This window comes from Rhinolophus sinicus, linkage group LG11 (genome assembly GCF_036562045.2).
Source record: "Rhinolophus sinicus isolate RSC01 linkage group LG11, ASM3656204v1, whole genome shotgun sequence".
In the NCBI taxonomy this organism is placed as follows: Eukaryota; Metazoa; Chordata; class Mammalia; order Chiroptera; family Rhinolophidae; genus Rhinolophus; species Rhinolophus sinicus.
The window spans coordinates 9,782,413-9,885,397 of NC_133760.1; the positions used below are offsets into that span (position 1 = coordinate 9,782,413).

General features: G+C 50.1%; 10 protein-coding genes across 21 annotated transcripts in view; 6 read left to right on the forward strand and 4 right to left on the reverse strand.

Annotated features, from left to right (window-relative positions):
- Positions 1-11,554, forward strand: part of PLAUR (plasminogen activator, urokinase receptor) — an 18,319-nt gene extending 6,765 nt beyond the window's left edge. For all 4 annotated transcript variants that reach the window (XM_019756622.2, XM_019756618.2, XM_019756619.2 and 1 more), the window contains 5 exons: positions 1,030-1,173; positions 6,591-6,743; positions 7,318-7,452; positions 8,946-9,092; positions 9,942-11,554. In XM_019756622.2, the coding sequence (XP_019612181.2) occupies positions 1,030-1,173; positions 6,591-6,743; positions 7,318-7,452; positions 8,946-9,092; positions 9,942-10,198 (836 nt within the window). In that variant the 3' untranslated portion in view covers positions 10,199-11,554. The remainder of the gene's footprint in view (positions 1-1,029; positions 1,174-6,590; positions 6,744-7,317; positions 7,453-8,945; positions 9,093-9,941) is intronic.
- Positions 11,555-17,525: 5,971 nt separating this feature from the next.
- On the forward strand, positions 17,526-31,198 carry CADM4 (cell adhesion molecule 4). The gene is made up of 9 exons (XM_074314216.1): positions 17,526-17,682; positions 26,357-26,503; positions 26,869-27,021; positions 27,295-27,429; positions 27,830-27,994; positions 28,124-28,214; positions 28,363-28,535; positions 29,523-29,651; positions 30,159-31,198. Exons 1-9 carry the CDS (start codon positions 17,619-17,621, stop codon positions 30,266-30,268), a joined length of 1,167 nt encoding a protein of 388 aa, XP_074170317.1. The 5' UTR covers positions 17,526-17,618; the 3' UTR covers positions 30,269-31,198.
- Positions 31,199-33,350: 2,152 nt separating this feature from the next.
- Positions 33,351-42,584, forward strand: ZNF428 (zinc finger protein 428). Of its 2 annotated transcripts, none has more exons than XM_074314217.1 (3): positions 33,351-33,484; positions 35,933-36,136; positions 41,920-42,584. In XM_074314217.1, the coding sequence occupies exons 2-3, from the start codon at positions 36,061-36,063 to the stop codon at positions 42,417-42,419; spliced, it is 576 nt and encodes a 191-aa protein (XP_074170318.1). In that variant the 5' UTR covers positions 33,351-33,484; positions 35,933-36,060; the 3' UTR covers positions 42,420-42,584. The 2 variants fall into 2 exon arrangements, with proteins under 2 accessions (XP_074170318.1, XP_074170319.1); XM_074314218.1 differs by lacking the exon at positions 33,351-33,484 and adding an exon at positions 34,870-35,014.
- Positions 36,096-38,665, reverse strand: SRRM5 (serine/arginine repetitive matrix 5). Its single transcript, XM_074314220.1, has 2 exons — positions 36,283-38,665; positions 36,096-36,179 (listed from the first exon to the last, which is right to left on the reverse strand). The coding sequence occupies exons 1-2, from the start codon at positions 38,320-38,322 to the stop codon at positions 36,096-36,098; spliced, it is 2,124 nt and encodes a 707-aa protein (XP_074170321.1). The 5' UTR covers positions 38,323-38,665.
- Positions 39,572-41,718, forward strand: LOC109460825 (small ribosomal subunit protein uS14). Its single transcript, XM_074314219.1, has one exon. The coding sequence runs from the start codon at positions 41,438-41,440 to the stop codon at positions 41,606-41,608; it is 171 nt and encodes a 56-aa protein (XP_074170320.1). The 5' UTR covers positions 39,572-41,437; the 3' UTR covers positions 41,609-41,718.
- On the forward strand, positions 41,930-59,053 carry IRGQ (immunity related GTPase Q). Its single transcript, XM_019756582.2, has 4 exons — positions 41,930-42,041; positions 43,994-44,125; positions 52,545-53,076; positions 54,348-59,053. The coding sequence occupies exons 3-4, from the start codon at positions 52,547-52,549 to the stop codon at positions 55,681-55,683; spliced, it is 1,866 nt and encodes a 621-aa protein (XP_019612141.1). The 5' UTR covers positions 41,930-42,041; positions 43,994-44,125; positions 52,545-52,546; the 3' UTR covers positions 55,684-59,053.
- Positions 47,439-51,949, reverse strand: ZNF576 (zinc finger protein 576). Of its 3 annotated transcripts, none has more exons than XM_019756588.2 (3): positions 51,734-51,949; positions 51,027-51,124; positions 47,439-49,393 (listed from the first exon to the last, which is right to left on the reverse strand). In XM_019756588.2, exons 2-3 carry the CDS (start codon positions 51,106-51,108, stop codon positions 48,966-48,968), a joined length of 510 nt encoding a protein of 169 aa, XP_019612147.2. In that variant the 5' UTR covers positions 51,109-51,124; positions 51,734-51,949; the 3' UTR covers positions 47,439-48,965. The 3 variants fall into 3 exon arrangements, with proteins under 3 accessions (XP_019612147.2, XP_019612145.2, XP_019612146.2); XM_019756586.2 differs by lacking the exon at positions 51,734-51,949 and adding an exon at positions 51,487-51,723; XM_019756587.2 differs by lacking the exon at positions 51,734-51,949 and adding an exon at positions 51,461-51,721.
- A 2,237-nt stretch (positions 59,054-61,290) lies between the features above and the next one.
- Positions 61,291-65,442, reverse strand: PINLYP (phospholipase A2 inhibitor and LY6/PLAUR domain containing). The gene is made up of 5 exons (XM_019756577.2): positions 64,986-65,442; positions 63,877-63,993; positions 62,108-62,260; positions 61,715-61,858; positions 61,291-61,543 (listed from the first exon to the last, which is right to left on the reverse strand). Exons 1-5 carry the CDS (start codon positions 65,053-65,055, stop codon positions 61,389-61,391), a joined length of 639 nt encoding a protein of 212 aa, XP_019612136.2. The 5' UTR covers positions 65,056-65,442; the 3' UTR covers positions 61,291-61,388.
- An 826-nt stretch (positions 65,443-66,268) lies between these two features.
- On the forward strand, positions 66,269-92,697 carry XRCC1 (X-ray repair cross complementing 1). 3 transcript variants are annotated; one of them, XM_019756605.2, is made up of 17 exons: positions 66,269-66,421; positions 66,868-66,960; positions 74,555-74,665; positions 84,592-84,750; positions 85,530-85,604; positions 85,701-85,806; positions 86,116-86,225; positions 86,301-86,412; positions 86,547-86,805; positions 87,122-87,238; positions 89,661-89,754; positions 89,915-90,047; positions 90,433-90,487; positions 90,573-90,712; positions 91,834-91,924; positions 92,341-92,416; positions 92,509-92,697. In XM_019756605.2, the coding sequence occupies exons 1-17, from the start codon at positions 66,371-66,373 to the stop codon at positions 92,620-92,622; spliced, it is 1,896 nt and encodes a 631-aa protein (XP_019612164.1). In that variant the 5' UTR covers positions 66,269-66,370; the 3' UTR covers positions 92,623-92,697. The 3 variants fall into 3 exon arrangements, with proteins under 3 accessions (XP_019612164.1, XP_074170323.1, XP_074170322.1); XM_074314222.1 differs by lacking the exon at positions 66,269-66,421 and adding an exon at positions 66,535-66,688; XM_074314221.1 differs by lacking the exons at positions 66,269-66,421; positions 66,868-66,960 and adding an exon at positions 73,199-73,528.
- Positions 92,698-97,066: 4,369 nt separating this feature from the next.
- ZNF575 (zinc finger protein 575) lies at positions 97,067-99,390 on the reverse strand. 4 transcript variants are annotated; one of them, XM_019756614.2, is made up of 4 exons: positions 99,217-99,390; positions 98,840-98,949; positions 98,247-98,345; positions 97,067-97,795 (listed from the first exon to the last, which is right to left on the reverse strand). In XM_019756614.2, the coding sequence occupies exons 3-4, from the start codon at positions 98,326-98,328 to the stop codon at positions 97,137-97,139; spliced, it is 741 nt and encodes a 246-aa protein (XP_019612173.2). In that variant the 5' UTR covers positions 98,329-98,345; positions 98,840-98,949; positions 99,217-99,390; the 3' UTR covers positions 97,067-97,136. The 4 variants fall into 4 exon arrangements, with proteins under 4 accessions (XP_019612173.2, XP_019612172.2, XP_074170324.1 ...); XM_019756613.2 differs by having other exon boundaries at positions 98,247-98,360; positions 99,217-99,389; XM_074314223.1 differs by lacking the exon at positions 99,217-99,390 and adding an exon at positions 99,070-99,204.
- Positions 99,391-102,985: the final 3,595 nt, after the last annotated feature.

Genomic DNA, 102,985 nt, shown 5'->3' on the forward strand with positions numbered 1-102,985 from the left:
AGTGCATGGGGAAGGAGGCTTTCACTGTGTCTTTTAAGTTTAGTTTACTTTTTTATTATTTTTATTAAATATTTATCCTATCCCCTATTTAACAATTCTTATATATATACATTTTAAGATTGTATTGGGGAAGGGGAACAGGACTTTATGACTTTATTGGGGAACAGTGTGTGCTTCCAGGGCTTTTTTCCAAGTCAAGTTGTTATCCTTTCAATCTTAGTTGTAGAGGGTGCTGTTCAGCTTCAAGTTGTTGTCCTTTCAGTCTTAGTTGTGGAGGGCGCAGCTCAGCTCCAGGTCCAGTTGCCGTTGCTAGTTGCAGGGGGCACAGCCCACCATCCCTTGCGGGAGTCAAGGAATTGAACTGGCAACCTTGTGGTTGAGAGGATGCGCTCCAACCAACTGAGCCATCTGAGAGCTCAGCGGCAGCTCAGCTCAAGGTGCCATGTTCAATTTTAGTTGCAGGGGGCGGAGCCCACCATCCCTTGCGGGAGTCAAGTAATTGAACTGGCAACCTTGTGGTTGAGAGCCCACTGGCCCATGTGGGAATTGAACCGGCAGCCTTTGGAGTTAGGAGCATGGAGCTCTAACCGCCTGAGCCACCGGGCCGGCCCTAAGTTTAGTTTATTTTTAAAAACATCTGATTAAATATAGCAAAAATGCTAAAATTTTAATCAAGTTAGGTGATGAATACACAGTATTTATTATTTTATTGTCTTATACTTTTGGGTAAGCTGGAAGAATTTTCCTTTTAAAATTTCTATTAGAAGCATCTCCCTGCTAAGATCACTAAGCTGGGAGGGAGAAGTAGATGGATCTAGGTGGTTCCAGTGGTAGTGTTGTTACCAAGTAGGCTCCCAGAGACAGGGGCAGCAGTGGGGTGTAACTCTAGAAAAGACAGAGTTGGACCCAAACAACACTAGAGGCCTGGCAGAGGTCAGCCGCAGGAGTGAGTGACCTTAAGACCAGAAGTGTCAGGGGCTGGTTGGGCCCAGGGGAGCCTCTGGGGTGACAAAGATATATTTCTCACAGAAAATGAAGATCTGGAGGTGGCAGTGAGAGGCTGTGCCCACCCAGAGAAGACCAACAGGACCATGAGCTATCGAACAGGCATGAAGATCATTACCCTGATAGAGGCCGTATGTGAGTCAGACTTGTGCAACAAGCCCAAACCTGGTGAGTAGGGCAGCCCTCTCCACGCCCAACCCTAAACCATCCCCAATTCAACCTCATCGTCATCCCCAATCCTATGCCACCCCAACCCCAAGTCCACGCCTTACCCCAGGACCAACCCAACTCAAACCTTTCCTTATCCCAAACATATCTCCAGCCCAGCCCCACCCCCAATCCCAACTCAAACTCACCTCCAGTCCCATCCCCAAATTCGTTTCACCCCAGCGCCCTCCAACTCAAACCCATCCTTATTCCAAACACATCTCTAACCCCATCCCCAAATCAACTGCATTTCATCTCAAACTGTTGCCAGTCCCAACCCCGACTATAAACTCGTCCCCATCCCTAACCCTGTCCCATCCCATACGTGTTTGTTTTTATGGTTGTTAGGTATAAGATGCAACATCTGTCCTTAAAAAACTATGCACACATACTCCCACTCCAGAGGTAGATGAGGTACCTTACTGATGTTTTGCTGTCTACTTCTTTCCACGGGACAGGAGATGGTTCAGGCAATAGATGCTATAAGATAAAAGACCAAGGACACCAGAGACTTTAAATTCTTAAGGGAAGTCAAAAATGATGGGTTCACAGGCTGCACTGGGCTCAGAAATTTCCCAGAATAGATGGTCTTTGACTTGAGCAGTGAAAGAGAATGTGAAAAAACTTCCACAGCCCTTTTGTTGAGTTTCATGGTTTCAGGCTCTGGTCAGTTTAAGCAAAGGACTTAGAAAGCCTCCAATTCCCCAAGTTCCCACAGGAGAGGAAAGATGGGAAGGATTGGATCCATGTTGCATGGTCAGTCAGAGATTCCTCTTTCTGGCCCTGGTGAGGAAGGAAATTGGTTAAGGCCAGACCAGCCACAATGTCGTCAGTAAGCAGAGAGACTGCGTTTGCACTGGTTTTTTTTTCCTTGTTCTTCAACCATCCTGACCTCAAACTTTTATCTATTGGTGGAAACTGAATCAAATGTTCATTTTCAAGGAAGTGATGAGAGAGAATGCCAGCTTCCTCTCTCGGTTAGATGTGCATAAGGAAAACACTAATAATTGAGTCTAAGTAATACTTATAATAAGAGATAATATTCAAAGTATCTGACAATAGTGGTCAATGCAGAAGGTTTTGATCGATGGGAATAGACCCTTGGAAGCCCCATACTGAGTCTAGTGTTACCCTTTAGCTGATAGATCTCAGGGACATGAGGATTCTAAAGAAAGAGTTGGGAGTGGTCATGGGCCCACCAGGGAGCTTGAGGCAGCATTTCTAATGCCATCTTACCCTGCTTGTGGTGACTAGAATAGTTGGTTAAACCATGTCCTCAAGGGCAGCCTTGAGCCCTGCCCCCATGGGGCTCAGAGTCCAGTGGAGGGAGGGGGGTGACAGACCCATCATCAGACAGTGACTGCCAGGATTAATCAGAACTGGGATAGGAGAAGCACAGGCAGAACCATAATAAGGGAAACAGAGACCAGAGGGGTCAGAGCTGTCATGGAGAAGCACAGTCCAGAATTGTCAGGGCTGAGTTGGGGGAAACAGAGGCCAGAGTGATCAGGGCTGGGATGAGTGAAGAGTAGGTACTGTGGGACCCTAGAGATACTTGACTCAGTCAGGCAAAGTTTCCCAGAGGAAGCAACAGCTGAGCTGGATCTCAAGGGATGTATAGGCATCAGACTGTTGAAAAGACAGTGGGAAGGGTTTTCCAGGCAAAGGGAACCATAGATAAAAAGCCTTAGTGGTGGTTAATATGGCTGGAGAAAGGGAAAAATGGGGTGAGGGGAGCTGGTGAAATTGGAAGGGACATATTACACAGGGCCTTCTAGGCTGTGGTGAGGAGTGTAGACTTCATCCGGGGAACAGTGGGAGGTCATGAAAGGGTTTTAAGCAAAGAGTGTCACAGTCAAATTTGTATTTTTTAAATATAGTCTGACCTCAGAGTGGAGGAGAGATTGGAGGGAAGCAATGATAGAGGGAAGATAGAAGAGGGGAGACCAATTTGGAGGTGGGTGAGATAGTCCAGGTGAAGAAGAAGGTGGCCGGATTAGAGTGTCAGCCCTGCAGACAGAGAGAAGTGGATGGATTTAAGAACATTTACCAGGCAAATGAGCGAGAGTTAGTGATGGATTAGACATGACAGTGGGTTTGCCATTCTGGTCATGATGGAGTCGCTTGTATCAGACTAAGTCCCCCACCAACAACAGCTAGAAAAGCTGGACAGATTATAAAGTTATTTGAAGTTACTAGAGCACAGCAGATGAAGAGAAGAACTTTCGCTGCTACAATCTTTGAAATAAGGGAAGCACAGGAGTTGAGTTCCACAGACAAGCTGGGGGTTTCCTTGAGTGCACTGTCCAATTTGCTGCTGTTGAGGGGCAAATAGAACCCAAACAGAAAGCCATTGTTGCTAGACCTGGAAAACAGAGGTTGGAGTCTAGGGCTGCCAGAGTGTCTGGAAAATGAGTTAAAATCCTGGAATGCATGGAACCACAGAAAAGGGAGTCCCGAAATCTGCAAATTACTTACTTCAAGTCATTGGCAAGCTGTACATGCATAGGGTGTGACTCCAAGAAACTCAGCAGAAAATAGCATCTGGGAAGCTACAGAACTGAGCTAGGATTCCAGCAGGGATAGGATGCTGGGGAGACTGAAGTTGCCAAGTTGGCGACAGAGGCATTGGTACCATGTCAGGCTTTCCTCTGAGGCCACACCATAGGAGTAAGGACAAAACTGAAATAGACTAGCCCCAAAATGCTTAATTCCAATCCTCGATGGGAAGAAAACCTAACCCTTGTTGGAAGAAGATAATGTTATTTAGAGCCTTTATGAATTTTCACCTGTAATGTCTGGCATCTAATCAAAACTTACAAGACAGCCTAAGGAAAACAAAAAGGACCCATTGACCAGAGACCAAGAGAAGATTTAACAGTAGACACAGATTCATAATGATTCAGATATTGGAGTTATTAGACAGGGAGCTTTAGAATAGCTATGATTGACATATTCAAGAAAGTAGAGGAAAAGATAAGTTTTAGCAGAAATCTGGAATCTATTTTTTAAAAGTCAAACAGGAAATATAGAAGAATGGCTACAATTAAAAACTCAATAGATATGCTTAATAGTGACCAGAAATAGCAGAGAAAAGGGATTAAAGAACTAGAAAACAAGGTAGTAGAAGTAACCAGATTGATGCCTAGATGTGGAGGCTTAAGGAGTCTCCGAGGTTTCTGCTCTGGGACCTGGATGGGGCCACCTCAGACATGTGGAATTCAAGAGAAGGACCAGGTCTGGGGAGAATATGGAGAGTTTCATTTGGGGCATGTAGAGATTCAGGTGTTTGAGGGATAACTAGGGGCTCCAGGAGGCATTTGCATGTATAGGTGTGCAGCTCAGAGAGAAGTCTTGCCTGGAGAGAAACTTGTGAGTTCCCAGCAGATGGGTGGAAATGAAGGCATGTCAATAGGTAACATCCCCGTGGGAGAGAGTGTGTACCGTGAGAAATGAAAAGGGCCTACGACAGAGAGCCCTGAGGATCACCCACGTGTAGAAGAGCAACATAAGAAGAAGAGTTCCCCAAGACACCTGTGGGTGGTATGAGACAGATATTTTGGCAATGATGGCAATTTGTGTTTTCATTTCCGTGGAAGTTCATGTGAGAAAACATAGGTTGTTGGCCTTTTCATTATTTTTCTCTGGGGGTGGGGATTTGGCCTTTGATGTAATTGATTCACCTAATTACAGCTAATGGCCTGCCTGTTGACAGCCTTGGCTGAGACAGCTCTCTCACTTCTGTAAGACTTGGCTGAAACTCAGCTCAGATATCTGGGATCAGAAAGGGAGGGGGCATGCCAGGCTTGGCAATGGTGTGAGCCAAGGCCTGGGCAGAGGAACAACGGGTGAATCCAGGGAAAAGGAACCCATCCACTTGGCCTGAACTAGAAAGTTTGTGTGAAAGGCAGTTATCATAGATCAGTCAGGTGAGGCTTTGATCCCTGACACAATTGGGCAGCATATTAATTAGCTATTGCTACATTACAAATTGCCCCAAAACTTAAAACAAAAATAAGCATGTATTATTTCACAAAGTTCCTGAAGGTCAGGAATCTGGGAGTGGCTTAGCTAGTTGGTTCTGGATCTTTTACATGGTTGTAGTCAAGATGACAACTGGGCTGCAGTCATCTGAAGGCTTCAGTCACGTGGATGATCCTCTCCCGTGGCTTTGGCAAAGGCCTCAGTCCCTTGCCATACAGACCTCACCATGGGGCCGCGTGAGTGTCCTTACAACATGGCAGCTGGCTTCCCCCAGAGCAAGCGATCCAAGAGAGAGCCAGGAAAAAGTTGCAGTGTCTTTTACAATCTAGCACAGAAGTCACACACCGTCATTTCTACATTATCCTATTGGTTACACGGGTCAGCCCTCTTCTTTATGGGAAAGGACTACACAGAGGCATGAATACCAGGAAGCAGAGATCACTGTGGCCGTCTTGGAGACTGGCTGCCACAGGGAGCAACGGAAGGGCTTGAAGTCATTGTTCATTCATTCCTTCTTTCTGTCATTTAATAAATATTTATTCAACATTTTCTCTGGCCCAGGCCTTCCGCTGCGTGGTGTTGGGCACAGAGATGACCAAGACAGCCTGGGTTTTACTCTCCTAGGGTTCAGAGTCCACTGAGAAACAAACCTGTCACCAGACAGGGATGACCCAGAGTGAGCAGGGCTGGCATTCAGGACCCCAGAGGGGAACCTGATCCAACCTGGGAGGTCAGGGAGGGCTTCTTGGAAGAGGTGAAATTGGAGATGACGCCTGAAGAATGAGTAGGAGGTAGGGAAAGTAGGGAATGAGGGAACAGCGGGTGCAGAGGCTGGATCCCAAGCCTGCACTTAATGATGACCCCCAAATAACAGGGATTTAAGCAAGGTAGAAAGCATGTATATTGGGACTGTGGGAAGTCGTGTGGAGCAGAGTCTGAGAGGCTCGTGGAGGGAGATGAGGCAGGAGAGGTGGCCAGGACCTAGTCTTTGAGGGGCCTTGAATGCCACACTGAGAATCTTGGATTTTATTCTGAGGGCATTTATTCTGAGAAGCCATGGAGGGATTTTTGAGCAGAGGAGAGACAGGGTCAGATTTGAGTATTAGAGCCATCCTTCTAGGGCCATGTGGGGATGTATTGGAGCTGGGGTGGGGGTGGCAAGAATGGAAACCAGGAGGCCAGGGAGGAAGCTGGTATTGAAGGAGGTCTGAGCTGGACCTGGTCGTGGGGCTAGAAAGGAGGGAATGAGTTGTAGAAACATTCAGAATGGCCAAAGCTTGATGATTGGCTGAAGGGTGGGATAAGGAGGCATTGATGCTGAGGCGGGTCCTCAAGGGGGCTGGATCTCCAGGACCCTCCCCATGGGGTCTCACTCTCCTGCCCCTCCCCAACAGGTCGAGTTCCCACCTTTCCCCGAAGCCGTTACCTCGAATGTGTTTCCTGCGCCTCTTCAGACCTGAGCTGTGAGAGGGGCTTGGACCGAAGCTTACAATGCCGCAGCCCTGGAGAAGAGTGCCTGGACGTGGTGACCCACCACAGCCTGGAAGGTGAGCCCCAACCTGCCAGCAACTCCTCCCTGTTTTGTTCCTCCCCAAGCCTGCACTTAATGATGACCCCCAAATAACAGGGATTTAAGCAAGGTAGAAAGTTACTTCTCTCAAACACAAAACGTCCAGTGATAGGAAGTCCAGGGCCACCAGGACAGTTCCACAGTCACCAGGAACCCAGATGCCTTCTCATTTCTTATATATTGCTTCCATTCTCAATGTTGCCTTGTAGTCCAAGATGGCTGCCAGAGTTCCAGGCCTCATGTCCAAGTTCCAGGAAGGAGGAAGGGGAAAAAAGGCAAAAAAGGGGTACCTCTCCTTTTGTAAGAGTTCCTCTTTCTGGAAGTCTCATAAAACCTTTCTACTTGTAGAACATTGGCCAGAACTCAGCCACATGACTATACCCACAGAGACTAGAAAATGTGTCTTTTGGCTAGATATATGACTACCCCCCCAAAAACGAGAGTCCTATAATGAAGGGTGAAGCAGACAATGGGCAGGTGACTGCTGCGGTGGGGAAATCCAGTCTCAGCCCCTCATCAACAATCTGACTGCTCTCCTCCTCCCCCGACAGGAAGCCCAGGTGATGAGCGCCATTCCCGCGGCTGTGGCAACCTTCCTGGCTGCCCAGGCCCCACCGGCTTCCACAACAACCATACCTTCCACTTCCTGCGGTGCTGCAACACCACCAAATGCAATGCGGGCCCAGGTAAGGGGCAGGGGACCTGGTGTGAGGCCTGAGATCAGGGCAGGGCCGTGCCCTCGGGCTCACTGCTGCTCAAAGGCAAACCCCTCCTCTCTAGGTCTCTGTTTCCTCCTCTGAAAGATGGACATAGCAAGCCCTTCCTCAAAGCAGGATTTTGTGGGAATTCAGTGTCTACCAAACCTTCACCAAGACCCACATGTGATGCTTCCTACATCCTCTTGAATCCTTTCATTGCTCACCACCCTGGTCCAAGCCACCATGACTTCTCGCTTAGATTGTTGCAATAACTTCCTCACTGGTCCCCGTTTCCACTCCTGCCACCCAACAGACAGTGGTCAACACAGCAGCAAGAGAAATTTTTTTTCAGATGTAAATCAGATCATGTCATTCTCCTTCCTCAAGCACTGTAAGGACTTCCCATTGCTTGTAGAGTAAAATCCAAAGGCTATACTATGCCCTCTGTAATTCGTCACCCATCTGCCTCATGGTCTTCATTTAGTTTCTGCAGCTGCCAAACTCTGCCTGCCTCATGGCCTTTGCGCATGCAGTACCCTCCACCATGAACACGTTTTCCCCAAGAGTTCACCTAGCTGACTACTTCTCATTTCGTCTCCATTTTAAAGTATCGTCCTCAGTGAAACTTTCCCTGTCCCTCCCCTTCAATATAATCTAGATCCTTTGTGTTATTCTGTCTCTATAAACCGGTACTGTCCGACAGAACCTTTCACAGTAATGGAAATGTGCCATATCTTTACTGTGCAATATGGTAGCCACTACCACAAATGGCTATGGAGCCCTTGAAATGTTAACTGAATTTTGAATTTTATTTAATATTAATTTCAATGTAGGTACAACTACATGTGGTTTGTGGCTACTATATGGGACAATGTCACTCTAAATTGTAAGTTCTGTCAGCGCAGGGACTGTTTCATCTTACACAGCTGCTTACCCAGTGCCTGGTCAGATAGAGACTCGTGGGGAGCCTGGATTCCGATTTTCTCTCACATGCCCTATAGAACCCCGCTAACAGAGAGTGCCATTCCAATGTCTGACCACAAGGGGGCTCCATGACATCTCAGGCTGAGAGTTGGGAGTGTCGACTGAAAAATAATATTGACTAGGTACTTCGTTACCAAAAAGGATTTGTTCTGGAAAAAGAAAAACAAGAAAAGGGTTGCAACCCAGCACATGCAGAGATGGCAAGCTACGTGCACATTCTGGCCTGTGTGCCAAGATGGAGGGGTATTTAAGGAAGGGAAAAAAGAACCATAGAGTTTTGTTATAAAGGAAATTAGAACCATAGAGTTCCTCCTGTAGGATTCTTGAGTGAGCTTCCATAAGCCCTAGCTCCTACCATAGACCCTCATGCTTGACTACGTTTCCTTAAAAGTTCCAGTTCCTCTTTATCAGGAGTCAGTGCAAGGAAGGACATCCCTCCCTAGACCCCTACTCCATGCTCATTTTGTTGGTTTCTGTGTCACTTCTCTTCTCTCAAGTCCTGGAACTTAAAAACCTGCCGCTGAATGGCCTCCAGTGTTACAGCTGTGAGGGGAACAGCACCCATGGATGCTCCTCTGAAGAGACCTCCCTCACCGACTGCCGAGGCCCTATGAGTCAATGTCTGGAAGCCACAGGCACTAATGGTGAGGCCCTTGGGGAAGGTGGGAGGGGATGTTTAATGAGGGGGATTCTTGAAGAGGTCAACTTCCAGTTTAGCTGGACTTAACTGAGGTGGATCTTTCTGTGGAAAAGGTAGGACTTCCTTCAGGAAGGTGCAAATTGTAGTAAGGAATTAGGACTTGTCCATTAGGAAATGGATATTTTGGCCATAGAAACGTGGACTTCTTTGGGGGTGGGACTTCCTTAGGTGGGTGGGACTTACTGTAGACATCCCTGATTTCTATCCTGTGACATCCTGGAAAGATCTCTGTTCCAGTGGTTCTCAAACCTTTTGATTTTAAGATCCCTTCACACTCTTAAAAATTATTGTTCATGTCAGTTATATCTATAGATACTTACTGTATTAGGAATTAAAACTGAGAAATTTATTTAAGATGTATTTATTAATTCATTTTAAAATAACAGTTAAAAACTCATTACATGTGAACACATTTTTATGGAAAAAACAACTGTATTTTCTAAAATGAAAAAATTTAATGAGAAGACTGGCATTGTTCTACAGTTTTGCAAATCTCTTTAATGTCTGGCTTAATAGAAGACAGCTGGATTCTCATATCTGCTTCTGCATTCAATCTGTTGCAAGATCACGTGTCCTGGTGTTTCTGGAAAACCCCACTGTACACTTCTGAGAGTGAAAAAGCCAAATGATGTTTTAGCATTATTATGAGAATAATTTCGACTTCACAGGTGCCCTGGACCACACTTAGAACTTCTGTTTTTCCCAGGTGGCATCTACCACAAGGTGGCATGTCACCCAGTGAGGCGCTCAGGCCCCAGACCTGGGAGTCTCACATAGTTTTCTCTCTCCTCAGAGCTGGGATACCCAAGCTACATAGTAAGGGGCTGTGCGACGCCCTCATGGTGCCAAGGCCTACACGTGGCTGAAGCCTTCAGACTGACCCATTTCAACGTCTCATGCTGTATTGGAAATAGGTGTAATGACCCAATGCAGGATGTTCAGCCCCGCAGAGGGGGCGCTCCTCGGCCTGGCCCTGACCATCTCAGCTTCACCATCGGCGTCCTACTTATGACTGCCAGACTATGGGGAGGCACTCTCCTTTGTACCTGAACCCCACATTCTCCCTGCCCTGGCTGGATCCAGGGATCCCTTTGCTCTTCCCTCAGTTCCCAGCCCTGCAGACTTCTGTGTGACTTCAGACTGGTGTGCTGCCTTCTCCGGACCTGTTTTCCTAGCTGTGAAAATACCTATCTTTGTTTTGAATTGTGAGAACCTGAGGAGAAATGCTGGAGAAAGGCTATGGGCCATCAGAAGATCTCTTCTTACTATTAATATTGTTACCGCTGTTGTTGTTATTGTTAATTAATATTTGTTTTATTTAATATTTTATACTTATATAAAATTTTATATATTTTATAATATATAAAATATATAATATTTTATACTTATATAAAGATTTTTGTACCAGAGAACAAGGCCAGATCTGCCCTTCTCCATAGCGTCTCTTTGGGAGGAGGGATGGGGGGGCACCCTTCCTCAGGCTCCTGTAACTAGGGGTCATCTAGTAGGATACAGGCATTGAAGACCCCCACCTTGGGAGCAGTCTCATGTGGGCTTCTGCCCTATGCTGCCTGCAGATCTATTTTTGGGCTCCAAATACAACCTTCTAACTCACCCACCCAAGCAATGATCTTCCAGTGTCTTCTCCCAAACTCCAAAGATCAAGACTGTTTTGTCGTTCTAAGGAGACATGTCTGCATTTCTGGGAGACAGGAATTCCCTTAATGCACTACAGTGAGGAATAAGGACAGGACTGCATTTCTCCTGATGCCCTGGGCACAGGAGATAAAGGCTGGGCTGTGTTTCCTAGGATGCCCTCAGACTGACCAGAAGAAAAACAGAACTGCCATTTCAGTGGCATTCTTGGAGCACAATATTGAAGAATTCATGTTTCCCATGATTCACTGAGGCAAACTCAGAGAGACAAAATTACATTCCCCATGAGGCTGCAGGCGAATGAAAAGATAAGACATCTTCTATGGTATCTGGGGCAGGTGAGGGACAGGGTTTCTTTTTAGGAACTTTTCAAGTCACATATCATCAACTGTCATTGTGGTGGCTTAAAGAGGTGGGGTCTTTGGCTCCACCTCTTGAACCTGGGGGGTTTGTGACTGCCTTGATCAATAGAATGTGGTGGCAGGCTTTCTGGAACTGTCTGGTTCTGAGGAAGCCAGTTGCCACATAAAAGTCCTGCATTGAGACTGTCATGCTATGAGGACAGCCAATCTACTCATGAATGGATGCCACATGGAGAGAGAGCCACAGACAGTCCAACTATCTCAGCCCAGGCACCAGACAAGTGGGCAAAGGAATTACCTGGATATTGTAACCTCAGGAGAACCGGGAGACCCAGCTGTTTTCATTTTCTAGGGCTACTGTAATAAATGACTACAAACTGACAAACTAGGAGGCTTCAAACAACAGAAACTTATTCTCTCATAGAGTTTTGAATGCTAGAAGTCCCAAATGAAGGTGTTGGCAGAGCCATGCTCCTTCTAAAGTCTCTGGGAAAACATCCTTCTTGGCCTCTCCTAGCTTCTGGTGGTGGCTGACAATCGGTGTTCCTTGGCTTACAGCTACATCATTCCAATCTCTGCCTCTGTTGTCACATTAGCCTTCTTCTCTGTGAATGCGACTGTGCATCTCCAAATCTTTCTGTATAAGGAAACCAGTCACAGATTTAGGGTCCCACTCTAATCCAGTCTGACCTCATCGTAACTTAATCACATCTGCAAAGACCCTATTTCCAAATAAGGTTATTTTCATAGATCCTGAGGGTTAGGACTTCAACATACATTTTTTTAAATAAGATAAACTTGTGATTTCCACTTTTTTTAAAAAAGATTTTTATTGGGGAAAGGGAACAGGACTTTATCGGGGAACAGTGTGTACTTCCAGGATTTTTTCCAAGTCAAGTTGTTGTCCTTTCAATCTTAGTTGTGGAGGGCACAGCTCAGCTCCAGGTCCAGTTGCCGTTGTTAGTTGCAGGGGGCGCAGCCCACCATCCCTTGCGGGAGTTGAACTGGAAACCTTGTGGTTGAGAGCCCACTGGCCCATGTGGGAATCGAACCAGCAGCCTTCGGCATTAGGAGCACGGAGCTCCAACTGCCTGAGCCACTGGGCCGACCTTCAACATACATTTTGAGGTGACACAATTCAACCCACAACACCAGTCAACAGTCAGAACCAAGTTTTCATATATATGGTCCCCGATGAACCATCCTGTCCATCTCCAGCTGTTCGAGACAGCCCGTTTTGGCCCCAGTCCAGATATATATTGATCCTGCTGAGCCTTGCTGAAATTCTTGACCCACAGACCCCATAAAATAAAAAGGTTGTGGTTTTACACCACTTGGTTTTGGGTTATTTTGTTGTGTTGCAATGGTTAACTGGAACAGTCAATTTGTTAATTTTTGGGGGGGGTTTTTTGATGTTGTTGTGTTTTTGCTAAATCACCATAAAGGGCAAGGCCTTTTATTTGCTCATAACTGTCTCCCCAGTACCTAGAATAGTGCCTGGACATGGCAAGTGATGAAGAAAGGAAGGAAAGACTGCATCTTCTATGGTATAGCTTACAACAAACACTGGGCGAGGACTCCATCTCCCATTGCACTACAACATTGATGAGGCCAAGATAACATTTTCTGAGATGCTCCATAATTAAAACTGAGGATAGTTTCACCTTTGCCATGATTCCCTACAACAGAAATTGGAGTCCATGGTGCCCTACAGCAGAGATTGGTGGCTAGGACCACATTTCCCAGGATGCCCTACATAGAATCAGAAGATAGAAATACATGTCCCATGATGCCCTACAGCAGATATTGAGGCTAGCGCTAAATTTCTCTAATGTTCTACACCAGAGCTTGTAATCAGGACCTCATCATTAATGGCTCCCAAGTTTTTGTTCAGGAATCTCGGCTGCAAGAAGTAAAATCTATTTAAGCTGACTTAAGCAAAAATGACAACGTTATTGAAAGTTTAGAATCCAAGCAAGAGCTAGGTCTCCATGCCTCACCAGGGACAGGAAACAGAATTTAAATCAAGGTTGTCTTCCTTTTGCAAAGTCTCTCTGTCTCTGAATGTATGGCTTCCCTTGCGAACTTCCACTTTATTTTTCCGTCTCTCCACAGATTTCTTTCTCCTGATTCACACATAGTAGCCAAAAGGTGCCTTTAAAACGTCAAATACCAAGAACTACTGAGTCCTGGTTCTAAAATTTTAGCGGACAGACTCTGATGGGGTCCCGTTTGGGGCAGGGCCCTGCCTATGACCCCCACTGCTATAGCCAGAGAAGTTCACCTCAAAGCCACCGTGTACAGTTGTTCAGGTTGTAAAGAGGCATCCATGAGAACTGCAGTGCTCATGGTATGCACCCACTCTGCCAGAGCTGGGAAAACAACCTCTGTGAGAGACATCCTACCACAGGATGGGGGAGCAACTGGAAAAGAAAACTGTCACATAGAATGTTTTCATCTGCATGCAGGGCTGCCTCGATGTATTCTGTGTGACTCACAGGCAATATGGTGGCCAGGGTTTTATGTAACAGGACACCCAACTCAAAATAGTTGAAACAAAGAAGAAATTGATTACCTCACAGAACAAGAGATCATGAGTTGGGGCAGGCCCTGGGTTGACTAGTTCAATGTTTCCACTATGTTCCAAAGGATCCATTCAGGCTTGTCCACCTCCTGGCCTCAACATGGCCGCTGCAGTTCCAGACGTCACACCCACATTCAGAGGCAATAACAAAGGGCCATCCATCTCTACTTGGGTCTCTTTTTCAAATCAAAGAAAAATTATCCCAAAACTTCCAGGCTGACTTACTCTCATGTTTTATTCGCCTGACTTGTTTCATACACCCATGCCTATGACAATCACTGGAAAGGGGGCATGGAACCACAATATTTGGCAAAGTATATTCAGACCCCATTTCTAGGGCTTCCGCACATCATCTGGCCTTTAAAGAATGGTAGATGCCTGACCAAAATGAGGATTTTCTTAAGGAACAAAGGCAGAGGGAATGTGTATTAGGGAAAAACACCCAGTCTTCCTCCTGTATAGGAAAAAACAAAAAACAAAAAAACAGTTCTTCCCTACTGTGTCTTTCTCCTGAGTGTCACCTTTATTTTCACAGTACTACCATACTCACATTTCTGGTCACCAATTTGTGTGTGTGTGTGTGTGTGTGTGTGTGTGTGTGTGTAGGGGAGTTTCTCCACACCAAGCAATTCTCTGTGACCCCGTCTGGATGTCCTACAATTTAACTCAATTCTGATACTATCTACCTGGAGATAGCATCAGATCCCACAGGTTAAGGGCTCAGTCCCACAAGACCACTCCCCGCTACAGATGCCAATGGCAAATTCAGGTTGTTGCCTGTACTTCTGACCAATTGGCTATAAATTAGAGGTTCCCATGACCCCCTCTTCAGGTTTGATTAATTTGCTAGAGTGACCCACAGATCTCAGGAAACAATTATGTTTACCAGTTTATTATAAAAGAATATGATAAAGGATACGGATGAACATCCAGATGGAAGAGATGTGTAAGGCAGGGTATATGGGAAGGAACACAGAGCTTCCATGCCTCCTCTGGCACATCACTCTCCCCAGTACCTGTATGTGTTCACCAATCAGGAAGCTCTCCAAACACCATACTTTTGGGGTTTTTATGGAAGCTTCATCACATAGGCATGATAGGTCATTAACTCCCTTTCTTCCTTCTCAAGAGAATGGAGGACAGAGCTGAAAATTCCAAGCTTCTAACCATGGCTTGGTCTACCAGATGACCAGCCGTTATCCAGGAGCCATCCAAGAGCCCACCCAGAGTCACCTCATTAAAACAAAAGACACTGCTATCACCCAAGAAATTACAGGGGTTTCAGGAGCTCTGTGCCAGGAACTGGGGGCAAAGACCAAATATGTATTCCTATTAGCTCACAGAATGACACTGAGTGAGAAACTAACAAACCCTGCACCATCCCATGACTTCAAAAACTCTAGAATGGTCAACTCATGGTATGCAGACCATTCCCTTCCCCTCCCCTCAAGTTGCAGGCACAGCAGCTGTCTCCCTAATATCATTTCTGTTTGGGAAAGCTGATTTCACCTCTGGCCTGGGGGTGGGGTGAGCCTTTGGCTTATGTCTACTTTAATCAGTGTAATCTCATCCCCTGGCCATTGATATTGGTTCAGTGATGGGCAGATGGCATCATCTGGACCAATGAGACACAATTGAAGGTTTTTCTAGGGGCTTCTGTGGCTAAATATTTTCCTTCTCTCCTGAAGAGCTTCTTAAAGTCTCTTCTCTCCCTTTGTCTCTTCCCCCTCAGTCTCCCTCAGTCTGGCTCTCTCAGTCTATTTGTCTTGTCTATTTCTCTTTGTGTTCCTCCCAAATGTGAGGAAGAGTGTGGCCCCAAGGCTATTTGTCAGCCATCATGTAAGGTGAGGAGAGCCATTTATCCTGAGGACAGATAGCTGAACAGACCATGCTGAAGCCAGCCATATGTGATACTTTCTTCTTTTTTAATTAAACTTATTGGGGCGACAATGGTTAGTAAAATTACATAGGTTTCAGGTATACATTTCTATCATACATCATCTATATATCACATTGTGTGCTCACCACCCAGAGTCAGTTCTCCTTCCATCACCATACTCCCTTTACTCTCTGCTACCACCCCCAACCCCAAGACTGTTTTATAAGTGAAACTATCCTCTTTCTCTTAAGCCAGTTGGATTGGATTTGCTGTCACTTGCATGAAGACCCTAACAGGTAAAGTACCCTGGAGTAGGATGGGGGCAGGACCACCACTTTCACGATGTCCTCAGATGAAATAAATGGTGGGACCCAAACAAGACAGATGGGAAACAAAATATCTCCCAGGGTGCCTTGCACCTGGAACAAGAGACAATTAGAGCCATGGGCAAATGGACCCATGGGGCAAAGACAACTTTTAGCTACCTCCAACCCAATATCCCAAATCCAGGTTGGACACTTCTATTCCACCTATCCTAACACAGAGAATGTGAGCCCTGGAAGGATTAGAGGTGATCCAGCCTGACCACCTCTTTCCCCAATTTACAGAAAGGTAAGCTGAGAATGGAAAAGGAGTCTCTCAGAGCTGTGGTTCTGGGGATACAGGGGTTGATAGGAGCTTGGGTCCTGAGGACAGAGAGGATGCTGGGAGCTGGGCACTGAGGGTAGAAAGGGTTTCTGGAACTGAAGTCCCTTAGTGGATGTAAAATATTCTGGTAGTGACAGAGAAAAAGAGCAAGGATTTTCAAAGTTGGCATACTTCAATTTACCTGACTGTCAAACAGGCATGGGAGAGGCTGAGGTTTCCTACCTTCCATGGTTCCTACTCTTCCTGGGTCCAAAGGGTGATAATCTTGCAGCACATCTACAAGGTCCCACAGAAATGGGCTCAGGGAAACCCACTCCCAGGAAGGGGAAGGGACCCAAGTCTGGAGGGGTGAGTCAGCGCAAATAATGGGTGAGAAGTGGGAAGGGCATACAGAGAGATGACACAAAGAGAGTGGGGCAGGAAAAGCAGGGAAGCGGGGTGGGGTAGCTGGACGCTAAGGGCCCAGGAGGAGTCCACAGTCGCCTCTCCCTTCCTGGGGCTCAGGACTCAGGCTTTCTTCCAGTTGGTTCACTTTCTGGGGGCCCCTCATGGGTAATGTTGCGGAGACACGGGGTTTACAAATCAAGAGAGGAGGGAGGGTGGGACCTGATTCCAGTCCAGCCCAGCCCTGCCCTGGGACGTCCTGGACCTGCCCAAACAGGAGGCTGCTGCCTTCCCTCTCCTGTGACAGCTTCATTTTCACTCACCTCACTCACCTTTCCACAGAACACTTCTCACACCCCTTTGCCATGAAACACTCTCCCTCAATGCTCACACCCTCACACACTCTCCTCACACAACACTTCCACTCCACACACCCGCATACACCCGCACACACATCCAAACCTTCACACAGAATTAGCTGCCCCTCACCCCCACACAACATCTGCACCTTCGCACAGCCTTCCAACAACACCCTCACACCCTCACCTTGAACATGCACACTCACCCTCACGCAATGTTCTTACCCTCTCACATCACACTCTCATTTCTTGGCTCAACAACCACAACCTCTGCCCTCACCGGCACCTCATATTTTCCCCAGCCCTGTCCCGCTCACACACACCCCTGGACGCCCCGCCTGCCCGCATCTCCCCCACCTCTGGGCGCCGCACCCCCCCACCCCGCCTCCTCCCGGCGGGTGCCTCTCCCTTCCCCGGGGTCTTGTGGCCTGTCCTTCGCCGTCTCCCCCTCCCTCCCCAGCCCGGCCCCGCCCCGGCCCAGGAGCCCCGCCCCCGGGCGGGCAGGGGGCGGGGCGCAGGGGGCGGGGCGGGCGGCGCGGGCTGTGCAGGTGCCGGGCCTGGAGCGAGCGGTGGCGGCGGCGGCGGCGGTGGCGGTACCATGGGCCGGGCCCGGCGCTTCCAGTGGCCGCTGCTGCTGCTGTGGGCGGCCGCGGCTGGGCCAGGTAGGGTCGGGTGCCGGGGTCGGCTGGGCTGGGGCGGGGGGCGGGCCGCGGTGACAGCCCCGGCGCCGCGGGGCCGCAGAGGCCGAACAATGCGCGCGGGGCCCGGCCGGGCCCCCTCCCCGGGACAAAGCGCAGCGCGGGCCGGGAGCAGGGAACCGCGAGCGGGGGAGGGGGCGCGGGCCCCAGCCGCCCTGCCGCAGCTCCCCCACCCTGCACAGGCCCGGATCCCGGCGGGGACAAAGGGCCCGAGACCCCCGCCCCCAGCCCGCCTTCTCCGGGCCGGTTCCGCTGTCCTTCTGTCCGCTCTCTGCATCCCTCTGTCTGCTGGTCTCTGAGTCCGTCAGTGTTTCTCCTTGTCCCCCTACCCTTGTCCTCTGTCCCTCAGACTCGAAGTCCTGTCTCTCTCTCTCTGTCCCCCTTTCTCCTTGCCTTCCTGTCCCCCACCTCTATATCCTGTCTTTGTCCCCCACCTCTGTCCCTTGGACTCTGTCCCTTTTTAGTGGGTCACTCTGTCCCCCATCATCCTCTGTATTCCCCCTTCTCTGTCCCTCTGTATTTCTGCCCTCCCTCTCTGCCTGTCTCGCTGTCACCCTTGTTTCTCTGTCCCTTTTTCTCTGTCCCATCCCTTGTTTGCCTGTCCCCTATCTTTCTGTCTTCCCTGTTTCTCTAGCCCCCCCTCTGTCACCTATCTATCTCATTCCTCCGTCTATCCTCCTCTCTCTGTCCCACTGTCTCCCTGTCCCCTGTCTCTCTGCCTCCCCTCTCTACCATTACAACCTCCATCCTGGGATCCCCATCTCCATCCTACATTCCTGCATCTCTCTATCCCTATGTGCCCCTGGAGAGGAACTGAGTCAGGCAGGGCATCCTAAAGGGCCCTGGAGGGAAATGTGTATGTGTAGGCGGGGGGTAGTGTGGCAAACCTCAGCATGTAGGCACACACGTGGATTCATCAAATGCCTCCCAAACGCTGCCCCTCCCCACCCATTCACACACCCAGGCCATGACTTACAGAGAAGCCCCCGTCCAGAACAGCAACAGCCAGGGAGCCATCCACATACCCTTATCACACACTGAAAAGCTGGAGACCTCCAAGATAGGGTGACCCTGAGACTGGGGACAAGGTCAGGAAATGTCACCCACACACACTTTCAGACTGTGTGTGCCTCAAACCTGCCACAGGTCACCTCCTCCCTGAGTGGGTAAAGCCACTCTTGGGAGGAACAGAGGATTGGGAGGTGGCCGGGCAGGAGGGCTGGATGTTCTGTGGAGATTTGGGAGAGGAGTACAAAACCAGATGGCACAGGATGGGGGCCTAGATGTAAATCCTGGCTCTTGCCATTTGCCACAGCAGCTGATGGCAAGTGCCCTTCTCTCTCTGGGGCTCAGTTTCACCTTCTGTAAAGAGAGGATGTTGAATTCAGTGATCTGAAAGGGAAGGAACTCCAGCTCGAACCCCCGAAAAGACTTCTGACAAGTTGGGTGCTGTTTATCCTTCCCTATCCCAGGGTTTGAGGCAGAGCCTCCCTCTCCTTGGGACAAGGCGAGAGGTAAAGCTGACCTTTCACCCTCTACCTTGCTTTCTTCCATAGTCTTCTGCCATCGCTTCAGACCCTTACCTCCTTTCTTTGCGACAAACATGTCACCATTTCCCAGATGAGCGCTTTGGATACATTTCCATCCAATTTTATTTTCCTTTCTCCATTTTTTAGGCCCTAAAACCCAACCTCATAGAATCCTAGAACTAATGATTCCAGTAAACAAAGAATCTGAGGCTATTTTGACCGCTTTAGGAGCCTAGAATCCCAGTCTTTAGAATCTTAATGCCTTTAAAATTCTAGAACCTTGATGCCATTAGCACTCTAGCTTCTTAACAACTTCAAAATTCTGAAATCTTGGCCTCTTGGAGATTCTGCATCTTGACAGCTTAGAATTGCGGGCGCTGGAGTGTCAGAATCAGAAGACAGCCCGAAGATGATCCCCTACCCAGTTCAAGAATCTTTTCTCCAGCACTTCTGGGAGGTAGCTTTACATGTTTGTCCCTAATTTAAAGTTACTACTTCCTGGTATCCTAATCCCTTCTATAAACTTTCTCTAAATTAAATAGCCAAGCATTGGGCTTTATAAGTTGGGAGAGAGCTGATGTCCTGGCAAGCGCTCTGGACTGGGAGCTGAAGAACCAGACCTGTCTGGTGTAATTTTGTGTCAGCCTCTGTCCCTCTCGGAACCGCGCTTTCCCCTGCTGCAAAGCATGGGGTAAGGGAGCTGCAGTACATGATCTCAGAGGGCCCTGCCCGCTTTCCTTTTCATTGGATATTTCTGAATGGCCTTGGCTGCCAGATTTCAGGGGGTGTCCATAGTCCCCACATTTCTCTCTTGGTCAGCCTCCTTCCTCTCACCTTGCTCAGCTAGCAGGAGTGGAGATGGGAGATGGCGTCCATTTGTTTCCTTTGAAAAACATAGTCTCTCTTTCCTGGCTCACTCATCTGCCATGAATAGCAGAAGATGATGTTGAGATTTATGCCAAAGAAAGAATTGTGTCCAGGGTGGGCAGGCGAGAGGAAGAGAGAAAGAGAGATGGGTTGCCTGCCCAGAGATGCATACAGGCGGACACAGAGATGCACAGGCCATGAATTGGATGGAACAGAAAGGGGCTGAGGAAACAGATATCCAGATACAAAGAAAAGATAGAGGCTGTTGGAGTTGGGGGTGCCTTGTGTCAGGGGAGCTTGTTCATCCCAAATAATGTTTTCCTCCCAAGTGACTCACTTTTTCCTGCTAAATTTCTGACCTGCCACTCTGAGAACAGGGGGGCCTTCTCTCCAGTGTGAGTCACCCCAGGGTCCAGGTCTTGGGAGGCTTCTGTCACTGACCCCCACCCACCCATGAGCTAGATGCCTGAGTCTCCAGAGCTGGGGTCAGATTCTGCAATGATTGCAAGACCTTAGATACAGCCGGACTGGGGCCTGGGTGGGTTAATGTCGTGCGAGCCTGGCCTGTCCCCGTCTTGGGGAACACAAAGGCAGCTTTCTCTGTCTGGGTGGGGTGGGGGGGGACTTGGAGACAGTCAGACTTGCCAGTGCCCAATGGCCTGTGGCACCAGGACCCAAGCTCCCACTGGTTCCTGCCTGTGCAGACCCCAGGTCCCTAGGGCCTCTTGGAACCAGGCACCAAGGCTCCTCCGCAGGCATCCAGCGGGGCAAGAGGGCAGCGGCAGAGCCTGGGCTCTTCTGGGAGGGAGGTGAATAGAGGGCACTGGGGGTGGAGGATAGGACAGTAAGCACTCAGTGCAGGCTTGCACCCTTCCTGGAGCAGGAATTCCTCCCCTGACCCCATACCCAGGGGGAACCCCCACCCCCTGGCTGGGCCTGAGGCCCGGAATCCAGGGAGTTCTGAATATCCCAGGAACGTGGGGGCCACAGGGGAGACTTTGTGTGTGAGGCTGCTGACTCTCCCCTATGCCCCCACCTGATGCTTGGTCCCCAGATAGTAGGGGATGGAGGGCTGGGGGAAGGCAGGACTGTTGCTCTGGGGGTTGAGGACTGTGGACCTGGAGTCAACAGTTTCCAAGAGAGGAAGGGGCTGGGGTCCTCGACTCCTGAGTCTGAGGTAGGAGAAGGTGAGGGGTCCTGGACATGAGTGTCAGAGGGAGGAAGGGGCTGGGGTCTTGGATTCCTGGGTCTGAGGGAGGAAGGGGCTGGGGTCTTGGATTCCTGGGTCTGAGGGAGGAAGGGGCTGGGGGCCTGGACTCCTGGGTCCTGGGAGAGGAGGGGCTGGGGGCTGGACTCCTGGGTCTGAGGGAGGAAGGGCTGGGGGCCTGGGCTCCTGGGTCTGAGGGAAGAGGGGCTGGGGGCTTGGACTCATGGATTCTGAGATAGAAGGGGGCTGGAGGTCCATACTCCTAGGTCGTGAGGGAGGGAGGGATGGGGATACAGACTCCTGAGTCCTGAGAGAAGGAGCCGGGGGTCCCACTCCAGGTTTCTGAGGGAGGAGGGGCTGGGACCCTGATGCCTAGGTCCTGAATACAGGCGCCTTCACAAGGCTGAGCTGGGGAAGAATTGATGCTTTGTGCAAGGATGTTCGGACTCCGCCATTGATGGGGGGCTAAGGGGGGGTTCAGTTAGAACGCAGGGATGTACCACCTCCCTAGGGGAGGAAGTGGGGGAAGGAAGCATGATGCCATGAGCTCCCTGGGGAGCGGATACAGAGGGGGTGGTTGTGACCTTCCCGGAACTGTGACCTTGAGACTCCCTTGGGTATTCGCTGACTCAGGACCCAGGAAGTGCTCTCCCATCCCGCTTAGTCTCCGTGGAAACATCCACCAGCTGTTGCTCTAGACCCCTGGCTCCTGGGTCCTGAAGAAGGAGGGAGCTGAAGGCCCAGACTCCTGGGTTTGAGGGAGGAGGATGCTGAGAACCAGATTCCTGAGTCTTGATGAAGGAGGGCTCTAGGAGCCTGGCCTCCTGGATCCCGGCAGAGGAGGTAGTCGGGGCTGGATCCCAGAATCTAGGAGGAGAGGGCCGGATTCTGGGTCTCAACGCATCACCTGCTCAGGCACACTTTCCCAAACCCTCCCCTGTCCCTTTTTCCAGGCACCATCCTGTGATGACTCCAGACTGTCAACACAGTTTAAAGGGCCAGTGCCCTAGTCCCAAAAGCTCAACCCCTCTCTGACCAGAAAGTCTCTCCTCACCACCCCCCAACTCCGAAACAAAAGCTCCTGGGACATTAATATTCCAGGCACAGACACTGTTGGTTACTGACTCCTCAGGAGGGGGAGGGAATAAGACAAAAGCCCCCACCCTCACCCCATGTGCACCCACAAGCAGAGGGCAGGGGATAAATTTGCGAGGGCAGATCCAGAGGTCCTGGTGGCTCTCTGGAGATGTTGCATTTTTGCCACTGACTTACCTGAGCCTCATTCTCCACATCTGTAAAATGGGGGGCTAGCCCTGAGGTCCAGGATCCATGGATAGGCTTCAAGATGTTTTTTAAAAGTGCCAGAATGCGCAGCAGGCCAGTTTTCAGTGTTCAGGGGTGTGTTTCTGGAGGTTGTAATACCAGCAGCATTGCAGAGAGGGCTCCCTGAGCTGCAGGCACTGGGCTGGGAGGGGGTTGGGGTCTTGAATTTCTATGAGGCAGGCACTGGCATCATCCCTATTTTATAGGTGGGACATCTGAGGCTGGGAAAGGTTAGGCACTTGCCCAAGGTCACACAGATGGCAGGTTGTGTACCTGGGATCAACCCAGGAGTTTGAGAACAGTGATGTCACAAAGTCGTTGTGAGGCTGAAATGAGATCCTGCCTCACACATGCTATTCATTCATCCATCTCCCAGACATTTATGAATTAGCAGACACACTTCTAGGCACTAGGGGTATAGCAGTAAGCCCAGTGGCTTATCTCCCTGCTTCATGGGGGACAGATAATAAAGAAGTGAGCAAATTAATAAAATGATTTCCATGAAATTTCCATTGGGGAAATAAAACAAAGGTGATGAAATGGAAATGTTCTGGAGGTGAAGGGATGGGGAGAGAAAGTCACTCCTAAAAGGTGTTGATATGAGCAGAGATCTGAGTGAGAACAGGATGCAGTCCTGGGATGACCAAGGGGGAAGAACAAGTGCAAAGGCCCTGAGGTGGGAACAAGATCAGGTGTTTGAGGGATATCAAAACCAATGAGGTGGAGTGAAGTGAGAGGGGTTGGCACTGCAGCCAGAGGGGCCAGGGCACCTTCGAAGTCCAGAGAAGGAGTCTAGATTGTATTCAAAATGTAATGGGCAGCCTTCGGGGGGCTTTAAGCAGAGAGGTGACTTAATCTGATTTCCCTTTTTGGAAAATCTGTCTGGCTGCTGTGTGGGGAATGGCCTGGGGGGAAGGCAGGCCTGGAAGCAAGGAGACCCATGAGTAGCTCTTGAAGGTCCAGGTAAGAGATGGTGTCATTGGACGAGGGTGATGATAGAACAGATAGACAAAGGTGAATAGATTTGGGATATATTTTGGAGGTAGAATGGATAGATCTTGCTTATGGAATAGATGTCAGAAGTGAGGGAAAGAGTGAGAACTTGATTTCTAGGTTTTTGGCCTGAGCAACTGGGTAGATGGTTGTGACATTTACTGAGATTGAGAAAACATGGAGAGGAAAATATTTGGGGCAAGGATTGGACATATTAAGCTTGATATTCCAGGAGGTGCCAGATAAACCCCTAATAGTGGCTTAAAAACACAAAGAGTTATACTCAAACACAAAAGAATCCAGAAGTATGCATTTAGGGCTTTTATGGCAGCTCTCCATCATTGCCTGAAACCCAGGCGTCTTCCAGTTCTTGGTTCCACCATCCATACTGCCCTTGTCCTCATGGTCCAACATGGCTGCCAGAACTCTAGGCATCACATCCTAGTTCCAGGCAGCACAAAGGTGACCTGGTAGACAAGGGACTTGTCCCCCCTTTTTAGGAAGTTCTCCCTAAATTACTATATGACACTTTTCCTTATGTCTAATTGGTCAAAACTTTATCACATGGCCTCACTCAGTTGCAAGAAAGTTTGGGAAATATCTCTTTCTGCTAGACATAGGGCAACCATAAAACTCAATCAGGGTTCTTTTGCTAATGAGAAAGGGAAGCACGGATGTCAGGGTAGGAAGCTAGCTGTCTCTGCCTCCATCCCCCAGAATTAATCTTTTCCACCCCTCAGCCCCAGGTTACCCATCGTTCTTATAGGGAACGTAACACTTTTGATGGGATATTACAGTGATTTGTGTCTACCTCCCCATAAATCTTGAAGGTTTTCCAGGACAGGGATCTCATCTGACTCATCTCTAGGCACCCAGTCCCAGAAAACATACCTACTGCTCAGGAAATACTCAAATGAATGAATGAGAAACTGTAAGAGACATGAAGCAATAGTTATCCCACATTTAAAGGTAAATAACCAGATCTGAACATGGCTCTTATGTGCTTCAAAACCTCCACTGGCCTTCAGGATAAAAGCTAATCTCCTACCTTGGCATTTGAGGCCCTCTGCTAGCACATTCCACAACCCCTCACCAGTGCTGCACACTTTGTACCCACAGACAGGAGTGGATGTGAATGCAGGATACAGAATCAGGTCTGGATACAGATCCTGGCTCTGCCACTCTCAGGCTGTGTGTGACCTTAGGCAAGTCATTTTCTCTTTCTGGACCAATTTTCTCATCTATAAAATAGGAATTGGGAAAAAATTGGGGATTGATAATAGTACCTACCTCATTTGGATATTATAATGATTAAATGGAAATTATATAGGTAATGCTCTTAGCACTGAGCGTGATTGGTACAGCAAGTGCCTAATAAGCAGTTACTGTGGTGATTATTGTTTTGCAGATGACGGTGACAATGATGATGGTGATGCTGATGATTAATCTCAGCTTTGAGCTTTATTCTAGGCTGTTTCCTATGCTGGGAACACCCTCTTACTAATTGTTCCTCTGATGAATTAATCAGGGTAGCTTAACTGCTATAACAAACATCCCTGAAAGCTCAATGGTTTAACCAAAAAGTGTATTTCTCACTCATGTTACAGTCCTGGGCAGGCAGAACACAGGGGCAGTCAGTCAGGGCCCTGGATTCTGTTCAACTTGTGATCCTGTCCTCTCCATTCAGCCAGCAAGAAAGATGTGAGGGGAGCCAGGCTGGAAGATGTGTTTCTCTTTTCCACCAACACCCCATTGGCCAGAAAGCAGTCATGTGCCCCCCTCCCCAAGTACAAGGAATCCTGGGAAAAGTAGCCTAATCGTGTGTCGTACCAGTTAACTTTAGTGGTGTAACAGATCGTCCAAAATTTAGTGGCTTTAAACAAACATGTTATTTGCTCTTGACTCTGGGGGCCAGCAGTTTGGTCTGGATCAGTTGGGCAGTTCTTCTCTTTTCCCAACTGGGGTCACTCCTGTGACTGCAGTCCTGGTGGTCTCACTGGGGCTGGATGGTCAAGGATGGCCTCACTCACATGGCTGGCGACTGGTGCTGGCTGTTGGCTGGGCTTCTCTTTCCATGTGGTCCCTCATCCTCAACTAGTTTGGGCATCTTCCCCCCACAGCTTCAGGGAAGCAAGGTCTCTTGAGGCCTAGGCTGAAGAATTCATATAATATCACGTCCAGCAAATTCTGTTGGTCAAAGAAGTCACAAGTCCTGTCCAGAGTCAAGGGGCAGAGTGGCTTCTTAATGGGGGGAATCGCAAAGTCACCTTACAAAGGGCATGCACATGGATGGGAAGACTGTTGAGGCCATCTCTGTACACTAATTGTGCCCAGGTGTGAAAGATGGGGTTTGGTGAACACATAAGAGTTTCCCACACTTGGTGAACTCCTGTTTACTCAAGATGTGAATTCAATGGCGCTTACTTCCAGAACCTTCTCTAATCACCCACCTCTGTAGGCAGTACTTCCAGAACCTTCTCTGATCACCCACCTCTGTAGGCAGTGGTATCCCTTCAATCTGGGTTCCTAGTGTGCCCTGTGCTGCCCCATTAGAGTCCATCTCCTGGACTCCAACCTGCAGGAAATGTTGGGTGTGATGAACTGAATGACAGGGAAGGGAGAGGAGTTGGAGGTTTGGATTGGAGAGGAACAGAAGGAGAAAGATTGAATTGCAGCCCTCAAAGAGTCTCCCATCCTGTCTCTCTGTCTACTGGTCCAGGGACAGGACAGGAAGTACAGACAGAAAATGTGACAGTGGCCGAGGGTGGGGTTGCCGAGATAACCTGCCGTCTGCACCAGTATGATGGCTCCATAGTTGTCATTCAGAACCCAGCCCGGCAGACTCTCTTCTTCAATGGCACCCGCGGTGAGTGCTGGGGCCCAAAATCCTGAGTCTTGAAGGAGGGGAGGGCTGGGGCCTGATTCCTGTGACTTGAAACAAGACAGAGCTGAGACTCTGTGGACCCCTGGGTCTGAGGGAAGACGGGACTGGAGGCCTGGACTCCTGTGTCCTCAAGAAGCCTGGAGCTGGGGGTCTGGAATCCTAGTCCTGTGGGTGGGAGGGCCTGAATCATTCTGAGTCCCCAAGGGGATAACTAGGTGGGCACCTTAGACGCATAGATGTGGCTGGAGAAAAGAGGCAGAGGGCTGAACTCTAAGCTCCTGGGGGAAGGGTGGGACTCTTGAGGCCAGGATTCCCCAAGTTGATGCCTTCCCATTCACTCTCTCTAGCCCTGAAGGATGAGCGTTTCCAGCTTGAGGAGTTCTCCCCACGCAGGGTGCGGATCCGGCTCTCAGATGCCCGCCTGGAAGACGAGGGGGGCTACTTCTGCCAGCTCTACACGGAGGATACCCACCATCAGATTGCCACGCTCACTGTACTGGGTAACCACTTCCCACTCCTGGGACCCATGCCCTCCTCCTTTCTCTTCTGCTTATCCCTTATCCTGAGACCTGACCCTGGCTGTTTTTAACCTCCTGAACATCCGGCCTTACTAAATATGGCCAGCCTTCCTGACCTCTGGCCTCTGTGTTTTCACCCTTGCCACCTGGGACTCTTGTTTCCTTTGATCCCTGGGATCCCGCAGTCTTGTCACTTTGAGCCCACCTCGGCGCCTCCCTTAACCTCCCTCCTTACCCATTTTCTCCCTGTGTCAGTGGCCCCAGAGAATCCCGTTGTGGAGGTCCAGGAGCAGGCGGTGGAGGGCGGCGAGGTGGAGCTCAGCTGCCTGGTTCCACGGTCTCGCCCAGTTGCGGTCCTGCGCTGGTACCGGGACCGCAAGGAGCTGAAAGGTATTCCCGGAAGTGGGGTGAGAGGTGTGGGAGAGGTGCCAGTGAGGGGCGGGACTTGAGAGATGGCAAGTTGCTGGAGATCGGGCTTAGGAAAAGCTGCTTTGTGTGTGGGCGGGGCTTGGAGAAGAGCGCCCGATTCTGGCAGACACCAGCCACTCAATATGCAGCTATTGAATTAATTGATAGATGAGAGATGTGGGTATGAAAGAGAGGGGCGTTGGGAAGAGGCACGTAGGGTTGTGGTCTTGGTTCGGAGAGGAGAGATTTGGAGGACAAGAAGTGAGGCCTGTGGTTAGGGGCGGAGCTTGACAAAACCTGCTTTAGGATTGGCTGGGGAGAAATACATAGGGGCGGGGGAGCCGGAATCCTGGCCTGATGGTGTCTCCTTGGGGCGGGGCAGGTGTGAGCAGCAGCCAAGAAAATGGCAAGGTCTGGAGTGTGGCGAGCACAGTGCGGTTTCGTGTGGACCGCAAGGACGATGGTGGTATCATCATCTGCGAGGCGCAGAACCAGGCGCTGCCCTCGGGACACAGCAAGCAGACTCAGTACGTGCTGGACGTGCAGTGTAAGTGCTCGGTGGTCAGGGACCCGGTGGATGTGTGGGGTTCCCAACGCCAGCCGCCTGCCCCCAGGAGGGTTACTCGCCTGGTGTGATGACCCTGATAACCACTCTCCCATCTCACTTCGCCCACAGACTCCCCCACAGCCCGGATCCATGCCTCCCAAGCTGTGGTGAGGGAGGGAGACACACTGGTGTTGACATGTGCGGTAACGGGAAACCCCAGGTGAGCTCTGGCGCCGGAGAACCCTGAAACGAAAGAGCTAATACGGACCCTCTTATTTGGAGATGCTGCATATGTAGATTCCTGAGAAGTTAGAATTGGGTGCTGGCACCTGAGTCCTTAACTCTCACTATACTCTAACCCGGTCCAGGCCAAATCAGATCCGCTGGAATCGCGGGAATGAGTCTTTGCCGGAGCGGGCCGAGGCGGTCGGTGAGACGCTTACGCTGCCAGGCCTAGTATCAGCAGATAATGGCACCTACACTTGCGAGGCATCGAACAAGCACGGCCATGCCAGGGCACTCTACGTGCTAGTGGTCTATGGTGAGAGCTGGCTGAGGCGCGCTTGGGGGCGGGGTTCAGAGAAGAGGCGAGGCCCCTTGAGGGCGTCTTGCTTGTCCTGCGTGGGGCGGGGCCTGTGCAAAGTGATTCCAAGGGGTCAACAGCTCACAGAGTTCTTATAGTTCTGGGGTCAGACTGACCGTTTGGGTTCAGGATACTGCAATATTAAATTGCAAGTAATTTAGTCTGTCTGTGCCTTAGTATCCTTATCGGTAAACGGGAAGTAAAGAACAGCGCCTATCCCATAGGGTTGATGTGAAGACATATGAGCTAAAAAGAGAGGGTACCAAAAAAATGTATACATATTTTAAGAAAGGAAGAAACTATTAAAATTGTAATACTCAATATATACAGATAACAAAAGGTGAATACAAGTCATGTTTGACTTCCTGCAATTACAAGAGGTGCTCAAAGTGGTTACCATTGGTGTCCAGACACTTCTGATTATGGCGAACTACTGCTTGAGCAACGTTGACCAATTTGTCCACTTGTATACATTTTTTTGACACCCTCGGTATATAAAGCAGTTGTAATGGCCCCTAGCACAAAATAAGCCTTATGTGTTTAGCGCTTATGATGGTGGGGTAGGAATTTTGGAAGTGGTTTGGCCCTAGCTCAGCATTTTAAATACCTGGAGCGTTTTAGATAAGATGAGAAGGAACTTGGACCCGAGGTTCCGTGGGGAAAGAAACAGTGCTGTTTCTGTTTTCTGGGAGGTGGGCTGAGGGAAGGCAGGGCAGGTATTAGCAAAAGACTCAGCGGCCTTGTATAAACCAACACTCATTCCTTGAGGAAATAGAGCATCAAGAAAGAGCGAGGTCCTGAGAAGGGTTTACAAGGTGGCATGTTAAGGGGCGCTATTAGATGTGGTGGGTGGAATGGTTTAACAGATTGGCAGCGATGGGGCCAGGCTGGGACCATTCTCTGATGAACTAACTGGTCCTGCACCCCATCCTTTTCTTCTGGCAGACCCCGGTGCGGTGGTAGAGGCTCAGACGTCGGTGCCCTATGCCATTGTGGGCGGCATCCTGGCGCTATTGGTGTTTCTGATTATATGTGTGCTGGTGGGCATGGTCTGGTGCTCAGTGCGGCAGAAGGGTGAGTGGGGGCAGGGCCTGAATTCAGCGAGGGGTGTGGTTGATTGGGGAAGGGGCGTGGCTTATAACCCGGATACGAAAGAGGGCGGAGCCTAGACCCAGGATTCATAAGTGGGGGGGACCTGAGGCCAAGATTCCAAAAGGGGCAGGTCTTTTGCCCAGGACTAAAGGGTGAGACGTTGAAGCTGAATTAAGGCCCCGTGGGTTTGGAAAAAAAAAAATTATCTTCCTAATTACTGGATTCGTTGGGAGCAGAGCAAGGGGATATCACCAAGAGAAGGATAAGGGCTGATCTTTCCAGGAACTTTTGGAGTCTTCCTAATTCAGCTTTACCTCTTTCTCTGCTTGTTTTGCTATTCCCTGGACTTGATTCCCTCTCCCTGTGTGTTCCGTTTCTCCTTCTTCCTTCGTCTGATATCTTTCTGTCTCCCTCTTCTCAAACATTTCTGTCCCAACTCCTGGGTCCACATGTGTGTCTCCTCTGCCCCCCGGGTCTGTCACCCCTCAGGTTCCTATCTGACCCATGAGGCCAGTGGCTTGGATGAGCAGGGAGAAGCGAGAGAAGCCTTCCTCAATGGCAGTGATGGACACAAGAGAAAAGAAGAATTCTTCATCTGATCCCACTTCCACCCCGGGCCTGGGCCTGGGCTTGGGCTGGGGTCCACCCCACTGCCAGCTGCAAAGACATTTACCAGAGTCTGGGATGGTGGGCATCTCCCCCCACCACTAACACCTCAGACGTTTGGGCAGGGATGGGGGTGTTGGATGCCTAGGTCTCTGCAATGGCCAGAAGCAAGGTCCCAGAGGCCTGGGTCCCCCAGGGGGCAGGGGCCAAAGGTCCAGATCCCCCAAGTCCAGGGAGGGCAGTAGGGATTGGGTTGGGGAAAGCTAACTGGGGGAAGGCCAGGGCCCCTAGGCTGCAGAACCAGGTCTTGTAGGGAAGGGATCAGATTCTGGGAAGGGGGGGGTGGGCAGGGGAAGGGGAGCACAGATTTCTTTGGGGGTCTCAGACCCCATGCCAGCCATTGTAGGAGTTCCACAGAGCTCTGGGCACCTCTTTGCAAAGCCATGTTTGCACGGTGGGGATGGGGGGGAGGGTGTGGAAACAGGGATTCTGTGTCTTTGTGTCATAACTTTGATGGGGGTGGTGAGGGAGATAGCCTCAACCCTTTTCTTCAATCCTCCTTTCCCAGGTTCCTGGGCTCCCCTTCCCTTCACCTCCTTCTCCCACATGTGTCCCACCCATATTTGTCTCCCTGTCTACTTTCCCCTGGGGGGGCCTTTCCCATCTCTCCTCCAGGCCCTCCCAGGGATAGGAAAAGGATTTTAGGGGGTACGTTGGTCTCTATGGTTTTATATATAATATATTAAAAAAATAAAAAATCTGTATGAAAATATCAGATTGTGCCCCCCTCCCCCATTCCTGGCTTTTGCTCCCTTTTCTTGTTTAAAAAAAAAACCACACACACATTTTGTATGGGACGGGAGGGGAATGGGGAGGGGGTTTGGCAATCCCACTAACCACCATTAAACTGAGGAGAGAACACGCGTTTGGTGTGGCTGTGTGTCTGTCCCTCTCCCTAGACCTGCACCATGTTGGGAGGGGAACTGAACTAAGGGAAGGGAGGAAGAGTGCGATGGTTGCTGGCGGACAGTATAGGCCAGGAGAGGGTCCTTACCTCACCAATGGCTCTTTAAACCTCCCAAGAAACCTGGGTTGTTTTTCCTGGACACTCCTTCAGCCAGTCACAGAATCTTACCTCTTCAGCAGCTATCCCATCCCCACCCCATGGCCTGGACCCTTCCCCTGGCTTACCCCCACCCCTGACAACAGTCTCCTGGGAGCTTTCAATTACATCTTGCCCTGTGCCTGCCCGTCTCAAAACTTTCCTCCCTCCCCATCATCTCTAGATCAAGTCAAAGTTCCTTAGCTTTGGGGCATTCTGGGGCTCCTCTTTCATTCATCTAAATTTCAAATAAGTGATTCTAATTTTAGATTTAAAAATATATTGACCTCTTACTTTGTGCCAGGTGCGGCTCAAAGGTCTAGAGATGCCATTGTTGAATAAAACAGGCAAATGTTAGGTGTTCAGACCCCTTAGCACTAATCTGAAATGTGGTTCTGTTCTAAGTACTGAGGTCCCAAAGTGGAAAAGGGTGACTCCATGTTTACTCTCCATGTTTACTTTCATGAAGCTTTCATGAGGAAACAGACTATCAATCAGCAAGGAAGGAAAAAGGAACTTAATTTCAGGTTGCCATTAAGATAAAATGCAGAGGAAGGGGATGTAGAGCACAATTTTATTTTAACGTGTTATTTTGGAAAACTTCGAACACACAGAAGGAGACAGAACAGGACAATGAAGTCCCATGCACCCTTCATCCGAGCTTAAATAACCACCAACTCACTGCCAATCAATCCTGTTTTGTCCACAATCCCATTCGCTTCTCTAAAGCAAATCTCCATGTGCTATCTTAGAACATGGAAAGCCCCTCAGATTGATATCTGTGCCAAGATATGAGTGGTGAGCACAAAAGCAGCTATTCAAAGATCAGAGGGAAAAGCATTTTCAGGCAAAGGGAACAGCAAGGGCAAAGGCCTGAAATGATAAAGAGACTGGGACGTTTAATGGGAAGTGGAGTTAATCAGGAATGAATAAAAAGGGGAGAGGTGGGTAAGTTCAGAGATAAACAGGACCAGACCATGTGTCTAGCCCCTGGACCATAATAAAGAGTTTGGATTTGTTCTAAGGGTAAGGGGATCCCATTGGAGAGTTTTACGCCGAAAAGTGAGTCACTTCCAGGATGTGGGAGCCTTTCCCCTCTCTAATTCTGGGTTCTAGGCATACTATCTCCTTTCACTTCTTCAATCAAATCATGTACCATGTACTTTTTTTTTTTTTTTTGCCTCTATGGCTTTCTTTGCCCTTACTGTTCTTTCTGCCAGAAAGACTCCCATTCCAGTTGGCTTCTATTCATTCTTGGCTTAAAGATCACCATCTCCTGGAATCCTTTCCAGGGTGGGGCGGGCGCCTCTGGCCCCCACAGCTTCCTATGCTCCACTCATCCCAAGTCTAACCCCCCCCGGGGTTGTAGTTCTGATTACGTGTGGACCTCCTTCCTTTGGGGCGCCAGGAGGCTAGGGGTCAGGTTTGTCTTGTTCACTGCGGAGAGTAGTAATTATTTATCCTGGTTGGGGGTGGAGGGATGAGAGGGTTGGTAAGGGTCCTGGTCCTTGCGCCCCCTCACCGGATGCAAACTGATCCCGACCCAACCAAGGCTAACAGTTTAGCGCTAGTCCGTAGCCCCTCTGCGCACGCGCTTTGCTCAGGCGCGCCCCCCGCCTCACATATGCTAATCACTGCGCTCGGGAGTACGGCCTCTGGGGAATATGCAAATAACCCCTTTCAGCGCTGGAGGCCTCCCATTGTCCCGCGCTAAGATTATACAAATGAGTAGGCTTTAGGTCCAGGATCCCGGCCGAGCTGGCGACCCCCACCCCCGGGGCATCCCATCTTCCTTAAGGCGCGTTCCTGCTGCGCTCACGCACGCGCGAGTCCCGCAGTTTCTTGTTCAGTCCAGCTGCGGACTGTACCAAGGGAACCCGGACAGCGAGGGGCAAAGCCCGGAACCCCCTGCCCGGGCCTCATCCATGGCACGACTCGGATAGCCCCTCAATCACACTGTGAGCCAGGAATGGTCCATCTCGCCGCGCAAGCGCCCTAGGCTCTTCACGCCCCTCGCGCTCCCTCCTACCCCACTTGCAGCGCAGGCGCCGAGCCCGGGCGTGCAGCCGCCGCCGCCGCCGAGCCGGAGCGGGGGCCGCCCTAGCCGGTGAGTGTCCGGGATCAAGGTGCGCGGGGCATGCTGGGAAGCGGGCTCTCGGGCACCGCTGCATGATGGGAGTGACGGCTCCCGTCACCGAAGAGCCGGCAGCAGTCTTCGGCGGTGATAGTCTGAGGGCGAGACCTGGGCTCCCTTTTCTCCCCCCACTCGGCTCCGTGCCGTCCTGGGGCATCCTGGGAAAGGGGGCGCCCGCCCCTAAACGTTGTTGGAATCTATCCGCTAGTCGTTATAGGACTGGTGCATTCTAGGAAGGATTATCCTAGCTCCTTGTGGGGAACCGGTCCCTTTTGTCACACACCCTCCGCTGAGCATTTTGGAAATTTGGATGCTTGGACACAGAGCACCTTGGAAGGTGGTCATTATAGGCCGGAGGCATCCTGGGAAGAATTGCCGCGGGCCATTGTGGGGACTGGTCCTTATTGTCTCGTATAACGTTTTGCACTGGCTTCTTTACCTCAGTATTGTGGAAAGGGGTGCCTATTATGCTCGCGCAGGGCATCTTGGGAGTTGCTTGATACAGGCTCAAGACATTGTGGGGTCTTGCCCACAAGGTATAAGGGAGCCTCATTTATGCCCCTCTTAAGATCATGGGAGCCAGTCTGGCTGCCATCATCGTAGGAATGGGACTTGTTCACCAAGGAATTCCTCCATCTGATATATGGATCACTCTGGAAGGGGCCTTGTGTGATGTGGGTTTGGGGAAGGGTGGCTAGACTGGTGAGCAATTTCTCCTGAAGTCCCAATAGTGCCTGGTTGCCAGTTGAAATATAGAACGCCCAGTTAAATTTGATGTCAGATAAACAAATGTACATCCTAAGTATTGCATGGAACATATGCATACTAAGTAATAATTTGTTGTTTATCTGAAATCAAATATAACTGAGCATTGTCTGTTTTTATTTACTAAATCTAGCAACTTTATCCTGACATAAAGTAGAATTCCCAAATTAAATGGGGCCCTACAGGCAACAGGTATTACAAGCAGTATCCTCTGCCAGTTGTGAATCTTCCCTGTCCTTAAAGCCCATATCCAGGTATCTTTAGAAAGCTCCCCTGTGCCAGCCTCCTTTAGACTTCAAACCTAATCTTTTTCTCTTTAGCCCCAGCATTAAACATCACCTCCAGGCTTTGAAGGAACCATGTATTTTCCACCATTGTATACTTAGTGCCCAGCACAGATCTTGACATATAAGAGGTGCAGCTGAGGCTGCCATCTTCCTTCACTAACTTGTTCTGCAGCTCTCCCTGTTAGGTAGTGCACTGGGAGACGAAGTGGGTATGTGTGTGTGTAGGGAAGTATTGGTGAAGAGGGAGAGAAAGGAGAGGAGTTGAGAGAAGGCTTCTTGGTAGAGGCAGACATGGTATTTGGGTTGGGAAGAAGTACAGAAGTTCTTGTGTTTGAGGTGAGACTTGTAGGGTGAGGAGGCGTGACAAAGGAGAAGGAGGACATTCTAGACAAGAACAGCAGGATTTGCTAAGATCCACAGATGTGAAAAGCCCTGGTGTGCACAGGAACAGGTGAGAAATCTGGAATGGTTGATAGAGAGGCAGAAATGGGAGTAGTAACAGCCTGTTAATGGAGGACCTGCCACATATGAGCAATTTATATGAATGAACCTACTGAATCCTCGAAAAATATTTTCAGCCGAGGATTCATTTTATGAGATATAGGATGACATGGCTTCAAATCCTAGTTCATGTTTCTCCCAGTTGGTGTGACCTTGGGCTACTTGTTAATCCTCTCTACCTCCATTTCTTCATCTATACAAAGGAGAGAATCTGTCTCGACATGATGATGAGGAATACACGAGTGAAATCCTGGAAGCCCTTTTTGCATCTAGAAGGAGACAGACTGGAGAAGTTAGGTCCTTTGCTTGAAGATACACAGCTAGAATGTGGCAGATTTAGGACTCAAACTTAGACACTATCTTGCCAAGGTATTAATGGATATAGAACTAGGACTGACATTCACAGACTAGTGCAACCATACCATTGTTTAAATATTTAAATACTTCTAGACTGGTTGGTATATCACCACTATGCCAAGTAATCCGTACGCCCAACTGCTAGTTTGGATCCTCCCCGAACTCCAGGCTTTCCCACATTCTAGCAACAAAAGGATTAATATTGGGCATAGGACCATGTTTTACCCTCAGTTCTGATTGGTGCCCAGGCTTGTTCCCACCTTTAAATATTTGGAATCTTACCCTTCCCCACCCCATTGAATAAGAACCACAGACAGCTTTGTTACTCAGGTGGGTAAATTAAGGCCTACAGAGGGGCAGGGACTACAGTCAAGGCCTTGGAGGCAGTCAGGGACAGAGCTGGGGCCATCTTTGCCTTGCCCCCAGCACTGAGCACACAGCTAAGCCTGGGGAGGCAGATGCTATGTAAAAATTTATTGAGTCACCACAGGCCTTTCCTTCCCCTGTCCAGCATCCCTCTACCTGCTGACATCTTGCATTAGAGAACTTGTGGCCGAGGTGTGGCTGTGGAGAGCTGGCCGGGGAGGGACACTGCCCAGCTGCTGCTCTGCTCCTGTCTTCTGTCCCCGTCCCCTGGCCATGACAGAGACCCGTGAGCCAGCTGAGACTGGGGGCTACGCCAGTTTGGAAGAAGATGATGAGGACCTCTCTCCAGGTGAGATGGCCTTAGAGGTGGTGGTGTTGGCTTGAATATGATCCTGGCTTGGGATTGGGGCTCTGCTGAGAAATCTTGACTCCAGGTGAGATGGCCTTAGAGGTGGTGGTGTTGACTTGAATATGATCCTGGCTTGGGATTGGGGCTCTGCTGAGAAATCTTGAGGGGGGTTGGCTTCCTGTCTCAGTGGGTGTTCTGTTCTGACTGGGACTCTGTGTCCTGCTAAAGGATCCTTTCCAGCTGAGACTTCTGGGGGTTGTAGATTGGCTGTGAATGCTCTCCTTGCTGGGGGTTCTAGATTGGCTGTCCTCTCTCTTGCTGAAGGTTCTAGAACGACTGTAGTCTCTCTCCTTTCTGGAAGCTCTAGTTCCACTGTAATCTCTTTCTTTTCTGAGGGTTCTTGTTCGGCTGTGATCTCTTCTTTCCTTGCCAGAGATTCTAGATCGGCTGTCATCTCTTTCCTTGCTGAAGCTTCTAGATCGGCTGTGATCTCTTTCCTTGCTGGAGCTTCTAGACTGGCTGTGATCTCTTTCCTTGCTGGAGCTTCTAGATTGGCTATGATCTCTCTCCTTTCTAGGAGTTCTAGTTCTGCTGTGATCGCTCTGTTTTCTGGGGGTTCTAGTTCGGCTGTGATCGCTTTCCTTACTGGAGCTTCTAGATAGGCTGTTATCTCTTTCCTTGCTGAAGCTTCTAGATTGGCTATAAACTCTTTCCTTACTGGTGCTTCTAGATTGGCTATGATCTCTTCTTTCCTTGCTGAAGCTTCTAGATCGGCTAGAATCTCTTTCCTTACTGGAGCTTCTAGATCGGCTATGATCTCTTCTTTCTTTGCTGAAGCTTCTAGATTGGCTATAATCTCTTTCCTTACTGGAGCTTCTAGATCGGCTATGACCTCTTGCCTTGCTGGAGGTTCTAGATTGGCTGTGATAGCTCTCTTTTCTGGGGGTTCTAGCTCGGCTGTGATTTCTTTCCTTGCTGGAGGTTTCAGATCGGCTATGATCTCTGTCCTTGCTGGGGCTTCTAGATTCTCTCTGATCTTTCTCCTTGCTGGGGATTCTAGATCGTCTGTGACCTCTCTCTTTGCTGGGGGTTCTAGACTGGCTATGTCTTCTCATCTGGCTGGGAGTTCCCTTCCGGGTACGACTTCTTGCCCTACTGTGATTTCTCTTCCAACTGTGACTTCTCACCCTGCTGTGGGTCCTCTTCCGACTGCGACTTCTTGCCCTTCTGGGTGTTCTAGACCGGCTGTGACTTTGAGTCCTGCTGGGGGTGCTAGATCGGCTGTGACTTCGGGTCCTGCTGGGTACACTACCCTGGCTGTAACACTTGACCCTGCTGGACATTTCAGTTGGGCTGTAACTCCATTCCCTGCTGAGGGTAACCATCTGACTGTAACTCTTTACCCTCCTCGATGATGATGGAGACTGGCTGTAACCTATTTCCTTGAAGAGAATTCTGGTGGGGCTGTAACTCTTTGTTCTACCGCGGGTTACAACCAGCCTCAAACTCTTCCCCATACCCGAGGCTCCTGGGGGGCTATAACTCTTCTCTCTGCTCTTATTCCTAGGCTGGCTCTCACTCCTTTCCTGGTTGTTGGTTCTAGGCTGGCTGTAACTCTTCCCCCCACTCTGTTTTTGCTGGGAAGTAGGAGTTCTTTCCCTGCTGGGCATACCTTGTTTTGCACCCTGAGGTCTCTTCCGACTGGGAGTTCTGCCCCGGCTGTGTGTGCCCTTCTGCTGGTGGTGTCTTACCCTGCCAGCCTTGCTGGCTTTGCTGGCCCTGGTGTCAGTGCTGGCCCTGGTATCAGTGCTGGCCTTGCTGGGTGTTCTCGCCCTGCTGCGGCCTTGGGACCGGCTGCTGGGCTGCTTAGAAGGGGCTGTCTTTGTACTTGCCGATCTGGTAGACTTGGAACTGCTGGGGCTCCTGACTAAGTTGGGTGCTGTCGATGGCTTGGTGGGCCTTGCGGATTTAGTGGTCTTCACGGAGGCATGAGGCTTGGGAGATGCTGTGGGCATCGAGGGTCCAGTGGACGCCGGAGACACACTGGGCTTTGAGGATCTTGTAGGTGGAGAAGACATGGTGGGCGCAAAAGGGCTTGTGGTCCTGGAAGCCACGGGGGACGTGAAAGACCTGGTAGCTAGCCATGGGGGACGACCTGAGTGCTGCCTTTCACAGGCCAACTGCATGAAGTCATAGTGGGCATGGAAGGCCCTGGAGGGTAGGTGGTGTGAAGTCAGAGGTGGGAGGATAAAGAGGGGTGGGGCCCCATCCCAAGGGCAGAGATGTTTCCTCTGTGGTTTGCAGCTATTCAGCGAATGTGTCCTCCTGCTGACTCGGGCTCAGCATTGCTGGCGACACGAAGACTGCCAGCCAGGTCCTGCTTTCCCAGGAGTCGCTAGTCTCTAGACCCAGACATTCACTGCTCAGATGGTCAGGTTGTTAGGGGACCCAGAGGAGACACTAACCCCTGGGGAGTCAGGGAGGACCTCAAAGAGGAGGTGACATGGGAGCTGGGGCCTTAAAGAAGAGCAGGAGTTTGCTGGTAGTGAAGGAAAGGTCACCCCAGGCCAGAGGAGAGCGGAGGCAACGGCCTGGACGTGGGAGATGAGGACTCGGGGCCACCCAAGCAATGAACCAGGCAGAGTCTCTGCTTTTTGGGGCAGGCAGTAAACACACAAGCAGATGTTGTGTAAAATAAGTAGAGGAGAAAAATAAAGCAAAGTTAGGGCCATAGGGAATGCTGGGGAGGGATTGCTGGTTAGACAGCGTGACCAGGGTGCCCCTGAGAAGGTGACACTTGAGCAGAGAATTGGCGGAGGGGCAGGAGCAAGCCTTAGTCCACCTCCAGAAAGGGTGGCAAGGCCCTGAGGCGGGTGCACGCCTGGGGTGTGGAGGCACAGGAGCCCGGTGTGGCTGGCTCAGGTGTAACGGGCTCCTGAGTTAGGGCTGCCAGAGGAAACTGAGGAAGGGGGGCTGATGGATGCAGGGCAAGGCTGCTGCAGTCCTAGGAGGTGCTTTTGGCAGGCTCCTGCCACTGCACCGAAAGAAGCCAGTATTTCCTGCACTGCTGCCAAAGTGGAGACTCCCCCCTCCCAGACCAGTGTTTGTGTGCAGACCCCCCATAGCAACTGCTGATATCACCCTTTCCTGTGCACGGACTTTACATGTTTTTCCTTTTTTTAACCTAAGTTTGTCCTAGGCATGTCCTTCATACCTATGAAATCACAGTAATATATCTATACTTATAAATATTTTAATTCACTTCACTAGATATTTATATATACAGTCATGTGCCACTTAATGACATTTCGGTGACCATATGTATGACGGGGTCCCGTAAGCCTATACTGGAGCTGAAAAAATTCCTACTGCCTGATGACGTCATAGCCATCTTAATGTTGTAGCATAATACGTTACACTAATACCATTGTGCTTCCGGTGCCTACAGTATTCACTACAGTAATCTGCTGTACAGGTTGTAGCCTGGGAGCCATAGGGGAACAGAATTTGTCACCCCAAAATACATTTAACCCTTGAACAACACAGGTTTGAACTGCGCAGGCCCACTCATGCTGGGATTTTTCAGTTGACCCTCGGTGTTAGAGGGTCAACTGGTGGTTGTGAGTCTGCATGTGGGCGACTTATGTTACATTCGGATTTTCTACTGTGTTGGTGATCCGGGCCCCTAACCGCCCCCCCACACACACACACACACACCCTGCATTGTTCAAGGGTCAACTGGAGGGCTGTTAGGCATAAGGATTATTTTAGGCTGGTTATTTTCAAGGAAAGGCAGATTTGGGAGAAGCTCTGAAAACTAAGAAGTTACCGTTTGTAAAAGACATTTACATTTGTAAGGGAAGTCTCCATTTGTAAGGGGTGTCTCTCACTGTACCTGGAAGATGGAAATGACTTTATCTCTAGAAAACTCTTATCCATGCAAAAGACAAGGATTTAAATCTGCATACAACCTTGCCCCTGGTTACTGTGCTTTTCCTGGTCACCCCACGCCCAACCTCTTTGTCTTCAACTGGAGATGGAATTTAATTAAGGTGGGGGCTTCAGCCTTTGGGGGAATTACTCAGTGTTCCTGGGTCTGTCCCATGTACACAGGAGGTATACATGTCATTAGACTTTTGTCTTCTGTTTGTCTTTTATTGCAGGGATGTCTCAGCCAAGAACCCAGAAGGGTAGAGGGCAAATTAATTTTCCTCCCCACAGAGCAATAGCCTAGGTGTGTAGTAGGCTAGACTGTCTAGGTTTGTGTAAGTGCGCTCTGTGGTGTTTGCACAACCACAACATCTCACAACCACGAAACTGCCTAACAGCACATTTCTCAGAATGTATCCTGGTCGTTAAGCGGCACATGACTGTATGTAAAACCACATATATGAGTGTATCAAAGTACATAGATACTGTGTGTTTTAATTTGCTGAAATACCTGTTCAAATGTTTGCCTCCCTAAAATGATCCAATGTAGGCCATCACCCATATTTAGCTTTCCCGGTTAGAGCTGTGTAACTGGACGCCTCACTGCTCTGTGCCTCAGTTTCCCCATTTGTCACTTAGGGATAATAGCAGTACCTCCCTCACAGGGTTGCTGTAAGGATTAGGTGAGTTAATACACAAGAATAGGCCTCTTAGGCCGGCCCGGTGGCTCAGGCGGTTAGAGCTCCATGCTCCTAACTCCGAAGGCTGCCGGTTCGATTCCCACATGGGCCAGTGGGCTCTCAACCACAAGGTTGCCAATTCAATACCTCGAGTCCCGCAAGGGATGGTGGGCTCCGCCCCCTGCAACTAAGATTGAACACGGCACCTTGAGTTGAGCTGCTGCTGAGCTCCCGGATGGCTCAGTTGGTTGGAGCGTGTCCTCCCAACCACAGGGTTGCCAGTTCAATACCTCGACTCCCGCAAGGGACAGTGGGCTGTGCCCCCTGCAACTAGAAACGGCAACTAGAAACGGCAACTGGACCTGGAGCTGAGCTGCGCCCTCCAACTAAAACTGAAAGGACAACAACTTGAAGCTGAACGGCACCCTCCACAACCAAGATTGAAAGGACAACAACTTGACTTGGGGAAAAAAAAGGCCTGGAAGTACACACTGTTCCCCAATAAAGTCCTGTTCCCCTTCCCCAATAAAATCTTAAAAAAAAAAAAAGAATAGGCCTCTTCCAATAGCAATGGATGCTGCTGGGACTGTTATTTTTTTTTGCTATTCCTACTTTTAGCCCTATTTTGTCCTTAGTAACCCCTTAAGATGTAGTTCTTGTCCGTTTACCTCGTTGCGCCTGAGGGAGCAAGATGAGTCACCGGCAGCTCTACTGGAGCCATCCAAGAAAATTCGGTCAGGGTTCTCGTTCTTGCCGTGTCTGCTCAAACCTGCACGGTCTGATCCGGAAATACGGCCTCAATATGTGTCGCCAGTGTTTCCGTCAGTACGCGAAGGATATAGGCTTCGTTAAGTTGGACTAAGTGAACTTCCATGAATGAATCATGCAAGCTAACTATCTTATAGCAGAAACAATGTCAGCTCTTTGTACGTAAAATAAAAAGGCTTCGATTTAAAAAAAAATGTAGTTCTTACAAGACATTCATTTGTTTGAGCACCTACTGTGTGCCAAACCCTGTTCTATGCGACGGGGAACATCTGTGGGGAAGAGCAGGATTGTGCCCAGGCTACCCCTCTCCATACAGTGCAAGCCTGAATGGGGCCCAGGGAGGGGACAGCCGGGCACAGCCCTGTCCTCTGATGCCTCTGTCTTTCCCCACCTGTCGCCCTCCAGGTCCCGAGCATTCCTCTGACTCCGAGTACACACTCTCAGAGCCAGACTCCGAAGAGGAAGAAGATGAGGAGGAGGAGGAAGAGGAGACCACTGACGACCCCGAATATGACCCTGGCTACAAGGTGAAGCAGCGCCTGGGCGGGGGCCGGGGTGGCCCTTCCCGCCGGGCCCCCCGTGCAGCTCAGGCCCCGGGCCCCCCAGCTCAGCCCTGCCAGCTCTGTGGCCGCTCACCTCTTGGGGAGGCCCCTCCAGGCACCCCACCCTGCCGGCTCTGCTGCCCTGCTACAGCCCCCCAGGAAGCGCCAGCCCCCGAAGGCAGGGTCCTCGGGGAGGAAGAGGAGGAGCCGCCTCGGGCTGGGGAGGGCCGCCCAGCTGGGAGGGAGGACGAGGAGGACGAGGACGAGGAGGGGACCTATCACTGCACGGAGTGTGAGGATTCCTTCGACAACCTCGGGGAGCTGCATGGGCACTTCATGCTGCACGCCCGGGGTGAGGTGTAGGCAGAGACCCCCCCCACCCCAAAGCAGGGAGCTTCGCAGAAGGGGTGGGCTGGGAGGAAGGGGCCGAGGAGATTGGAGTGGTCATGGGGGACGGGCACCGCCGATCTGTGTTGTCTTAGCAGTAGATGTGTGAAGGCCAGAATAAACGCCAAATTCTGTGTGTGTTAGTCCCGTGTGTTTGGGGAGAGTGTGTGTGTGTGTGTGTGTGTGTGTGTGTGTGTACGTACACTCTAGTGTGTGGGGGCATTTATACCCCCCACCCGGGCTTCTTCTTGGGAGAACTTCAGGATCGTTGACAATATTTACTAAGTGTTTATGTTCAATGTGGTTTGAACAAGGTCCCCATGATGTACAGACTCAAATACAACAGAATTTTGTTTTGCTCATATAATAGTGCAGGGTGGGTGTTTCAGGTAGGCAGGCAGCCCTTCTCCAAATGGTGATTTGGGGGCCCAGACCATCCCTTAAGCCCGTTGTCATCGACGTGGTGACGACGGGTGGCCATGGTCTGGGAGCCTGGGGAGACACACATATTTTCTCCTAGGCACCAGCCCAGGAGTGGTACATACTGCTTTCATTTATGTTCCTTTGCCAAGAAGTTAGTCACATGGCCACAGCTCACTGCAAGGGAGTCTGGGAAAGGCAGTCTAGCCAACTGCCCAGAATGCAGAAAACAGCTTGTGGAGGATAGCTCGTGTTCTCTGCCACTTCGCCTAAGAACCTTCACAAAGAGGACGTTCATTATAATCATAGCTGTGCTTCATGAGCGCTTCCTGGGTGCCAAGTGCCACTCTGAGAGCTTTATATATGTTGACTCATCCAAGTTGTGCATCTAGGAACTTACAAAAATAGAACCTTAATCATAATCACAGCTGCCATTTTCCCAGCACTGACAGAGTTCTGCGTTTTATTTGCATGAGTTTATCAGGTCCTTAGAATAACTCTGTGAGGTAAGGCCTGTGATCCATGAATTCATTTAGCAGACATCTTTTGAGTACCTGCTGTGTGTGCTAAGCATTGGGAATACACCCGGGAATACACCCTTGTCCTTATGGAGCTTACATGGAGTGGGGAAGGAAACACTGGTGGGGACAGACAGTAAACAAGTGAGAGATGTAGTGTGTGCTGGATAGTGGTAACTGCTGTGGAGAAAAACAAAGCAGAGAAGGGAGAAGAGTTCTGGAAGGGGGTTACAATTTTAAATAGTGTAGTCCTCCCTAAGGAGGTGACAGACCTGCAGGAGGGAAGGAGGGAATGATGCACATCTGTGGGAAGAAAGTTCTGGGTGGGAGGAGGCAGGAGCCTGCCCGTATCAGGAAGGCCAGAGTGGCTGGAGCAGAGGGAGGGAGGGCAGAGCTGGAGGGATGAGGCCGGAGGGGAGCAGAGGGCCAGCTTCTTACAGCCTTGTCCAAACTTTGGCTCTCGCTCTGAGACGGGAAGTACTAATTTACAGAAGCTTGGCACCGAAACTGCTTTGAAAATAGAAGCCTAATTATAATGATAGTTACCATTTACTGAGCATTTACTGTGTGCCAAGCCCTATTCTAAGGCGCTTTACATGTGTTAACTCATAGAAGCTTGGCAACTAAGAACCTTCAAGAATAGAACCTGAATTACCGTAATGACCATCATTAAGTCAGCGCTCACAGCGGACCAGGCCCTGGGCTAAGAGCTTTATATGGACAATCGCCTTGGAACCTTATGAGGTAGGGGCTGTTATTTATTTACTCATTTATTCAACAGTGATTTATTGAGCATCTGCAAGAGGCAGCCACTACTTGGGGCGCTTGGAATCGAGCAGTGAACATGATAAAGACACTGCCTTTGTGGATGGGGAAGACAGACAGACACTTAGATATTGAAGTGAAACACACAATGTATAGACTGTTAGAAGGTAATACATGCTGTGGAGGAAAGGGAAGGAGGATGGGGAGGCTTGTGTAGGTGTGATGCAGTTTCACATAGGGTGGTCAGGAAGGCCTCACTGAGCCTTCTCATCAAAGCAGAGCGTTAGAGAGGAGGAAATGAGCCATATGACTGCTGTCTGCAGGAATAGCAAGTGCAAAGGCCCTGAGGTTGGAGTCTGCTTGGGATGTTTGTGGTAGAGCACATGGGGCCTCAAGGCTGTTGCTGAGGACGGCAGGCTGAAGACTGGTGGGAGGGGCAGAGGGTCAGGCCATGTAAACCCTTATACCGACTTTGGCTTTCTCTCTGAGTCTGAGTCATTGTCATAATCCTTAGAGGCACAGGGGCTGCTATCATGACCGTTTTATAGCTGCTACACCTAGGGCATATAGACATTGAGTTATCTTCTAAAAGTCACAGCTAGTAACTAGCAGAGCCCAGATTTGATTCCACACATTCTTAGTCATTAAGCCACACACCAGAAATGGCAGTGGCTGTCTGGAGCCACCATCTGATTTGCAGGAATGTATTTGGTCTCCACAGAGTTACTGAGTTTTTTAATCATCTTAGTTACCAACATTTAAAATGTGCAGATTTCACATAGAAATGGGTTTCTGGCTTCTCTTGCAAAATAAATGAGATCTAGATTACTGAATCCATAATCCCATGGGGCAGTAGTTTGCTGCAGCTGAGCTGGGGTCACCTCATGCTAATGGGGTATTCCCTGCTGTGTGCCCAGGCCCCACTGTCAGGCATCTGGACCTCCAAACCTGCCTGCTTCAGTGATTGATGGTACCTGCTTGACCTCAAAGAGCATTTGCATTTGACATCTGTTACAGTATCTTAGACCAAAGCATCTTTCAAAACCTACACTTTCCATCCTAGAAGCTCAGACCCTGACATTTATCCACTCTGAACTGATACTTGAATACCCATTATAGCAGAGCATCTCTGAATCTCACAATCTTCAGAGCTGAAATGCAGAGCTCATTGAAACAGTACGGATGGATTTGGTTTCTTGGGACAGCATGCTTAAGCCCTCTTCTGCCCTAGACAAGGCTTGCTTTCTAAGCACAGATGTACAGAATTATCCATTCATCAGCAACAATTCTTAAGGATCATGAGAGACGGGTCATCAGGAGTCCCGGCCTGCTGCCAGTGGGGTCATTCAGTCAGGACCCAGTCAGGATATGGAAATGGAGCTAGAAATTCCAAAGAGCTGATTTTTTGTGTTTGTTTGTTTGGTTTTGTTTGTTTGTTTGTTTTAATTTATTGGGGTGACAATTGTTAGTAAAATTACATAGATTTCAGGTGTACAATTCTGTATTACATCATCTATAAATCCCATTGTGTATTCACCACCCAGAGTCAGTTCTCCTTCATCACCATATATTTGATCCCCTTTACAAAGAGCTGATTTAATACAGGGAACTGGTCACACAGGTGTTTGAAGCCTGAAGAATAAGCATGGAAAAGTGAGGTAATCGAGAAATTAGTGTCTGCAAGAAGCTTTCACCTCTAGGACAGGGATACAGAAAGAGAAGCAAGATTATGAGAAACCACATGTGCCTAGAGGGCAGGCCACGTGTGGCTAGTGTAGGATCAGTGACGAGGTGCCATGCTGCTGGAGCTTAAACCTCCGGAGGGGCGCAGTGCCTTGTGTGAGAGTACAGAAAGGTGCTGGAGGGGTTCCCTCTGGAGCCTAAAGCAAGGTGAGGCCCTTTCCCTTCTTACCTTCCTCTGCCCATACCGCTCATGGGCAGGACTTAACAGAAGCCTTCTCTCTAAGGCAGGCTGGAGGCCAAGAGACACAGGTAAACACACGGTCAAGGAATATTTTTTGAGCTTCCATGGTAAGCGCTGTCCTAGGTGCTTTGGATGAAGCAGTGAGAAAAACATGACACTTGTCCTCAGGAGCGTGGTTTCCAGCATAAGGACACAGATAATGAAATAAAAGTCTGATAATTCCAGGTGTTGAAGTGCTGAGAAGAAATTAAATCAGGGTAAGAGTTGGAGGGGCTACTTTAGCCAAGCACGCAAGGAAGGCCTCTCTGAGGAGATGGCCTTGCAAAGTTCTGGGTAAGAGCACTCCGGGCAGAAGGAACAGCAAGTGCAAAGGCCCTGAGGCAGAAGCCAGCCTGGTACGTATGGCTAGAGTGCAGTGAAGAAAACAGAGCAAGGAGGGAGTGGAGATTGCTTAGTGGGCTGGGGCCAGCACTGTTGGGTTTTGTGGGCTTGGGTGAGGTCTTTGGGTGTTATTTATGGGATTCCATTGGAGGGTTTTAAATGAGTGACATAAGCTGATTTACATACAGAGTGGTCTGTGGTAGAGACGGGGGCGGGGCAGTCATAGCAGGGGTAGTAGTGAGAGTAGGGCTGGGTGAGAAGTAGACTCTTCAGGAATTTAGAAGTAGAGTGCACTGTTTACTAATCTGATGGCAGTTGTGGAGATAGGGGGCTGTAAGAGTCATGATAACCCATTTTAAGTTTGCGACTCCCATTTGTCATCCAGGTGTCTGTATCTCATGGGGGAAGTCTGGGGTAAGGATAAAGATTTGGGAGTTACCAGTGATGCTATTTAAATCTTGGGAATCTATGACATCTGGAGAGTGTACAGAGAATAGGATGCCAAAGGCAGACTTGAGCAGGTGGCTGTCTATCTTGGGAGAGCATGTGGGGTTAGAGCCTTAGGTTTGGGGTTAGGGGAGCCACTGAGAGGGTGGTGTGAAACTTCTGGGTTTTCACCAGGTGTCAAAGGAAATATTTGGCTTTGGTGAAATTGATATCTTGGGAAAAAGTGATGGCCAACTGACTCCAAGCCAGTTTCTCTATAAGTCACCTCAGCAGAGATTCAGGCTAGCTAGCCCTGCCCCAAATCACACACACACACACACCCGCTAGAGGTAGTATTTCCCAGGCTGGGACTCCTGCTTCCAGGCTCAGAGTAGGTAGTATATCTGTCACTTAGAGAAGGGGTCAGCAAAGTTTTACTGTAAAGGGCAAGATGGTAACTATTTTAGGCTTTGTGGGCCATATGATCTCTATTACAACTACTCAAAACTACTGTTCTGTGTGAAAACAGCCATAGATAATACATAAGTGAATGAACATGACTGTTCTGATAAAACTTTATTCGCAAAACCAGGAGGCAAGCTGGATTTGGCCATAGTTTGCAGACTGCTGCCTTAGGCTATAAATTACGCTGCATGTGACAGACCCAAACAGTGGTGGCTTAAACAAGATAGAGGCTTATTTCTGTTATATGACAGTAGGGAAGTGGACGTTCCAGGGCAGGTATGACGGCTCTGCTCCATGAAGTCAACCAGGGACCTAGGCTCCTGCTATTTTGTTGCTCTGCCACCCCACGTGTTGTTCTCGTGGTCCAAGATGCCCGGATACCGTGTCCACATTACAGGTAGGAAGGTGGAGGGAAGGCATGTCCCTTTCTAAAGCTTGAGGACCACCCAGAAATTTAGCCAGAACTGTGGCATGGCCATATCTAGCTGCAAGGAAGTCTGGGGAATGTAATCTTTGCAACCATCATGTGCCTAACAAGAAATTGGGAGACAGATACCAGTCTTTACCACATCCATCCCACCTGTGGGCTTTAAAAACATCCGTCGATTCAAATGAGTCGGATTATTATATGCAGGGCATCAACCATTGTCTCTAGCAGCAGGGAGAAAAACTGGCCCTGTGGGACGCAGCCCGGGTTGGGCCTTTAAGAGCTGAAAATCGGGTCTAATGGGAAATCTTCCAATGTTGGCCAAATACGACAGGAAACAGAAGGTATCTCTGTTTGATTCCAAACCAGTTTCCTCACAGGCCAGGCCAGCTCTGCCCTGAGCTCCCCACTCCTCATGCCTTTCTTATGTTCTCTGGGAATTCCTGCTAAAAAGCCCGAGTTCCTTGTTTAAATATCTTAATGTAGACTTTTTCTGTTTTTAGGTACTGTTTCTGTTAGTTTATTCATGCCATCTCACCTACCCATATACAAAATGTACCAGAATGGTACATAAAATTATTTAAATGGGCAATAGATGATCTGAGGTGGGGGGCCATTCAGTGCCACGGCCCCTCCTTGAGCGGGCAGGGCTGGCAGGGGGTGGGGAGACGAGGACTCGAAGTGCAACCCCCGCATGGCTCAGCACAGCATCCAACTTTGCCGCCCTATTCCAGAGGCCTGAGCTGCTCCATCTGGGACCCATCTGGTGGCCTGACAGGCCAGCAACACCTCACCTTCCCTGTCCCCATTCAGGCACAAACCCAGGGCACTTTGCTTCTACAGCCCATGGCATTCATCTGGGCAGAATTAAAGGTCATTACACAATCTGCAGCTACTTGTGATTTCAAACTATTTAATTGGGAATGAGGGAAATACAAATAACAATTTTCCCTCTTGCTCATTTTTTTTTTCTTAAACAAAAGATCTCCCTATTGTCTGATTTTCCTATTACTCTGAAGGTCTTTGTGTCCTCCAAAGACTGAAACTCTAAATGAGCATCTTCCGGGTCCTATTTACCAGGAGCCCTTTGCCTTTCCCAGGAGGGAAGCAAGTCCCTCGAAGGACCTGTCCCATATCAGAGGTGGGTCCCACGGGCTGCAGAGCCTCCATTGCCCTGGGGAGGGCTGAGGCTGCACTCAGAGCTCCCCCCGGGCATGCCGGATGTAGTGTTGATGCAGCCCAGCTTCCTGGGCAAAGTCCTGACCACACTCAGTGCAGGCGAAGGGGCCAGGAGGGTCGCGGGTCTTGTGCGCCAGGCGGTGCTGCCTCAGAGAAGCGGCCTGCCCAAAGGTCTTGTCACAGTCAGGACAGGGGAAGGTGGGCTGGGCAGTGGTGGGTGCAACAGGCAGGGAGGGCCTGGTGGCTGGACCGTGGCTGCGCTGGTGGGCGATCAGGGCCTTGGAGGAGAGGAAGGAGCGGGCGCAGGTGAAGCAGATGAAGAGGGCCCCCTGCAGCTTCTGGGCCACGAAGTCCGCTGGGTGCTCCCGCTTCATGTGACGCTCCTGGAACTTGGAATTGGCGAAGGTGATGAGGCAGCGGGTGCACTGCAGGGCCCCCAGATGGCCTGAGGGATGTGGGGAGAGGTCGGGGGAGGCCAGCAAGAGTCTCCAGGACCTCTCCCAAACCCCAGAATCATGCCAACAATTAACATTCAGTGCTTACTATGTGCCAGGCTGTATGCCAGGGCTGGATAGTGGTACCGGCAAATTATTATTGGACCTGTTTTACAGATGATCAGGCCGAGGCTCCAAAAGGTTGGGCAACTTGTCCACAATCATGAGGCTAGGAAATGAAATGGAGTCAGGACTGGAACCCAGGGAGTCTGCCCTTCCCTCAGAGCTGTGTTATTTACAGCACAGCCTCTGGAGCCAGACTGCCTGGAATTGAATCCTGGCTCTACTACTTCCTAGGCAGGTTCAACAGTTTCCTCATCTGGAAAATGGGGTTAAACCGTATCAGCATCTACTTCATAGGGTTGTTGTAAGGAATAAATGAATGAATTTATGGAAAGTGCTTAGAATAGTCATACATGATGGTTTGCAATTCTTACTATTGAGAAAGAGAAAAGCAGCCCCACAGCCGGGAGCTGGCCTGGCACTCACAGATAGGCTCCTGTTGAACATACACAATGTCACAGAACATCCTCAGAAAGGCTACTCTGTGACTGACATGAATCCGGACAAGACCATGCCATAATAGCATCTGAACACAAAATGGGAACATTTTCCAAGCCACAAAAATGACCAAATACCCTCCATCCTGGCTAATATATGAGTGATTTCTGCTGCTTTACCAATCACAGCTTTGTGCCTTGCTTTGTTCCTCTGCCTTCTAGGTTTTTTAAGATAGCTGACCGTTCAATTGCCCCTGCTTCCTGTCACTATCCAATCCAGAGCAAAACCCTTCTTTGAATTCTCCGCAAAGTCACCTACCACAAACCCAAATCCTATAATCAGTCCTTTGTAACTGTTACTGAGTGAGATGCCCCAGTGCCCCCATGGTCTGTGCTTCCTCTGTGCAGTGAGCAAGCAATAAACCCAACTTGTCCCACTACAGGTGTGCTCCTGCGGGGGGAGGGGGTCTTTGGCTGGAGGGCATCGACACTGGCTCTCATTGTTATAAATACTTAACCTGTCTGCCGCAGTTCCCTCATCTGAAAGTGGTAATAACCAATTTCATAGAGTCCGTTAGGAGGACTGAATGAGGTAAGGAGTGATAATTGCCTAGCACAGAGCAAACATTCAGTAGAAGCTGTTGCCATGTCAAACCGGCTACCTTCCTTAGCCTCAAGCTTTCCTCTGTTCTGCTGCTAATCCCGGTAACAACCCCGTGAGGTGAGTAGTGGAACCCCTTTTGACATATTGGGAAACCAAGGCCCCTGTTGCACTGAAAGTCTGAGGCAGAGTTGGGACTGGAACCTTGGGGCTCTTCTCACAGTCTCTGCTCTTTCCGTGCCACATCTCCCACCCCAAGCCTCTCTGGATGCCACTTTGTCCCTCTGAACTGCATCCCATTCATATTTAGGTGGACAAAGCAGGGTGGGTACATCTGAGCATATGGGTAAGGATGGGGAATGTCAGTTTCTGGTAAGGCAGCTCCCCAACAAGTGCCTGCAGCGCCTTGGACATTGAAATACTGTAGAAATCCTTTTAGCATCAGCTTCTGCACCCCACCCTCCTCTGGCCAGCTGTACTCACAGATGTTGCCTTTTGTACTGCGGGGACTCCTCTTGGACAAATCCTGCTGCTCCATGGTCTCTTCAGGGGGTGGGTCCTCCATGGTGACTAGGACCCCTCTGGTCAAGAGAGTAGTACACACGATAAAATAGTAAATCAAATGAAGTAGCTCATCTGTCCCCAGCCTTAGAGAGCCTGCTAATTCGATGACCTTTAATGTAGAGGATCTCCTTGCCAGCTTTTGACACCCCCTCCCTCCCCCCGCGAGATACCATTTCCTTGAACTCTGACCTGATGGAGCTCTCACTAGAGAAGCTTCAACTCTCCCAAAAGCTTGTGACTCCCCTGAGCGCCATCTCACCTGTGTGAGACCTAAGACCTACATCAAACCAGCTCCCTGAATTCAGAGCGCAGAACCCTTGATCTTTGACACCATCCTCCTCCCCATCTCCTACCTGTCGAGACAGGTAGTGGTACCCACGCTTTAGCCCGCCTCTTCCCGGGAGACATCTTTCTCTGACATCCTGTAACTCTTGTTCCACCCAGAGCCCCCGCCTCCCACGCGCGATTTCAGCCGCTGTGTCCCGCTGCTTCAAGCACTGCCCTCGGTTCCCTCCCCAGGTTGGTAGCTTAGGCTTTTCTCCAGACAGCAGAGGGCTGCCTTTCGTTGTGCCTGTCAGTAGGTTGTCACAGCGCCGCCACCCGGAGGGAAGCGGGATAGGGCCCACCGAGTCGCAAGGTCCTGGTGGTTTCCACTCCCTTTCGCCTGGTGAGCTTCTCGAAACTGAGATCTCGGATTGCCAACCGGCAGTGATGAAGTCACGCCTACTCAGGCCTCAAAAATAACGGGAGGGGTCCTTCTCTGCACTGGGGTGCGTTATGATGACGTTACGAGACCCCCGTGCCGTACAGATCTAAGTTTATTGCGCAAGGGTGCTAGGCGCTCCTGGCGCGCAGGCGCTCTGGCTCCCTCATTGTTTCCGTCACTGCGGCAGCCGGAGTTCGGGAGCGAGTGCGCTTCGGCTGTTCTGCGCAGGCGCTGGGAAAGGCTGTGTCCCTGAGATCGCGCTTCCAAGACACACCTCCTAAAAGGAGTGACGTAAGGTTAGATAGAGCCTGGATCCTGTCTAGACATCCCCAAATTCTTGTGCTCCACCCTCTTCGGCCTCTGTCCGCCCGACCCAGGGGCGGGCTTCTCAGCCGCTGACCCACTGCCGGCAACTGCGCTCTTCCGTGTGAAGGCTGTTTGCTCGGTTGGTGATTTGGGAGGCGAGGGGGACTAAAAAAAAAAAAAAAAATCTGTCCCTGAGGGAGGACGGGGCTGGAGGCCGGATTTCTGAGTTTTTGAAACAGAAGGGGAAACATACAGGAAAAGGGCTGGCTAGGACTCGGGGTCCCTGGGGAATAGGGTCTGGGCGCCGGGTTTCTAGATCCTTGGGAGTGACAACCGAGAATGGAAGAAGGGGGCAGGGTGGAGGACTAGGAAAGAAAATGGCTGGGTCTTCTTGACCTGGGTCTTCCTCACCCCTTGCTTCCCAGCTATGCCTCCGCCGCGGGGTGACGTGACCGCCTTGTTCCTGGGGCCTCCGGGTTCGGGAAAGTCCGCGCTGATCGCAGCGCTGTGCAACAAGGATGTGGAGATGGTAGATATCCCCGATGGACGGCCGGATCCCGGGGTCCCCAGTCTGCGAGCTGCGGGCCCAGGCCTCTTCCTGGGCGAGCTGAGCTGCCCCCCCGCAGCGCCGGGGCCCTGGGCCGCGGAGGCTAACGTGCTGGTACTGGTGCTGCCCGGCCCCGAGGGAAACGGCGAACCCTTGGCTCCAGCACTGGGGGAAGCAGCGCGGGCTGCCATGGCCCGAGGGACCCCTCTGCTGGCTGTGCGGAACCTCGGTCCTGGGGATTCACAGAATGAAGCCCAGGCCCGGGATCAGACAGCGGCCCTGCTGGACAGCACGGGGTTGGGAGCCGCGCCTCTCTTCGTGCTGCAGACGGACTGCGGCAGCAGCAACAGCTGCGAGGAGCTGGAGCGCCTGCGGGGAGCATTGCGGAGCCAGGCGGAGGCGTTGCAGAGGTGAGCGCGGCCTTTCAGTGTGGGTTGGGGGGACCTGGTCCTATACGGTCTAGGCCCCAGCCCCCTGAAGTGATCTTTGAGGTCTGCGAGGCCCCGCCCCTAGCGAGTTTGGGACTAAGCTTGACGGGATACCTGCTGGAGGCCCTGCTCCCGCATCCAGGTCCCGCCCCTCAGCGCAGGTTTTGAGGTCAGGGAGGCTCCACCCAAGCAAGCGCTCTGTGCTTAACTCTTCTGTCATCTAGGCCCGGCCCTAGCCAAAGGCCAGCTGGAGGTCCGGACTTGTTATCCAGGACCCACCTCCTGTGAGCGCTCTGTCACAAGCCCCACTTCCTAATGAGTATTTTAGGAGACACCAGGACCTACGGCCCAAATGCTATCCCCAGGCAAAAGTTTGAAGGAGAGCTCTCCCTCCCACACAAGCTTGTGACCCTCGTGAGGATTTTACCTAAGGACTTGTACACTGTCAACTCTTCCTTGCCTTCCCTGTCAGCTTGGCTCTCAAGCTATCCCAGTCGCCCAAAGCCACACCCTCAGTGAGCCTCGTTATTTCTGGGTGCCCTCCCCCACTTCCTTTTTCTAATCCCTCTTGTTTCTGTGCCTTCTTGCTAGCTACCTCCTGAATTTTCTCCCACAACACGCAGTCCCCTCATTTCATAGATGTCAAAATGAGGGTGAGAGAGGGGCCACCTCTCCTCCAGGCCCACTGCTCCTCTTTTTTCCTTAGCCACACCTCCTTGGTAGGAACTAGTAGGTGAGGCTTCTCCCCTGGTCTTTATTCCTTTCCTTACACCCGGTCTCAGGAAAAAGTGTGCTTGGTGACTTTGCCCATGTCGAATAGTGAATAGTGCTCGACTTTCATTTAGCCCACAATACAGTTGCGATTCTGTCTTTGCTCCAAGCCCCACTTTGTGTGTTTTGCCTGGCCCAGCATGGCCTTTTGTTAACCTTGAAGGTCCCTTGGAGAAGCCCCGCCCCCAAGTACTCTCTCTCGGGGCAGATTTAGGCGGGGTCCTGGTTTTAGGCTCTGAGAAACCTGACCTCAACAAGACGCCCCATTCCTGCTTTAAGCCCCTATCCTTTTCTTTATAGCCCGGGTTTCTATCGGCTGTGCCATTATTTGACCCCCTCCCTCCCTTTCCTGCTCTTGCCTCACTCGGGGATTATTCAGAAAGCTCCACCCTTGTCATCATAGCCCAGTCCTGTCCCCCTAGTCTAGTTCTCCCGCGTTTAGTCCCGTTTGCCCTTGACTCCATCCTTTCCTGTCCCCGTAGGCTCCTGCCACCTGCTCAGGATGGCTTCGAGGTGCTGGGCGCAGCAGAGCTGGAGGCTGTGCGCGAAGCCTTTGAGACCGGTGGTCTGGAGGCGGCACTGTCTTGGGTTCGTGGTAGCCTGGAGCGACTGGGCAGCGCGCGGCTGGACCTGGCTGTGGCTGGCATGGCTGACGTGGGCCTTGTGCTGAACATGCTGCTTGGGTTGGATCCTGGGGACCCAGGGGCCGTGCCTGCTTCAGTGCCTGCGGAACCCACGCCCTACCCAGCCCCAGAGCGCTCCAATGTGGTGCTCTGGACCGTACCTCTTGGCTCCGCGGGCACTGCTGCTGCCCCCCACCCTACCCATTATGACGTTCTCATCCTCGTTACTCCTGGGGCCCCCACTGAGGAGGACTGGGCCCAGGTCAGGCCTTTGGTGCTACCGGATGCACCGCTGGTGTGCGTGCGAACAGACGGCCAGGGCAAGGATCCGGAGCCTCTGGAAGAGGAGGAAAAAGCAGAGAAACCCAGCGGGGGCGAGAGCCTAGAGAACGCAGACGTAGGGGGGTTGGAGGAGGCATGCAGCGAGGGAAGGGAGACACGGGGCACTGGATCACAGAAAGCAGGCAGTGGGGAAGGTTCAGCAAAAGCAGGCATTGAGAGTTTGCAGCAGGTTGGTGGCTCGAAGCAATCAGGCAGCGGGGACTCCGAGCGTGTGGCCACCGGGAGTCCGGAGGACGATACATGGGAGGTGCTGGAGGAGGCGCCACCGCCGGTGTTCCCCCTGCGGCGGGGCGGACTCCCCGGGCTCTGTGAGTGGCTGCGACGCGCACTTGCCCCGGCCCAGGCTGGGGCGTTGCTACTGGCGCTGCCACCAATGTCTCCGCGCGCAGCCCGAACCAAGGTTGCTGCGCTGCGGGCTGGGGCGTGGCGGCCGGCTCTGCTGGCCAGCCTGGCGGCAGCGGCCGCCCCAGTACCCGGGCTCGGCTGGGCCTGTGACGTGGCGCTTCTGCGCGGTCAGCTGGCAGAGTGGCGGAGGGCACTAGGGCTCGAACCAGCGGCGCTGGCCCGACGCGAACGCATGCTGGGAATGGCACCTGGGGAGCTGGCAGAGCGGACGCACTTCCCGGGCCCGGTAACACGTGCTGAAGTGGAGGCGAGGCTGGGTGCCTGGGCAGGCGAGGGCACTGCTGGGGGCGCAGCGCTGGGGGCGCTTTCCTTCCTGTGGCCCGCGGGTGGCGCAGCAGCCACTGGCGGCTTGGGTTACCGTGCAGCGCACGGTGTCCTACTGCAGGCACTGGACGAGATGCTGGCAGACGCCGAGGCAGTGCTGGCACCCCATGCGCCTGCACAGTGAGGGGTGGGGATCACAGTTGGGACTTTCTGAGTGCTCTGCTTCCAGGAGCTGAGAACTCCAAGTCCCGTTTAGAGTGAGGGGGGTTGGGGGTCCAGACTCTGGCATGGGATATCTGAGCCTCTGAGCTAACAGCACCCGGCCGGCCACTTCAAATCCTGGGTGTTTGAATGGGATGAGGCTCTGACTACTGGTTGGGGTATGTGGCTTCCAGTTACCTGGGTTCCTGAGTCTTGAAGGAGAATAGAATCTGGAGGTCAGGACTCCTGATTATTCTGGGGATCACTGGGCAGGACCCCCAGACTTGTGTTCTGAGGGGAGTTGAGGGGTTGAACTCCTAGAAGAGGGTATATCTTGGTCTTCAAGGAAGTAGAAACGATCTATTATTGGATGTCTAGTCCTCCAGGGGGAGGGGGAGAGGAAGCCCTGATTTCTGATAAGGGGCTCTCCATGTACTAGGGATTCCAGTATGGAGGACTGGGTCTGGGAACTCCAGGGAGCTGGAACCCTTGGACTTTGAGCCACAAAGAGACATAGGTCTATGTTTCCTTAGAATAGGCCTGCACACAGGCTCCCAGTTCCTCAAGAGGCAGTGGGCTTTGAATCATCATGGGGGCCTCAGAGGGGAGGAACAGTATGGGTCCTCAGACTCCTGGATCCCAAGTGGGCTATGGACCTTGGTTCCTAATTCCTGGATAGTGGGAGGTCTGCATCTAGAGGGAACGGGCTGTGTTACAGAGCTAGAAACATTGGACTTTCTTGGTTAGTAGAGGGATATTTCATATTTGCTCATCGGGGGTGGGGGGGCCTGGTGACCTAGACTCCTTTCCTAGCTGTTGTGGGGAGAATGGCCCCCACGAAAATGAAGGGAGGAGGTAAGAGGGGCGTGGTGGGCTCCGGGTAGTCGGAGACCAGAAATGAGGTCTTCTGGGTATGGAAGGGCAAGAACCCATACCTCGGAGGTCTCTTCTGCAAATCCCTAATGAATATGGGTCCTGGAGACTGACCCCCTCTCTGTGACTTTCGGAAAGGATAAGACTGCCCCCATTTCATAGGTGCTGAGTGATTCGAGGCCTCTCTGGGGAAATTATTCTGTCCCTCTCTCTAGTGGTTTCTGTCTTCTTTTGGCCTTGGTTTCTTCTGTCGTCAAGCCTGAACCCTTTCTGGCCTTGGTATTTTGTACACCTGCCTTTTTAGAGAAGCAGCTATACTGCTGTACTAACCCAGATGTTTCTGTGTTGGTTCCCTCAGGCATCCTCAAGAGGCTCTGCCTTCTGGTGTACACAGAGAGTGCTGCAGTGAGCAAGCGACCCACAGAACAGCTGGGCAGATGTTCTAGCCCGTGGGAATGTGCTGCAACTGAGGCAAAGGCAGAAACCACAGTGCCTGGAATGTTCTGGGCTGCCACCTACATGTAAAGGAGCAGCCACGAGTCACAGAATTCTTCATTGTCAAAAACAGGGACGGGGGAGCAGGGAACCTGAGAGACCACCCCGCAGAATCTCTTTTATGATTAATGGGGAGAGCAAAGCCCAGAGAGGGCAGGCTCTAGGCCCTACATGGTCTGGCCCCTGCCGCTTTTCATTCTCTGCCCTACCTTATCCCTCAACCAGCTTGCTAGGTCTTCCTTCGATGCTTGAATGGGCCACCTTGGGTCCTGCCTTAGAACATTTGCACTTGCTGTTCATTCTGCTTAGAATGCTCTGTCCCGAGATTTCTATGACTGGCTCCTTCTGTCAATCAGGTCTCAGCTCAAATGCCCCCGCAGAAAGGCCTTTCCTGACCACTTTAACTGAAGTAGCTCACCCCCACCCCATTATTCATTTCAGCCGGTTAATTTTCTTTGTAGCAGTTATTACTGTAGAAAATTACCTTATTTATCTATTTATTTACCTGTTTGTTGGCTATTATCCCTTTGTCCATCTTGTTTTCCACTGTACCCCCAGCACCTAGAATCGTGCTTGACACATAGTAGGTGCTTAGTAAATATTATTTTAATTCATTAGTCAGTGGCAGAACTAAGGCTGGAATGTAGATTGTCGGCCTCTTGCCACAAGACTGGGAAAGGAATGAGATGGGGGGAAACATAAGCATATAATGGAGAGGAAGTGCCTGTCTGAGGTCAGGGAACCTGGAAAGCAAGCTTGGCTTTGCCACTGTCACTCCAGGTGACTTTGGCCACTGCCTGTTTTCCCATTTGTGAAATGGCTGGACGAGAACCATAACTCCTTCCAAAGTCCTATTTCCTTTGACAACTGAAAGCAAGGGTAATTGATCTGAGGGGCAAGTACTTGAGGGATGGCTCCCCCATCTCTATCTTGAATTCCCACCTGGCACAATTTGTCCCATCAAAGTTGAGATGGGCAAGATGCGAAAAAGCATTTGGCTTTATACTGAATTTGAGTCATTATCCTCAAAGCTCACTCAAAGCCTTAGGGGAAGTGAAATTCTATTAGCATAGCTCTAGGGTCAGACAATCCTCTTGACTTTGGGGGTGACCTTGGGCAAGTCACTTAGCAAATGGTATCTACCTCACAGGGTTGTTGTGAGAATTCAGTGTGTACATAGCTATATGCATTCTCTCTCTCACAAGTCAACATACTGTAGTTCCTCCTGAGAAGCCTGGCACACTGGGAGCTCAAGCGGCAGTCTGGATGCCCTTACCTACATGCCCTCAGCCCTGGGCAGCACCAAGACAACTGTAGTCTGGGCACCTCCTGCCTCACCTCCATGCCTTTGTTCACAGAGTGCCCATCTGTTTTTCTGCCACTTTGACACCATCTCTGATTTGGTCCTGTCTGACATCTCTGCTCTCTGCTCCAAATTCCCTCTGCCCTCATGCCAGAGATCATATCTGAGAAAGCAAAGACCGAGTTGTGTTTGTGTGTGTCTCTCTGTTGGGGAATGCTGATTGTGTTACTGTATATAATTGTATATCAGCACTTTTGGAGTGGTTGCCTTTTAAATCATGACTTTTGATGGCATTGAATTTTAGGCTTTGTGGAGGTACAAGGTTGCTAGTGAGGCATCTGTCTCTGGGAACATCCAAGAAGAAAAGACTGAGCCTCCCTTTGGAAGGATTGCTGGTGCCATCAGGATGTGTATACCTGACACCTCCAGGCTGGAAGACCCTCAAAGGCAAGAATTCAAGGAAATGTATGATGAATCTTGGCATTGCCATGGCCAGAAACAGAATAGGCACAAAGAACGTGAGTGGATGAGACAATCTCATCCTTAGCTGAGTTTCCTACATTTCTGGATAATGATGGAAGGACTTGTGTCCGTTGGTGTGGGGAACCCTGAAGGGCAAATCAAGGGTGTGGTTGGCCTGTGGTGCTTTTTGGAGGAGTGAATAAAAAGTAAGTAGACATGCCATTGTGTGTCTGTTCTTTTGGGATATGAAGGGGGAAAAGAAGATACTTGGGATTTTAACTGGAGCTGGAAGCCTGAATTTCTAGATCTGAGGGAGGAAGTGACTGGGGTTAGGAGGAGGCAGCCAAGTATGGGGACTCCTGGGTCCTGGGAGAGGAGGAATGGTGGGGGTCTATACAGGAAAGACTCCCTTGGGCTGGAGTCAAGAGATTGTATCTCAGTTTTGCCTGGAGGTGGGGAGGACCAGTGACTTTCAACCTTGGGGGGCTTGTGATGATAAAGCATCTTAGCTCCAGAGCCAGCTTGACCCATTAACGCTCCCAATTTGTTCAGCTTCTCTGTAGCCAAGCTCTTCTCATCCTGACTCGACCTGGCCATGTGATTTGCTTGGCCACTGGGACAACAGGAAACATGATGCAAACAGAGGTTTGGACCATGCTCATGCACTGGGTGGGGCTTCCTCTCTTGCTGCCCTCAGGATCTCTGCCACTAGTGCCACATCAAGAAACCCTGGCTCATCTGCTGGGTGATAAAGCGAGATGTGGCCCAATCAACCTTGACACCCCAACTCACAGCCAACCAACCCTCTGAAACAGCTGCCTGGGCTGAACCCAGCAGCTGAACTCAGCAGGGACTAGCAGAAGAACCACCCAGCTGATCCCAGACCAAATTGCTGACCCATAGAATCATGAGCTAAATAAAAGGTGTTTGTTCTGAGCCAAGGAATTTAGAGAGGTTTGTTATATAGCAGAAGATAACTACAGTTTCATTCCCTCTCTCTGCGATATGGTCTCGTCTCAATATGACCCAATAAATAAAATCTTAAGCTCTGCCACTTTTTAGCTGCGCGACCTCCAATATGACATCCATTTTCTGAGCCTCAGATTCTTCTCCTGAAAACAGGGATGAGACTAATAGTTCCTATCACCTGGAGTTTCTGTGACGATAAAATGAGAAACAGCACCCAAGAGGCCAAGGTGGCCATTCATGCTGTTTATGAAACATGTCCTTGTCACGGGACAGGACTGTACTTCCTGGTCCCCGTGGGGTTTGGTGGGGCCATGTGACTAGCTCCATCCAATGAGTTGTATCAGGTCACTTCGGGATCGCAGCATTTAAGCATCCAGGTGAGACTTGCCTGGGTTCTTTACTATGCACAGAAATGGGCAATGTTTGAGTTGGCAGCTGCTCTATGATGATGAGTAGAACACCTGTGGACGGTGCTAGCCATGTAGGATGAAGGAAGAATCAACCTTTTGTGAATGGATACTTGTTTGGCAAATACCATTCCTCTCCCTCCCAACTTCCCTACTCCACTGATTTTGGCTTTGACCTTGTGATTTGCTTTACTCAATGGAATGTCAGCAGACCTGACCTCAGCAGGGGCCTTAAATGCACTTCACTTCTGTGCTCCTGTGATCTGCCAGGGAGCCACTGATCCCAGAAGATTGTGGAACCCCAAGGAGGAGACTGAATCTGCCTCCCAAAACTAGAGCCAAACAGCCAGAAGCAGAGCCACCCCAGCCACCCACAAACCCTTAGAAAGAATGCTTGTTGTAATAAGTCTCAATTTGGGGATGGTTTGTTACACAGCATTACTGCATATTAGTTGACTAATACAACTTTGTTGTTTGAAACCACTGAGATTAGGGACTTCTTTGTTATCGCAGCATAATCTCGTCTGTCCTGAGTGATGCCAGTGTTTGGCACCTGCCAAGTAATGGCCACTCAGTAAGTGGCAGCTATTACGATGATTACTGTTTACTCTCTGACATATTATCTCTAGAAGCAACATTGTCTTCAAGGTGCCAGGCACAGCACTAAGTGCTTTTTAAATTTTCTTTCATTTCTTACAACAACCTTATGAGGATATAACTATTAATATCCACATTTTGCAGACTTGAAAACTGAGGCAAAAAGAGGAGGAGGTTAATCAGGAGAGGTGATCATGGTCTCTGGAGACTGACCCACCAGAGTGGCTTGACTCAAAGCAAGTGACACCAGAATCTGTGCCTCAGTTGTTCATCTGTCAAATGGAGATAATATCAACTTCATAGAGTAGTTGTGCTTATGAAATGAGATACAGCACGGAAAACACTTAGCACGGGGGCCAGCAGGGAGTAATCCCTTTGATAAAAGGTGGGTTTTCCCTCTTTTCCTTGCAAAGAGGGGGTTTCCAAGGGTTAAGCCCCCTGCATTCTGCAACCCACCTTCCCAAGATGCATCACGTCACAAGGATTCATGCTTGCTTGGGTTAATCTCTTTAATTTATAGGCACATGAGGAGCTGCAGGCTGAGGACAAATGGAGACCTCAAACCACACATTCCTCAGTTCTTCACTCAGCCCTGCCAGGGGGCTGGGGGGCTGGAAGGCAGTCTGCTCGGCGGAGGAAGTAAAGATAGGAGGCTGAGGGCACCTGGGCTCCAGGCTTGGTGTAGCAGGCACTCTCTGTAGCACAGCCCCGAGTGGCAAACCTGGCGTTAATGATACCTGAGAAAGGGATTTCAGAATGGAGTCAGGGCCCCAACCTCTCCTTCCTCTTGGCCCCTGCCACCTCCTCGCCCAGTTCTCTGGGGCCACCATCTTCCATAGAACCTGGAAGCATGGGCTTCCAGTTCTGGGGCACCTGTCCCCTCCTCCACAGATCCAGGTGCCCCTCACCAGTTTGCACATTGCCAGCGAAGTAGATGCAGTGGGTTTCCTGGCCGACACAGTGGGCTGCCTTGGTCCCGGGGCATGTCTCCTGGAAGGGTACGATGCAGGCGGGGCACTGGAGGCCATTCTCAGTACGATTGTTCTGGGGAGCTGGGGATGAGGGTGGAGTATAAGGTACAAAGGGACATTTAGACCCTTCCCGCATCCTCACAAATAACCCTGGGAACAGTGGTTGCTAATGGACACTGCATTTACAGTTGAGGAAACGGACGCTCAGAGCAAGCAAGGTGCTCGCCCAATGTTACAGCACACAGATCAGTAGTGGGCCAGAACACACACAGTGGGCCCTTGGGGCAGGCTGGAAGGGACTGCCTCATGCAGGGCTGAGCTGGGACTTACGGGGCACCGAGCCGTGGTTGCAGCCATCACTCTGGCAGCAGTGAGTGTTGGATACCATGTAGTCCTTGGGGCCCATGGTGGTGGATACAAAACCTGAGTAGCAGTCACTGAACTTCATGCAGGCCTTGTAGGTGTTCACTGAGTGGCGGCCCTCTGCGGGAGGGGGACAGGAGGGAGGGCAGGGCTGGCATGGACTCCCGCCAGGGGTCTCTCCCAACCCTACAGCTTCCTCACCCTCTGACTGTCTAGGATGGTCTCTTGCAGCCCCACTCCCCACCCCACCCCCCAGCCATATCCCTATCTGCCTGAGGAAAGGCCTGGAATGGTTTAGCAGGTAGCTCTCCCCGCCCCCCCACCTCTTTGCCATAGCTCCTAGTCAGGCCTTTGGGGGTCTCTTGCAGTTCCCCATTGTCAAGCTCGAGTGTCTACCTGACATGGTCCCTTCCACGCCACCCCACTCCACAGCCATCCTTTAGGTCCTGCAGGCAGCAGTCTTTCACAGGTCGCCTATGGCTACCCCCATGCCTGGGTGAGATGCTCTCTCCCACCAGTCACTTCCAACAAATCCTGGGATGCAGGACCCTCCACCCATCACACTGCAACACCCATATTCCTCTCTAAGGGGGTCTCTTCCAGGGTTCCCCATGGCCACTCCCTCCGACCTCCCACACATGGCCTGTAGCCGCCCTCCTCGGCTACCTCCTCTAGCTCTTGCCTTAAGTGATCGCTTCTAGTCTCCACAGACTTCCCCCTCCCCACTGAGTGGTGGTCTCTTCCAACCCAATCCAAGGATTTCCCGTCTTGACCCCACCAAAAGGTGTTTTCCACACCAGCTCCCTCTCCTTCCACCCCAGGAGGCTAAATGGCTGTGTGTGTGTGTGTGTGTGTGTGTGTGTGTGTGTGTGTGTGTGTGTGTCTTCAAGACTTTCGAGTCCTTTCCCCATCCACCAACACTGGCAAGGTGAGTAGGACTTCATGCATCTTCCATCCCACCCTCCTTACACATCCCCTCCTGTCAGGATGGCTCCTTCCCACACTCACGGTAGCCCTTCCTCTGCTGTCGCAGCCTTCATTCCCACACCATGCTCCATCATCTCTCCTCCCGTGACTAATGATCCATTTCAGCTTTGAATGAATAATCCACCCCCCCTTCCACTGCTCCCCACCTCCCCCATCCTTTCTCAGGTCGGGGATGGTCTCTTTCATTTAAGACATCCCATCCTCTCCCAGTTTACTCACTGGCCTCCCCCCTGCCCCATCTCTATTTCTCCATACTTCAGGATTATCTTCCCTCTCCTGTCTCATATGGTCCCTTTTGTGTCTCCCTCCTACCCCAATATCACTTCTTGTCTGAGGAATTGTCTCTTCCAGCCTGCACTACCCGCCCACAATCCCTGGGATAGTCTGTACCTTCCTCCCTCCCCAAATGTCCTGCCTGGTCACATTCCTCCCAACCCACCTTAGCTTCTTCCCTCTCCTCTATCCCCCCCCCCCCACCTTTTGCCTATTAGATTCCTCCCCTCTCACTACTCTGTTCCCCGTGTCTTTTTCTCACCCCTTCTTGCCTAAAAAGTCCCTATATTTGCCCCTCCCCATCTTCTCTTTGGGAGGGTTTCATTTTCAAAAATCCCTGACAACAACGGTTTCTATAGCCCCATTCAATTCACTTTCCTTCATCCACCTCGAAATAGTCTTTCCCTCCGCTCTGCCCGCCCACCTCCGTCGCACTAGTGGCTCCCCAGGGTCTGACGCCAAGCGCACGCACGTACTGGTGCTCGACTCCCCCACGATGACCACGCAGGCATCCTTGCCCGCCTCACAAGTCTTCATTTTTCCGCTGCACGTGGTCCCGGAGCCCCTGCACACTTCGCAGCTTAACGGGCACCCTGCAATGTAGAGGGCGGGGTTGTAGTCCTGGGTGGTGTGGTCTTGGGACCACGACTTCCATTTCAGCATTCAAGGGAGATGGGGGTGGGGGAAGGAGCGGACTCTGGGGTCTGAGGGCGGTAGGAACTGGTGTCTTCCTGATTGTTCATGGGTGGGGCACTGACCGCTGTCTGGGGAACTGTCCAGGGCTCTGACAAGGACGCGCTCGTGATGCCAGCAAAGCTGCTTCTTGGGGCGGGAAGCGACTCCACCACGGAGCCTGTTTACTTAATTACAAGGCTGGGAACTTTGGACGCCAGGGTCCTCTGAGAAAGCTCAGGGACAGGGAGGGGTCCTGGTGAAGGTTTTCATGGACTTTTGTGAAGCTTCAGGTCCAGCTTTTTGGACGGGGAACACTTCTCCTTGTAGGTACCGTATGTAGGTCCCGTAAACAGTAGGAGCTCAGGCAGGGGTGCCTGAGGCTAGGGTCAAGAAAGCAGAGGGAGGACCAGGAGGTCTGAGGACATAGACTCCTTGGTCCTGAGAGAGAAGGCACCTGGGGGCCCAGACCCCTGGGTCCTGGGGAAGGAGTGGCCTGAACTCCGGCATCGAAGGGAGAAGGGGAAGGGGCTAGGGGCTTGAACTCCCTCAAGTCCATGGAGAAAGGAAATCTCCCCTTCTCCCAGTTTTATTATTATTATTTTAATCTTTCCCTTTCTAGTCATGCTGTCATCTGATTTTCTAGAATTCAGATGTCTTATTTTGAGATCTTGTCTGGGGACCGTCAATTCAGAGCCCACCAAGCTCCCTCGTTTCTCAAAGATCCAATCACATGAGCCTTTGAGCATTTCCTCCCTCGGGGCCCCAGGCTTTCTTTTCCTTTAACCTCTGCCTTCACCAAGAACGTGAATTCCCGACACCTGCTCTTTCTCCCTGGAGGACCTTGCTGAATGCTTTCTCCGAGTCCTCTCTTTCCTGAGGTTCCCAGGAGTCCAGGCCCCTGGTCACTTACCCAGACCCAGCAGGGTACAGAGCAGCATGAAGGCCAGCAGGAACATCCCAGGTTTCGTGGAGGGCCTCATGGTGTGTGACCCAGCAGTCCCTGGTTCCCAGCCCTTATAGGAAGCTGAGGAGGGGCGGGTCTGGACCCACCTTCACCCTGGGGTGAGAAATAGCTGAGGTAAGATCTCAGGGCAGGCCTCTGCCGCTCTGGGTTGGGTGAATGGAACCAGAATCCAAAAGGGACATGGGCTCAGTCCCCTCTTCCACGGGGACCCCGGGAGTCTGGCTTCCATCAGGACCCAGAAGTTCACTTTCCTGTTTTTTCACATTCCCACTGCCCTCCTCCTCCTTTTTTTCTGGCCTGAAGCCGCAGGTCAGAGTCAGGTCACTTGATTCCTTGTAGGTGTAAGGGCAGCTACAAAAGCTGAGATTCTCCTCTCCCTTCTCTCTCTTTCCAAAGATGTACCCCTGCGTGGGTGGAGCTCTTCTTGGGAGCACCCAGCATGTCTACGCTCGTTCTGCGGGCGCCTGGGGGGCCTTGTCTCGTCTCCCTTCCCTTCTTCGTGGGCTTGGCTCATACTCTCTGTTTTGTGTTCGGGCTGTCTCCAGCTCCGACCTTGCCTGAGGCTGCACCTCTGGGTCTCGCGGGGACTGAACAGAAGGGTGCCTGTCAACGGGCCGGGACAGGCGTGGTAGGAGACAGATGCCCACAGTTTACATTGGAAAACTGAGGCATGTGTGGAAGTCCTCTAGGCAGGGTGTGTGTGTCTGGTTCGGGCTTATGCTTTGTGTTTTACTTAAGTTCTTGACCCACTCTCTCTTGGCCTCAGGCATAACCCTGGGAGAGATCCGAGATTGTGTGTGTGTGTGTGTGTGTGTGTGTGCGCGCGCGCGCAGTGGGAAGCTAGCGGGGGAAGAGTGTAGCCGCAGGAACCGGTGGCGGGAATCCTGTTGCTGTAAGTTTCAGGCTCCCCGCGAAAATCCACTCGGGTTTGCTGTCCTCTAGCTTTCTAGGCTTCAGTTTGGGCGGTGACTGTGTCGTCCAAGGAGAATGGCGAATTTCTTCTAAGGACCAATCCCGGAGGCCGCTCCTGTTGCTAGGCGCCCAGAAAGCTGGCCGTGACCATCACCAGGAGGAGGGGCTAGAGAGTGGTGGGGCCAGAGAGAGGCGGGGCTAGAAGGAAAGCTCGTTGCTAGGGAACTCAGCGCCTCTCTCTGGAGAGGCGCGACTGGGCTTGCGCGGGGTTGACGTGCGCGCCGGCGCGCCGCGGTTTGAAAGGCCCGAGCCTTGCGCGCTTGCGCACTTAAACGCGCGCAGGGAGCACCCCCCCCCCTTCCCGCCCCTAACTCGGATCCTCCTTTTCCTTCGTGTCAGACGGAGCCCACTACGTTGACATGCCGGAGATCCGCCTCCGCCATGTGGTTTCCTGCAGTAGCCAGGACTCGGTGAGGGATTGGCGTGGGGAAAGTTGAAAGACGTAAGGGAATGCCACAAGAATTCCCCACAGAATCCCACAAGACGTAAAGGGGCTCCGCAAGAACTTTTGGAGTGTAAATGGGAACTTCATGGAACTCTAAGGAGGGTCATGGGAGGATTTCCAGGAGGCTATAAAGGAATTCTGGGAGAGATGTGGAATAGGTGGACTTCCGGGCGTCTGTGGAAGTTCTGAAGAGAAAAGGAGGACTAGGAGCGCTTCCTTGGAAAGTCCATAGGTGAACTTCTAGGCGGAAGTGTTGTAAGGGGCTCAAGGCAGAGTGTGGGGGGTTAACGCAGACACTTAAATGTGGGGGATCGCAGAGGGCTTGGGAGGACTCCAAGGAATAATCTGAGAACTGGGGCCCCAGCTTTCCTCTCTGTACCCTAACTTTCTCATTCCCTTTCCTATCTCCAGACCCACTGTGCAGAAAACCTTCTAAAGGCGGACACTTACCGAAAATGGCGGGCAGCCAAGGCAGGCGAGAAGACCATCTCGGTGGTGCTCCAGGTGATGCTGCCCCACCCCCATCGCCTTCCTGCGCGTCTGGAGACCCAGGGTCCAGACTCTTGAGCCAGGTGGCAGTTGAGGCACTTTCCCTTCCGGGCCTCAGCTTCCTTACCAGGAAAATGGGCATCACGATTGCCCCTTAGCAGAGGAAGAAGGTGATCTAAGGACTAGGCCAGGGATGATCATAGGAATCACATGTGGCCAGTTAGGTTCCTTCTGGGCCTCACTTTCCTCAGCTGGAAGTAAATGAATCACTGCCATGTATCTTGCCTTCTAAAGTCAGTGGGCTCAGGGCTGCAAGGTATCTCAGGAGGTCATCTAAGCCAATAAACCCCATTTTAAAGATGGGAAAACTGAAGCAGAGGGAGGGGAGAAGTGAAGTGGCCAGTCTAAGCTATCGTTTCTGGAATGCTGGCCACGTTCATTTTGAGTAAGCTCTTACCTTATCTGTATCACACCCCTGTGAAGTTGGAGGGAGGCAAACAGAAAAGGGTGGTTTGACCTGAGATGGTTCCAGAATTCCAAATAGGCTATTCCCGTCAGGGATAAAAAACTAGTGGGAGAAGAGAGCTAAGTGTGTTTTAAGCATCTGCTCTTTGCCTGGTGCCGGCCTGGGTGTTTTACCTACGTGATCTTGCTCTTCACAAGAGTGGTGTGATGTAGGGGCCATTGTCACCAGTAATAAATGGCAGTGCTGAGACTTGAACCCACAACTGAATGTTGGTGCTCTTAACTGCTTTGTCGTACTGCTTTGTGTTCACACACTGGCTTTCTTGATTTTGGCCATATTTCTTACTTCTGAATGTGGAGGTATTTGGGGAGGGATGTCGGGGGCAAGGCTTACGTGATTCTGTTTGATACTGAATGTAGTCTTGGTCTGTCTCTTGCCCAGTGCCTCTGAAAAAGTTCTAGGCAAAGCCTTGTGAGAATCTGAGGAATCTTTTTCCAGAAAAAATACACAGTCCTATAAGGTTTTTCTGAATGATTTTAGGAATTTAAACATCTCATAAGTCCCTAACATAGTAATAATAATGGCAGCTAACATATATTCAATGTTAACAACTGCCAGTCATTGTTTAAAACACCTCAACTCATTGAATCCTCAATAAATACCCCATGACCTAGAGTTTATTATTATCCCCATTTTACAGATGAGGGGACTGAGGCCCAGAGAGGTTATACAACTTGCCTGGAGCCAGTGTTTTAAATTGAGGGAGATGACAGTTTGCTGGTGGTTTAGTCTTGGGACCTGGATTCAAACCCCCAGCTCTCTCTCTAACTCACTCTGTGACCTCAGGCAAATTGTCTCATTTCTCTGAACCTGTTTTCTTATCTGTTCAGTGGGAATAATGAGATCCAAGCCCAGGGTTATTGTGACAATTGGGTGACATAATGTCTGCAAAAGTGCTCTGACAACATGTAGGTGTTTGTGTAAAGGGAGGTATTCATGTTTTTATTACTGAGTGATGATTCTGCTGGCTCTCTTACGATCAGGTTGCCCCAGGAGAATCACATCCCATTATGTACCCCAGTTACAGTGGGAACAGAGAGACTAGAGGCAGAAGAGACAGGACATAGGGGTGAGGGAGCCAGAGTGAGGCACTGGGTCCTCTGCCCTGGGACACTGAGGGAGATACTGCCGCTGTCACTGAAATGGGAAACCCGGAGAAAGGGTAGCTTAAGAAGGTGATAGGTTCAGTTGGCATGTCCAGGTATGATGTGACTTTGAGACATCCTAGGGGTGGCACGCAGGAGGCAGTTAGGGATCGGTCTTGGAAAGGAGACAGAGATGTGGAAGTTGTCAGCACAGGGACAGGACCTGTAGACTCAGCAGTGGATCGATTCATTTGTTCATTTATTGATTGAATAATTATTTATGAAGCACCTCTGTAGGCCAAGCTGTTTTAGATACCGGGGCCATGTAGTAGTGGATGGCACAAGACAAACATATGTCAGTCCTATGGAGCTTTCATGTTAGAGGTGAAAGTCACAACTGAAACATAAGTCAGCTGATGAGTGTTGTGGAGGAAAATTAAACAGTTAAGAGGAATGGGGAATGCCTCAGCTGGGGAGGAGGCAGTGGCAAGAGGTTTTTATTTAAATAGGGAGTCAGGGAAGGCCTCCCTGAGAAGGTGGCATTTGAGCAGAGTGAGCTCTGCAGGTATCTGGGGAAGAAGCACAGGCAGCCTAGGCGGGCTGGAGCCTGGCGTGCTGGAGGAACAGCCAGGAGGCCCGTGTGGGTGGAGTAAAGTTAGCCGGGGGGGGAGAGGTAGGAGATGAGCTAATGGGGTGGGGGTGGAGCGCCCCAACACACTGACAGCCTGAAAGCCATTGTAAGGACTTAAGCTTTTGCTCTGGGTCAGGCAGGAGCCACTGAAGGGCTCTGAGCCAAGGAGGAACACAATCTGACTTAGGTTCTCACAGACTCCTGGTTTCTGTGTTGAGAATACTGCAGGGGCAACTGCAGAGCAAGCATCATTGCGGTGTGTAGCTTATCCCATGTCAGAGACCCTGTGGGAAATCTAAGTGCATTTGGCAGTTGCCAATATGCAGGGTGACTCCAAATTCACCGAATGTTAATTTTGGTTCTTTTTCAAGCAAGTGATGAGGCAGAAATTTCTGGACACCGAGACTCGTTGACTACTCCGTGGGTTTTTCTACTACCTGTAGTTTTTCCTCCCAGCTATATTATACAACATCTGGATATTATCACACTGGGTTCAGCCGTCTCTGCTTGTGACAGCCGCACACACCCTTTTTGTTTGCGTTGGCCACCGGAGGCTCTGTGGCCAACCCATCACCTGCTCCCAGGAGGGGCCTTCCCACCTCTTTGCTAACTTCTGGGCCAGAGGGGATGGCTGGCTGGGCACAATCCCTGTGTAACTCTGGTGCTCCACCGGAGGTGCGTTCTTTAGAAGAAACGTTCAATAGCAAGGTGGCACAGGTTTCTGTTTTGTTTTTCAGTGGTTTTCTAATCATTTGGTTTGCCATCGTGGCATTTCGAGTTAGTTTTTACCTTCTTTTGATGTGTATGTAACATGCTTACAGCAAAGCGCTCAGTTCCGTGAATCCTCACAGCCTGCAGCCTGTGTGCTCTACACCCAGATCAAGTAATAGGACATGCCCAGCTCCCCCGTCCCCTTGCTGTCACTACCCCCATAAACATAACCACGATCCTGATTTTTAACAGCATTGATTCGTTTTGTCTGGTGTTGAATTTTATATAAATGGACCCATACAGTATATGTACTTTTGTGTCTGGCAATTCTCACCCTACATTATGTTTGTTAGTTTCATCCCTGTTGTTGAGTGTAGCATTGGATGGTTCGTTCTCATTTCTGTATAGGATTCCATTGTTGGAGATAAGCATTGTGGTTTTGTCAACTGTACTTTTTGAATGGGTATTATATGCATTTGGTGCAAAATTCCAAAGCACGTACACTGGAAAAGTCCCCTTCCCCACCTGCTTCCATGCCCTCCTGCCCCCTCCCCTGACTCATGCTATCCAGTTTTTCCCTCCTGAGGCAACCACTGTTAGCAGTTTCTTGTGGGGCCCTCCTGGGTCACTCTGTGCACATATAAACATATACATCCATCTCCTCCACCCCTTTTTAAAAGTACATAGTATATACACTGTTATCCCCTGGGTTTTTCTCAAATAAAAATGTGTTTTGGAGTTCCACTGTCCTTGCATCAAGTGCTACCTTATTCTTTTAAATGCTTCATGACATTGCCTTTCATGGATGCGGAACAATTTTTTTAACAGGATGTCTCTGAGGAACTCTGCAAACCTTCCACGTTTCATTCATTTCACTGTCATGAATTGTGTCTCTCTGAGAAAGGTGCACACAAACCCGGGCCACAGATGACAGTCATCTTGTGTGGAAGCCCTTCTCCTAGCAGCTGAACACTCCTTTGCTGAGATAAAATTCACCATTTTAACCACTTAAAGTGTACAGGTCAGTGGTGTTTAGTGTACTGGCAATGTTCTGCAACCATCACACTGTCTAATTCAGGGCGTTTCTGTCCCCCAAAGAGAAGCATCATAACCGTGAACAGTCACTCCCCATTCCCCTTCCCCGGGTGGCCCCTGACAACCACTGACCTACTTTCTGTCTATGGATTGGCCTGTTCTGGACGTTTTCTTCAAATAGGATGGTATAATATGTAGCCATTGTGTCTGGCTTCTTTCACTCAGCATAATGTTTTTGAGGTTCCTCCATGTTGTGGCATGTATCAGTGCTTCATTCTTTTTTACAGCTGAATAATATTTCATCATGCGGAGATACTATACAATGGTATCCATTCATAAGTTGATGGACGTTTGGGTTGTGTCCATGTATACACGTTTCTATCAGAAATGTTTTATTTATCAAAAAGAAGAAATACAAGGGAGTCTATTGTGTGTTTAAAGTAGACGTAGTTATGTATGTGATGAGAATCATTCATTTAAAATCGAAATATATACATCCCGCTAGTTATGGGGCCCTGTGTTTCGTATTGTGGGAGAGGTAAAGTTACTGAGTTTTTACCTCAAGGATTGAAATAGGGGCATGGAAAAGGAGTGTTGCTGGTTTATAGTCAGGCAGTTGGGTCCAAATTTCTCTGCCAGTCATTAGCTGTGTGTGACATATGAGCCTGTCTGGGCCTCAGTTTTCCTATCTGTACAACTGGGACAGTAACAGACCCTTCCCCCTAAGGTGGTTGTGTGGATTCGGTGATGCTTGCCCAGGAGGAGCTTCTCTGTGTGGTAGGCAGAATAATGGCCTAAAAGTTGGCCATATACTAATCCCCAGAACCTGTGAATATGTCACTTTACACGGCAAAAGGGACTTTACAGTTATGATAAAGTTACGAATCTTGAGATGGTGAGATTAGCCTGGGTTATTTAGGGGGGCCCAATGTAATCATAAGGGTCCTTATAAGGAAAGAGGTAGGCAGGAGAACCAAGGTCAAAGGAGGAGATGTGGAGATGGAAGCAGAGGGTGGCATGATGCCATCGCTGGCTTTGAAGATGGAGGGAGGAACTACAAGCCAAGGAATGCTGGCGGCCTCTAGAAGCTGGAAGCAAGGCAAGGAAACAGCTTCTCCCCTGGAACCTCCAGAAGGAATGCAGCCCTGCTGATACCTTGACTTTAGCTCCGTGAGACCAAATTGCAGACCTCTGACCTCCAGATCTGTGAGGTATGTTGTTTTTAGCGAGGAAGTTTGCGGTAATTTGCTCCAGCAGCAGCAGGAGTCTACCAAGCACCTGGCACACAGTGAGACGCTGAAAACCTTAGCTTTGATGATCCTTTTGTGATAGATGGGGACACTGAGGCAAGTGACTCATCAAAGCCAGTTGGTCAGGGAGGGCAGGCTCAGAATTGTAACTGCGTATTTGTTCCTTCGGTAAATGGTCACTGGGGGCTTCCTGTCCATCTGTCCATCAGGAATGTACTGAAGGCCTCCTGTGGTGATAGTATCAGCTCACGTTTACGGAGGCACTATTCACAGGTCTTCGTAGGTCTTCCTCGTTTGAATCGTCACAGCGACGCTGTGAGGTAGAAGTTGTTACTGTCCCCATTTTATAGGTTAGTAAACTTAGGCTCAAGGGGCGAAATGAAACCGTTTGCTCCAGGATCACACAGCAGTCAGTAAGCAGAGCTGGGAAGGACTAGACGCTGTTCTTGGTGTCAGGGGCACAGGAGGGAGTGACTCAGATATTGTCCCTGCCTTCATGGAGTGTAAAAGTCTGGTGCGGGAGACAGATGCTGGACGAACACCAATTAAAACTAATAACTGGATGATATCAAGTGGTCATGATGAAGGAGAAAAAAGCAGGGTTAGGGAATAGAGTAACACCTGGTGGGAGGTGAGGGGGGCTACTTTGGTTGACTTGATGAGGTGACGTCTGAATAGAGACCTGGAGGATGGAAGGAGCCAGCCGCGGGAAGGTGTGGGGAGGAGTGTCTAGGCTGGGGGATGACAGGTGCAAAGGCCCTGAGGTAGGAATGAGCTAGCCTGTTCTCAAGACAGAAGGAAGGCTGGAGTGGCTGGAGGAGAGCCATCGAATGTGGCGGGGAGGAAGCTGAGAAGTCACACGGGGGCTTCTTGTGTAGCTGGGCAGCTCCCTGTGCAGGACTCAGCGGTGGAGAGCTGGGGGCAGCGGTGGAGACAGGCAGAGTGGTCAGGAGGCCAGCTCACTCAGCCTTGGGACGGCCCTCAGCACTGCTTCTCTCTCCAGCACCCGTGAGGTGGAGGAGGAACACGCATGGACCCGAGCCAGCCTGCCTGGGCTCCAGTCCCAGCTCTGCGGCTCACCAGCTGTGTGACCTTAGACAAGTTACATAACCACTTCCTGCCTCCTTTGCTCACGTGTAAGAAGGAGATAATAATAGCCTCTGCCTTGCAGAGCCGCTGTGAGGGAGAAGATGCGTGCGTTCCGTGTCTGGCACATCGTGAGCAAGTAGATGTTTGCTGCCACTGCTCTGGTTGTTATTATCTGTATCGTCTGAACTCCCTTCAGAAGAAGGGTTATTATGACGACTCGCGCCTCTCACACGTGAGGAAGCTGCTGCTCAGAGAGGTTGTACGTCCCCCAGGGTTGCACCCTTGGAAATGGCAGGACTGGATTTGAACCCAGGCTTGCCTCACCCCAAGTCCAGGCTTCTTCCTCCCATGTAGGGGTGCTCCGGTGTGCAGCCGTGTGCAGGCGATATTGGGGGGACCTCCAACATCACCTGGGAGGTGATAGGGCAGATGGGAGCATCAGATGATCCCAGGGGTGAGGCCAGTGTAGGAGGTGGACTAGGTACCTTTGAGGATTGGAATAACTTGTCATTCTAGGATAAAAACAGGATCCCCAAACTAGCAAGCAGGAGACTTGCCTCGGCCATTCCTAACTGCCTTCTACCCCCACATGGCTTTCTGCATCCTTAACTGTCAGAAGGGGGTGGCGGGATGACAAGTCCTTTGGGGGAAGCCTTCCTACAGGTAGCTCTTTCCTTCTATTGACACAATTATCGAGCATCGACTAATAATGCCTCCGGCATCATGACTGACCGCAGTAGAGTGCCTATTACATGCCAGCTCTGTGGCCACAGTATTTGTGTGTATCATCCTAGATACAAAGGTCATCCCCATTTTACAGATGAGGAAACTGACCAAGAGGTTAGAGGTCATATCGCTAGTGTGTGGCAGAGCTGGGATTTGAACCCAGGAAGCAGTGGGGAGCAAAACCAGTCCAGGCCCCTACCCTCAGGGAATTTCCTCTGAGTCCTGTGTGATTGGGGGTGGAACACTCTGGCAGGTGCTACCAAGGAGAGCTGCATGGCAGCGGGTTATAAGCTGATCTGGCAGAGTCTGGAGGAGTCGGGGAAGCGGTGTGGGGGTTTGTACATTCAGTGAGTATTTTCTGAGCTGCGACTCTGTGCCATGCCCTGTGCAGTGTACAGTGGACACAGTGGCACCACTCAGCCCCTGCCCCTGCTGTCACAGGCTTGGTATTGCAAGGAGACATGGCAGCTCAGATGGGGGTCACTCCACTCCCTAGGTCCCACAGTGAGCCCAGGGGCAGAGCAGGCACTGACAGCGGGCTTTCCCTCTCCTGCAGTTGGAGAAGGAGGAGCAGATACACAGCGTGGACATCGGGAACGACGGCTCGGCCTTCGTGGAGGTGCTGGTGGGCAGCTCGGCCGGAGGGGCCGGGGAGCAAGACTATGAGGTAAGCAGGACCTTGTGATGGGCCCCAGGCTGATCTGCCCCAGATGCCCCATCACCACTTCTCCCCGGCCTCCTGGGTGCCAGGCGGGGTGGAGATGAGTCACACTGACCGCTGCCCTTTGGAGGAGCTCAGTGTACGGAGGAGACAGGTGAAAAACTGCATGGCCGGGAAGAGACCGAGTTTACCTTGTTGTTGCATAAACAACCCTTTTATTGCTGAATCGTATTCCACTGTGAGCATGTTTTAAGATTCACTCACTGCTTGAGATTAAAACCGCTTTTTAAGAGATATTTGTCCCAGAAGCTCTCACAGATGTCCTGGCAAATTGAGATTCCGCATTATGTGGGATGCCTCTGTTAGATGCTCTATTTTCGACAAATGTTTACGAGAAGAAATGCCTTTTGCTCTATTATGAATGTTTAAAAAGTCGGCACAATCCATTTTTTTACTGGTTGAATTAATTAGATCTGGATTAGTGAGATCATAGTTGGCCAGCTAGTTAATCAAAACACTGTCTTTGGGTAAAAATAAATCTGCTGTGACAAAGTTTACACTTTTAAGTGAATAGACCAGATTTCTACAAGATACATTTTTTTTTTGCTTGTAGTGACAAATTGTTTTAAATTGAGGTATATTTTGCATATAATAAAATGCACAGATCTTAATGTACAGGTCAAAGCGTCTTTGACAAATGTATACACCTGTGCCACCGTCCCCCAAATCAAGACATTAGAGCATTGCCAGCATCCCTGAAAGTCCCTTCCTGTCCCTTTGCAGTCACTCCTCCCTCCCAGTTCAGGCACCCTCTGACCCCTTCTGTCATTATAGACTAGTTTTGCCTGTCTTACAATTTAGTGTAAATGGAATCTTACAGTATGTCCTTTTTTTGTGTCTGGTTTCTTTCACTCAGCGTTCTGTTTTTCTGAGATTCTTCCTGTGACTGTGTCAGTGGTCTGTTCCGCTTCATTGCTCAGTTGTTTCCACTGTACGCACAGACCACAATTTGTTTTTCTATTTTGTTGATGGGTGTCTGGGCTATTGCCACTTTTTGACTATTATGAATACAGCTGCTGGAACATTCTTATACAAACTTCTGTGTGGAGATTTGTTTTGGGTAAATACCTCAGAGTGGAACTGTAGGGGCTTAGGTTAGATATGTTTTATTAACCTTATTAGAAATTGACAGTTTTCTACAGTGGTTGTACCATTTTATATTCCCTTTAGCAGTATATGAGAGTTCTTGTTGCGTCACATCCTTACCTATATTTGATACAGCCTTTTTAATTTTTGAAATTTCAGCTATTCAGAAGGCATGTTGTGGTATTTTATTTTGGCTTTAATATGCATTTTCCCAACAAGTTCTGACATCGTGTAACCTTTGATGTACTTATTAGCCCTTCATTTATTTTATTTTATGAAGTGTCTATTTGAGTCTTTTGCTTATTTTTTTATTAGGTTGTTTGTCTTTTTGTCTTGGGCATTAACAATGTATATTTTTCAGTCTCTTTTTTCAGCTATGTGTGTTGCAGATTTTCCCCAGTCTGTGACTTGCCTTTCCATTATCGTAACACTGCCTCTTGATGCGCAGAAGCTGATAAAGTTCAATCTATCAAGGGTTTATTTTTTTTTAAACGCTTAGTCCCTTTTGTGTCCTGTAAAAGATATTTGTCCCAAAGTAATGAGAGTCCCCATATTTGCTGTCGCTGCTGTAACAAATTATCAGACACTTAATGGCTTGAAACAGCCAGCACAAATACATTCTCTTACAGTTTTGGAGGTCAGAAATCTAAAATCACTCTCCCTGGGCCAACATCACAGTGTTGGCAGGGCTGCCTTCCTTCTGGGGGCTCCAGGGGAGAACCCTTGTCCTTACCTATTTCAGCTTTCAGAGGCTGCCTGTATTTCTTGGCACGCGGCCCCTTCCTCCATCTTCAAAGCCAGTGATCACGTTACTGTGATGTCTACTTCCCCATCTCTTCTCTGATTCTGACTCTTCTGCCTCCCTCTTTCTTAAAAAGTCCCTTGTAATTATTCTGGACCCCCCTGGATAATCCAGAGTAATCTCCCTATTTTCAAAATCCTTAACTTAATTGCATCTGCAAAGTCCCTTTTATGTTCACAGGGTCCAGGGATTATAATGTTGCCATCTTTGTGGGGCGGGATTATTCTGCTTTCTGTCATCTCCTGTGTTTTCTTCTAGAACCTTTATATTTTAAGCTTTTACACTTAAATCTCTGATCCGTTGCAAATGAATTTTTGTATATTGTGTGAAGTAGGGGACAGGTTCATTTTTTCCTGTTTGTTTTTTATATGTTCGTTGAAAATACTCTTTTTCTGAAAAAAGGCTTTCCTTTTCCCATTGAATTGTTTTGACTCTTGTGTTAAAAATTAATTGACCATATACATATGTGTGAATTTCTTTCTGTCCTCTGTTCTGTTCCATTAATACGTATGTTTGTCCTTATGCCATACCACCCTGTCTTAACAGTAAATACTGAAAACAGATTGTGTTGGACTTCCAGCTTTTGTCTTAAAGATCTATTCTAGATCCTTTGCATTTATTTCCATATGAATTATAAAACCAGCTTGTCAATAACTTTCAGACCTACAGAAGACAATGCCCATATGTCTGCAATCAGTTTCCCTGAGTGTTAACATATAGGTACAGTAGTCACCACTTATCCTCTTGTTTCACTTTCCAAGGTTCCAGTTACCCACAATCAACTGCAGTCCAAAAATATTAAATGGAAAATTCCAAACAATTTGTAAGTTTTAAATTTTGAGCCATTCTGAGTAGCTTGATGAAATCGCGAGACGTCCTGCAGGGAACATGAGTCGTCCCGCTGTCCAGCATCTCCACACTGAATACGCTGCCTGCCCATTAGTCATTTAGTAGCCGTCTTAGTTATCAGTTGTCACGGTATCGCAGTGCTATGTTCAGGTAACCTTTATTTTACTTAATATTGGCGCCAAAGCCATTCACATAAATTTTATTACAGTGTATTATTATAATGTTCTATTTTATTATTAGTTATTGTTAACCTCTTACTGTGGCTAAGGTACTATCCAAGTTTTCAGGCACCCACTGGGGGTTTTGGAATGTGTCCCCCACAGATAAGGGGGGGACTACTGTGACTATTTTTTACTGAACTGAAAAAATTGCATAAGTTGCATACATGATGTCCCTGTATCTCTTTATCCCACTCCAGTAGATATTTCCTAAAAACCAAGACATTTTCTTACTTAATTTCTGTGGGGACAGAGTCCCAGAGAGCAGTTTCCAGGCTCTCAACCTCGCGTGGGGAGGTGCTGGCTCGGGTAGTGAATGACCATCAACTGTGATTGGTTGGCCATCAGCTGTAACTGGTTAGCCAATTGGCTACTGATGTAACTGCGGGGCTGTGTTGATTGGTTGGTTGGTTGGCAGGCAGCGAAGTGAATGGCGGACTGCGGATCATGTGGCTACTACTGTGTGTGTCTTGACCAACCCCCAGAGAGAATATAGTGGTATGACTCCCCTATCTATGGCTCCGTGGGTGTTCCTTTTTGGCCTCACCATATCCTGTGTTCTTATGTGGGGAGTGGGACCAGAGGCCCCGCAGGCCGCCCCGCACGACAAATGGTGCAGCGAGCAGGGTCTCCCACACGACATCTCAGTATAGTTATCAAAATTAGGAATTGATGTATTCTGTTTTCTGACCTCAGACCTTATTCCATCATTGTCCCAATAATGTTCTTTATAGCAAAAGGAACTTTAAAATCATGCATTGCATTGCCTAGTCACATCTCCTTGGTTTCCTTTTAATGGGAACAATTCCTGTGACTATCTTTGTATTTCATGCTAGGGACATTTTTGAAGACTAGAGGTCAGGGGGTTTTGTAAATATCACTCTGTACAAAATGTCTGATGTTTCTTCATGATTAAATTTAGGTTATACGCTTTGGGCCAGAATACCACCGAAGTGATGTGTTGTTCTCGGTGCATCAGATCATGAGGCACTTGCTGTTGACTTGCTTCATTACTGATGGTGTTAATTCGGAGCATGTGGTTAAGGTTGCATGGTCCAGGTGTCTCCACTGTACTGTTACAGTTTTGCCCTTGTAATTAATAAGTATCAGGTGGGGAAATACTTTAAGACTATGTAAATATCTGGTTACATCTCACACTTGCATTCACTAGCTTTAGCATCTATTGATTCTTGCCTAAATTACTGATGTTATTTTAATGATATTTTCAAAAATTTCATTTTTTAGTTGTTAATAGCATAAAAAAATACAATTCACTTTTGTATATTGGCCTTGTATCTTGCGACCTTGCTAAAGTCACTTACTAATTTTTGTTGGAGAATCCCTTGGGATTTGTGTAGAGCCCTTGAGATTTTCTACATACAAAATCGTATTGCTGTGAATAAAGACAGTTTTCATCCTTTACAGTCTTTATACTTTTTTCTTCTTTTTCTCATCACACTGACTACTGTCTCTAATACAATGTTGAATAGAAGTGATGAGAGTGGACATCCTGGTCTTGTTCCTGATCTTAGGGGGAAAGTGTTGAGTCTGCCACCATTAAGTACAGTGTCAGATGTAGATTTGTTTATAGATGTCCTTTGTCAGGCTGAGGACATTCTTTTCTAAACCTACTTTGAGTTTTTTTTCATGAATGTGTGTTGAATTTTATTGAATGCTTTTTCTGCTTTACAAAGTACATTTTAACAAATGAGGTTTTCCTTTAACAAACATTCTTATTCTCAAGGTTATGTAAGTTGTAAAAAGGTAAACTGAGGCACATTAAATTTTGAAGAGTTGCTATGAGCAAATGATTTGAATTGGGCAGCCAAAACTGGAAATGATTAGGGGCACACTGTGGGTGGTCTAGGGCAGAGGTTTTTCTTTTTTTTTTATAGAGGACACAGAAGCAAAGCAAAGCAATTATTTAATTGGCTGTAGCTTAAATGGTTACCTTATTTGGGAAATCTAGTTATTTAGCTGAACAACTGTTATGGTAGTTGTTCTTGAGTTTCATTTTCTTAGATTCAAGAAATTTAATTGGCTGTTTATGATTAGTTCTTGCATTTAGTTTTCTGAGATTTGAGTGCACTAACTCTCGCTTATAGTTTGTTTACATAGGCTACCTAACCACTAGAGTCACCCAGTTTCTAGTGGCCTCCTTGTTTAACTATTTTAACAAAGTCAACAGTTCTCTTTTTTTGGCAAACAGATTTAGATCAAAATTCTACTTTATAATGATGAAAACAGAATAAGTGTGTTTTTAGCCAAAATTTTATCATGTCTGGTAGGTGAATGTTTATTATTTACCCTCTTCTCTATCCAGTAAGATGGAATGGCTAGCTCAGGGCTTTATCTTGTCAAAGTCTGAAAACGCCTATGGCAATAATCTCCCATTCTTTTAAGGTTTTTAATTAAACTTCCGCTGGAGTCTTAGATTTTTGTTATAATTTTTAGCCAAGACTGAATTAAAGGCTCTGGAGTTTATAATGTTTGGCTTCCACCCAGAGACTAGGTGAGGCTGGAAGAACCAAGAAAGAAAAGGAAAAAGGATAGAGTAGGGCTGGTCAACGTTGATGTCACCTATACAGTAAGGCCTCACTTACCATAGCCAGTAGGTTCTGCAACTTCAAGTGAAATGACATTACAGTGAAACCAATTCTACCACAGGCTAATTGATATCGACAAGAGTTGAGTTCCTAAGGCCTCTCATCAGTGTTATAGAGAAACATTATTCGAGGACCTGCTGTACAGATCAAGTACAAGGCACATAGTGTAATAGGTAATACCATTTTCTACAAAATCAACCTGTTCTTTTTCTTCCCCTTCCAATTCTACAAAGGAGATTCATAAGCTTTTGAGGTTAACACATTCTGGAGAGTAAAGGTTTAATCCCGGAATCTTACAGATGGTGTTGGATAATAAAAACAGCCTGATAACTAGAGTTGTTTCTCTTTAAAGTGAATGGGTAGAGAGTACAGTCAGAGGAAATCAACCTCTTAGTATCCGTAGCAGCTGCCAAACACAGTTTGCATTGCCCCTTCATTTTAGTCAGTAAATAAATGCAGTTCTTCTATCAGCTCAAAATCAGGCCTTTTATAAACCATTATAGTTGAGGCCATAGAGATGGCTTCCCTTCTGTATAAATTTCTTTGTCTTTGCTGTTTCCTTTTCATAATCAGAGCTCAGCACAAAGAGACATATAGTTACAGTCTATGGTTTTCTCAACAAAAGGCTTTTGATTTCTAATTTCACAAATTTTACAGCATGTTAGTTAGAAAGAACTAAGTAAGTAACAATATATGCAACTAAAATTGGCTCACCGCATAAGACTCTTTATTGTTTACTTAGGAAGAAAGTCTAGCATTAGGTAGACCCAGAGTTGATCTGGAAGCTTAACAAAGTCAGGGTGCTTGGTTGGTACCTCGTGATTCTTTGGACTTGTCCTCGCAGCTACAAGATGATTGCTGCTGCTCCATCCATCACGTAGTAGCATCCAAAGCAGGACTTGGAGAAAATGGAATGGCAGAAATTCAGTGGCACTCTTCCATCTGTTTCTCTTTTTTATTTTTCAATTATAGTTGGCATCCAACATTATTTTATATTAGTTTCAGGTATACAGCATAGTGGTTAGACATTTATATGATTTATGAAGTGATCTCCCTGACTAGTCTAGCACCCACCTGGCACTATACATAGTTACTACAATAGGAGGTCGGACAATTAAGTTTGCGAACTCATCCTAGAAAAAGTGTTACATAACTCACTGCTGACTATCACTACCGTCACCTTCAAAGTATCCCCCTTGGGAAGCTATACAATGAGGCCAGAGTCTAGTCCACCCTTCCAAGCAATTTTGGAACTCTTTTTTCTGTAATGGCCATCAGAGCTGTCATCGTATTACCCTTGATGTCCTGAATATCATCAAAATATCTTCCTTTCAATATTTCCTTTATCTTTGGGTAAAGAAAGGAGTCATCGGGGGCCAGATCAGGTGAGTAGGGCAGGTGTTCCAATACAGTTACTTGTTTCCTGGCTAAAAACTCCCTCACAGGCAGTGCCATGTGAGCTGGTGTATTGTGATGCAAGAGCCATGAATTGTTGGCCAAAAGTTCAAGTTGTCTAACTTTTTCACGCAGCCTTTTCAGCACTTCCAAATAGTAAACTTGGTTAACTGTTTGTCCAGTTGGTACAAATTCATAATGAATAATCCCTCTGGTATCAAAAAAAGGTTAGCAACATCGTTGCAACAAATTCGCAAACTTAATTGTCAGACCTCCTATTATTGACTCTATTCCCTATGCTGTACTTTACATCCTCGTGACTGTTCTGTAACTACCAATTTGTACTTCTTAATCCCTCCACCTTTTCACTGGTGCCACTAACTCCCCTCCCACCTGGCAACCATCACTTTGTTCTCTATCTATGAGTCTGTTTCTGTTTTGTTTGTTAGTTTATTTTGTTTAGATTCCACTTATAAATGAGATCATATGGTATTTGTCTTTCTCTGTGTGACTTATTTCTCTTAGCATAATACCCTCTAGGTCTGCCCATGTTGTCGCAGATGGTAAGATTTCATTCTTTTCATGGCCTAGTAATATTCCATTGTATATATGTACCACATCTTCTTTATGCATCTGCCTACTGATGGGCACTTAGGTTGCTTCCATATCCTGGCTATTGTAAATAATGCTTATCCTCTGTTTCTCTTTAATGAGGAAGGCAAATCTTTCCCAGAGGCCCCCACCTGCCTCCCTCTGAATATCGCATTGGCCAGAACTGGGTCATGCACATGTCCTTGGAGCAGCCATTGGCAGAGGGAATTGGATCACTTAGACCAATCATGGTTCATCCCTTAGTGTTGGATGCACAGCTCTTCCACTCTTGTTCAAAACTACCTGGTCAGTTTTGATTGTCATTTGTTCCTTCATCATACTTTCAGCATCTCCATTTACTTCTTTAAACTATTAAAAATACTTTTATTTTGTGTGTTTGATATATTTTTTAAAGAGTGTTTTTTGTTTGTTTGTTTTTAAAGATTTTATTGGGGAAGGGGAACAGTGTGTTTTTCCAGGATTTTATTGGGGAATAGTGTATTTTTCCCAGAACCCATCAGCTCCAAGTCAAGTTGTCCTTCAATTTAGTTGTGGAGGGCACAGCTCAGCTCCAAGTCCAGTCGCCGTTTTCAGTCTAGTTACAGGAGGCACAGCCCAGCCCACCATCCCATGTGGGAGTCAAACCAGCAACCTTGTTGCTCAGAGCTCGTGCTCTAACCAACTGAGCCATCCAGCCGCCCAGATATTTTCAATATATGAAGCCTTTGTGGGTCTGAGTATGCAGCTTGTGGTTTCTGCTGCCCCTAAGTATGGTCGCCTGTTTCCTCATGCCTCATGGCGTGTGTGTGTGTGTGTGTGTGTGTGTGTGTGTGTGTGTTTCTTGTTGTTAACTTCTGTGCTTTGAGAATACGTATCTGTGAGAAATCTTAGAGGACTTGGTTTGAAGTACGTTCCTCCAAAGAGGATTTGCCCTGGTGTCAGGTGACACTGTATACATGGGACCACTTAAAATGTTCAGCTTGGGTTTTTCTGTCCAGATAGCTAGTATGAATTTTTGCTCGAGAATCAAGTCTTCGAGAGTACAAACTCGTGATTTGGAGTTCTCCAGAGAGAATTTTTCAGTTTTTCTCTGCTGTCCTCCGAGCTAAGGTCTCCCACTGACTCTCTCCCCAAGTCACATTTTCCCCTAATTTACCCACAGAGGAGGGGCCCAGCTCTATGTGATGTGGTGATGGCCTCAGATACTGTTCTTGCTTGGAGCCCAAGGAGTGGTCTTCTGTTCCCCTCTGCCACCACCCCTTAGGGCCTTTAAAATCAATCTCTGTGCTGCCCAGGGTCAGCACCAGGGTACACACCACATCAGTGCCAACCACTGTACCAGTCAGGGTCCTGCCAGGAGACTGAAACCACACCAGAGAATTTAACAGAAAGAATTAGTAACTGGATATTGAACTGAAGAGGCAAGAAGACTAAGGTCTGATGAAGAACTGAGTGCAGGGGGCAGCTGCCGCCTCTGGGGTTGGGGGAGCAACAGGAAAAGGTTGCAATGACTGAAACGCAGATGTTTAGAAACTTGGAGATGGGGTTCCCATAGAGCTGAAAATCAGACCCTGAGGAGGGGCGCTCATCAGCTGATGCTGGTGTCCCTGAGCGAGGCTGGATGAGGCCGGTTCTGCAAGTATTAGGAAGCTGCAGCCTGGACAGATTGGCTGCCACAGTGAAGCACTGCTGCAGAAGCGGAAGCAGAGGCGAGCCCGGGGTGATGCTCACTAGCCCTGCAAAAAGGAGCAGATCCCGCCTTCCTCCTCCAGCCTTGCAGCCTCTCTCTAGCCCCCCCTGTTGGCAGCCGATCAGGAGCAGCTGGAGAAACAGAAATGTTGGGCCTGGCCCAGCATCCCAGAGCTGAGCGTAGAAGAGTGGGTTTGAGCTAAGAGAATCACTTAATAATTGGCATAACCCCCCATCTCTGTGGACTCTGCTCTCTCATTTCTGGCCTCTGATAATTCCCCTTGCTTTGCTTCTGACTCAGCCGTGTGTTTCCAAAAGGTGTTTGAATATTGTGAGTCTTCTCTGCGGGAGGGTTCCTTAGGCCATGTAACTGTCCATATGAGCAGATGTGGAAGAATTTAGAGAAGGATCATTGAGATCTGGAAGTAGAAGGATCCCTCTGGGGTCTGGCAGGGAGGGATTGACCAGAGGCCCAGAAATAAGAGAAGAGTCTAGAGAGCTCAAGGCAGGTCGCAGCGTGAGCTGGATCTGGTTACTCCCTCAACCTCTCCTCGGGCCACCTGCCCTCTTCCCAGCCCCTAGGATGCGTCATTTAAAGCAGCCAGCCTGGTTCTCATTCACTGTCCCTTCCCTCAGGTCCTTCTGGTCACCTCGTCCTTCATGTCCCCTTCTGAGAGCCGCAGTGGCTCAAACCCCAACCGCGTTCGCATTTTCGGGCCTGACAAGTTGGTCCGGGGAGCAGCCGAGAAGCGCTGGGACCGCATCAAAATTGTTTGCAGCCAGCCCTACAGCAAGGTACCTAAGGGGGGAGCTGGGGCTGCAGAGTCCTTGGTCCTGGCCGAAGAGAGAGCTCAGGGGCCGATATTGAGTCGCAGAGTGCTGGGAGGGCAGGACGGCTGGGACCATGGGAGGCTGGTTTCCTGCCTTCTCTGAAATGGGTTTGAGAGCCTCCCCTTACGTGAGGCTTTGTTTCCTGGAGGGAGCCCAGGCCAGGTGAACTGCAGGACCTCCGGGGAGTTGGCGGAGGGGCAACTGACTTGTTAGGGGGCTGGGCTAGGAGCGTGGGCCTAGGAGTTAACATCAAGAGTGGAGTCAGATGCTGGGTTCAAAACCTGGCTACACCATTTCTTAGCTGTGTGACCTTGGGCAAGTGACTTCACCTTTCCGGCCTCAGCGTCTTGACCCTTACAGGGTTGCCGTGAGCTAGGATGCTAAGCTGTGGTAACAAGGCCCAAATGGAAATGACACCACGCAGTGTAGGTATCCTTACCCATGGAACTGTCCTGGGGGGATGTTTGGATGGTCACCCAGGGACCGGACTCCTCTCTTCCTGTGGCTCTATCTCCCCAGCTGGCAGAAGGGGAAAGAGCTAATGCACGTAAAGGGCTTAGGTAGAGCCGTGCTGACCCAGAGTTACGGCGCCGTGCAGCTTGATGTTATATTGTCAACATTATCATCTGGGCACCTCCCTAGATGAGGAAAAGAGCCAGAGAGCGGTTTCCCTAAGTGAAAGGGGCTTGGGGCCAGGCCTTGGTCCTTGGCCAGACTCCCTGACTCCCACCCTCCTTTCCCAGGACTCCCCCTATGGCCTGAGTTTTGTACGGTTTCACAGCCCCCCAGACAAAGATGAGGCAGAGGCCTCACCCCAGGTAAGCTCTGCCCACCACTCCCAAGAGCCCTCTCCCTGCCTCTTCACCCCCACCCTCCAACAGCCCACCCACTGCACTGACCTTGTGGGACCTTAGAAGGTGACCAAGCTCGGCCAGTTCCGCGTGAAGGAGGAGGATGAAGGTGCCAGCTCCCTGAGACCAGGGGCCCTCTTCTTCAGCCGGATCAATAAGATATCTACTGGTAAGTATGGAAAACTTGAGTCCTGAGTGAGTACCGGGTTGGCACCTACACTCCTGGATCTGAGGGAGGAGGGACTGGAGGCTGGACCCCTGGGTCTGGGAGAAGAGGGGCCTGGGGGCCTGGACCCCTGGGTTTGAGGGAGGAGTTGGCTGGGGGCCTGGACTCCTGGGTCTGAGGGAGGCGGGGCTGGGGGCTGGGCTCCTGGATCACTGCTGGGTTTTGGGAACAACACTCTTTGTCCCATGGATAGGAGCTGAAGGGTCTGAGGGCCCAGCCCTCTCATCCTGGATCCACTTCTTCCCTCTGTAGCCACAGCGAGTGACCCGGCAGGACCCAGCTATGCAGCTGCTACACTGCAGGCGTCTAGTGCCACCTCCTCAGCCTCTCCGGCCTCCAGGGCCGTAGGCAGCACCTCCAAGGTGAGATCATTAGGCCCTGGTGGGGTGGAGAAGGAGGAGAGAATCTAGAGGCCTCAACTCATCTCACCCCCTCAGCCTCATGAGTCCCCCAAAGGGAAGAGGAAGTTGGATTTGAACCAAGAAGAAAGGAAGACCCCCAGCAAACAGTCATCTCAGCCCTCACCATCTGCTCTTAAGAAACCCAAATGTGAGCAAACTGGATTTCTTGTTCCCATAGGAGCCTGTGCTCCTGTGTCCTAGGGGCGGGCTCGGAATCAGAGGGCAGAGGGGGTGGGGTTTAATCCCAGTCGCGCTAACTGAATCTACTCTTTGGCTCCCCAGTGTCAGCACCCACCCGTACCCCAGCCACCGCCTCAGTCGTTGCCCCAGCACGCGGGGCAGTGCCAGGGAAGCCCCGAGGAGAAGGCACCGAGCCCAGGGGACCCCGAGCTGGCCCGCAGGAGCTGGGAAAGATCCTTGAGGGTGTGGTGGTGGTGCTGAGTGGCTTCCAGAATCCTTTCCGCTCAGAGCTCCGAGACAAGGCCCTAGAGCTGGGGGCCAAGTATCGGCCGGACTGGACTCCAGACAGCACCCACCTCATGTAGGCCTGTGCCCTCCTCCTCCCCACCTTCCTGCTGCTTCTCCTCCGTCTCCCTGTCCTCTCCATCTTGCTTTCTTTCTCTCTCCCTGTTTGCCTCCTCCTCCACTCTCTCTGTCTCTTCAGCTCCCCGTATGTACCCTCTGCCTGTTTCCTCTCTGATTCTTACATATTTCCCTCAGTCTCTGTGTCTTTTTCTGTTTCTCCCATATCTGTCTTTCTCTCTCTCCTTCTCCCTCTCTCTGTCCCCCTTATTTCCTTCTTCTCCTTCGCGCCTCAGATCACACCTGACTGACACCCTCCATTCTGCTCCCATCAGCTGTGCGTTTGCCAACACCCCCAAGTACAGCCAGGTCCTAGGACTTGGAGGCCGCATTGTGCGTAAGGAGTGGGTGCTGGACTGTCACCGCATGCGTCGGCGCCTGCCGTCCCGGAGGTGAGGCCTCATGGCATGTGTGTGACATACACATGTGCACACACCTACCCCTCATCCCTGTTGGGCAGTGCTAGGGCTCTGGGGCTTGCCAGTGGGGAACACAGGCGGCCGAGCCCAGAGTCGGCTGACTTCTGTGGAGGATGGGGGGAGGGAGGGCAGGGCTGGGAGACACACAGGAGGGAAGGACGACTTGCCTGGGGGTTCACAGAGGGCTCTATGCAGTGTGCTTCGGAGAGGGGAAAAAACATTGCAGGCTGGAAAAACAGCATGCAGAGGCTCGGGCTGCAAAACACAGTGTTGGGGCCTTTTTAGATTCATTCTAGAAGACCCAGCTTGGTGTCAGGCAGGACTGTGCAGTGCTGGGCACCCAGATATCAGGTCCTGACTTTGAAGGCCTCTTACTTTGATGAGGAGCCAGATGTTACAAAACAGTATGGAGGAAGGCCCAAGGGAAGACCCCAAAGAGCGAGGTGGGGTGAGGGGTGTCTTCAAGGACAAGACGAGGTTTACCAGACTGAACAGAGGCGGAGAGCATGCTGGGTGGAGGAGTCAGTCTGGGGTCAGCCTGGAGAGGTTGCAGGTGGGGCTCAGCTTCCAGTGGGAGGAGGAAGTGGCAGGAAAATGAGCCTGGGCAGCAGGAGCCATGGTAGGCTTTGGAGCTGGAGAAGGGCGGGCTGAGATCTGAGACCTGTGGATTGGAAGGTAGACTTGAGTCGCACTCCTAGGAAGGCAGACAGATCCACCTGAGGATGTTCAGAATCAAGGCTGCACCTGGTGTATTTGAGAGACGTTCTGTGTTTGTGTTTGTTTGGGGAGAGGCGAAGGTGGAGGCGGAGGCTGGGAGGTAGGTGCGATCAGCGCAGAAAGGGCTCTTGGAGCCTGGCAGAGGCGCCGGGCTGTCCAGGTCCACAGGCCTCTTCCTTAGGTCGGGAATCCAAACATCTCCGGGCCAACAGTGTTTTCCTAGGTTTAGCACAAACTCACTTGGCTGCATTATTATCCTGAGCTCATGTGAGGCTATTTATGGACTTTATTTATCCCATTGAGTTTGTCATATTTATTACAGAAATATGCATGGTTTTGATTTACAGGCCACTCTTTCCTCCCACCTCCCCCGCCCCCGGAAGGTGTTATATAACAATCTGTACACCACCATTTGCCTCTCTAAAATCTGAAAAATTCAAAATTCTGAAACCCATCAGGCCCCAAGGGGCTCTCCATGAACAATGGGGAGCCACGGAAGGTTTGAGAGGGGCAGGGGCCGGCTCTGTTGTGGGGAGTAGAGTGTTGAGGGGAGGCTGAAGGCAGGGACCCTGGAGAAGGCTGGGGCCTTGGAGACAGAAGCGGGATGAGTGGGGGATATATATTTAAGGACAGAGGACCAGGGTTTGGATTTTTGTCTGCGTGGGAGGGGAGGAAGATTGCGTGGAAGACAAGGCAACGAGTATTTGCATCAGGGTTTTGACCAAAAAAATAAATTTATTTTAAAATAAATTATATTTTTAAAAACTCGATGATGGAAGGGACACTCCAGGGAGATGGCTTTCTCCACAATAATTACAAATTGAGTTTTAAAATTCTTTTCATTAAAGATTTAAAGAATCTTTAAAGAAGCTTAGTAAACCTACCATGGATTCTTCAATCAACGGCTACACTTTAAATCCTCTGAATTTCCCATGAGCTACTGCTTTACACTGAGTGTGACGGGCCTGAACAGTGTTTCACCAGCTTTGAAATAACCAAATCATGAGCAGAAGGGTCTTATGTGCATACCAGAAAACTAAAGCCAACACGTTCATTTGCTTCTGCTGCATACATTGCCCTGTGATTTGGGGCAAATTAATTAATCTCTGTTCCTTTGTTTCCTCCCCTATAAACTGGGGCTAAAAATAGCACCTACCTGAGGATTCAGTGACTCCATATTTGTAAAGTGTTTAGAACAGTGCTGGGCACATAGGAAATCTCATATAAGTGTTAGCTGTTGTTATTATTAGAACTAGGAGAATTCTTGGAGTTTCAGCAGTTTAAGGAACCATGAATATAGATAGTATCAAGGTCTTTAAAAAATGTTATTTGCTTTTGGGAATTTTCCCTTAATTGGTAGGCATTCTCCCAAGGAGAAACTGACTTTGATTCTCAAAGGGGAAAATTATTTTTGATTTTTTTCCTTTCTGAAATGGGGCATTTCTTCCCCGAGAGGGAGGGGCAGCCGGGGAGTGCTCAGGTCTTCTGTGTGGGAGGCTGGGGTGACTGGGTGTCAGTGGGGCCTTCTGCAGCTGGGAGGAGGGGCAGGCTGAGAGTGGCCATGGTTGCGACCCTGGGTATTCAGTAAATGCCAGTGGCTGTTGCTTCCCAAGCACCCTTCCCACCTGCCCCAGAGGAAACTCTATGCTGTTTGTCTGAGGCCCGATGCCTCTCCTAGGTACCTCATGGCAGGGCCAGGCTCCAGCAGCGAGGACGAGGGGGGCCCTCACAGCGGCAGCAGCGGGGATGAAGCCCCCAAGCTTCCCCGAAAGGTCCGATGCCCCCTGCGCTGGTGGGGGAGGGTGTAGTGGGAGGAGTACATGGGTCGGTTGTGATCCCCAAACTCTCCACTCTTCTGCGGGCACACAGCTCCACACATACTCACACTCACCCTGCCTCTTCCCTCCTCATTGACTCACCCTCCCTCCTCAGCGCCCCCAGACCAAAACCAAGCCCCCTCAGGCAGCAGGACCCAGCTCACCCCAGAGACCCCCAACCCCAGAAGAGACCAAACCCGCCTCACCAGGGCCCCAGGAAGATACAGACATTGAAGGACAGCAGTCAGGTCAGAGCCTGAGGGAGGAGGGGGCTGGGGGCCTGGGCTCCTGGGTCTGAGGGAGGAGGGGCTGGGGGCCTGGGCTCCTGGGTCTGAGGGAGGAGGGGCTGGGGGCCTGGGCTCCTGGGTCTGAGGGAGGAGGGGCTGGGGGCCTGGGCTCCTGGGTCTGAGGGAGGAGGGGCTGGGGGCCTGGAGACCTGGGTCTGAGGGAGGAGGGGCTGGATACCAGTCAGATGGATGTGGGGGGAGGAGGAGTTTGGGGACCCCAATAACTGGATCTAGAGAGCAATTGAGGTTGGGGTTTGGGATGCCCGCGTGAAACTGGGCGGGAGGGTTACCAGCCTTTCCAGAAGATAAGGCAGACGCCTCACATTGACAAAGCTTCCTCTCGCAGAAGGACAGGACAATGGGGCGGAAGATTCTGGGGACACTGATGATGAGCTGAGAAGGTAGGGTTGGGGCTGGGGGACCCTGGCCTTGGGTGGAAGGGATCTGGTCTGCATACTCTTCCCCCACCCCTCTTGGCTTCCCCAGGGTGGCTGAGCAGAAGGAACAAAAGCAGCCCGCTGGCCAGGGAGAGAATGGCGAGGACCCATACGCGGGTTCCACAGATGAGAACACAGACAACGAGGGGCCCCCTGAGTCTCCCAACCTTCCAGTTCCTGAGCTCCCCGGTAGGAAATCACTCCCTCGCTCCTGAAGTGGGCTCTGTCTCTCTCAGTTCTCAGCCATGATTTGCCCCAGCCAGCCATGGGATCGCTGCTGCCTGCCCTGTGACTTGTCTCTCCATTGCCTCTGCCCCTCCTTGTTTCCTTAGGCCTATTCCCTTCCATTTTACATCCTCTTGTCCCTTCCTCTGTCCCCCTCTTTACTTCGTGCTGTGGCCACCTCCATCATACCCCTGGTCAGGCCTGACCCCCTTTGGCTCCACTCCAGGTGTTAACGGCCCCTCCCTCACTCCAGGTTTCAACCTCCCTCTCTTCAGGATCACCTGGGGGCCTTTTAAAATCTTCAGGTGCCCAGGCCTCACCCTCCAGGTTCAGTTCTGTCAGTATGGGGTGGGGCCTGGCACACAGATGTGGGCACTGATTTCTGTTGGGACCTGGGTGGTGTTGGCATTGTTGTTTGTCACCCCAGACATGAATGCAGGGGGCGTGGAGTGGGGGTCAGGCATCAGAGCCTCTGCAGGTGGAGAATGGAGGGAGAAGCCAGGCAGCCCGAGGGCTGAGTGGAGGTGAGGTGCAGTGGCCGCTAGAAGAAGCTGTTGCCACTGGTTCCTTGTGGGTGATGGGCAGGAAAGTACTTTGATCCTACAAATCCCCAAAAGTGGCACCAGCGAGTTGATAGCCTGGAAAGCCAGGTTGAAATGGAACGAAGAGCCAACCTGAGGGTAAGGGCCAGAGAAGGCACTAGTGGAAAAGGAGTGAGACAGCCTCGGTGAGGAAGTGGCCAGCTAGAGAAGTTTCCGACCGGGCCAAGCTCATTAAGTGGCACCAGCCCCTCTGTGATTTTCCTCGGTAAGAAGCACGTTGTAGTCTTTGGAATTGGGTCTACCATTTAAGAAAAAAAAAAAAAAAGGCAAAGCAAAGCTCCCCATGAAGTTTAAAGATTTTACAAGGCTCTGCTGGGCCTGGCCAGGAACCGCTGCTCATCACCCCGCCGGCTGTGCATGAACACCCTGTCCAGCCGCTGGCCCGGCTGGCCCTGCGGTCTTGCCTCCAAGTGTTCCGTGGCTCCTGGCTGCTGCTTGGAACTGCAGGGCCCTCACCTTGGCTCCTCCACTGTCTCCCCACAGACTTCTTCCAGGGCAAACACTTCTTCCTGTACGGGGAGTTCCCTGGGGACGAGCGGCGGAAGCTCAGCCGATATGTCACAGCCTTCAATGGGTCAGTCTCTAGGGGGTGCAAAGGGGGAGCTGGGTCCAGGGGAGGGGATGTGTTAAGTTTGGGAAGGAAGGTGATCGGGAGGGTGGAGAAGGGGTGTACCTTGCAGGATGGGCACCGGCCATGGAGTTCAGTGCCAGCCCTGTCCCCTGTGCTGGGTAGCTCTGCTGCATACCTTCACCTCCGCTTCCTCTTCTCTAAAGTGGGGTTCCCCACCACCCTTCCGAAAGGTTTAGTGACAGTGGGAACTGTTGGTATTGTGGCTGTGGCAAAGCTGGCACATGGGAGAATGGGGGATCCGCAGGCAACCTCTAGGGCACACAGGTGGGGATAGGCGAGGACGGCCTTTGAGAATGGTTGGGGAGTGGGGTATTAGCAGAAGGGATACCGATTCTCGGCCTCTTTTCTTTTCCCGCCAGGGAGCTCGAGGACTATATGAGTGATCAGGTCCAGTTTGTGATCACGGCACAGGAATGGGACCCCAGCTTTGAGGAGGTGAGTCCAGAGGGGCAGGGAAAGGGAGACCCAGCCTGCCCTTGTATCACCTCCATCCCCTCGTCGCTCACACGTGCACCCCCCCTCCCCAGGCCCTGGTGGACAACCCCTCCCTGGTGTTCGTCCGCCCAAGATGGATCTACAGTTGCAACGAGAAGCAGAAGTTACTTCCTCACCAGCTCTATGGGGTGGTACCCCAGGCCTGAACACACACAGGCACACGCACGCACACATGCACACAACGTGCACACGCAAGTTCAATAAAAGTGATTTGGTTTGGAGCTGCTGCCCCTCACTTGGGAGTCTCCCAGAATCTCCCAGAGGCTCCATCTTTCTGTCTTATGTTTGGTTTTTGCTTCCCCTCTGAGGGCCAGGTCTCTGGGCTGCCTGAAGACTCCTGTCCTGGGGTCCTGGAAAGAATGAGGGGCTCTTTATTGAGGCTGTCTTATCGGGGCTGGTAGGGAAGAAGCCCTGTCACTCCTCCCTGGCCCTTCAGCCCTATGGTAGCAGCTGGCAGGGAATTGGGAATGTGACACTCAGCCGGTTCTGACCCTCTGAGCCCGTTCTCGGGTCTTGGTCCTCCCTCTGTGGGTTCTGGGCTGGAGGCCTGGGTGCTTATGAGGTGTGCCTCTCTCTTAAAGTCTCAGCCCCCCTGGCCAGAGATGTCTCCCTTTCTTCAGGGCTTTTAGAAGTAGCTCTGTAACTATCACCAGCACGGTTTTACCTCACCTCACTTGGGAGGTAAAATGGGGGGAAGGAACATTTTAATCAACCCACCCAAATCCTGAACCCCTTCAAGGCTCTACCTCATTTAAGGTAGGAGCTGAGCTGGCTGTTAGAGAATCGGCAGAAGATGGGATGGCAGTTTAGGCAGGAGTCCATGGCCTGGTTCAAAGGCCAGGAAATGGGAATTAGCCTCGTGCCTGGGAGCAATTGAAAGAGCATTGTCACCTTTGGTGAAGAGGCTTGAGGGGCAGATCTGGCAGGAAAGGTGGGCATAGTCCTTGCAGCTGGTAGCCACGGACATGGGTGGCTATTTAAATGAACTACAATGAAATGAAAGGAAGAATTCACTTCCTCAGTCACACAGGCCACATTTCAAGTGCTCAGCGGCCACTGTACTGGACAGTACAGACCATTTCCATCACTAGAAAGCAGAAGGACAGGGCTGTCCTGAAGGGCTGTCAACGCCAGGCCCAGAACCTTGCACTTCTCCTGGGGCTGGGGGAGTTAGGAAGGGGTTTAAGCAGCACAAAGGGCGGACCTGCCCTTTTGGTTTGGGACCTGCCCTTTGGGTAACCTTTTCTTTCCAACTTTTGCCTCATTAGCTAACCAAGGGCCACTAATCTCAATCCTTTCCCTTTCTTGACCTTTCTTTGAAGGTGGTATTAGACTGCATTCATTCATTCACACATGTACTGATCACTCACTGTGTTAGTTTCCTATGAATGCTGTAACAAATCACCACAAACTTAGTGTCTTAAAAGAAGTTGATAATCAAGGTCTGGAGCTCTGAAATCAGAATTGGGTCTCACTGGGCCAAAAGTCACGCGGTAGGCTGGCCTGCGTTTCTTTTGATGGCTGTAGGGGAGAATCTGCTTTCTTGGCTTTTCCAGCTTCTAGCAGCTGCCCACTTTCCATTCACCTTCCATAGTCAAAGGCAGCAAAGGCCAGCGAGTCTCACAGTTCATCACTGACTGAATCTTCTATCTCCTTCCGCGTTTAAAGACTTGTGATTACATGGAGCACCTGGGTTATCTGAGATAATGTCCCTGTTATACAGGCAGCTAATGAGCAGCCTAATTCCTTCTGCTACCTTAATTCTTTGCCACATAGCCTATTCCTAGGTTCCAGGGATGTGGGCATCTGTGGGAGGCTGTTCTGCCTACCACACCCTCCATGAGTGAGACACGGGCTGCAGTGTGAAAACAGACAGCTGTCCGTGCTCCCGTGGGGCTGACATTCTGCTGGGGAGGGTGTGCGGTGGGGAGAGACGAGACGGTGAGTGTGTGTTGCAGCGCTGGGCAGTGATAAATGCTGTGAGAGCAGATGAAGCAGGGCCATGTTACAGTGATGAGAGTAACGGCAGGGTGGATCGGGTCATAGGGGAAGGCGTCTCCGAGGACTTACCCCTCTGCAGGGACTTGGGAGAAGGGAGTGTCTCAGGAAACCGGCGCAGGCAGAGGAAAAGCAAGTGCAAAGGCCCTTGGCCAGGACATGTATGAGGAGCAGCAGGGCGTCAGGGAGTCCAGAGACCCAGGATCCACCCTGACTCAGCATCACCCTATTGTTTGGTTGTAGGCCAATCCCATCTCATGGCCTCAGTTTCTCCATCTGTACAAGGTAAAGTTGGACCAGAGCAACATCTCTCAGATGAGTTTGTGCCCTTGAAGCTTAAATGGTGGTATGGTTGCTTTGGAGGAAATCTCCCGTGGGCAGCTCTATATGTAAACGTGGGTACAATTGTGCTGCCAGGTGCGGAGGAAGGACTTGCATCCTCTCTCAAGGCCTTGCTGTGTGGCCTTCAGGCAGCAGCACGCTCATTTCCATTTGCCTGCGACTCCACGAACCATCTCTCAGTCCATCCGCCATACCTTTCTGACCTCAGCTCATTACTTCTTCAAGAAGGCCTTTCCTAACCTCTGTATAATAGTATGTGCTAGGTATTCACTCTCATATTGTATCATAATGCTAACAATCAAACTTACCAGTCTTTTCCTCTATAATTGGCACTTTTTGTGTCTTAAAGATTCTCTACCTCTGAGGTTACTAAGATATACTCCTTTATTTCCTTCTAAGTGTTTTCGAGTTTTGTGTTTCAAATTTAGATCTTAAATCTCCAGAAACTTACTTGTGTATGGTGTGAGGTAGGGATCTGCATTAGTTTCCAAATGCTGCTGTAACAAATTACCACATTTTCTTATAGTTCTGGAGGTTAGCAGTCCAAAAATCAGCCTCAGTGAGCCAAAATCATGGTGTCAGCAGGCGTGGGTTCCTTCTAGAGGCTCTAAAGGAGAATCAATTCCTTGCTTTTCTAGCCTCTAGAGGCTGCTGAATTCCTTGACTCATGGCTCCACATCATTCCGGTCTCTGCTTCTAGCACATCTCCTCAGACTCCTGTTTCCCTCTTTCCCATATAAGAACTCTTGTGATTACATCGGGCCCACTGGAATCAGGATAATCTCCCCATCTCAAGATTAGATCCTTAATCACATCTGCAAAGTCCTTTCTGCCATGTGTAAGCTAACACCTGGTTCGGGGGATTAGGGTGTGGACATCTTTGGGAGACCATTATTCTGCCTACCACAGGGTCCCATTTATTTTTTTTCCATCTCAGCTCACTCATAGATTAGCCTTTCTTTTTCCCATTCATCTACAGCAAGGGGTTGGCAAACTACAGTCCATAGGCAAAATCCAGCCCACCTGCTATTTTTTAGTTTTATTAGAACACAGTCACATTCATTTATGTATCATAATGTGTGTGGCAGCTTTTGCGCTATAATACCATAGCAGAGTTGGGTAGTTGTGGCAGATGCTGTGTGGCCTGCAGAACCTAAAAATATATACCATCTGGCCCTTTACAGAAGAAGTTTGCAAGCCCTGCTCTACAGGTGGGGTTGTTCCATGTTAGGACCAGGGCTTCCTTACTTGTTCTTCAAGATGGACTTATTATTTTTTGCCACAACTTGACTAGTGCCCACTTCCCTCACTAGACCAGCTCTTCTTTACTGCTATGTTCCCAACACCGTGTGCAGGTCCTAGCACACAGTAGGTGCTTAATACATGTACGTAGAATGAAGAGCAGTTCAATGTTAGCTTGATCATCTTCTAGCGGGAGAAACTTGCTCCAAGAAAGGAACTGCCTGCCTGAGATGATGCGTGTACCCAAGGGCCTTATAACACGCCCATTTTATAGATAAGGCATCTGAGTCCAGAGAGGTGACAAGGCTTGTCCAAGGTTCTGTAGCTTGTACATAGTGGGTCAGGGCTGGCTCCAAAGCTTGGGCTTTAAGAAATTTTTATACTATCAGTAATATAAGCTTTGTTCTTACTTTTATCATTTAGCATATCTTGGGAATCTGCATCATTACATATAGAGCTGACTTTTTCCTACAGCTAAATCTTCCATCCTATGGCTGCGTTATAATTTATTAGCTGGTCCCCTATTGATGGGCAATATCAGAGATGGGTTGTTTCCCATCTTTGGGCACAACCATCATGCTGCCGTGAATACCCTTGCCCTTATGCCTTTCAACGTGCTTTGAGTTTATAGGATAAATTCCTAAAAGTGGAATAGTTGACAGGAGCATGTGTATATTTTACGTATTTTATAGATACGGTCAAATGGATAAAATGGAGGCATCAGTTTAACTTATAACAATAAGAAGAGACCTTGTTTCCCCACATTCCTCACCAACCCATAATGCTAGCAAACTTTTTACCTCTGCCAAATGAATAGGTGAGAAAAACCAGAGCCAGGGCTTTCAAACCACAGCTTCAGGTACATGGTTTGGGACCCAGCGTTAACTCTGGGTGAAGCCTTCCCTTCCCCCGAAACGGGTGAGCAAAGAGTTCCTCTGCCTCTTAAGTTTGAGACCAGTATGAGGGGCCAACATCCCTGCCAGCTAGAAGAGGCAAGTCCATACAGCCTGGTTTGGAAATGCCACCTTTTTATTGACCGGGGCTGGCTGCAGAGGGGGCAGTGAACCAAGGGGAGGGCTCACTCCCGTTCTCCCTGGTTTTCAACCTGGTGGTGGCTGCGTTGGTGAAGGAGCAGGAGACGTTTCTGGCCAAAGGCCTGACCGCAGCTGGAGCAGCGATGCCGCGTTGTGGCCTGGCTGCCTGGCGCCGTGGGGGGGTCGTGACATAGGCGATGGGCGGCCAGTTTGGAGGGGAATGAAAAAGCCTTGGGGCAGTGCGGGCAAGGATAGGGGCGGGCATCTGTGGCATGGTGCGTGTGGCGGTGAGCTGCCAGCTTGGAGGGATAGCAGAAAGACTTGGAGCAGTCAGGGCATGGGTAGGGGCGGGAAGGCGCATGGGTCCAGAGGTGGGCTGCCAGCTTGGAGCGGTGGCCGAAGGCCTTTGGGCAGTGGGGGCATGGGTGCGGGCGGGCGCCGCTGTGTGTGAGGCGGTGGGCTGCAAGCTTGGAGGGATAGGAGAAGGCCTTGGGGCAGTCAGGGCATGGGTGGGGGCGGGCGCCACCGTGTGCTAACCGGTGCGTGGCCAGCTTGGACGGGTAGGAGAAGGCTTTGTCACAATCGGGGCAACGGTGCGGGCGCTGGGGCGGGGGCCTCCGGCGGGGTCGAGAAGGCTCCCCCGCAGATGCGTCGGGCCCAGGAGCCAACTGGCGGGGCTTCTTTGGCGAACCCTGGTGGGAAGCTAGGGGACAGAAAGGCTGGTAGGTTCCAGGTAGCAGCCAATGCCCTGAGGGTAGGCCAGGCTGCCCCCGCCCACACGTGCTTTGATATTCGAGTGTATCTGGGCACCTCAAGTATCATACTGAGATCCCTCAAACGGCATCCATTATTCTAAGGGGCTCCAAAGGGTTACCTACCTGAATCCCCAAAGCTAAGTCTTCTCCAAAGCTCTTCCCAAATGATCACCCTGAAAGACCCCATGTTATCCTTCCTGCCCTTCTCATTTCCTGAGCCCTAGAAATGATCACTGAGGGGCTTGCAAAGTCAACCAGGAAGATTCCCCAATTGGGGGTATCCCAAATGGTCATCACCCTGGGCCCTCAAACTTTCACTGAGAGTCCCTCACAATGTGATTCTCTTAACCCCAGTTCCTGGAGAATGCCCCTCTTTCCCCCAGGCGTGGCCGCTCTCACCTCCTCCTTTGGTTACCGGTTCCTTGCCAGTAGGAGTAGGATCTGTGGCCTCGGCCGCGGACTCTGACTCTCGCTCCAGCATCTTGCTCGTCCAAGAACCTAAAAGAGGAGAGCCTAAGGCAGGGGAGGGGGCGATGCTTGTGATTATCAGGCTGATGGGGATAGAGCTAGATGGGGATAGCGGTGGGCCTAAAATCAGGGGTCCGTTTGTTTAGAAGCGGGGTCTATTTAAATCGGAGCGTAAAGCTAGGGCGACAATTGTGGAAAGGGGAGCCTGAAGCACAATGGGCGGGGCCATACAAATCTGACCTAGAGGCATTCCCCTTTGCAACTTAGACCGAAGGTTGGAGCCTCGGAGTGGAGTAGCTGGGCCTCTGCAACTTAATTCGAACTCCTGAGCGCGGGGAGGGAGGGGCCCCTATGTCCAGAGTGAGTGGAACTTCCCCACCAGAACCTCCCAGCCGAGGTACCTCCGACGGGAATGGGTGGAGCTACACAAATAAGATCCCAAGTCGGCTGCTTTGCAGCCCAGACCCAGGGGAGGGGCCTAAGAGCTCAGTGGGCGGGATTTCACGTCGAAGGGGTAGTTTTACCCGGCTTTTGGTTGTCTCAGTCCATTGACGCCGCCTGGACGGCTAAATTTCTTCCTTGCTGCTAAATTTCATCCCCCGGTGGAGTTAGGCGTGGAGGGTAGAGGGGAGACCTGGAGGAAGACACAGAAGCAACGTGGAGTGCGTTGCGATCCAGAGAACCCTCCCAACGGACCCAAGCGTCAGGCCTCAATGCACCCCTTGGGATCATGGGCATTCGGGCACCAATGCACCTCCCCAAGACTCAGTCACTGATGCAGTCCCTCCGGAACCTATGCATGAGGACCCTAACGGATCCTTCGCCGGGAGTTCCTAACGTCCTGCCCCTAATCCATTTCCCGAAGACCCAGGCGTCTGGATCCCGACCCCTGCACTCTCACCTGCAGACTGCCCCTCCCCGGGGGCGGGGCTCCGGGCCCCTCCCGCGGCGGCCGCGGCCGCAGCCGCGCTGCCCTCCGACGCGGCGGAGTTGCACCGCCTGCCGCGCGCCCAGCGAAGGTAGGGGAGGGTAGGGAGCGCGCGAGAGCTGCTCGGCCCAACCTCATTTCCATTCCCTCCTCCCACGCTCGGCCGGTGGGGGCGTCAGTACGCGTGCGCAGTCGCGGCCAGTGGAGGCTGCGGCGGGGGAGACCGAATAGGGGAGGGTGGGTGCGCAAGGCGGACAAGTTGGTGAGCAAGCGCGGAACCACCGGCCAAAGGACCGTAGGAAAATGTGCAGCAGCTTGCGGGGCCTACGGTGGCTGACTGGAGTCAAGCACATGCAGGAGCTAACAAGGAGAAGCTGCGCTTAGACCTGTCACTGAGACCACGCATCACAGGCCCCTGCATTCCGCGGGGAGCCTGAATTCTGTCTGCCGAAGCAGTTTTAAAAGCTGGCTGCCCATTCCACCCCTCAAGGCGTTTGTTTGCAAAAGAGTCTGGCTAATTCCTGGAGTAAGGGCGGAACGGGGCTCCAGACCGAGCTGACGCCCAATAAAAGGCACGTTATTTGCATAGCGCCCCAGCACCCTTCGCCATTGGGTGATTCAAGATTCTCAGCCCCTCACACCCCAATGCTACGGTCCAGGGGAAGGGGTCGGGGGCAGAGTCTCGAGGTGCTCAGGCCCGTGTTCCCGAAAGGGTTGGAGCTCCTGGTGCCACGCCCGGGGTCGCATGCTTGGCAACCTTCCCCCGGCAGTGACAGTGCACATTCCCGCGCAGTACTGAAATGACCGTGAAGTGCCCATAAAAATCCCCTGCATGGCTGGGCCTTCAGCCTGATAATCCACAAAGGCTGGTGAACCTTGGGAGCTCCGGGAGTTAGTTATACGGAGGGGTTATTTGGGCTCTGGAGCCAGATTGCCTGGGTAACTGGTTTGGAATCTTGGCTCTGCCACTTTCTAACTGCAGTCTTGGGCAAGGCACTTCATCTTTCTGGGCCTCAGTTTCCTCCTCTATACAGTTGAGGGTTGTTAGAATTAAGTTCCGTAACCAATGGAAAGTGTTTGGAACAGTGCCTCCAGTACCCAATAAATGTTACCAATACTGCTTTGGGGGTTTATTGTGCATTAAACTAGGTCATGACAGGGTCAAGTTTGTCCCAGGAACAGCAAGTGCACAGACCTCAAGGTGGGAAGGAGGGTGCTATGTTCAGGGTATATCTCCCATGGCGTCATGCCATGCTCCACCTTTACTGACCTTCCAGTTCTTGTACGTGCCCTGGTCAGTCCTACTTCAGGGCCTTTGTACTAGCTGTGCCCTCTGTCCCCAAGGCCCTTCCTCCATCAATTTGCTTGCTGATTGCCCCCTCAGTTCTCACCCCAAATACTACCACTGCAGAAAGCTTCCCCTGCCCACCCTAGCTCATGGAGTCCCCTTCTCTCCATTACTCTGTTGCCCTATCCCCCTCGTGTGCACTTAATAATATATACCTGTCTTCTAGAATGCATGCTCTGTTAAGATGGACAACTTTTCTATCTTGTTCATCTCTCTGTCCCCAGCATCCACTACAAGGCTTGGCACATATTAGGTGTTCAATAAATCATGTTTCAAATTAATGCTTGAAAGAATTAACATCCAGGAGCCCTCTGTGATGGGAAGGTAGAATGATGGGGGAAATGCAGAATTTGAGGGCAAGGAATTGGCAAGAGGCCTAAGCCGAATGGGAAACCAAGGGAGGGTTTTAAACACAGGAAGTGACATGGATTAGTTTGGATTTTCATATACTTTTTAAAAATCATATTTTTACATTATGGAAAATTTCAAACTTACACAAAAGGAGAAGGAGGGGAAGAGTGTAACTAACCCCCATATACCCATCACCCAAATTCAACATGTCCAATCTTGCTTCATCATCCCCTCAACACCCCTCCTTAACTCCACTGAATTATTTTGAAGCAAATTCCAGACATTTTGCTCAGAAACACTTCAGTCTGTGCCTCTAAAAAATAAGAACTCTCTTTTAAATGTAACCACAATATTGCTATCACATCTTTCAAATTTAGAGTGGTTTCTTCACGTTATCACATATCCCATAGTGTTCAAATTGCCCTTATTGCCCCCGTGTACAGTTGACCCTTGAACAGTGTGGGTTTGAACTTTGAGTGGGTCAATTGAAAAAAATCTGTGTATAAGGGAACCCTGCATTTCTAATCCACATTGTTCAAGGGTCAAATGTAATCTTTTCTTTTTCCTTCCCAAGCACAATGTTTTACTTTATTTTAAACATACAGAAAAGTCAAGAGAATAATAGAATTGTTCTCTGCATTAATAATAGAATTGGTCACTGTCAACAATTATCCAGTCATGATCCATGTTGTTTTATTTCCCCACCCCCACCCCTCCTAGGTGAATTTGAAGCTATATGACAGACATCAAACCCCATAAATACATTTTTTATTACACTTGGTTTGTTTGAATCAGGAGCTAAACACGATCCACACACTGTATATATGTGGTGTGATTCTTTGGTTTCTTTTTCATTGATATTTTAAAAGGCTCACTCTGGTTGCTGCAGGAAAAAAGGTTGTAGGGAGGCAGAATGGGAGCCAGAAACCCAATGAGGCAGCTGTTATATATGTTATAATATTAATTACCAGCATTTATTTAGACTTATTATATACCACAGTGATTTATATCACTGTCCCGAGTGATTTATATGCATTCATTCATTTAACCCTACAGCAACTTTTTAAGAAGAAACACTACTATTATCCTCATTGTACAGAAGAGGAAAATGAGGCACAGAGTGATGAGGTCATTTATCCAACGTCACACAGCCAGGAAATAGCAAGGCCAGGATTTGAAACCCTGTAGGTTGGCCCTGGAATCCCAGTAATTTGCTTTTCACTCCCTCACAACTGAACTACTTATAGTCTACTGTTGACCAGAAATCTTACCAATAACATAACTAGTCGGTTAACACATACAATGTTGTATGTTATACGTATTAAATACTGTATTCTTACAATAAAGTCAGCTAAAGGAAAGAAAATGTTATTAAGAAAATCATAAGGAAGAAAATACGTACATAATTTTATGCATTCATGAGATACCTAACTTTTTCCTAATTCTTTCATATTTCTAGACTACGTGGTTCAACTGCACATGTTGTCAAATTGTCACAATCTCCAAAAAAATTTCCAGTATATTTATTGGAAAAAAATCTGTGTATAAGTGGACCAGTGCAGTCCAGACCCGCGTTGTTCAAAGATCGACTGTAGTTGCCAGAAACTCTTCCTCTGAAGCCCTGCACCTGGGTTGGAAACCATGACTATGTCTCTGTGGCAAAGTGCCTTAGACCCCAAGCAACTGTGGGGTGTCCCATTCTCACTACTGATATAATTCCAAAGAGGAACTTTTGACAGTCTATGACTAGACAACGCAGTTTCTCAAATTTAGGTCTTTGGTGTAAGTGAACAAACGCCATTTTTGGAGGTTCACATCCCAACAGAAGCCGAATGAACCCCCAACCTGATTTTGCAAGATATAATGCAAAATTATTTTTGAAAATGATTTCTTCCTGGGAAGAAATAAGCATTCCTGATAAAATAAGCAATTTCAAAATAAACTTTAATGGGGTCGAATGTTGTTCTGGGAGCCAGGCACCCACTCTGTAGTTAGTGAAGTGACCTGGAACCAAACATCTTTTTCTTTCTAATAATGAGGAGT

Excerpts from the sequence above, each read along its gene's own strand:
- CADM4 (XM_074314216.1), top strand. The coding sequence starts at position 17,619 with ATGGGCCGGGCCCGGCGCTTCCAGTGGCCGCTGCTGCTGCTGTGGGCG. Across the intron at positions 27,995-28,123 it reads GTACGTGCTGGACGTGCAGT|ACTCCCCCACAGCCCGGATC; the intron begins GTAAGTGCTCGG and ends CTTCGCCCACAG. Across the intron at positions 28,536-29,522 it reads CTACGTGCTAGTGGTCTATG|ACCCCGGTGCGGTGGTAGAG; the intron begins GTGAGAGCTGGC and ends TTCTTCTGGCAG.
- ZNF428 (XM_074314217.1), top strand. The coding sequence starts at position 36,061 with ATGACAGAGACCCGTGAGCCAGCTGAGACTGGGGGCTACGCCAGTTTG. Across the intron at positions 36,137-41,919 it reads TGATGAGGACCTCTCTCCAG|GTCCCGAGCATTCCTCTGAC; the intron begins GTGAGATGGCCT and ends GTCGCCCTCCAG.
- SRRM5 (XM_074314220.1), bottom strand. The coding sequence starts at position 38,322 with ATGCAGTTGGCCTGTGAAAGGCAGCACTCAGGTCGTCCCCCATGGCTA. Across the intron at positions 36,180-36,282 it reads CCTCAAGATTTCTCAGCAGA|GATCATATTCAAGCCAACAC; the intron begins GCCCCAATCCCA and ends ATCCCAAGCCAG.
- LOC109460825 (XM_074314219.1), top strand. The coding sequence starts at position 41,438 with ATGAGTCACCGGCAGCTCTACTGGAGCCATCCAAGAAAATTCGGTCAG.
- ZNF576 (XM_019756586.2), bottom strand. The coding sequence starts at position 51,515 with ATGTCTCCCGGGAAGAGGCGGGCTAAAGC. Across the intron at positions 51,125-51,486 it reads GGGAAGAGGCGGGCTAAAGC|AGGGGTCCTAGTCACCATGG; the intron begins GTGGGTACCACT and ends TCTCTTGACCAG. Across the intron at positions 49,394-51,026 it reads CAGTACAAAAGGCAACATCT|GCCATCTGGGGGCCCTGCAG; the intron begins GTGAGTACAGCT and ends CACATCCCTCAG.
- IRGQ (XM_019756582.2), top strand. The coding sequence starts at position 52,547 with ATGCCTCCGCCGCGGGGTGACGTGACCGCCTTGTTCCTGGGGCCTCCG. Across the intron at positions 53,077-54,347 it reads CAGGCGGAGGCGTTGCAGAG|GCTCCTGCCACCTGCTCAGG; the intron begins GTGAGCGCGGCC and ends CTGTCCCCGTAG.
- PINLYP (XM_019756577.2), bottom strand. The coding sequence starts at position 65,055 with ATGAGGCCCTCCACGAAACCTGGGATGTTCCTGCTGGCCTTCATGCTG. Across the intron at positions 61,859-62,107 it reads CAACCACGGCTCGGTGCCCC|CTCCCCAGAACAATCGTACT; the intron begins GTAAGTCCCAGC and ends CCTCATCCCCAG. Across the intron at positions 61,544-61,714 it reads CGCTGGCAATGTGCAAACTG|GTATCATTAACGCCAGGTTT; the intron begins GTGAGGGGCACC and ends TCCCTTTCTCAG.
- XRCC1 (XM_074314221.1), top strand. The coding sequence starts at position 73,214 with ATGGACCCGAGCCAGCCTGCCTGGGCTCCAGTCCCAGCTCTGCGGCTC. Across the intron at positions 73,529-74,554 it reads GGAAGCTGCTGCTCAGAGAG|TTGGAGAAGGAGGAGCAGAT; the intron begins GTTGTACGTCCC and ends CCTCTCCTGCAG. Across the intron at positions 85,807-86,115 it reads GATCAATAAGATATCTACTG|CCACAGCGAGTGACCCGGCA; the intron begins GTAAGTATGGAA and ends TTCCCTCTGTAG.
- ZNF575 (XM_019756614.2), bottom strand. The coding sequence starts at position 98,328 with ATGCTGGAGCGAGAGTCAGAGTCCGCGGCCGAGGCCACAGATCCTACT. Across the intron at positions 97,796-98,246 it reads ACCGGTAACCAAAGGAGGAG|CTTCCCACCAGGGTTCGCCA; the intron begins GTGAGAGCGGCC and ends TCTGTCCCCTAG.